The 127332-nt window shown below is 38.9% G+C and overlaps 6 protein-coding genes across 14 annotated transcripts; 5 read left to right on the top strand and 1 right to left on the bottom strand.

Annotated features, from left to right (window-relative positions):
* The first annotated feature begins 11558 nt into the window (after nt 1–11558).
* On the top strand, nt 11559–20677 carry LOC122651747 (isocitrate dehydrogenase [NADP]). 3 transcript variants are annotated; one of them, XM_043845269.1, is made up of 16 exons: nt 11559–11714; nt 13372–13415; nt 13544–13653; nt 14461–14498; nt 14629–14706; nt 14804–14857; nt 14937–15038; nt 15190–15281; nt 15390–15493; nt 15786–15854; nt 15972–16087; nt 16353–16387; nt 17415–17557; nt 17663–17785; nt 17878–17964; nt 20433–20677. In XM_043845269.1, the coding sequence occupies exons 1-16, from the start codon at nt 11666–11668 to the stop codon at nt 20440–20442; spliced, it is 1254 nt and encodes a 417-aa protein (XP_043701204.1). In that variant the 5' UTR covers nt 11559–11665; the 3' UTR covers nt 20443–20677. The 3 variants fall into 3 exon arrangements, with proteins under 3 accessions (XP_043701204.1, XP_043701203.1, XP_043701205.1); XM_043845268.1 differs by having other exon boundaries at nt 17878–17967; XM_043845270.1 differs by having other exon boundaries at nt 17878–17990.
* Nucleotides 20678–25288: 4611 nt separating this feature from the next.
* LOC122653223 lies at nt 25289–31489 on the top strand. Of its 2 annotated transcripts, XM_043847175.1 has the most exons (6): nt 25289–25301; nt 25332–25516; nt 25656–25790; nt 25915–25952; nt 26069–26135; nt 31004–31489. In XM_043847175.1, the coding sequence occupies exons 2-6, from the start codon at nt 25337–25339 to the stop codon at nt 31418–31420; spliced, it is 837 nt and encodes a 278-aa protein (XP_043703110.1). In that variant the 5' UTR covers nt 25289–25301; nt 25332–25336; the 3' UTR covers nt 31421–31489. The 2 variants fall into 2 exon arrangements, with proteins under 2 accessions (XP_043703110.1, XP_043703109.1); XM_043847174.1 differs by lacking the exon at nt 25289–25301 and having other exon boundaries at nt 25310–25516.
* A 1615-nt stretch (nt 31490–33104) lies between these two features.
* Nucleotides 33105–63635, bottom strand: LOC122652923 (actin-related protein 2/3 complex subunit 2A). Its single transcript, XM_043846809.1, has 10 exons — nt 63468–63635; nt 61680–61746; nt 61275–61482; nt 52801–52970; nt 50751–50828; nt 50303–50435; nt 50132–50223; nt 38786–38842; nt 33262–33333; nt 33105–33163 (listed from the first exon to the last, which is right to left on the bottom strand). Exons 1-10 carry the CDS (start codon nt 63527–63529, stop codon nt 33140–33142), a joined length of 963 nt encoding a protein of 320 aa, XP_043702744.1. The 5' UTR covers nt 63530–63635; the 3' UTR covers nt 33105–33139.
* Nucleotides 63636–69356: 5721 nt separating this feature from the next.
* Nucleotides 69357–93298, top strand: LOC122652530 (zinc finger CCCH domain-containing protein 37). Of its 2 annotated transcripts, XM_043846300.1 has the most exons (12): nt 69357–69852; nt 75087–75334; nt 82461–82520; nt 82619–82696; nt 82800–82862; nt 82953–83180; nt 83810–83847; nt 84241–84287; nt 84508–84641; nt 87920–87973; nt 90846–90992; nt 92868–93298. In XM_043846300.1, the coding sequence occupies exons 1-12, from the start codon at nt 69441–69443 to the stop codon at nt 93048–93050; spliced, it is 1692 nt and encodes a 563-aa protein (XP_043702235.1). In that variant the 5' UTR covers nt 69357–69440; the 3' UTR covers nt 93051–93298. The 2 variants fall into 2 exon arrangements, with proteins under 2 accessions (XP_043702235.1, XP_043702236.1); XM_043846301.1 differs by lacking the exons at nt 82461–82520; nt 82619–82696.
* Nucleotides 93299–94930: 1632 nt separating this feature from the next.
* Nucleotides 94931–104205, top strand: LOC122652529 (membrane-bound transcription factor site-2 protease homolog). Of its 5 annotated transcripts, none has more exons than XM_043846298.1 (11): nt 94931–95099; nt 95308–95373; nt 95508–95574; nt 95708–95806; nt 95903–96006; nt 97391–97538; nt 97721–97801; nt 97925–98389; nt 98632–98955; nt 101251–101417; nt 104043–104205. In XM_043846298.1, the coding sequence occupies exons 1-11, from the start codon at nt 94990–94992 to the stop codon at nt 104086–104088; spliced, it is 1677 nt and encodes a 558-aa protein (XP_043702233.1). In that variant the 5' UTR covers nt 94931–94989; the 3' UTR covers nt 104089–104205. The 5 variants fall into 5 exon arrangements, with proteins under 5 accessions (XP_043702233.1, XP_043702231.1, XP_043702230.1 ...); XM_043846296.1 differs by having other exon boundaries at nt 104017–104205; XM_043846295.1 differs by having other exon boundaries at nt 104007–104205.
* A 3254-nt stretch (nt 104206–107459) lies between these two features.
* On the top strand, nt 107460–123353 carry LOC122652528 (ABC transporter D family member 2, chloroplastic). Its single transcript, XM_043846294.1, has 10 exons — nt 107460–107750; nt 107967–108162; nt 108309–108376; nt 112967–113293; nt 113385–113549; nt 114496–114724; nt 115089–115327; nt 115410–115734; nt 119506–119774; nt 122882–123353. The coding sequence occupies exons 1-10, from the start codon at nt 107478–107480 to the stop codon at nt 123071–123073; spliced, it is 2283 nt and encodes a 760-aa protein (XP_043702229.1). The 5' UTR covers nt 107460–107477; the 3' UTR covers nt 123074–123353.
* The last annotated feature ends 3979 nt before the right edge of the window (nt 123354–127332 follow it).

Raw genomic sequence — 127332 nt, 5'->3', positions numbered from 1 at the left:
TTATTCTGATAACCATGTAATTGATTCCAAAGTTAGTAAAGTTGATGGTTCTTTTTTCTATATGACATCTGTGTATGGGGCTCCGATTAAAAATAAAAGACAGGAAGTGTGGGATCGACTTTCTCAGATAGGAGGGGGTAAACAGATGGATTGGCTTTACTATGTCGATTTTAATTCTTTTTTGGCATGGCATGAGAAGGAAGGTGGAAATCGAACTGGGCAAAACGACACTGAGGGGTTTAGAAACATGACCATGGCTTGTGCCTTAGAAGATATTGGCTCTCATGGCCCTTGTTTCACTTGCAGTAATAAGAGGAGGGGTGATGCTAATATAAGGATCAAGTTGGATAGAGCTTTGGCGAATGATGCTTGGCGTACCTCACATCCTGATGCTACTATTTTTGTGAAAACAACTCTGAGCTCTGATCATGCTCCCCTCCTGATTGACTTATTGGCAGGTCGCTTTAAAGGGAAGCGTATTTTCAGATTTGAGTCAGCTTGGTTTCGCCACCCTGATTGTGAAGGGACAGCAAATGCAGTTTGGACCTCTCCTGTTTTGGATACTTCCCTCCCCCCCGTGTATCATAAGATGGATGGTATTCAACCTGTTTTCAAATGCTGGAACCGAGAGGTGTTCGGGCATGTTCAAACAAAAATTAAAGACCTGCAGCTGGCTCTTTCCAAATTACAAGTGGGGCCGATTTTTGAAGATTTCCATGCTCAGGAGGAGAATCTCATGGCACTTTTGAATGAGGAGTTGGAGAGAGAGGAGGAACTTTGGCGTCAAAAATCTGTCATCAGTTGGCTAAAGCAAGGCAACCGCAACACCAGGTTTTTTCATATGACTACCATTCAACGTCGTGGGCACAATAGGATCTTGAAACTTAAAGACGCTGATGGGTGCTGGACTCATGATGAAGAGAAGATCTATGAACTGATGACAGATTATTATAAGGACATCTTCAAATCCGATGGGTTGGACCCTTTGGCTCTTGATCAGGTCCTCTCCACCATTCAGCCTTAGGTAGATGCAACCATGAACTCTATTTTATGTGCCCCCCCCTCCCTTGAAGAGACTGAGGCTGCTTTGTTTGCCATGTCCCCTTTAAAAGCACCTGGGCCGGATGGGCTTCCACCTACCTTCTTTCAGAAATATTGGGGTTTTACCCACCCGGATGTGCACTCCTTTGTTTGTAATTTTTTTAGTGATGGTGTACTCCCACAAGGCTGTAATGATACTCTTTTGTGCTTGATCCCCAAGGTCTCTAACCCCTCTAGTGCAGATCAATATAGACCAATCAGCTTGTACCCTGTGGTTATTAAGATCATTACTAAGATAATGGCTTCCAGGTTGAAGGGTGTGCTAGATCAGCTTGTGGCCCCAAACCAATCTGCTTTTATTCCAAGCCGGTCTATCTCCGACAACATTTTGATGGCACATGAAATTTTCAGCTACATCAATCACAAGAAGAAAGGGAAATAGAAGTTCTTGGCTCTGAAATTAGATATGAAGAAAGCATATGACCGGGTTGAATGGGATTTCTTGCAATCAGTCCTCCTCAAACTGGGTTTTAGTGATAAATGGGTGAACATGGTTCTTTCATGCCTCAAGACGGTCACCTACAGCCTTGTTATTAATGGTGCTATCAGGGGGAAGGTGGTCCCTTCTAGGGGTATCCGCCAGGGTGACCCTCTATCCCCAGCTCTCTTCATTTTGTGTTCGCAGGTGTTAAGTGCAATAATAGCCCATGGTGAGCAACAGGGGTTGATTAAAGGAATCAAAGTCAAGAATAGATCGGAGCCGATAACTCACCTTCTTTTCGCAAATGACTGCTGTCTGTTCTCTGAAATGAAGCTTGAGGAGGTCTTCTAGTTGAAAGATTGTGTGGACCTATACTGCAGGGCGAGTGGTCAGGCTGTTAATTTCAAGAAGTCCTTAGTTTCCTTTAACCCAAATGTAGCTATGCGATTTAGAAGGTGGTTTTCTCGCATTCTCAAGGTTTCCTATACCAAAGGGCCAACTAAATATTTGGGTTTACCTACAAACTTTGGGGTGTCTAAGGCTACCCTCTTCCAAGAGCTGGCAGATAAAGTGGGGCGCCGTTTCTCAGGGTGGAAGAATCGATTGTTATCACATGCAGGGAAGGAGATCATGCTTAAGTCTGTTGCCCTCTCTATGGGGAACTACGCCAACTCTCATTTTAAGCTACCGGCTTCCCATCATTCTCAGATTCGCAAGGAGGCCACGAGTTTCTTTTGGGGAGATGGTTCTGATAAGCAGAAGATCCGCTGGATTGCCTGGCGCAGATTATGTAGATCTAAAGAAAATGGCGGCCTTGGTTTGCATGACCCAGAGCTTCAGAACAAGGCTCTTCTTTCTAGGATGGCCTAGAGATTGTGGAATGAGCCTGACTCGATGTGGGGGAGGCTTATGAAGGTGATCTACTTTCCCAATGGTGACTTTCTTTCGGCGAGATTGGGAGCACACCCATCTTGGGCTTAGAGGAGTCTGTTGGAAGGCCAAAAGGTTCTTAAAGATGGCTTGCTTTGGAAAATAGGGGGTGGAGAGAACATTCAAATTTGGACGGATAATTGGGTGCCTTCCTTAGCCGATTTTCAGTTGCAATACCCCCTATTGAGGCTAACCCTCCTCTGCTGGTTGCTGAGCTGATTGATCACTCTAATAGAAGGTGGAAAGATGATGTCCTGTCTAAGTTCTTTCATCCAAGTGATAAGGAAGCCATTACTAAAATTCAGTTGAGTCTCTTCCCTAGAAGTGATTGTCTGAATTGGGGTGTAGCGAAGAATGGCCAGTTCTCAGTCAAGAGTGCGTATCACCTTCTTTCAAATCAAAGGGAAGATAGAGAGCTTGCCAAACCCTCTTCTACGAGAACTCATTCTTGGGACCTGGTGCCAAAATCTGTTTGGAAGGCGATTTGGTCGAGCAATACCCTTCCAAAGATTAAGTCCTTTCTTTGGAGGGCTTGTGCGGGTGGTATGGCTTCGGCTGCTGCTTTGTATCAGCGTCAGATTCCAGTTGATACCATGTGTCGCAGATGTGGAGATCATGAAGAAACTGTTGATCACATTCTCCTCCATTGCACGTTTGCGAGAGCTGTCTGGTTTGGTTGTAATTTGCATTCCCTGATGGGTCGTGATGGTAATAGCTTCTGCCTGTATCAACTTATTCAAGCTTGGCATTCTCTTGCGGATCGGGGCAAGCTTTTTTTCAAGGAGGTAACGACACTTTATTGCTTTGTGTTGTGGTATCTTTGGACCTCGAGGAATGATTTACTTTTTGGTGGTAAGGTGTGGATTGGGGAGGAGGTGATTCATGCTGCACAGCGGGCGTGTTCTGAGTTTTTGGAAGCCTCGTGTTCCCAACGTCTGTCTCAAGCCCCTGCTCATTCGCCTACGTTTGGTACTTGGTCCCCCCTCCTCCGGGTGCTTTCAAGCTTAACTGTGACGCTTCTCTCGACCCAGGGTCGAAGCGCAGTGGCATTGGTTTCGTGATCAGAGATCACCTTGGGAGGAGCTGTATTGCACTTTCTAACCCAATTCCTTTTGGCGATATTCAGGTTGGTGAGGCTTTGGCGATAAGAGAAGGACTTTTGGAAGCTGTTTCAGAAGGAACTCTTTCCATCTCAGTTGAGTGTGATAACCTAGGCGTTATCTCTTACCTTTTAGATCCAGCGAAGCTCCCTGGTTTTAGTTTACTGCCGATTGTGGAGGACATTAGGCATGTCTCCTCTTACTTTGATGACTGTATTTTTTCTTATATTCCAAGGACTGCTAATAATGTAGTAGATTGCCTTGCCAGGAGGGCCCTATCCGTTTCGAGAAGGATGGTTTGGCCCAATTCCAATCCCTTGTTTTCTGATGTTCCTACTTCGGATTCAAGGAGTGTTTCCCGGTTTCTTGAATAAAATGCTCATTCACCCAAAAAAAAAATTGAGAGAAGGTTACAAAACTACTGCAACCTATTTTTAAATTATCTAAAATACCTATAGTCATAAAGACAAGATTGGCAAAAGGAAAAGTTAGAAAGTAATTTCAAAAGTAAGTGGCGGTCTATCTCCTATGGGAGGAACCGGACAACGGGACGGGGGGCAGGGTAGGAAACTGACAGGAATAAAATTCGGTGGCAACACCCATCCCATTTATTATGAAAACAAAAGGGTCAGGTGAGAGAGATCTTGGAAGTTGGAATTATTGAATTTGAAATATTTTGAATGGGGTTTGATCGTTGAATTGGAAAGCTTTTATTGGTGGGGGAGGATTCACTCTCGAAAGGAACCCACTACCGGACGCACCCATTATCAACCGTCCAACATTTTTCATACATTTCCAACTGACTCAAAGCTTTGTTTATCAAAAAAAAAAACACTCACTCAAAGCTTTGATTTTACCACAACGCCCCTTACCTCATTTCTACTCCTCTTGTCATCCTCATCCTTCGTATTGTAATTTCTCAAATCGTCAAATTATTACGATATCATGTCCTACAAAGGTCCAGATTCTACTGATCCCCAACATTAAAAGTTACTTTCACCAAAAAAAATTAAAAATTTATAGTTACTTTTGAGTATTACTCAAAACGCTTGGTTATGTAATACTAACTCCTTCCATCGTGTGTAAGCCAAATTTCATGGCCTAGTATTCTCAAATATATTGTCCAACCATTTGATTGATTTTATCTCATTCATTATAAGCAATCAAGTCAAGATCAACTCATGGATGGCTGATGTGGCAATTATACTTACTGAATCATATTGGCCATCTATCAAGTTTCAAAGTCAACATTTATCAAACGACACGTCGAGTGATATCGATTTTGAAGGTTTTTGGAGCGTCTGATTCTAAATTTGTGATCAAATTGGGTTTTCAAATCCAAGGGGTTGATTCTAGATTTTTGGGACATTACAATCCAATCTGGATTGGAATCAACAAGAACCAATTCAACCTCTAGGTTCGAGTTTAAAATCTTTGGATTGAAAATTATTATTATTATTTTTTTTAAATTTGTCATGTGAGTGGCATATGTTTTGGGACGTGTAGAGTAGATTCTTCACGAATCTGTTGTAAATATACAGCTAATGGTCTTGGGCAATTGGTCAATTCTGATTGTTGGATAACTAGATAATCTTTTATCAAGGTCACATGTCAAATATAACTCAAGGGAAAGGGTATTTTGAGCAAACGGCATGGAAGAGTGCACTAATGAGGTCTGATAAAAAAGTATTATACATTGGAGGGCAGCAATGTCATTTTTTATATGAGAAGAAAAAAAAAAAAGACACATAGATGCTAGCATACCCTAGTCCAATGGTTTCGAAAACCTTTTCCTAAAACTCAATCAAGTGTTAGGAAACTCTAATATGTTTGTTATAGAACATCGTTTGAGGAATTGGTATCTTATTAGCTAGATCAACCATTCGTATCGGTATCAGTGGAGGCTAATACTGATTCCTGGCCAATCAATATATCAGTATATACCAAGGGTGAAAAAGTAATAAAATCAGATTTTTAATGAGAATCAAGGGTAAATCCATTCTATTCGAATCGGATACCGATACCAATTATTAAATCCCAGCTATACAGTGGGGGGACCCTAAAAGAAAATTGAATGAGGAGAATGGTTCTATAATGCAACTTAATGAAAGGATCTTAGGAAAGAATACAATTATTTTACTTCTCCTTAATGATAAGAATGATTTTATCAAAAAAAAAAAAAAGAGGATAAGAATGATTAGGATTATATTTTTTTATTGTTTCTTACAGTGGGGATACCCAAGGTGTCCTTGGTTGTAATCTTGTTTCATAAATAGTGTAAAAAAAAATTCATACATCTCTACCACTGTGTATGACCATTTTTATGTTTTTTTTTAAACTATATGAACTCATGCCCCTCAGTCCTCACCACTTCAGTTCAAGTATATTTTTACTTAATTGTCTTTCTGAATATTTTCTAAATAATTAATAAGTTTCTATAGGCAACCTTCTAAACATTATCTTAGATAATTAATAAGTTTGTTTTTTTTTTTTTCAACTAATACAAGTATAAAACAAGTTTCTTAATACATATAGGGATTTTTTTATTGATACCCTTTAAGGTTTCAAATTTATTATTTTTTTAACCCTTTTAGTATAAAACACTTCTTTTTCATTTTTTTTGGTAGGATAAAACACTTCTTTTTCAATGAGGGTGAATACTATTATTTCACATGTACATTTGAAAAATATGCATAATACTTTCAAATTATTTTTAAAAATATTTTTATACTCCTAACTAAAATAGTTTTTAGTAATAAGACAAGGGGCAATTAAAGGAAGGTGTCAAGTTCTAAAATACACCTATATATAGAGGTGTCATTTAGATGGTTCCAAACATATGATATATTTTACAAATTTATGGACAATTCTTTCTTTTTTTTCGATGACTTGACTATATTGTGTCCTTCTTTTTTTTTTGTTGTATTTCATAGAATTATTTTGCATCTTTGCCAAATTTCCTTTTTGGAATTTTATATGTTCTTGCATAATTAAGTCCCATTCACATAAATAATACTGCATAAGATATATTAATATATATATATACATACATACATAGAAATAAGTACTATTTGTCAATTCAATTGGGTTCAAATTTGGTGATCATGTTGCTTGTATCGTTATTTCGTCCCTTACCAAAAAAGAAAAAACTATTTGATCAAAATTTTGGACCAATATATCCCAATATGTCATTATAGAGGCTTTTAAAAACATGAAAAATATGTGAGAATGGCATACAACAAGAACTCAACAAGAACCATTGAAAAGCCCATAAAAGGTGTTCAAAATCTTTCTACTTGTTAGCCTCATCACTTTATGTGGCCAAAAGGTGAGAAGGATGTGGTGGAAACATCCTGCCTAAAATTTTTAGGGGGTGGACCACCACCCTCTACTTTTTTGTTATTAAATCCAAACTTATCTATGGGATGTTGTTCTCTGTGTCGCAGCGCAAACTGTGTCCAGGAACATGGGGGTGAGCGCAATGACCACCCCTCTGCATAGGCTACCTATATGGCTGACGCAACCTATGCTGCAGCACAGAGAACATTCTCCTTTATCTATATATACTTTACCCAAAAAAAAAAATTTTATTTATTTATACTAGTTGTAGCTTGGTACAAGTGACATTATTTCTTTTCGATTATGATTTGGTGAAATCATCCACCGGTCCTCCTAGTAAATTTAGAACTAAATTCAGATGTATCTATGCTAATGATGACACCATATTATTTATTTTTTCTTCTTCTGGTTTTTTAGAGGGGGAGTAGGTGGGGAAGGGTCCAGGGGAGGATATTATATAATATAATTGTCATTATTCAATTGTGTCAGTCTTTATCACACATCTTACAATTGCTCCCTTTCTTTTCCCTTTCGAGACATGCTGATGGGTTGATCTAAAGCTACCTTCCCAACCAAGGTTCGTATTATCGAATCGGATTGGTTGATTTTTGCTGGATTGGATCAGTATTGGCTGAGATCGATCCTGATCCGATCCACCTGTACTGACAAGGTTTTAAAGGTTATAAAAAAAATCAGATTATTTATAAAGAATTAGAGGTAAAAATGTTATATTTGTTCAAATTTTGGCAATCCTGATCCGATATACCGAGATTACGAACCATGTTCCCAACCCTCTTCCTAATTCCCCCTCTCTCCCACCATTGAAAATTTTCATTTTCTTTTCACAAGGGTGGCTAAATTTTGACTTTAACTACCAAATTGATATAGCCTGGATTTGATAATAATTTGAAAGAAAACAATATTTGAATTTAATTCATTTCACCAACAAGAACGGTAAAAAAATTAGAATATGAGAAAAAGTCGGATTCATATTAACTTGAGAATTAATCATATATGTTTGAAAAAATATTTGAAATTTTCTATTTTATTGACTTTTTTGAAAAATTTTTCTAAATTTTGTATTTATTTTTCTTGAAAAGTTTTAACATAATTATTTGGCTTCTAAATTATTTGAAATTTTATGGAATCTTAAATGTTTGTTCTGAATTATTCGTTTCCCGATCATTCATCAACTCTCCAAAAAAAAAAAAAAAAAAAAGTAACTTTGTCCAAATTTTCAAACTAGTTCAGATTCGGTTCGATTTATATTTTTAACTGAATTTTTACCAAATTATTCATGAATTAGCTAACTTTGACTCTGTCTAAGGTAGGATGTATAAACCGATTTACATCAAATGTCTTGTCCCAAAAATTACATCATGATTTTTTTTTAAGCGTCTTTATTCCGTTGAATGAAATGCCAAGTTGCCATAATCCCATATAATTCATGGGAAAGGGTACCATTGTGACTAGGGATGTAAATGAATAGCTAAAATCCGTTTTTGTATTCGTGTCCATATCCATTTAATACTATCCGAATCCATCCGAAAGTTAAACGGATACGGATTCGGATAGGCTATAGCTATTCGAAAAGCTATATTTATATGTAAACGATAAAATATCCGATCCATATCCGTTTAGCACTATCTGAATCCGTCTGATAACTAATCGGATGCGGATGCGGATATAGCACTATCCGAGCTGAATCCGATCCGTTTACATCCCTAATTGTGAGGAGGAATTTGCATAGCACATTAATGTCAGTATAGAAAATGGTATCATTACATGAAGCCCGAATGGGTCAGAAAGGAGAGAGCTTGTTTAAGGGTGTCAATCAGTTTACATGTGGTTTATAGTACCAAATTTTGGAAAACAGTAATGAAAACAACCTCAGCTTATCAAACCTTATATATTCTCGTGTTTCTCTAGTTTCTCCCAATTTCCCTCACACATCTTGTCTCCCATGCCTATGTGATAATAAAAAAAAAGCATCGTATTTTCGCACATCTCATATTCCTTTCATGTGCCTTGTTTTCCTTTTTTTTTCTTCTTCTCTACTCTCACATGATAAAAAAAGTATTCTTTTTCATTAACAATTAGGGCATTTGTTAATTTATTTTAACAGGATCCATCATTTTCAATCCATACTTGAACATATATATTATATAGTTAGTCTCAAAATATTTTACATATTTTATGTTTCAAGTATGATGCAACAATTGTTGCTTATTAAATTAATTATTATTTTATTAATTAACCCAACTAAGGCATGGGCTAGTATTCGAGTGAGATATACTGGTTTTTATTCAGTTTTTTTTGGTTCGTATTGGGTTTAGAGCCGTCGGTTTTCCGATGCAAATCAAAATCAAACCGAGAAGATAACCTATGTAATAAATAAAAACCAAATCATTTTCCTGTAATGCAATTCGGTTCGATTGTAAGTAGTCAATTCTAATTCATGTATTTAGTTCTGGTTTTGTTTTGACAGCCTTAAGATTGTCAGTGTGGAGTGTGGACCCAATGACTCATTATGTGAGAGGGCATATGATGGAATTTGCATTTGTGCGCTTATCTGAACTTGCCACTCTAAAATAGGGGGTATCAAATTTCCAACCTGAATCGGTCCATCAAAACTAACCGAAAATACCAGGTTGAGCTGAAGCAAACCCTGTTGGGCTTGTATGGAATAGTGGAAAATTGTATTGGTCCGGATTGACTAAATGGGTCAACTGAAACTAAAAACGAGTTGAAACCAGAAAATCCAGATAAAACCAAAACCCATTTACAAAGAAACATGCTTTTCCAATTTCTAATGTATAAATATATGGGAGAAGGTTCCTAAAAGGTAGAGTGACCTTTGCGCCAGCGTGAAGGGCCAATGTGAGTATGCACAGAAGCATCAACAGGGATAGGATTTCCATCTTTCATGGGATGTCGGGCCGATCATTTCGTATCCCTTGTATCTGATTGTAGAGGCCATGCTACCTTTCAGGTTCTTTTTCCATATACATATATATATATATATATATATATAGAGAGAGAGAGAGAGAGAGAGAGAGAGAGAGAGAGAGAGCCCATTAAGGCAACCCAATAAAAGATCAAACCAAAACCAAACTTTGTCTTAATAGTTTGGTTTTAGTTTAACCTAATACCAAACCAAAATTGAACCTGGTTCAACCTAATCGAACCAATCGCTTGACACCACTACGAGTCAAAACTAAAAAATCCTCCCTTCTTGATGGTTTTATTGTAAAAAATTGTGCAAGTCAGGATATTTTTCATAATCGTAGAACACCAGGTAGTCTAGTATCAGGTTAAATAATCTACATTAACAAAATTTCTTGAAAATCGAACCTCTGTAACAAAAAAAACTCTATTTTAAGTATAAACACGTTTTACCATATGTTTCCCAAACATATAGGAAAAAAGGGCAAATAACAAACATTCCCGTTTTAAAAACGTTCCTTTTTTTTGGCATTTTTTTTAAGACTTTGGACTTGTTGAACAATGACGTAGTTAACTAATCATATCTCTCTCTCAAACTCTAATCAACCTAATTCTTTCACCGACTTAAATATGACTCGAAAGAGTTACATTTCTCATGATATCATTTTGAATGCACAAATCTCCGAAATTGAGCTATAAACGGATGTATCTATTGAAAAGGGTTTTTAAAGTGATGACTCCCAACTCCAATTAAACATGCATCACTCCATGAATGTGTTGGTTGTGTCGACAACAATGAGCAACACCATAGCCAAACCACATTGCTCAATTTTGGACATTATGGTGTATGAATTGAGAATTGATATTGGATGATGATGATGTTAGATGACATGTCTTGGAGTTTACAAGGATTGTGGAATATTGATAAATGTAGGAATCGTGAATTCCAATTGTATTACCTTGAATGAATCAATCCCCAAAGAGTAATATATGTGCAATAATGGTTTCCTATTTTAGTGTATACAAGAAAGTACGTATAGTCAAAAGATAAGTATAATATGATTCTACAGCTAAGGGGATATGGATGACATGGTTATGAAGTGTCATGTTAACAAATATATATGAATTAATTTTGGATGTTACAGTTGTTTGGAACATTAGAAGCATGTATTTCAAATAAAAATTCCTCAATTTATATGAGAATAGTGTCATTTATTTGATTCCATTTTTTTGAAACATAAATGTTTAAAATCCGAACCATTCGTTTGTAATTTTTTACCGTTTAAAACCCATACCGTTTGTTTCCGTTTTTGATAACTATGAGCCGGACAGCATGAATTTTCCAACTGCCCCTAATTACAGTCGTTGAAATGGAATAATCCCTTCCCCAATGGGTTCACAAATTCCCCCTTAAGTTTTTTTCATTTCAAAATACCCATTTTTAATTGGGGCGGTCCCTGCGAGTCCGCAAATACCTTATACTTTTATATTTTTCAAAATACCCCTTTTAATCGGAGAAGGATTCCATTTCAAGGCCTTGGATTACGGGAAGCAAGAAAATTCCTGCTGCTTCGATTTACAGGAAAATTTTGTCTTCCAACATCTGTGCGTCAAGTTTTCCACTCCGTTGGCCGTCAGCTTACTAAAGCGAGATTGACTGCTACCCCTCCACCCTCGTCCTCCTCATTATATAGATACTAAGGCCCTGTTCAGCCTCCTCGCTTGCTCCGCTGCCTTTGGAAAATTTCAGTTCCTTTCGTTGGAGACGTTTTCAGATCTCGGACTCGTAGTCGAAACCCCTCTTTGTCGCTGAACCAGCCGCAGAGAAATGGCTTTGGAGAAGATCAAAGTCGCCAATCCCATCGTTGAGATGGATGGTCTGATTCTCTTTTTGCATTTCTTGTCCGATCTTCCGGTTTTTATAGTTTTTCTCTTATTTGATCGTCGTAGTTTTCCTCATTCGTGGATCTGTTTGATGTGCCTTGTCTTTCTTTTCTGATTTTCATGAAAATAAAAATGTAAATGAAGTTTCCTTTAATGGTTATATATGAAGAGTCCTCATAACAGTTTTGAAAGATCTAACCAATGGATGAAGGAGATTTCTGAGTAGTTGATTTGTACACGTGAACGATTTGTAGCTTTTTCTCTCTTCTTCCATTCTTTGCTGTTTTAGTCGTCTAAATCTAGCCTAGCAATTCTAGCAATATGATGTTTGATTCGTTTTTAACCTAACAAACTCAGTAATTTCAGAAGGGAAAGTAGAATTTGTTGGAAGATCATTTCTAAATTTCCATGCCAGGAGAGAGGGATTGTTTCATTTTTTGTATGTACTTCAAGGATATTATCTTACTGAGGTTGTCTGAGTTTCTCGGTTTGTCTATCAGAATACACAAGAAAGAGAGGGAAATGGTAAAGAATATGGTTTCTCTTTGTGAGGGGTGGGGTGGGGTAGGCTGGTGAAATTCTGTTTACTTGTTATGCCTGACTAATAATTGTTGCAGGCATGCTTATAACTAGTTTATTTGTTTGTGTTCCTTTTATCCATTTGTATATACTAGATATCATTGGCCAGGTCTTTAAGCTACCATGGTATAGCGATGCTTATAATTTAATTGGCCGCCTCTCTACCAAAATGTGGTGGTCATAAGGATGTGAATGTTTTTTTTTCCAAGAAAGAAGAAACAATGTTCTGATGTTTTTATGGAGTCCCTACTCTCTACCCTAACTGATGCAATTTTCTGTTTTTCAACAGAGCAATGCATCTGTTAAAAATATTCACAATTACAATTTTTCTTTTTGAACTTGCATTCACATCTGGACCACATGTCATTGGAATAATCTTGCAGCCACCTTCATTGGTGGCTTGGGGCTTCTGTCACACACTAAGCAGTTTAAGGTAAATGCTGCTAGAATAGGTCAAGCTCTCAACTTTTGGAACTTATGGTGCATGCCTGGCTGGTGTACAGTGATCTGAAATGCTTCCGTTGCCCAGATATTTACCAGTCTTCTTCTCATTGTCATCCTTCTGCTCAAGTGGGAAGCACTGTCTTGTTAGCATAAGATATTAGTGTTCTACCAGATGGGACAGTGAATTTTTTTCCCCTGGTGCATGAAGGAATCTTAATTTTTAAAACATCTCTTAGCCTGGAGCTGTATTGTTGGGAGATCTGTTTTAGAGTTAACTGAGAACAAGTTCATAACAAATTAATGTTTTGTATTTGGGAGCTAAAGCATAATGTTTTCTCGATTAATTTGAAAAGAGGATTTCTGAAGTGTGAATGACATGTACCTCGGAAACATACTAGTTCAATAACCTTCTGTAGGCATCTTTTTCTATACCTTTCAGGCACTATAGACCAACTTGTTTATGGGCTGTGTAAAATGTTTTGCTTTAGATGATACGGTTATTATTTAAGCTTTGTGGAAGATATACTTGATTGGTGGAGTCTTGGAGTACTTACCAGGTTCACCCCATTGATCTATGAAGCAGTTCTTTACTGTCTTATGTTCTGTTACTCTATGCCTATGATGCAGGGGACGAAATGACTCGAGTATTTTGGAAATCAATTAAGGATAAGGTAATAGATTTATGGTGTATCACATTAATATTTTGGCATGTACTATTTTTCATGTAGTTTTTTAGTGTAGAGATTCTTATTCGTTATTTTTTTCTTTATTTGATAAATTTCTTTCACCATATATGCAGCTTATTTTCCCCTTTCTGGAGTTAGATATAAAGTACTATGACCTTGGACTGCCTTACCGTGATGCTACTGATGATAAAGTTACAATTGAAAGCGCAGAGGCCACTCTTAAGTATGTTGTGTGTTTTAGCTTTGGATTTCCCTGTTATCATGAGATTTCTCTGTAGAATAGAAAGTTTATATTGTCTGTGGAGTTGAAGACATCAAGATGGAATCTTTATCACATTGACCTTTTTTTTATTTAATCTATTTCTGTTCTCTGTACCTACCATGCATGGATTTCTATTGGTGGTTGACAGATTATTCTCTCACCATGTTACTCCATGAAAGTATAAGAGTTATTACCTTCCTCTGATTGCTGGATGTATTACCTATGGGGAAATGATGATGTTCACCGAAGCTACTGAACTTGGTAATCTTCTAGTTGCTACATTGGAAGCTATGGTATAGATAGTGTGTGTCCATGTTATAGGGAACCTTTACCCTTCTCAGTGATAAATTTTCAGCCTAAGCTAGCATGTAAATGGGGTCATGAGTTTGATTATGCAAAAATTATTGAAGCAGCACGAGGGTTAGTGGAGATTAGCGGTACTCTTGCAAATTGTATAGGTTTGCATGTATTTTTTATCCATATGGCATGATCATTCAGGGCTGAAATTTTACTAATCAGATGGGTCAGGTCCCTTATGCTTGAGGCTAGGGTGGAGGGGACAATAGCTCTTTGAAGATCCTTTCTCCTTTTGGTATTCATTGGAATAGAAGAGTTACTTGACGTAAACATTTTCCTTTACTAATATGAAGTTTCCTAGTTATGTGATTGACCTCCTAATTAGTTTGGTTACTCAGGTTTCATAATTTATTCTCTAGTTGCAATTTCCATATCTTTCTTCTGAGTCAAAGTAATGAGGTATCTTTGCAGGTATAATGTAGCAATCAAGTGTGCAACTGTAACTCCAGGTATCCATTAGCTCCATGCCAAAGATACTCCGTTTTTGTTGAACATTGCATCTGTGTAATTCAAAATTTCTAATTGTAGTTTATTGTTTTTTCCCCCTTTTAATCATGGTTAAATATTATTTTGTGACAGATGAAGCTCGTGTCAAAGAATTTAACTTGAAACAGATGTGGAAGAGTCCAAATGGGACAATCAGGAATATTTTGAATGGTCAGAAAATTTACCCTGCCATTATTCCTGTCTTTGGATGCCAGTTAATATATTGTTTGTTTCCTGATGGACTGTTTATTATCGAAACCTCACTCAGGAACTGTGTTCAGAGAGCCAATTATGTGCAAAAACATCCCCAAGCTTGTCCCAGGTATCTAAATATATACATCTTGACCATGCTGCTTCTTTTTGGTAATGGGATAATCACACCTACTGGGTGCTGTTCTCAGGTTGGACAAAACCCATATGCATTGGAAGGCATGCTTTTGGTGATCAATACCGGGCAACAGATACCGTTATCAAGGGACCTGGAAAACTCAAATTGGTATTTGGTATGGATACTTAATTTAGTGAACGTCCTTCTTGAATGTATTATGTTGAAATTGTTATTCTGCGTTGTGGGTTCCTTGTAATTTGCTTTGCTTTGTTGTACTTTTATCCTAGATCTATTATCAATATATCCTCTCAACAATGCTTTTGCAGTACCAGAAGGAAATGGTGAACAGGCAGAATTTGAGGTTTTCAACTTTAAGGGTGATGGAGGTGTTGCTCTATCCATGTATAACACTGATGAGGTTCTGATTCTGCAACCCTGCTCTGTTTTTTGGGTTGGCACAAATTTCAAGCCAATTTACTTCATATGGGCCACTAAAATCCTTTCCCTCCTCCCCTGATGAATACAGTCTATCCACGCTTTTGCCGAGGCGTCAATGAGCACAGCTTACGAGAAAAAATGGCCCCTTTATCTTAGTACAAAGAATACAATCCTTAAGAAATACGATGGAAGGTATGTGGCATGCTTGATTGCTTGGTTAATTTATCCTCTTCCTGTGTACTTCCTCAGATAAGAGGAGGAAGGAGGGGAGGGGGCACAGAAGCTTTCATGGATCCCCTCTCCCATTTTTCTATGCTTTCCCTCTTAACAGATTTTCCTTTCTTGTAGTTAGAAAAAGAAATAATGATTGAGAACTTCATTGAATACCATATGTTTCTGAAAATGTAATAATGTTTGTATGTTTCTTGTAAGAACAATGGCATAGCATATTTGAATCTTCATTCTCCTTTCCCTTTAACTGAAGGTTTAAGGACATATTCCAAGAAGTTTATGAAGCTCAATGGAAATCCAAGTATGAAGCTGCAGGGATATGGTGAGATATCTTGCATCATCACTCTGTTTTTTGCAACAAAAAAAAACATTCTGTTTTTTGCAGTTTTGATCTTTTAATTTCCTGTATTTTAACAAGCCTATGTGATTAAATTGGAAGGTATGAGCATAGACTCATTGATGATATGGTTGCCTACGCACTGAAGAGCGAAGGTGGTTATGTATGGGCATGCAAGAACTATGACGGGGATGTGCAGAGTGATATGTTAGCTCAAGGTTTGTGTAACTGTTTAGTCAACCTTTTCTTGATGCTGCAATAAATTCTTGTAACCTGTGATGGTATTGAACTAAGGATGTCTTGCTAACCCCCCTTCTTCTTCTTCTTTTTTTTTTTTTTTTGGGGGGGGGGGGGGGGAGAGGTGCAAAGGCTTTTTCTAACATATTTCTCTCTCTCTCTCTCTCTGTTGTGGGGTGGGTGGGAGGGGGGAACTGATGCCTTTGTGTTTTTTTGATGAAAGATCTTTTGTTTATGTGGTTACAGGTTTTGGATCTCTTGGATTAATGACTTCAGTACTGGTACATCCACTGTTATGAGCTATTAACCTGCCTGTTTTGTTTTTCGTCTTCCTTCTACGTGAGATATTTGTTTGTTTATAAGGTCTTATATTTGGGTTATTAACTCTGATCCTGATCAAAACTGTGTCAAATTCTCAAATTTTAGAACTTTTTTTACTTTCTAAAAAATTGGGGACTTGGTTCCCAAAAGTTTCAGAAAAATTCTAGCACCTTTGCAATTTATGCCATGTGGATTTTTGTGCTGCAAACCTTTGCACAAAGAATGATGCTCAAGGGTAATCCTCAAACACTGCAACTTTCAAGCTAGACTAGGCTAGAAAGAAGATTATGGAAAACGAAGATTACTCTTTAGGGTTTCTTGATTTCTCTATTGATGAAAGAATACTTCGAATTGCATTACATGGGTGTAAAGACCCCTATTTATACAAGTTTTCTCCCCAGCCCTCTTTCTTTGATCCTCTTTTGGATTTGCCAGATGGCTTTCCTTCCCTGTAAGGTGGTCCCCCTCTGCTTGGATTAGCAAACCCTTCAAGAAAGAGGGATCCTCTCCTCAGATCCCGGGATCCGGAATCTTCTCGCACGTGAATTATGGTTACCAGCCTCCATCCACTAGGGTGCTCTCAACTGATCTTGCTGACGTGTCTAGGCCAGTATAATTGCCTCGTCAGTGGTCTGATCTATTTTGGTCGTGGGCCAGTTACTTGCAATCCAAGCCATTCCACGTGTCAAGCTCGGATTGGGTAGATAAAGTATGGTGTGTATATGTTTTTAACACTGGATGATTTCTAGGACATTTTGGAGCAAGTCTCTGGTGGCATTTCCTTTACATCCATTCATGTTGATATTTTGGTGTGGGCTGTCTCCTTGTTGGGGCCCAGACACACTGTGCATGCTACATTTTTCTAGATTTTGGTGCTTAAGGGCTAATCCCAGTACTCATAGAAGAGTTTATCTTTTCAACATTTTTTGAAGTCAGCAAAATCTCTGAATTACTGTCATGGATATTGATAATTTGTTGCTGTTTCAGGTGTGCCCTGATGGGAAGACCATTGAAGCTGAAGCGGCCCACGGCACAGTTACACGCCATTTCCGCGTTCATCAGAAAGGTGGTGAAACCAGTACAAACAGCATTGCATCGATCTTTGCCTGGTCACGAGGACTTGCACACAGGTAAGGATATTATTATCTCACTAATTTAGGAAGTGCATACTGCATAGCTTCTACGACATATATATTCGAAACAATGCATGGAAGACTGATGAGATGATGTGGTAGGGCAAAGTTGGATGACAATGCTAGATTGCTAGATTTCACTGAGAAACTGGAAGCAGCATGTGTTGGAGCTGTGGAATCAGGAAAAATGACCAAGGATCTGGCTATTCTAATCCATGGACCTAAGTAAGTATTAAGGCTACTAACTTGATAGGTCTCTGTGTGTGTTCACTGTGGGTGTTATGCTTACAGTACAATTTCCCATTCCTGTTCTGCAGGGTTACTAGAGACCAGTACCTTAATACTGAAGAATTCATTGATGCTGTGGCAGAGGGGCTGAAAGCTCGACTCTCTAGCAAATCGAAGTTGTAAAACCCTACCCACTGACTAGGTTTATTTATGGAGAGTGATGATTAGTGAGCAATAAATTGATTTGTTAAAAGTGCAGTTATATCTTTATGAAAAATTGATTGTCACTCTTAAATTTTAGCAAAAACCACCTGATACTGCTCTATGAAATTTATTAATTTTATCAGCTTATTATGTTACCATTTTTTATCTGAATCATTCATTTTTACCAATCGCCACCTAAAACAGCAGAATTTGATGGGTCCAAGTCATAAAGGAATTGTGAATGCTTGTCTGATTGATTTTTCGATAGAGGTGGGCCTGTCAAGAAATTAACGTGGTCATTCCATTACCTAGTCCAGTTAACTAGTAATAGAACAGAACAGTACAACTGTAGGGCGATTTGTATTGTGACTGGAAACACCATGGTTTTTTTCATTGAGCAGGGGGCTTTCATTGGACTAGTTTAAAATGTAGCCGGAGCACTATCTGTTTCTGTTGTAATTTTACAGAATACAGGAGAATGTAAAAAATTTCAGGGTTTTGGGGCAATTTCTAATGAGGTTAAGAACTCCTCCCTAGAGTGATTTAAGGTAGAAGATTTGATAATCTGAAGGAAATAATACATCAAAGAAACTACAAACTTAGATACCTAGCATACTATGAGGATGTTGAAGTAAAGAAGCTCTGAAGTATACAAAGATGGGAAAATTTTCAGGACCAAATGGAAGTTTGAAGTTTGGGTGATATCGGAGTTGGTGAGTTATCTTATAGCAAAATTGTTCAACATGATTTTGGAACACCAAGATAATTGCCAGATGAACAAAGGAGAAGCATTGGGGTATATATATAATAACGAAGGAAATATTCAAAGCTGTAATAAATTAATAGTTGTTGAGGATAAAATTTATGAGCTGTACTATGAAACTTGAGAGAGTAATTGAAAACCGATTAAAAGATGAAACTACTTTATTATAAAACTAGTTTGGATTTAAGTTAGGTACATTAACAACTGAAGCTATTTAGTAAAAGGTGATTGATGGAAGAATTTATAGAAGTAGGAAAGATCTTCACATGGTCTTCATTAACTAGGAGAAGCATGCAACTGGTTAGAGAAGAGAAGTGTTTGTGATAGATATATTTACATAATTAAATATATGTATGATGATGTAGTGGTTAGTGTTAGAATTATGAAGTGACAGACAAAATATTTTATAATTACAGTTGTCTTACCTCAAGGATCAATCAGCTTTAAGCCCTTAATTCTTTGCATCAATAATGGATGAGTTAATTGGACACACTGAAGATGTAGTTCTGTGGTATATACTTTCTGTTGATGATATAGTTATTATTCCAGAAATAAAAAGTAGGGATTAATAGGTGGAGGATGCTTTGGAATCTAGTTGTTTTAAGATAATTAGATTAGTCAAACTAAACAGTTTTAGAGTGTAACTTTAGTAAAAATACATGTGAAATTTGAGATTACCTCAGAGTAAATTTTTTATACTTAGGAGTCAGGTCCAATCATAAATAGAGAAGAAATTGAATATGTCACATATTGGATTTGAGCAGGCTTGATGAATGTTAAAAATTCAAAGGAAATTTTCATAGAATAGTGCTATAAGAGCCATGAAGGATTGAGTGGATCTTGAAAGATAAATAAAATAAATTGAGCCAACATGGGGATGTTGAGATATCAGTGGCTAAACTAGAAAAGATAACAGAAGAAATGACACATTCGAGTGAAAGTCGTTTGAGATTGTTGGGGGCATGTATGAGGCCAGCCCTTGAATGCATTTGTAAGGAGGAGAAGCATGGTACAAAATTAGAGACTAGAAGAGAACAGGGCATATTAAAAGTATCCTGGGGATAGGTGGTGAGAAAAAATATCTATGCAAAATTTGTTTATCAATTGCATGTAGTTGGGATAAGAATTAGTTTAGTTGTGATATATCCATGAAAAAAGTTGAGCTGAGACATTTGACTGTGTTTGAGCATCACTGACACCAACCTTTCTCCCCCCACCTCAAAAAAAAGAAAAGAAAAAAGTACACAGCATAGATTTTGAAATTAGAAACCTAAAAGTTCCAAATGGAAAAACATGTGATATCATATAAGTTCTAAAAGAGAATTAGACTTTTAGTTGTGTGTGTGTAAAATGTTAGAAAATAAAATATGTTGAGAAGAAAAGACAAATAGCATAATGGAAGACAGTTAAGTTACATTTTCGATTGTAGTTGAAAAATGAAATAAAATGATCTCTGTTTTTCTACAAATTTAGTTACTATATAAGTAAGTTTTTTGTAATAGTTTTAAAACAATATTGTTGGTATTGGTTGGGAAGATGCAGTTTTATATTTGTTTCTACTGTTCGGTTTTTTTCCATCCAATCAGTCGGAACCTAAATTTTTTCCTTTTTGTCTTTCTCCTCTTCCCTCCTGAAAGTGTGTAGATTGATTAGAGTTTGAACTTTGTCTGATTGCAGGGCTGAATAGGGGGTGGAAGAATGTTATATTCCTGAGTTGAGCGGTTGTTGAGAAGAATAAAGCAGGTCTTAGCTATGTTAGTGAGAAATTGATCTTGTTGTTAGGGAAATTTTACCTTATTTGTCAGACACTTTTTTTTTTGGATTCAGATGGTTTCATCTCCCCATAAAAATACTTGAAAAATCCATTTGTTTCCTGAACCAGAATCTTAGTTTTTAAAATAAACAGAAGCTCATAGTCTCATACTGCATGCGTGAATGTGTTGGAGAATATCTTCCGCAAGTATATGTTTTCCTTAACAGGTTAGATGTGTGGTGTCCACAGAAAATAATGGTCCAAGAGGGGCATAAGAAGCTATTAGCGTTTTGTGAAACTTGTAGAGGCTCCCATCAGGAGTAAACCTATTCTTACCTAACATATGATAACGAAGTAATAAATTTGGAAACTAGTCATGAATTGCTATCTTTTTTAATGGAGTACTGATATATAAGTTACTGTTGATTTTTCTGTCTTCTGCTCTTTGTTTTTCCTTAAAATAAGAATACAAACCATTCCAGGGGAGAGCATCTTTTAGGGGTGGTTGGGTTTTGGTTACAAGGTAGGTGCGGTCAATATAATAGGACATTCATTATATATGCTCAAGACGAACTAGGGAAGCAGTTAAAAAAACAAATGGTTCCTTTCAGGGCGGCACAATGCACCTAGGCAATTCAAGCGACAGTGCCAATTCATTTTTATATGTGTAAATTCGGCTCCGAAATTTAACAAGCAGCAGGCCAGTTCGTTCAGAGTCCAGAGTCCAGACTCCCTTGCTATAATTTTATATAGCTGTTAGAATTGCTACGTTACTAGTTAACTGGTTCTGTTAGAATCTTTTGTGAATTTTCAGTTTGGCCTAGGTGAGCTCATCTGGAGCATTTAAAAGTAATCTAGCAATTTTGACTGTTAGAGATACGTACCGAGTGGTCTATATAGGACTCTAGACTAGTCATGTGTTAAAGTTGCAGACTCAAATTCAGTCAAATACTCCCATGGATAGTTGCAAGTTGTGACAAGTTCTTTTCTAAAGAAGAATGAAATAAGAAAAGTAGAGACTGCCTACGTATCACTATTTCCAAGCTCCAAGAACTTTTGCCATGTGAATTTCAAACATTCTCTCACCATAGTTTCGTCAATTAATTTCTGAATGCTCTTTTTATTATCTACGTATTTTCCTTCCCCCACAGTGAAGATAAATCTCTTTAGCCAACCTTCATTTTGCTTGGTTGGGCGTCTTGCGACTCTTGGAACAATGAAGAGCATTTCAAATGGGGAAGGTAATGTAGATTCCTGAGTAAAGAGGTCGGTAATTAGTCATGGGGACTGGGGAGAGAGAACACTGCTTGTTTGCCTAGTCCTTTCTCCAATGCGGGGGTCAATGGGAATGCGTGTTTAAGCATCCAACATGAGGATGTGATGGTTATTTTGTCAACCTTGTGTTTGGGCATAGGAGCATATGACCAAACAAATATTCTTATTTCCCTTAATTATGACGGTAGATTCGTACGTGAAGAGTTCACATTGGGTACAAGAAAACTCTTATTTTTTGCTTCTCTCGAAACTGATCTATCTCAGAAGACAGTTTAGCTGTGTCCCAGCGAGAGTCGAGAGAATGAGTTAGCATTTTACAATTATGTTCGTGAACATGAAGAACAACATCTTTTTTTTGGGTCTAAACTCTAAACTTCGAGCATTTTCTTAATCACAATTGATCTCTTTGAACGGAAAATTTAAAAAAAAAGGCCGACGTGGCAACTGCTATTCTACTCACAATCTATTCCTAGCAAACAAGAAATCAATAAAATCACTTTTAAAAGTATTACCAAACACAACTTTTCTCTTCACCCATGGATGCCTCATCATGTCTCTCTAATTCAACTCACGGTGGAGAGAAACTTCTTCTCGTTCCTAAGGCATGCTAACAGGGGAAGCCATGAACTGACTTACTGTGGACCTGAGTCTTTTTTTTGTAGAATACCTGAGTTCTTAATGTTAAGAACAAACTCTGTGCATCCTTGTGTAGAACTGAATATTTTGCTTTTCTCTAAATTGTCACTTGTAAAATTTCATTTGGATAAAACTTGATAGGTAATAGGGGACTTTGGGGTATACTTGTCCACAAAATTTGACCTATCCAATATCTGCACATGGCAAAAAATAGTTGCATGTCCAGAAATATGGACAAGTCAATCCAGGAAAAATTGACTGTTTGTTTAATATCTAGACTTGTGTCTAATTTCTAGCTTATAGACAAAAGTAAGGATCAACTATTTCCTCCCTTATTGTTGCTAGTTCCAGACCAAAGAAAGGTACTAGTGTAACTAGCAAGGGCCTTGGCTGGTTAGAGCGAGGTCATAGGACTAAATCTTGCCTTCAAGGAGAGGGTTCTATTGGCGGTGCAGTGTTATAATATAGGTCCTTCTAGGCGTCACTATGACCAGTGAAGTATAACCTTATGATATACTTTTACTCGAAAAAGAACACAAAAAATTCCAGGCCAATAGCCGGTCAAAATATGGTCTAAAAGAAAAACAAAAATGATAGCAAAACTATGAATCATTCAAAACCCAATGCAATAGTCCAATACACAAACTGGCCATATAGTTAAGATTGAACACAAAATTTGATATGTAGTTAATTTAAGAAGGGCTCTAACAATTTGTACTGTTGAAAGTTGCCATGTCATCAGCCACATGGCTAAAACCTGTTACTTCACTTCCGCTACCTTTTTGTCATATATAGCTGTTTTGCATGAACCAGTGAAAATTGTACCGGGAAAGGGACTCTGTCCAAGAGTGTAGACATAGCACCCAGACTTAGTCCCCCACGAAATGATTGCCCTGCCCTCATGAAAAGCAGAAATCCCGTTTCTGTTGATGCTTCCACGTGCACTCTCATTGGCCCCTCCATGTTGATGTAAGAACCGCATTCCTAGGTAGAAAACTCTCTTCCAAATTGTATTTACTATCACCATCTAATGATCAATGGTTTAAGATCCTACCAAATTTTAACTGGTTGTGGTAAAACCAGCGTAGGCTTAGCGTGAATTTGTGAGGGTGAGGATTCATATTCTAGCCCATAATGACAAAATCTTCCCAACTTAATAGTAAGGGTGTCAATTTGGGACTAAAACTGAGAATCATACCTGACCTGACCCGTAATAATCAGAACCGATCCATCTCATTACTAAATGAGATGGTTTTGACTTTTGAGAATTGTTTTTGGGGCTGATTACTAAATGGGCGAGATAGTTTTTGGATGGGGTTTCTAATAGTTCCGTAATCGAATGACCAATATGGAACCGGTTGGAATCAGACGTCAAGGGTTGATGTCTTGTATTCTGTATTCTGTGTTGTGGGCTGCCTTGAGAAAAATAAATTTGGGTTTAGGTGGGGTAATTACAGAAATTTGTATCTCCTTTCCTTATAAATTATTGCGATTGAGCTTTTAAGGTTATGAGAATTCTTTGTAAACACAAAGAGACGTGAAGAATAGTGTCTGTAACCCTTTCTAGTTTTCTCCATTATTAGTAAAATCAATTCTCATCTCTTTATGGATGTAGGCATCATGCTGAATCATGTAAATCCTTACTTTGTGGTTATGTGGAGGATAAAATCTAAGTCTCAAGTGTGGTGCACCGTTTGATACACTTTAAAGATGCATTGGACAGTGCACCGCACTTGAGAGGATGAAAATCTCGTGAATAGAGTTTCTTTTCTACAACAAAACCACTCTATCTCATTTAAAATGCATATTTAATCCTACTTATTATTTAATAGGTCTAACTTATAAAACTTATCTTGTAATTACCAAAAAAAATAAAGGTCGACATTTGATTATTAGAATGCTTCGAAATATATATTCAAGGGAAAATGTTCTCTGAGTCATTAGTCTCTTTCTCATGAAATGACCTCATTGCCCGCCTATGTATGAAATCGTTGTCACGCCTCATTGATGTGCTTCTCTATGGCGTTTCCTTAGTTAAACCCTCTCTCTCTCTCTCTTGGGAATTTTGGACATACTTAAGAAACTGGAACATCCCATTATTAAGCGGGATCTTATCCTATTTATGAAATTGGTTAATAAACATGATGAGTCTGGTGCAAGGATTTTAAACTTGAAATCGGGGTCGATTCGAATCAGATCAAAATAGGGTTGAATCGACCCAAAAAGCCCTAGAGAATTGGCCCCTCAAATTTGAAACCTAACAATTTGATCCTAAAAACCCTATTGTCGGTTGATGCAGAATAATTGGGCGATCGGCCACCATAAATTTTGGGATTGACTGACCTTTAGAACCAGAATCGATTACGATCTGTCGCGATTGACAGTTTGACGAGGGGGTAAATGTTCACGTATGTGAACATACGTAACGATTCACAACCGTTCAAATAGAATATTCTCATAGAATAGATTTCATCTGAACGACTGTGAGTTGTTCACGTACGTGAACATTCTTGCACTCCAGTTTGACACCCTTATAATTAAGAGGTCCCAATTTCCCTATTAAATGCATGAACATAAATTTTGATAAAAATTTCCAGGATGGTATTGAAGTTGAGCTGTCGGCCTGTCAAGGTAGTAGCAACCCAACCCAGCCGCAATCGTCCGCCATTAAAGAATTTCAAAATTTGGAGGAATCCATCATCCGACCACTGCAAGTCAGGTCCAAGTCTCTGGAAGCGTTTGGGGTTTTGGGCACTCGGCGGACAGGCACTCCCCGGCTGATGAAGACTGAAGAGGAGGAGTGTAGGACCGACTCTGGTTGTTTAGATCTTAGGATTACAATTACAAAGCTTACAACCGTCAGTTGTCACAGAGCACGAGAAGTCTAGAGAGAAGGAAACTGTTTTAAATATTAATCATGGTCGCGTGCTCTTACAAAGTCCCTTGTCCTCTGCCTAGGAACTACTGCTTCTCCTTCAACTCAAGGAGGCACAAGCTTCTCCCAAGTACCCGCTTTGCGTCTCGAAAACCATTTAATCCATCCATCTTTTGCCTCAGAATTGGAGTTGAAAATATTGCAGAAATCGCCCAGAACAAGGTAACACACCCTGCACGCCCTCTAAATTTTTCTCAGCATGAGGTAAAGCTAATGATTTCAGTTTCTTTTGATGGTTTTATGTTGTGGGTGTGGCTTGAATTCAGTGATTTATTTGAATTATTGATTCCTTTGGTCCTAGGTCTTGGTTGCAGCAGCTATTTCTGGGGCAATTGGGCAACTTTCCAAACCTTTCTCTTCTTCTCTTCTTTACGGCAAAGCTGTTGATTTTAAAGCTGCTGTCAGCCCTGGTGGATTCCCTTCCACTCATTCTTCAGTATGGATGTTTAAGCATTGACTTTCCTTTTGGTTATTCTCTTTTTCATTTTACCATTCTTATGATTAGATTATTAAAAATTTCTGTCCTAAAGTTTAAGTTATCGATATATTTTTATATGCAGGGGGTTGTGGCAGCTGCAACTTCCCTTGCCCTTGAAAGGTGAACACGATTGTATTTATTCTACAAATTCTTTTCTGGATAATATAAGTACTTTACTTTTATGATTTATGAAATTATGGGTATGATCAATTGGTTTGTTGTCCCTATGAATACAGGGGTTTTTCAGATTCAATATTTGGGATGGCCGTAGTTTTCGCCGTCCTTGTCATGTATGATGCCCAGGTAGATATGTTAGTTCCGTTGTGAGGATTCTTGCTTTTAGTTTATTGAATTATGTTTCAAATCTTCTGACAATTTATAAAGAAGGAGGTGGGTGTTAGTGGGATAACGATGCAATTGCTTCTTGTGTGGTGTGGTTGCTTAGTACAAAAATAACAACTTTGCATTGCTTCCAATGGTTCTGAAAGAATTTGAGATTCGGCGCAGAGAAATGGTATCAGAATTTTTCCTTGTAATTCATATAATTGATAAGATGTAAATGTAGATCTACACTTAAGTTCTTCTGTAGTATAGTTCTGACTTTATCTTTTGGGAAAAGTCTCTCTGAGCAAGCAGCATAGCCTACGCCTACTCACATGATTTTTTTATTAATTCTTTTGAGGAGATAGAAATTTTTTGGGTGGGAGCGTAGGCTACCCCGCTTGCTTGCTCAGAGAACCCTCTCCCTTATCTTTGACAAAAATATTTGTGAGCTGATCAGAAATTACTAATTTAGGACTTTTTGCTTTAAGAACTAAGATATTTTTCTCTTTTGGGGGAGGCAAATGGTATTCAACTGGACACATAAGTGAACTAACTGAGAAGGATGTGAGATTATATCTGAGATAAATAAATACAACCATTTGTATTCCCAACGATGGCAAGTTCTGAAACAGGTCCCACCTCTGCTGTGAGTGGAATCCCCATTCAGTTCATATACCTGGTAGTACCTCCACTTAATAGACCGGTCTTTTGAGATGGAAATCTGACATGGTATCAGAGCAGGTCTCGATCTTGCTGCTGGTCTTGATCCCACCTGCGGTGCTTCCCCTTTCTTTGTCCACGTGTATGGTGGTTCCGACCCACCTACACGTGAGGGGGAATGTTAGATCCCACATTCGCTGTGAGTGGGATCCCCACTCCATTCATATACCTGGTAGTACCTCCACTTAACAGACCAGTCTTTTAAGATGAAAATCTAACACTGAAAGGAAATCCACTTTGTCCTGTGTGACTTTTATCACAGGATCACTATAATTAGCTGCATGATCGCTGATGTGGTTTTGAAAACCTACAGCTGTAGGCCAATCTGCAGTGCCATCTGTAAGCAGTAGCATTTCCATCAAGATATAGTTAATATCATAGCAGTAGCATTTCCATCAAGATATAGTTAATATCATCTTTATGATGTTCCCCTTTTTCCTGTTTTATTTTCTCTATGTTTTAGAGGGATTTGGGATTTATAATAAGAAATGGGAATCTCTATCAGATTAGGAATCGATTTTAATTAATTGTGGCAGTTCAGAAGCACTTCTATACCCTGGTTATCCTGCTTCATATATTGTGGTTATATGGAGATTGTAAGAATCTGAAATTCATACAAACTGGTAGTGAATTTCAGATAAATAAAATTCTACAAATTATACTTTGTGGATTTGAAAAATATATTCAGTAATGTTGGAAGTAATGATTAATTTCACTCTATTAAGTACTCCATGCAATAGAATATTGTATGAATCATACCATTTGCTTATATTCAAAAAAATCAACATAACCTTTGTCTCGTGGAGGCTTTCTGGATGAAAAGTCAAACTCATAATGCATGGTAACTATTAATCATGTTTGCAACTGAGGAAAAAGTAGTAATGACATGATCTAGAAATGTTGCATCTGGCCAATTCTATGGAGTTTTGAACTTCATACATGTCCAACACAGGAACTTCATCCGTGATGAGTCTATACAACACATTTAGATAGGATGAGAAACCTTGAGCTCTTTTTGCTTCTTCTCAAAGTAATTCCAATCATCTGTCCGTCCAGTGGGTGATGTGCACTTTAAGGCTGTGCCATTCAGCGAAACTTTCTCATACACAAATCATATAAACAGGGGCAGAGGACCAACTGTTTTCCCATATCGCTTGTGTCTTCACATGTCTTTGTTGCATGATTGATCCCTTTTAAAAAAAAAAAAAGATGTACCCAGTGCACGAGGCTCCCGCCACTGCAGGGTCTGTGGAGGGTCATAATGTACGTAGCCTTACCCCCGCTCCCACCACGACTAATCCCTTTTCTTTTTTATTATTATTTTGAAATCTTGTTCTGGATTTGGTGTTTCTGAACTTCCTCCCTGGGTCGGTTTAACCACTCCTCCAGGGTTTTACCTGTTCTACATGTAAGTAGATGATCTCTAAATCCCATGTGGCATATTTTTAAGGGTTAGGATGTAAAATAAAAAGGTGGACAACTATCTTTAAGGAGGAATTAGTAGAATACGTCTCCAATATATTGGTTAATCTTGTTCTCTTTTAACCAAGTTTACCTGATTATTTTAGATCCCTTCCTTTATTTCTCATTTTGATGATAATATCTACTTTATATGTCATTTCCACCCCTATCATAATGTGAGAATTTGCTTTTGTTGTATGGCATGAATACATGTTTAGTTACCTACTCTTGGCTTCTAGTCATTTCCATATATTTCTGCATGCCTTCTTTAGAGAGTTGTCTGATTTAAGTAAAATAACTTTGTAGGAAAAACAAGTATCCAATTCCCTTGAATCATGCCTACTGGTGGTTCCACCATGAGGGAGCTGTGAATCACCAGGTGTTCAATTCCATAGCATCTGGATATATAACAGCGAACTCTATATTGTCCAATCATGCATGGGCTGATAGGAAGCAAATGGATTGTAAGGGCTGGGGGAGGAAAGAGTGGGAGCCAGAAAGACGAGAAACCCAAGCCCCTCAAGTGGTGGATTTAGAATTCTCTTTTAATTATAGTGGTGTGCCAAGTGCTAGATAGACAACTTAAAAAGCTTCAATTTCAATGGAATCGTTAGCGCTGATAGGGCAAGAGTCATGATCAAGTGCATCTCCATACCAACTAAAGGAGTATCTGTTGAATTTGAGTTTCATTCTCGTAGCTCAAGTTGGTACCAATAAAGAAGCTCAAGAAGTATTAGAACTATCCTTTCAACAAATGACTTTTAGCTGGTTCCACCAATAATTTACCAAGTTGTGCTATCGTTCAAGATATACTGTTCTCAATTCTATATGGACTAACATAAAGCGAAGGGAAAGTAAGCATGACTAGCCCTCCTTCTCCAGGCCATCAGTTCAATCTTCAAGAAGCTGTGCAGATTGTTTCAAAAGCTCCCAAAGGATAACTAGGAAGATACAGCTTATTAGGGAAACCAATAGATTTATTGTAATAATGTGCAAAGGACAGGATCTATCGGTGTATCCCATCCCAATCTTAGTAGATTAGGAATAGGTCTGCACCAGAGCTTTCAAGAGCCAAGCATTGAACAGGCAGATGGTTGCAACATATGAAGCTCATGCTGAGAAGTGGCTACTTTTTCTTTGTTATTATAGTTTCACGCATAAGGATCTTATGAGCAGTGGGCCCATATGTAAAAACTCCAGTTTGAAGGGGACAGCAGCTTTTCCAAACCAAATTACGCAGGAGCTGTATTTTGCATTGTCAAGGAAGGGCTTGACTGGGAAACTTCAATCATCTTTTCTCTTCCAAGTTCTACCATTTGTTTGAATATACGCATCTTCTAGCTTATACATGTGATTCCCAGACAAGTCCTTAAGGAGATCTGCTACACAATGGAACAAAAGAAAAGAACTGTGGTGTGGAGTTCTCCATGAATCCAAGCTGAAATGTTCCCTGCTTCCCACTGCCATCAAGCACTAGATATCTCTGAAAAAGTCATCTGGATGCTGCAAAAGCCCCTTAAATGTTCTCATTGGCATCATGCAGAACATATGACGTCACAGAGAAATCGTGAACTCTTAGAAAGAGATCTAGAAGGATCACCTTTTCTTTTTTTTCTTTTTCATTTTTCTTGTCATTTTACTTGTTTTGTTTTTCCAGAGATATAAGCCTCCTTTTCTTATCATCTCAAGTGAGCCCTGAGATTATTCTTTTCTGAGTTTCATTTTGATGTTCCCTTTTTCCAGTCTTCCACAAGCATGGTATGTGGTGCTTGCGCTTATAAATGGTGTATGATAACTGTTTTATGAAACTTACTTCATCATGTATGGCCCATTAGTTATATCTTTCTCTTACTCATGATTTGTATGTTTGTCAGTAGGTGTTCTTGAAATTATTCCATTGTCATTGATCATGCTTAAATGATTGAATTTTATTTTTTTCCTATTTGGTGATAAATTTCTTCCCCTTTTCTTTTTCCATGTGGTCATATGCAATCTTATTTGCATTTGGTTGATTTATTGACAACATATTACCAGGATCCCTTATTTTGTTTTTATTTGGTTATCCTGGAATTTCTGTATTGTGATTCTGATGTAATATTTAATAATAGAGACCAAGTTAAAGATAACAGTTGGGAGTCGACAAGGCGTTGCCTAGGCACGTCCAGGTTCTTTCTTGGGTCCAAGGTGACAGCACACCTTGTTGACACTTAACATGGTTACATTGTTTTATGTTTGTGGTTTTTTATTTTTATGAACATGCTTATATTTTATCATATGCTTTGTTTATTATATGTTGCTTTTCGCATATTAGGTCATTACTATGATAATTATATCATATTGCATTGATATGGTTTCTATGTTACATTATAAGCATAATTATATAAAATTATTATTGCTATATTAAATATAGTCATATACTGCATGCCTAGGGCCCCTCCAATGCCTTGGGTCGCGTATTCGCCGTGACAACTATGCTGCGGAAGACAGAGATTTGGAAGCTAAACTTGGAATACTTCTCAGCTATGTATTGTGTCCACATGTTAAAGTGTGTGGATCCCAGTGATATATGATTTGGAAGCATTTCTTGTTTCTGTGATTGTATAATGCTGTTGGGTACACTCTTAATTATCTTCCCAATTGAGGTTCTTTGCCTTTTTGTCTTGCAGGGTATAAGAAGGGAAGTAGGCAACCATGCAAAGGTTTTAAACAGGAGACTGCTAGAGGCCCCACAAACCCCAATTCCCCGCAAAGAAAAGGACAATGGTGACCTGATTAATTCTAAACCTGGAAAATCTTCCATAAAATCGGAGAGCCTTGCTCCCCTCATGTCATCATCTGAGAATGGAAGTCCTTCCATATCAAACCCAGAAGAGACTTCTGCTCCATTCAGATCAAAGAACACAACTGCCAGATCAAGTACAATGCTTTCAATGAGCTTAACAGCTGCGAGCGAGGAGTCATCAGCCAAAGCTTCTAATAGTTACATTCCATTGAAAGAGTCAATCGGGCACACAGAGGTAGAAGTTGTAGCTGGTGCTTTGTTGGGTTTTCTTGTTAGCTTAGCTGTCCATTCTTTATTGTAATGTATACTATAACCAATCTCCAAACCATATATATTTGTTTTATATGATTCATCGCATGGTCATGATCATAGGAATATGGGATTCAAAGATTTCCTTGCAATAGATGGTTCTACTCTCTGAATAAAGTTGGGGAATCCCCCATCATTCTTCAAATCTCACTCTAGTCTAGCAGATTGGACAGCTGAAATTTCATGAATCTTTCTTTTGATATGGGTTTTATAGTCACAAGAGTCTTGATGGAGGAGTATTAAATATTCCATAAGCATCTTGGGAAATAAAAAGCATATGTTCGATCATAATTATCTCCATTCCAAGTCGTTCGTGCTCCTATGAGCCCATCCAATGACAAATGAATACAGGAATTCCCTTCACCGTGAATGGAGGAAAACTGTGTCCTAGATTTTTTTTTAATTTTTTTTTTTAAATTATAGGGACACCGCCCCTACCACCTAGCGTCTCGCACCAATGAGGGTACATGATGAGGTATTATACAAGAGGGACAAGATGGTCATCTCAAAGGTGAGGAAAAGAGATAAACACAGTGGGTGCTGGTTAACGGTACACCAATGGTGTGCCCATCCTTTTTCCTAAATTATAATACATAAATAAATAAGTAAAAGGGGAAATTCTCAAGTATAATATATTTTTCCCCTTTTTGATGAGGTGGGCGTGGGTTACGCAATTGATAAATGGGAAAAGGTTTTGTGAGCCACTAAGGAAGGGTACGCTACCACTAGCTATCTCTTTCTCAGTGGGGAAATGTTTTTTAGAGCCGCAAGGGTACTACACAGAGTGCTCACAGAGACTCTGAAGGAGATATAGGAGCGAACTGGGTGTGTTACGTCTATCTTGCTCACTTGCTCGATGAGTTGGTGCTGCTATTTACATTGGAAAGGTGTATATGGCTTCATTTCGTAAGTTCTACTGTTGATCTATAAATTTTGGGGAGCTTCTAAAGTGCATTTTCCATCAATACATGGAAAGGGATAATATACACTACCTGTTTATATTGACATCTTACACGTCAAGCCAATAACAACAACAACAACAACCATAACCTTATCCCAACTAAATGGGGTCGGCTACATGGATCCGAAAGGGCCCCCAAAAAAAAAAAAAAAAAAAACCCACATATTTAATGAGAAGAGAACATTTTCCCATAAATAAACCCTCAAGTTAACTATTTGGCCCCGTTTAATGGAGTGGGGACATGGGATATGATGGGCAAAATTATGCCATTAAGGAATCCAGAGTCCAGACCATGGAATACCTATAGTGCAATATTCGTGAAAGTTCCTACGAAAGGGGATATGAAGATTGCATTAGATAATTGAAAACTTTGAACAAAATTTTCCAAATTCTCCTCTAAAATTGACTGGAATCTGATCCTTTTTTCATCATACATCACCAATTGAGCACTGTCAAGTCACTGAATAAGTTAGGGTTCAGAAAAGGCAATCAACCCGGTTACAGTAACTCTGAATTTGCAAAATCGTCCCGCAAATGCAAACAATGTTCTACAGTTTCAGCTGCAACTGGACTAAATTGCAATACATAAATTCACTGTACCAGACAAAAGAGGGTCAGCCCATTAACTTAGTGTGTACACCGGCCTTCAGTGTAACCTGTAAGGGAAAACTCAGAATTCTTTTGGGTTCCATAAGTTATTTCTGGATGTCTTTTGCTGCTTGACCACTGGCACGTCTTCATGAATTTGAATTAGCTCGTGCTTCCTTTGAGGCTCTACAGTCAAATAGGTATAATGATGATAAATAACACATACAAACAAATGACCTACGAAATAATTAGCCAAAGCATTTAACAGTTTTCTAATTACAAACCAGTCTCTTGAAGGATCTGCTATGTGCAGCTTTCCTCGACTTCTCAACATCTGGCTTTGCACGATCCAGAGCCTGCGGCATAAACCATGGAAGTACTTGAACACCCACACACGCACACATGAGCCAATAGCGCCATACTCAAGGCCATAGTTGAGAAATTCAAACTCAGAATGATTCAGTAAAGTTTGGGTGTAATTCATTTTGGAAATTTTAAAATTTGTTAAAAACAGCTTACTATGTCAAAGTTGGATATGGATTTTTCTTTTTTGGGGATGAATAAAAAATATATTAAGGAAAGAGAATCTTTCCCTCCCTCCCCCCCCCCCCTAAAAACAAAGGGGGAAAGAAGAAAGAAGAAAACAAGGAACAAGCTCCAATAACAAAACAATGGACTAACCTACAGCTTAGTCAAGCTGAAGGGAGACCATCCAAAGAGTAACAAGGACACGATCAAACCCAAACAACCAATCACCTGTATGTAAAGTTGACCTTCCCATTAGGATTATAGGGAGGAATGGGAGGAATCACCCAGTATCTATTTTGATTCTTAGAAGCTACGGAAAGACTATCCCGATCCAAAAAGGCACCATCAGATCCAGATTCTCCCCTACCATTGGCGTCAAAAGCCGTATTATCCGTATTAGGCGGAGAGGTCACCACTTCCCCATTCGGATTATCAATTGGAACATCCTTCACCAATTCGGATTGAGAATCTAGATGAGACAACGAAACTTGCAACGAATCTCCCAACACGACCATCTCAGCATCCATCGGATCGATTTCATCCAACACAACTTGATGGCCATTAAGATCAATATAGATGGTGCCTCCCTCTTCAATAAATCCATCTTTATCCACCGATTCATTTCCCATAGAACACATATTAGAGATACCTTCATCCATAGGGACCACAAGGGAAGCAGAGGTAGTGTTTCCAATAACCACGCCTCTAGAAGCCACTAAATTGCCACCTGGATCATGATTTTTCCTTTTCTTACCCTTTTTTTTTCCCTTTCCCTTAGAAGAAGTGTGACCATTGGCACCCACAATGCCTCCTATTAGTGGGCCTTCCTCCACAATGGGATCCACCCTTAAGTCAATGAACAGCTCAATCCTCTTAGGATCGTTCACTTGAGACACATTTTTAGGCCCAAGCCCACTAGTGGGAATGGGGACCAGCATGGTAGAATTAATATGACTGTTGGGAGCTTCCATTTCATTCAGCTTAGATTCAAAATTGAGGGCATCAAACTGGTTCCTATTGGAAGCAAGGTTGCGTGCAACAGAAGGAGCATGTTCAGACCTGCGAGCAATAGAAGGCAGAGGCTTGGACTGGTGGCAGTGCAGACCCATGACAGGTGAGTTGATGAGACCATCAATGGACTTCTGAGATTGGTTAACAGGATTTTTGTTAACTTCATCACTGGAAATACCAGCCTGAGAACCGACTTCCATTCCCGGAGAAGCTGTTGAATCATCTCCCACAAGTTTCGATCTGCTCCAGTTTCGAGAACGACGAGGAGCCGCGTCCTCTGGTAAGGAACCTTCAGCTAAGCCCTTACCCTTAGAGCGCCCTCTCCTTCTCCCACGATTCACTGGATGCCATGACTGGTTTGGCAAGATTCTTCCTATCCCAACCTCACCCCAGCTGGCCGGACTAAGATCTGGAGGAGAACGAGGGCAATGAGTCAAATCATGTCCAAACACAATACATTGAGAACACTTGGATGGTCGCCAATCATAATACACTGATTGGTTATAGTGCTTGCCATTACCAGCATCAATGGTAATGAATTCAGTAACCTCGGAGGAAGCCAAAATCTCCACACATAGCCTGGCAAAGGAAAGGCGAGATTGCATCTTTGTCCATTTATCAGTGAAAAGAGGAGTACCTACCGCACTACCAACAATGCTGAGGGCTTCGACAGTCCAAAGATGAAGGGTAGTCCAGGTAAGTTGATCCATATTGGAACAGAAGAAGAAGAAATGAGCGTGAGATTCAGTAGAGGGGACCAAGGGCGGAGGAGCAATGGTTTCCTCTGAATAAACCAGGGGCCACCCTCTAGTGCCTTCACCCTGTCAGATTCAAGTGAAAAACGGAATACATGGTAGCCACTATCCAAGAGGAAGAACTCCACATCTCCCTCAGGTTTCCAAAGACTGGTAAGAAGTTCTTAACCAAGCCAAAAGGAGGCTTTTTGCCAAGAAAATGGCCAACCAAAGAGATTTGCCGACCTCCACCACCTGCTTAGGACATACAGCAATGGGTTTTCCATCCCTAAGATCGGGAGAGACAGTGTGAAGCTGATGACCATCAAAATCAGAGGCAACATTATAGAAAGAGATGCCCAACCACCTTTGCCAAGAATACCAGCACCACTCCCATTTCTACCCAACGTCTCTTCCTCCGAAACTGGGCCAAGTGTGCCTGACTCAAACTCTGGCTCCTCATGAAGCTGTGCAGTAGGTTTCGCACCAACAACACCTCTGGCAGATCTGGAGACAGCATTCTCACTTCCACCCTCAACGGTCTCGTCCATGGCCGATTCGTTACTACATTGCTGTTTTTTTTTCTTTTCTAGATGTTGAGTATTTTGAATGCGTGGAAGGGAGAAAACGAAGGAGAGAAGAGAGGGATTGGGTTTCAAATTTTGATGATCGATTGTGTTTCTGTTTATCTAAAACTTGCTAGTCAGAAGATGAGGAAATAAACAATACATCAAAAAAGTCATTGAGGATGAGGCCATGTTGCAATGCTTCAAAGGAGAGAAGAGAGGGATTGGGTTTCAAATTTTTGGATTTGGATTAATTTGGATTTAAATGTTTACTTCAAAGCTCGGGGATAGAAATTTGGCCCTTCGTTTTGAATAACTATACACCTATTTTCACAGATCAATCACCAGTTTTTCAATGCAAACATTGAACACCAAAATAAAATAAAGGAAAAAAACCATTCTTCCACATATTAGTTGCTGGAGATTAATTTCCGTTAAATGCAATTATACTGTGGGTTTTTCTCTTGAGATGAGAAAGGGGAGGGGAGAGAGTGTGTGTAATACCCCATTCTAACTCTACAGAACGTAACCCTAATCTCTATTAGTTGGTGTTTGTGTACCAATTATCTGCAGAAACTAGGAAAAATACGTGGATTGTTACGACTGTCTAAGATTACAAGGTGAGTTTTTTGCTGGAAATTTGACTTTTAGTTATATTTGTATATTAAAAATAAAAATTTTAAAAAATTGGAAACCGAAATTGCAACCCACCTCAAAACCTCAAATTTGTTCTTTGGTTGGGGGAACAACCTCCTAAAACTTTCAGAGTTCAAGTTTGGGAGTATTTTTCCAAATCCAAGGGTGGTGGGTATTCCCTTATTCAAATTTTAAATATCTTAGGTACATGAAATCATTTACTAGTGAGCATAACTTTTCAAAATGGGCCACATTGATCAAGGTGGCCCAAAGATCTGCCACGTGGCAGATTGGATGGAACCAAAATTTTGTCGACAGGTAGACTCCGTTCACATTTAAAATTTTAGCCAAAAAAAGAGTTTTCCAAGTAGCAAAATAGAGCTTTGAAAATTCAGAACTATGAGAGTGCACAGCCACTACTGTATATGCATCATCAATATACATCAGGATGCATGCCAATATATGGGAGGATATTTGATTGAATTAGGTTTTGAAATTTGACGTAGCTAATCCAGACCACAAGGCAGAATGACAGTGGGCCAATTTGATTAGCTTATCAAAACACGCCTTGAGAATACATTTTTTCCCTATACTTGAACACTTAATTTTCAGGTGAACAGATCATTTTTTTTTTTAATTTATTTCGGTTAAGGTTCTTTTAAGAGCTGAATTTATGGAAATGAGTTCAATTGTCCCTTAATCAGGAGAAGATTATATTTCAGTTAAGTGGAACCCACGCTGGGGATAGACTCTGTTGACCTGTCCCTTAATCATGAATTTTTTATTCTTCATTGAGTTCAGTTCCTCAATTGTTTCCACATGGTTTTTGGTTGAAGCTGCTTTAACCTCAATAGTAAGTAATTCTGGTAAGAATCAATCTCTTCCTCATTCAAATATCTCAGTTCATAGAAGAGTTGTGAGATACCAGTGGTAGGGGCAGATTAGGACCTTGCATAGCAGTTCATGGGTATTGAAAACCGTGGGTAAACCTTATCTGATTGAACGAAAGTTTGGGAGATTAGGCTTTCTATCAAATCTTAAAGTTTCATGATCTTTGGATTGCTTGATGGCTTAGTTCTGGCAAAATGATTAGGTAGTTTTCAGTAGCTGTAATTGCAACTGTTTGATATGACAATAGTGTATACCAACCAAGGCTTGCTGGTTTGAGCTTAAATCTGGTTGGTCAAAGCCTCCACAAGACTACTATCATGACCTAAAACTACATACCAGACAGACTTCAGTTGATCTACTTTTGACATGGCCAATTTTTTCTGTCATTACTCTGACAAGATTCTGAGGTCCAAACAGTTTTAATGATCTGAAGTACCAAATATCATAAATTTTCAGCATACAATGATTGGTTTTGTTTGTCTTTTAAATCTTCACATATTGAGGATCACTTTGACTGAAGGCCACTCAGTTCAGTTCTGGACTTTCCAGTTTGTTGACTCTTGGAAATAATTCTTTCACAATAACAGTTACAATGATCCTACAACCCACTAGGAATAGGATTTGTTGACCAGACCCCACATTAGTGCATATAGTCGTTAACTAATTAATATAATATATAATGCTATATATCTTTTTTACATATACTATTATACCCAAATCTTAGTTTATGTAAACTATGTATGAGAACTAGATTCATCAGGAATAAAAATGCTTCGATTTGAACAAGGTTTCAACTAAAAAGTCCTCCCACTCACTGAACATGTGAATTAACCAGCTGAGCTATGAGCTGTTATGACACAATACTCCATATAATTGCATCTAATAATTCAAGAAAGCCTGACAGGCAAGGTGACTGTCCAGCCTGCACTAAGGAATCGTTATCCCCTCCAATTCGCTACCCCCCTCCAATTCCTCCAATTCCTCACATGGGGGTGGAAATGACCACCCTACCCCCTGCCCGAAAACACAGCCCAAGGTGGGGTCCACTCCCCCCTATTACTCTATTAGAGGAATTGGAGGAATTGGAGGTGCCCGTGAATTGGAGGTGATAATTATTCCTGCACTAAGGGAGGGCATAAGCAGAATATCATGCCAGAACTCCTTGCTATAGGCTTAACTCTCTGTCATAACTGGCACTACAAATTGCCAACCTAGTTTTTTTTTTTTGGTAAGAAATTGCCAATCTAGTTGTAACCATACGTAGTGGATCATGGAGAACATCATAGTGCTAATGGTCAACATCCAGCAATTGTTTCATGTTAAAATTCACACAAACTAGTTTAGCATGTCACATCTCATTCAACGTAGAACCAAAGCTGAGACAGGACAAGAAAGGATGACCCACCAAAACAAAACAAAATTCACTGAGAAAGAGGAGTTACCAGTATCAAAGACTCCACACGACGTCTCATCCGGGTGTGCATGAAACCTTCTGAACACTGCAAGAAAATGAGAACTAAAAAACAAATACAGTATATGCACAACTGCAGGTATTGTCGGAATATGTATGAAGAATTCAACTCATTATTTAGCTAGGACAGTTGAACAATCCATAAGTGCAGGAAATAATTTTTCAGCCAGCAGCATGCCTGGGGACAAACAGAAGTACTGCCAGCAGGTAGAAAACATTCAGAAGCTGCTTGTGACTCAACCTGAAAAAGCTTCAGGAAGCAACAGTGACCTGAATATAGAGGAGGTCAATATAACTGCTAAAGACCAAATCGTGCCAGTTTAAATCCTTTTTCTTTTTCCAATTTGAGAAGTCGCTTTTTTTTTAGGGGAAGGCATTCGTACACGGGAAATTTTCCCATCAACTCCATCAAATGAGGGATGCGAGGGCTTTTTAAGTCATTTCATATTGGCATTTATACCAATCTGACTGCATTTAATGCAGGTCGTGCACGTGCACGAAAACTTCAGCCTTTTTTTTTTTTTTTTTGCAAAAAGGTTGTGTACAACTCATGCCATTTTAAATGTATTCAGCAAAAGGTGTTCTGGACTGCTCACTAGCCACCAAATTTGATTTGTTGCAGCAGAGATTTAACAACCTTGAGTCCTACAGGTCACAGACACAGGGATACAATCCTAGAAGAGGATTGCTGGGGAGACTTAGAGAGTGAGACCCAAAAGCAATGTGAGATAACAAGGGTGGGAGAAATCACATGACCTGATCAATTGATATCCAAATCATATGAAATCTGAAATGCAAGAATAAGCAGAACAATAAACCATGTGGCTAACAGGCTAACAGAGGAGACTTCTCTAAACTCTTAAAGCTGCCAGTCAGGCAAGGTTGAGCTTTCAAGATTAATTAAAAAGAAAAACCTACCGCATAACGAATAAGAAAACAGTGTAAAATAGTAATTGGAGTTAGAAGCTCAATAAGGAATCAAAGAGAATGAACATATTGACCAGAAAATCGAAGGACTTGACAAGAAATCTTCAGAGCAACCCAAATGTAAGTCAAGAGATGAATTTATAATCTCAGTTGAACTGGGTTTCACCATAAACAGAAATTATGAACTTCAAGAATTCAGGAAAATTAAGAATCTATTTATTAACTGATATTTTAGAAACAAAGTAAAACAGCAACAGGTTGGCCCTACTAGAACTGCAAATGTTGCTTAAAGTGAAATGGAGTGGGCCATATCTAAAGGATTTAATCAAATTACTGTGGAAAAAGACTCAACTAATGTTATAAAATGGATGATATGTGCCGATACATATCCTTGGCATTACTCTCACCAGATCAGATTAATTATAACTCTTGTGGCCCACGGAATTGCTCATTCACTTAGATGCTGAGAGAAGTGAATCAGGAGCAGATGACTTGGCCAAGCAAAGGGTGGTTAGACCTTTTATATTCATAGGAAAAGCCTTCCCTTGTATACTGGTTGTAGGTGGCCCTACTAGAGCTGCAATTTTGTTGCTTAAGTAAAATGGATATGGCCATATATAAAGGATCAAATTACTGTGGAAAGAGACTCAGCTAATGTTATTAAATGGATTTAGACCTATCACCCGCCTCAGCAGGATGATAGACTACCCCACCCCAACCACTCTGATGGATGCCTTACCCGATTAGGATTGAGGGACCGGCATTCTTCTCCAACCTAATTCATTCTATAGGGCGAGTGACTTCACACCTCTCCCGCTGCTTCATTCTCTCCCGAAAATTCTTAATTCCATCGATAGAGAGGAAATAGCGCACCATTTCAAAGTCAAGTGCTTGGGCCGATCCCATTGATAAAACAAAATAAAGGAGGGGCTTTCTTTATATGATGGACTCCACCGGCTTCCATCCGTAGATCTGCCGGCAAAGAGATCTCGATCCCAGGAGTACTCCTATCTTTCCCTAACAGAATAGGTTTCATTTTCACCCTTGTACTGGGAAAGAGCAAGCTGGCTAGCCTCTGAACGTGACCCAACATCATTTACCCTTGCTTTACCCGTTCAGTGTTCCCGCTCTTTCAAAATGCAGAGCTACCAGACATGCAGTCACAGTCGGCAAGGAACAAACCATTTGGACAGTGGCCATACGGCTCGAGAGCGGGCATTGACGCTTGTAAGTCAGCTGGCGTGCCTTTCCCCACGGGGACAGGAGGCCCATACTGCTTGGGTCGCTCGCCCCTGTGGATCCCAAAAGGAGTAACAGGATTCAACTTGCCGGAAGGGTATGCGGACAGGTGAGCATGCCATATTCGAAGCGAGATGACTCCAAACTCATGGGGGAAAAAGGACAAGAAGGATCGGCTAAAAGACTTTTTCTTCTTCTTTATGATGAGGCTTTCAAGGTGAAAGTCAGTCTTTCAAAGCAAGCTATTTGTAGCTGCCCTATTTAAAGGGCTAGAAGAGTTTTTTTTTTATTTTACCCTCCCTGCGGAGTACTGATGTGAACTCCCTCTTAGTGAACTACAAGGAAAGAAAAAGGGCAATGTGTCTTGTATGAGAGTGTCCTCTTTCTGAATTGGGGGCAAAGCACACGGAGCACAGAAGGTCATTACAAGCCTTCTTTCCATAGAATTCTTATTATTACTCTATCTGAAGAGAGGTAGCAGCATCTCGGCCAATTCCAGGATTCACAGCATTCTAACGGGTTACTACCTTAGTTGGAACGAGTCACAATTCTGCTTCCATTTGAATGAGCATTCCTACCAATTCCATTTGGAGGGGTAGCAGTAGATCTTATTGATTAACTCGGTTTGGTCCAGTAGCTGTTCCGGGTCCAGTACCAAAATCAGTAGCACTACCATGAGTTGACTAAGCAGATGTTGCACCAGTAAATCTGATTTGAGTTGATACAGATCCTTGACATTACTCTCACCAGATCGGATTAATGATAACTCTTGCAGCCCACGAAATTGCTCATTCACTTGGATGCTGAGAGATGTAAGTCAGGGGCAGATGACTTGGCCAAGCAAAGGGTGGTTAGACCTTTTATATTCATGGGGAAAGCTTTCCATTGTATACAAATTTAGAACTTTGATGTAGGTGTGTGTGTGTTTTGCAATTAGACTTTACCAGGATACCACATTAATGTACTAAGTACATTGCAATTGTGATACAGATAAAACATAGAATGGGGCTTATTTTATAGAAAACAAGCCTTGGGTTGGGTTATATATGGGTTAGGCCTTTGGTTCAATGGGTTTTCTTTGTAATAGGACACTTTAATGGGCCTAAATTAGGTGTAGGAGGTAGAAATACGGGATTTACTTTATTAGGTCAGAGTTTAAGTTGTTTTATTTAAGTTAGAGACCTTTACCTAGGGTAGAGGGTTTCCTTTTAAGTGTCCTTTTTGTTTTAAGTTTCCTATTGGCTATGTAAGTTGGGTTAGACATGGATAAGGCTCCTTTTCTTACCAAATCTGGGTTCCAAGAAGGTCACTTGCCTGTCAAATATTTGGGGCTTCCTTTGATTCCTGCCAAGCTTTCAGCTCATCATTGCACCCCAATGCTCGATCTCATCCGCAAAAGGCTTCAGTTATGGAAAGGCAAACTTCTCTCCTATGCAGGACGGTTAGTTCTTATCAGATCAGTCCTGGAATCCACTTCCATCTACTGGTCTGGAATCTATGGGTTGCCTCAAGCTACTATAAAGTCTTTGGAATCTTTGCTGGCTTCTTTCCTTTGGAAGGGTAATGAGACTTCCAAATTTCTTCATCCTCTTCCCTGGGCTGCAGTCTGTCTGCCGAAGAATGAAGGAGGCTTGGGCATCAGAAGAATCAAATAAGTGAACTTGGCGGGTATCTGCAAGTTAATCTGGAAGATTGCCTCTAAGCAAAAGAGCATCTGGGTGGACTGGATTTACTTGGGGTACCTTCGGCATGATTCCATTTGGACAGCCTCCCTATCGCCGGATTCTTCTTGGATTTGGCGCAAAATTTTAGACTCCCGACACCTGGTCAAACATGTCATCAAATCTCAGATTGGGGATGGGCTCTCTTCCTATCTTTGGCTGGATCATTGGCACCCGAGGGGAGTTCTCCTCCCTCTGATTACTCCTCGGACTATTTATGCTTCGGGCCTCCACAGGCTCTCTTTGGTGGCTGACATCCTTCATCAGTCCAGCTAGGCCCCCCCTCCTACTTCCTCTCAGGACCTTGCCTCCATCTGGAATGACCTCCCCTCCATCTCCTGGAGGCCTTTTGACATTCAGGACTGTGTAAACTGGATGGCAAACAGCCCTCCGCTCTTCTCCTCCAAATCTGCATGGGACATCATTCGGCACAAGGGTCCTCTAGTCTCTTGGAGAAAGTTGCTTTGGTTCAAGCACCATATCCCTAGGCACTGCTTCACTGTCTGGAGGATCTTCAACAATTGTCTCCCAACTCAAGCTTTTCTCCGGCATCGCCACATCCCGGTCTCCCCCTCTTGTTGCCTATGCTGGAGCAACATAGAAGACACGGGTCACCTCTTCTTTGAGTGTCCTACTGCAGCAGCGATATGGAAAGGAATCTTGCTTAAATGTTGGCCTACTCCCAGAAGAATCCTTCCCTTCTCCAGGGAATGGATTTGGATTGACATGACTTTCTCTTGTCGCTCTTTATGTGATACTGTTGGGAAGCTTGCTTTTTGTGCTACCTTGAATCACATTTGGATGGAGCGTAATATAAGGAAATGGACCTCCAACTCTAGATCTTACCGGCAGATTTGGGATTCCATTTCTTTTGAAATTATGGCGAAGTAATCGTCTGCTCCTCCTTCTTTGTGTACTGACACCCCAAGGAACAGGCTTATTGTTGATTCCTGGGGTCTCTCTTGTTTCTCCCAGCCCGCAAAGCTGAGGCTCGGGGCTTTTCTTATTTTTTGTTTTGTTGCTCCCCTTTGAGGGCACTGTTTTTCTTTTTTCCTTCTTGGTAATGAATTTCTTATTCACCCAAAAAAAAAAAAAAGTTGGGTTAGACAAAACTCTTACTTAGCTAGGGAGTCTTCCTTTTTAAATAAACAAGTTGTAGCCTATGGGAATGGTTATTGCCTTTGTTGCTCTTGTGAAAGGAGCTGCTGTGAGACTCAGTTAACAGTGGGAAACTCTTGGGATTGGAGGGATTCTGTTCTAAAACTATTGGTGGGAAATCAAAGGTCATATCCTCCTCTCAAGTAAGTGTTCTTTCTCGTATTGTTAATGGTGTTTGCTGAACTTGATTTAAACTAAGTTTGGAAGGGTTAATTTACAATCATTATTGCTGTTCATATTCAGTTGATGATGGGATTTAAGCACAGCAAAGGAATCACAACAAAGAGTTGGCTGCAGCCCTGTTTTGGGCTCCAAATTGCTTAAGTTGATATTCGGTGTCATACGGAATCTGGCCAGCAGATTACCTTCATCTTTTGAGGTGTCAAAGGTCCTCCTAAAAGGATCCTTCGACCAGAGTTTTAGCCAGATCAGACCTGTTAATCTGTTGTTATAAGAAATCACTTGATTTTGGATTACAGGTTTCAAACTTTTACTGTTTTGGCTGTTGTGCTCAATCCGACCCTTAAGACAGTTGCAGTATTTTAAGGTTTGCCTATTCTAACAGTTTATGAATATTGGTCAGAATCTGTTTTTGTGTTTTCTTGGGATTCTGTTAAAAGGGGTATGTAATCTGAACCTAGTGTTCATTCTATCTACGCCCCCCCTCCTTCCCCCCCCCCCCAAAAAAAAAAAAAAAAAAAACAATTTGGTATCAGAGCTAATGGTTACATCAAGCTCTAACCCCACACAGTCAGGGGATGATCGGATTTCGATGAGACAACTTGCTGATTTGATGAAAAATGGTAACCTTGGAGCAACGTATTGATACAATGTCACAACATCAGCCCACTCCAGATAACCATAGAGACGAGCATTACCCAGCACAAACTACATCACAGTACACTAACTGAGACCAGGGAAGGTTGCCACAGAGAACTACGCTGAAATATTATGCACTTCCTAGGACGGATATTATTTTGAAGGTGGAGCCAGAAGTTCCTTAGTTTGCTGGACAGACGTATCCATGGTTATTCATTGATTGGTTAGAAGAACATTTTGACTGATACAACCTGACAAGGCAGAAGCTTAGATTTGTCTACTTGCGATTGACTGGCCGTGCTAAAGAATGATAGAGATTCCATGAAGAAAGGTTCAAAGTTAGAAGACATGAGCCTAGGACTTGGGAAGAGATGAAGCACGAGTTGAAGAACAAAAAACTCCCAGAGCATATCCAAAGAAAGCTCTCCCTTCGACAAGAATAACAAAAAGCCTTCAAAGCTGAAGACAACTTGAAACATCCATCTGTGAGGGGTATAGGAATGCTGCCCCTGCTGGGTCCTGACGATGGAATCAACGACACAACGTATATCCCTGTTGGGGGGCTACTTCTCCTGCCTTCCCTCACCCGGCTTGCCTCTTCTGGAGCCATTGTGAGATCATTTATGGGAAGAGAGATGGGCAAAGGCCTCTAGGTAAATAATATTTCTTTTCCTTGTATTCATTTCTTTCAGAATCACCACCTAGATCAGGGTCTAAGACCCATAAATGTCTCCCCCTCTCAAGGGAGGGAGTTGACTCTAATGGATAAGGCATTGGTCATTTTCAAATCTCTTGGAAAGTACCAAATTTATTGTTTGGGAAGGTATTAGGCACCCAGCCCAGCCGATGGTTGGTCTTTTTCTATGTAGACCAAACTACTAGGATAATTAGTCCTGCGAACTAAACCCAGATATTATGCTTGCATGATAATTCTACTTGAAAATTGACCTAAGCTAGGTAGCTAGGTCTGACTACTGCAAAGTTTGTTTTATGTATGCAATATGTATGTACGTATGTATGTATGCAAGGAAGTACAATGGGGGGGAAACATATGCATGTGGGGGAGTGACCGAACCATAGCATAAGGTCACCTAGCTGCCTACATATCCCGAATGGTTGGGAAATCACGTCAAACGTAGTTCCGAATGCATTTGTGAGATGACATGTGGAAAATGGGGATCATGATATGAATGCATGTATGTATATGTGTATGTGTGTGTGTGTGTGCAATTAGCCAATTATATGTGTGTGGGATGTATGATTTATGCATGATTATCTTTATGAATGCATGACTATGTATACGAATGCATGATTATGTAACTATGTATGCATGATTATGATTGAACCTGACTTGGTCAAGCTGCCTACGTAACCCAAATTGGGATTAGGTCAATTGTAGTTCCCAGTGTTGGGGAATTGCCTAATCATAAATCTCACATTCCCAAGTTGTTAACAATTTAGTTTTGATGATAAAAACACTTGAATGTATTTAACATTTAGGTGAAGCTTTGTAATCACTTATACTACATCATTGAGAGCAACAAGACTTGAAGAATAACCAAGATTGTGAAAACAATACAAGTCAAGCCTCTCAAGACAAGACAAGCTTCTCAAGTAAAGTCAAGTCAAGAACAAGATAAAGTTTCAAGATAAGGTTTCAAGACAAGTCAAGACAAAGTCTCAAATACAAGATAAAGTTTCAACGGCTAGTTTTGTCATGGCTAGTTCAACTGGTCTGACCGGTTCATGAACAGGTCGACCGGTACAGCTAAAAAGTGACCATTAATTGACCGTTAGAGATTCAAATCTCTCGCCACTTTTGGCTATAAATAGGTCATTAAAATCCAAACTCTACACACTATTAAGGCATTGAATACCACTCTTGAGACTTTGAAATAGCCATTTGATCATTATTCTATTCATTTTGAGTTGAGAGCCTTTATCATAACATCTTAATTTGATTCAACTCAATCAATTGAAGGCCTGCATTGAAGTGATTGATCCTTACATTGAAGAAGCCTTTGAGAAAGATCCTTGTTGGTTGCATACATACATCTTCACATCATTTTGCAAAGGGAAGTTTTTTTTCATATAGGTAACATCGTTCCTCAATCATTTCTTTATTGATTTGAATTTAGTTCTTAGTGTTGATCTAAGAGTTGGGTGAACTCTTGATCAAACTAAGGGTGCATCATCCTAGACTGTACTTAGGTGGCTATATGGATCCTTTTATCCTTAAAAGAACTGCACGGATCCTCTTACCCTTAAAAGAGTTGCACGGATCCTCTTATCTTTAAAAGATTATGGATTCTCTTATCCTTAAAAGAGTGTAAAGGATTCTATTGTCCTCTAACAAGATTTTGTTTAAAGGTGTTGTTTCCCACCTACTATATTGAAAGGAAACATCTAGTGGAATTCTCTCAAGTGTTGGGAGGAGTGGACGTAGACGACTATAGGAGTCGAACCCCTATAAATCTTGTGTCTTTTGTGGGTTGTTTATTGCTTTAATTTTTTATTTTTAATTGTGCAATTAATTTTCAAAAAGGACATAATCCACTAGATACGACCCATTCACCCCCCCCCTCTCTAGGTTGTTTCACACCCAATACATTACTCAAAAGATTTTCAGGGTTTTGACCACCACAGGGGTCCAATGGTTTTGAAAAGGTTGGTCCTGACGACATTGTCCAGATGTCTATGGGATTCTTACCAGAAATTTGGCAACCTAACGACGTACTGCATGCATGTTTTGGAAAGAAGCCAGCATCGCAACGGCGTGTTGTTAATACGAATAACATAAACTCTTTTCTAGCCATTTTTGTACATTCAATGTACTCTATGGTTAGAGAAATACATAGAGTCGAACATAGTAAAATAAGAAATTGGAAGATTTCGTTGAAATTGTTAGTTGGAAATTTTCCAATCATGTCATTACTCTGGCCAACGATTACAATTCTGTGCAACACGAGGGTTTGGAAGACATGAAAAAATATATCACTAATATAACATGGCAACAGTGTATAAGGTAAACTTCATGGCATATTTCATCATGTAGGGAAAAGCCTAGGTTAAGGTAAAAAAAACCTAACTCGGGTCCATAATTAGGCAAAAATAACTACTTATTCTTAATCTATGCAAAAGAAACCCAAAAAAAAAAAAAAAAAAAAAAAAACTGAGTAAATGCATGTAAAAAAGGGAGGAGAGAAAAATACCTTTTTAAGGCCCAAAACGGGCTTACCAAGAGAGATTTTCAGAATTCCGACATACACTGGTGCAATCCTTGCGAAATTCCAGTTCCAACAGTCCCTTATGTATTTTTTGGGATTTTGAGATTTTGGGATTTTTCGGGGAATTTCTGGTCTCACTGGTTTTTTACGAGATTCCCCCTGAATTTTAGACCTTCTCCAGGGGTTCAAGACATCGAGGGACTATCGAGGGACTGCCCATGAGAGGGGTTAGAGCTTGAAAATTTGAAAGCTCTGAAGGTTAAAGGGTGAAGGTGTGATTGAAATAAGGACCTAAATGCCCTATTGATAGGAAAATGGAAGGAGAGTGAAGCCAGAGCCTCCATTAGAGGTTCTAGCTTCTCCAATTGAGGTTGGGCGCTGCCACCCAGCCTCCCTTGGAGAAGTTGCTATGTGGCAGCCTATTAGGGGCTCCAGAAATGGGCCCGCATCGATCACCTTTTTGGGAAAAACTTCTATGACTGATTTTGGGAGATCCGGCAGTCAGATTTTGACGATCCATATATCATCGGAAAGCAATTTGAGAGTACTATCCAATGATGCAAAGATTGACCACAAATTTGACCGAGAACACAGTGAAAATTATGTCCGAAGTAAGCGGAGCCCACAAAATTAGGTTATCTGATTTGGACCAAATTTTAGGATATGAAAATATGTTATCCAGAAAGTTTCAGCCCATCTAGACAATGTTTGGGCACTCAAGTCACTCCAGGGGCAAAATGGTCATTTTTTTGCCAAAATAAAAATCCTTGTGAGTTGTTTTGGGCTCCAATCACTGGAAGGAAGAGGGAGATGTTCTGAGATGACAAAATTCAGAGTTTGCAGAATGCCCCTCTTTGAGTGAGTGCATACAGTGGACGGAAGTCAAAGAAATAACTCAATTTTGTCAGCCCGGTGTACTTAATGGAGTGTTGTAGGGGAAGTCATGTCCTATGCACAGGGTTCAGATGCTAAGGGAATTTGTCCTGTCCTAAGCAAAGAAGGGGAATCAGATAATTAGGGAGGCTACTATAGGGAAATAATCTTGTCCTATGTGGGCACTCCAAGGGGATGATCAAGGGAAGTGTCGTAGGGAAAAATCTTATTCTACACACCGAGTTCAGATGCCAAGGGAATGACCCTGTCCTAAGCAAATAAAGGAAAAGGGATAATCTAGAGAGGGGGCTGCTATAGGAAAAATCCTATCCTATGCAGCAGGCACTCTCGGGGAAGCAATTGGGAAAAATTTTCTATAGGGAATCATTCCTATCTTGTATTATGCACGGGGTTCAAATGCTAAAGGAATATTCATGTCCTAAGCATGTGCAAGAGGGAAATGATCTAGGAGGGTCAATGTAGGGAAAAATCTTGTCTTATGCAGGCAAATCCTAGGGAAGTGACTTTTGGGAAATGTGCCCATCTTTATGCACAGGGTTCAAATGCTAAGGGAATATGCCTGTTCTAGGCAAATGAAGAAGGAAAATGATTAGGAGGGCCGTTGTAGGGAAAATCCTGTCCTGCGCAGACAATCCAAGGAAAGTTGACTTTTGGGAAATGTGTTACAGGGAATCATTCCTATCTTTATGGCTTATACACAGGGTTCAAACGCTAAGGGAATATTCCTGTCCTAAGCAAATGAAGGAGGATCCAGGGAGCAATCATTGGGAAAAATCCTATCCTACGCGGGCGACTCTGTGGGAAAGGTTTCTGGAATAGTGCTATAGGGAATCATTCCTATCTTATGCGTGAGGATTCAAATGCTAAGGGAATGATCTTGTCCTAAGCAAATGAGGGGGAAAGAAAATCTGGGAAGGCCATTATAGGGAAGAACCCTGTCCTATACAAGCATCCTAGGGGAAATGCAATAGGGAATTAATAGAGAAATTACTGTGAACTGAACTTTTTTTTTTTAAATCAGCAACAGCAAAATTTTATCATTAGTTCATAATTGTAAAATGTACAAGTATACCTGATTCTTTACAAAAAAAAAAACAAAAAGACTCCCCAAAAATCAACAAAACTCACAATAGACAAAAGTGTATCCCTATATAAAAACAATCTGTGACCAAACAAAACCAGTTCGAACCAGAAGGCTCCCTTGCACTCTAGTGTTCAACCCTATCCCAAATGTATGTCGCAGAATATTAGCTTTGAACCATGATAAGTCATAAGCTAAGAAGATAAAGATGCCATTTGTTATGCTGTTTAGGTGGTGAAAAGAAAACTCACTTTCACATGGTAACTAACATATGCGTGAAATGTTGATAAACTCCAAACAGTTCTGTCCAGCTTTTTGCTTTCCACGTGGCGTGGGAATATAACTGAAGAGCAGGAAAACAGATTACAGTCCAATGAGAAAGAAAAAAGGAAAATAGAGTCTGATTCTGCTCCAAACATTACCGAAAGTAACAAATCCTGCATTTGCAGATAATGCTTGGGCAGGAGCTCCCTTCAGCTCTAGAGGAGGAGAAGGAGACCATAAACAAGGAGGGGCATTGTTGAGTCCGGCAGTGCGCCTTGCCTCCACAAATTCCTGTACGATAATTGTCATATCTTCAGCCAAACTTAAATTACCAAAATGAAACTAACCAAGCACAAGTTGAATCTAACCTATTCATTTTGGAATATTTAGCAGCTCCACGATCCAAAAGAATTTTTCTAGCACCAAACTTTGGATGCAAGTTCTTTCAATTTTATCATTTTAACATTTATAATTTATTCACAACAAACAAATGACATTATTGTTGGACATGGGCTCAACCACCAGTGCCTATTCTCTTGTCTGGGTTTTGAAGCTGATTTTGAGGAAAATGAGAGAGAGGAGGAACAAGTGGAGGAGCAATTTTACCTGCAAGAAGGAAGTTGCCAGTACAGTATCTATGGAATCCTTGAATCTCATAGGAAAAACTAGAGTCACTTTTTCTGCCTGCAATAAAACAGTGTCATTTAACCTAATTTTCAAGAGTAACCCTTCTGTTAAGATGCAGTGTTGATAAATAAAATAAAAGGAAAAAAGAAGGCTCCCTGAAGCATCAAAATTACACATCTCTGCAAAGAAGTACCATCTCATTTTCAATTGTACAATGTATGCAACTCAGGAAAACTTGACTATGTACCATAACAACAAAACTAGGAAATAGGAGAAATATTCAGTTTGAAGGGGACAAGTGCTTTAGTGATTGGTTGAGATCTAACAGGGTTATCAAGGTCAATTCAGAAAGGGGGTCGATGCTCGTAAATCTTACTTCCATCTCCAGAAATGTTCAATTAGTAGATTTGTTGATCTTGATCCCATTTCTGAGGCGACAGAAGAATGGTCACAGAGAAATGGGATTTGCATTCACCAGCTCTTATTCATTCTCTGGGAGGAGGATTCTACCTCTTTGTATCTTTTGAAAACAAGGCAAATAGCAGCATAAGGTCCTATCAAGGAGATCTAAGATGATAAAGTAAAGATCACATGATTAGAGATCTGATTAGTAAAGATCAAACACTTATGAGCCCCAAATAGAGGTCACAGATAAAATTGCAGCATAAGTAGCTGCGAACCATGTAAAAGTGCAGTATAGGTCACTGCGGAACACTGATAAAAATCAGTATAGGTTACTGCAGACCATTGATAAATGAAGAGTATAGATCACTATGAACCAAGTAACAGCATAAGGTTACAGAAAACAACAAGTAGCAGCATAAGATTGCTGGGAACCAAGTAGCAGCATCAGGTTGTTGGAGACCAAATATCTCAACATAAGATTGCTGAGAACTAGAAAGGAATGTTGTTGATGAATACCACAAATATTTCTTCATAAGATAAAAATTGTTTTTGAGGAGACGAACAGATAATAATAGTCTTCAAATAAGTAGATGACGCTTTGCTGATAACTCAAGTAGATAATAACTCCAATCCTCCCGATACAATAAAGAAAAAACCACCATCATATGGATAACAAGAATCACAAAGGATGAGCATCACATAAATCCCATAATCAAGATCAAATAATTCAGAGGATACAATAAAGAAAAATCCACCATCATATGGATAACAAGAATCACAAAGGATGGGCATCACATAAATCCCATAATCAAGATCAGCTGCAAATAAGATCCCAAATAGGCCAAATTTAAACAAATCTGAGCAAATAATCTCCAATAATAACAACAAATATCACTCCATACAAGTACCAATCTTCAAAAAATTGCAACCCCAAACTAATGTGATCTAGGGGTCCAAAACCTAAATTGGGTGCTATGGGCCTACAAACGGCAATAGAAACTCAATTATAATGAAGGAATGGCAAAAGTGTAATTTACTGCAATCCCAGGTTTAAAACTCAATTATTGGCACACCCAAAGGAGGTAAAACTCAATTATAATGACGTAGTGGCAATTTGAGAATTAACCATAATGTTCAAGGGGCTCTTTGGCAGATCAAAGGAGAAAAGGGACCATATGGGGTAATTAGGAATTATTGTTTGGAGACAAACTTGAAAATAACACAAAATAAGGATGAAGGCTGAATTAGAAATAAAGGAAAGGGAAAATTAGGAAATCAAAACAAATAGGAGACCCAACTTGGAACAAGACTCCTCATCACTCAAGATTTAAAAACAACTAACGGGGGGTAATATTGGAAATCAATAGAAATATAAACAAATTAATAAAAAAAGACAGCAATGTGTGGGGGAGATTAACCCTTAAAAAGAGAGAAACATGAAGGCGGAAATCTCGCTTTTGAGAACCGAGAGGAGTGGGGGGCTGTAACCAGACAAAGATACAGCTGGTCAATTCATTATGCATGATGCAAATAAAATAATTTAGTACAAGCATAAAAAGCTTCAAATTGTAAAGGGGTAATTGATTGAGGAATACAAGAATACAAACAAGAAGATATTACAAACCTGGGGGACAAGGAAGAATGACTCCATTGGCCTATGAACAATAGCAACAAGTCGATCTACATGTGGAGCAACTGTCTTTGAAGCAAGATGCTTTAGAATCAATCTTAAAGGAGCCCCGAGTACCACTTCTCTCACAGATGCAATCTTCACCAGAATAGCATGGTGTTGCTCTACATGGAACAATTTACAACATAATTCAATATGAAACTCAACCATATTAGCCGATCATAATAGGACTAAAAAGATTTCTTTAAAATATATCAAGGTTGGAGCAACCAAAATCTTGAAAGAATCAAAGAACTGATGCATATACACGCACCTAAGTTCTACTCTAGCTTGGTTTCTACTCTGGCTTGGTTCTTCTCAACTAATACCGTGCTTGATTCAGTTATAGCCTTGTAGGTTTCTTAATGGAAAATGATTGCATCCCCCGCAGATGACTCACCTGATGATGCTAATGAGGAGAAAAAAGGTATCAAATGGTGTTTCCGTACTATTTTATCCACCCCATGTATTGGCATAAATACCCCAAGATACATTTTTCCTCCACTTGATATGACCAAGTGAGCTAGCTAACTCACCTGCACCCTAAACTTTTGTTTCTTAATCTATTGGAGAATATAAGACAAGCAAGCGTAAGCGCATGCAAGAGAGAGTGAATCCCCAATTTCAGAAGCGATTCCAGTGGCAGACTCAAGTATGATCAACAGAAGAGATAAGAGCCACAGCCAAATCACTAGTGCTTTTCATCTCTCTTGCTGTTGTAAATGCTGTTAGTTGTTTCTCTACTGCTTCATCTGTTATTTTTTCACTTTTGTTTTCTTTTGCAGTCCTAGATCAATGACTCAGCTTGGAAACCAAAGCGAAAGATAACCAAATAGGCATACTTGCCATAGGCCCCACTTGGCTTCACTTAGGAGACCAGTTAATATTAATCACATCAGTCTAAAATGATAAGTAAATAAAAAGGATCTTAGTTGTTGACTTTGGTACATGCTTCTTTTCTATTTAAATTCTTTTACCGTGGAAGATGAGAACATTGTTGTAATTTCGGATTTGGGTCTATATCTGGACATGGTTTTGGTCTACTTTTTGCGAGTCCAAATCTGAGCCACTCAATTTTCTTTGGCCAACTTAACCCAGCAAATTATATCCTACATTTTACTGAGATAATCAAAGTTTAGTAACTGTAGAAGGTTTACAAGGTCTGGAACCAGCGCCTTAGATGTAATTACTTTCCTTAAATTTGAATAAGGGAAACTGTTTTGGTGGGAGAATCACCAAACTAAAGCCCCAAATGTGCAAGCTACTTCTTCAACTTTGTGCAGTTCTATCAAGAGATCAGTACTGCTGCACTAATGAAGAAGCATCAAATACCAAAGTACAAGGTTTCGCGAGATTTCGGTGAATTCTCGGTATTTTTTTTGGTTTCGAGAGGTACTGAAACAAGACCACATGTGATGTACAAATTATACAAAGTTTCGACTGAAATTTCTGTTGGGAAAACACTTCCCTCCCTCCATGATTGTTTTGATGATAATAAACACTTTGATACAAGTCATTGTGTATTAGAAGATATTATGTTAACAGGATTGAAGACTGAAAAAGATCAAGCCAAGACATAAAGAAATATGGTAACATGAGCTCAAAGAACATATGAAAGAAGCACAAGCGAAGAATAGAGAAATTCAAGACAAAGCTTGGAAGGAACAAAGACTAGAAAAACACACCTTTAATCTCAAGCAAAAGTTCGTGAAGAGAAGATTGCTTGAAGACCCTCAAGAAGACCTCCAAGAAGATGTTCGTGTGCACATAAATACACACTTGTATATTTGTAATTGCATACATATAAATGAAACATCATATGCATTATGTAGAGACTGTAGGAAGTTGTTATAGAAACCCTCATGACCCTAGAATAGGTTGGAAAAAAGGTTGGAGCAAAACCCCGCAAAACCCCACAGTCAAAACTGTCGGAATCAAGCCTAACAGGGGAACGGGACTGTGATCCGGTCGATCGGATCTCAGGACCCAGTTCGTCCGGATGCTCGCAGCAGCATCACGGGAACGTTCCCGTGACTTGGTCTGGTCGACTGGATCAAGTAGGACGATGGTCCGATCGACCGAACTGCGACCGGATGATTTTTTTGTCCTCCAACGGCTATGATCCGGTCGACCGGATCATTCTTCAGGTTGACCGGATGGACCAAAAATAGATCCGTTAAAGCACATTTTGCACATGTTTTTAGAGCCTTAAATGAGCCTATAAATAGAGAACATGTGAGAGTTTTTCACTTATCCACTACAGTCCAAAATACTACTTTTGTGAGAGGTGAAAAGTCATTCTAAAGCTCAATTTATTGAAGTCTAGTAGTCTCCATCAAGATCATCCAAGACTGACTTCAACACTCAAGACCTTTACAAGCTTTCATTCTAAAGAGAAGTTCTAAAGAAGGTCAAAGCATTAAGCATCATTGCATATCATTCATCACTTACAAGGAATACATGTCACACTCCTTGCCTAGGTAATTCTTACATTTTCTTTATTGTATTTATTGTTCATGCTTTTGAGTTAAGAAAGCATTAGAGTATTAATCTTGACTGTACTTAGATTAATACGTGGGATCCTCTTATCCCGGTAAAAAGAGTTAAGATCCTCTTATCCTGTGAAAAAGATTGTAGAGGTATTCTTCCCGCCTATTGAACTGAAAGGCAGAAGCTAGTGAAATTCTCTCAAGGTTGAGAGGAGTGGATGTAGGCTGGGTTAGCCGAATCACTATAAATCTTGTGTGTTCTTCTTTTTGAGCATTTATCTTTTTCTATCTTGTTTTAATCAAAGAAAATTGAAAAAGACGAATATTTCACTAGTGATAACCTATTCCCCCCCCCCTTCTAGGTTATCTCACAATTTCGGCGACTGAAATTTTGGCGATTCACCGAAATTTCAATAGTATATTTCGTTTCGCCGAAGTTTCGGCCGAGATGTTACAAACACTGAAACACTATGTTATAAAACCATAGTTTTGAACGAAATGGGTCAGAATCCGTCTTGCCTGGTTTTGATAGAATAACGTCAAAATTTTTATTTTCTTGCTCTTTTGGCCAAATCTCTTCCATACACGCTTGGAAGTAGTGGTTGTTGGCATTCACTTTTTTTATATGTTAAACATTGTAGCCCGATCTATGACTTCTTGCAGTCGGATTTTATTTAGTGTTTGGAGGTCATTTTTATATATGTTGGACATCGTTAGCCGATCTAGCCTCATGGAATCTTTTATTATTATGATTATTTATTTCTATATTTATCCAAAAATTAATTATTTTAATTTCTGAAACTTTAAAATTATTTTTAAAAAATTACAAAAAATTCAGAAAAAATAGGGAAAATTTTCTGTCTTGTTTGAAATTTTTTTTAAATTGATGGAAGTATTGTTGCTGTATTTCAAACTAAAAAAAATTATTCATGTCTCATTCCATTATTATTTTTGATAAATTCTGGTAATATTATTTTCTTAAATTTTATAAAAAATATAAAGTTTGGGGAAAATAGGAAATAGCTATATAATTGTTTTAGGAGTTTGAAATGATGTAGAATAGATTATAATGCATGCATTTTTTTATGTTACAGTGTAAAAAGTAAGAAGATTGTTGCACAAAGGTTGAGGGTGGAGGTAGAGATATAGAATGGAGAGGCATGAAGATCCTAATGAAAATGATAAGAAAAAGCCACGGTATAGGTGTTGTTAGGAGGTGCTAAATTCTGGAGGGGCCACTAGACTGAAGTGGCATTTGGCTAGTGGATATAGGGATGTGGCCAAATGCACCCAAGTTCCTTATGAGGTGCAGCAGGCTATGGCTAAGCACTTAAAGGGAGGAAGACTGAAGCAGGCCGAAATGTAAAAGGCAAGAGATGAATTTGATGAAGCGTTGTTAGTGAAACACACACAGGCTGCCTCTGATGACCCTGACAGTGATTACAGGTCTAAGGATTCAAGACAGAGGTAGAGTGAAGACAATTCCAGCAAACTAGGGTAGAGGGTTGAATCTCAAATCAGATGGAGAGGGTTAGAGCTGCAGAGATGGGGAAAGGAGCTGGTGCCTCTAGCTCTAGAGCAGCTAGATCACAGGCAGGGCCCGTAGGGGAGAGGAGGATGAAGCAGAGGCAGAGGATTTGCCTTTCAGAAGATCACAGAGTGTGAGGGAACCTCCCCTCCCCCATGAGTACTAGATGATCCCATTGAGGTGCTTCAACAGGTCCTCTGATTGTACAAGGCCCAGGATACCAGACAGAGACTATAAAGCAAGCCTGGGGTAATAAGAAAGCGAAACTTGGTGATGTTATTTCAAAGTTCTTATTCTATCATAGCATCCAAGCTAATGTAAAGGAGCCCACCCCAAGGGAATTGATGAATGTCTATTTGCCCCAACAAAAGGAGCTGGATGAGTACAATAACACATTAAAGGGGACATGGGACAACCATGGAGTGACTGTGATGAGTGATGGTTGGACTGGACCCACTAGACAGTCCATCATCAACTTCATGGCCTATTGTGACGGTAAGACTGTCTTCCTAAAGTTTGTCAATGCATCCAAGGAGAAAAAGGATGTAATGTATATATACAAGTTCAAGGATGTTGTGGAGTAGGTAAGACCACAGAATGTTGTCCAAGTGGTGACAGACAACAGGAGTAACTATACGAAGGCAGGAGAGAGACTGATGAACAAGCACAGCAACAAGATCCACCTCTTTTAGACACTATGTGCAGCTCATTGCATTGACCTCATGCTTAAGGACATGGGGAAGAGATCCCTGATAGCGGGTGTGATCGAACGGGCAAGACAAGTTACCACATTTGTCTATAACCATGATTTCTTCACATTTATTGAGGGAGATGTGCAAAGGAGATTTAGTGAGGCCTGGCATTACTCGACTTGCCACCAACTACATTGCATTGAAGAGCTTTCAGACGAAGATGGTAGGCCTGAGGTCCATGTTTGCTAGTGAGAAGTAATTTAGTTGAAGGGAGTCGGTTTTGCCAGGGGGTAAGGCAGCACAGGCAAATATCTCTAGTAACCAATTCTAGAAGTACTTGAAGAAGGTCCTTCTTATATTGGAGCCAGTGGTAAGAGTACTGAGTATTGTAGACTCAGAGAAGAAGCCTACTTTGCTACACATGTATACTAACATGGAGCTAATGAAGAATCACGTGAGAGTTGCAATACGTCGAGGTGGGAAGGCGTACCTGAAATTTATTGAGGACTAATGGGAGAAGCACTTGTTGCATCCATTACATAGAGCTATGTAGTGGATGCATCAAGTACTTCAACTATTGATCATCAACAATCATAAAATATGCCTCCCACCAGGTGCTAGCACTGCTCGCACGCGTTACTTGATAATCTCAATGGCTCCATATAGGTGTAGCAAAGTAGCTTCTTCTTCAGGTCTTGCTAGAACTGGTCACAAGATATGGTTGCTTGTGTTACTCTACCCTATGGCAAACCTAATTCCCTCCAACTAAACCAATCCTCTGAACCAAACATGGACCTCAGACTAACCATCTTTGCTGCAAAGCTCTGCAATACAATGTAGTTGGTAGCAAATCAAGTAATGTTAGGCCACACCCAATCATAGTTGTCAAGGCATCAACTAGGCGTCCAGGCGTCTTGGCTGACTTGGTCGCCTAGGCGGGCACCTTGGACGCCTTGGTCGCCTACTTGGTGTCGCCTTGAATTTGGACCCTCTCCAACACCTTGGGTCGCCGAGACGCTGTGACAACTATGCACCCAACCTCCACCATACTTCTTCATTAGCAGTTGTAAAGCATATCCATGGTTGTAGACAATTGCCGTCACTTGCCTTGCCCTCTCGACCACACCCACTACCATTGATCTCTTCCCCATGTCCTTTAGCATGAGGTCAATTCAATGCATTGGGTTGTACATGGTGTCTGAAAGAGGTGGTACCTATTGTTCTGCATCAATCTCTCACCAACCTTCTTAAAGTTTCTCTTGTTGTCTGTCACTAACAATATTCAGTACACCCACCTTCTGTACATGTTTTAGTAACTATATATATATATAATTTGCATCCTTCTCCTCCTTTGATGCATCCACAGACTTCAAGAAGGTAGTCCAACCATAACAATAGACCATGAAGTTGATAATGGACTGTCTACTGGGTCTACTCCAACCATCACACATCACAATCACTCCATATCTCTCACATGTCCCCTTCAATGTGTCAATGTACTCCTCCAACTCCTCCTTTTGTTGGGGCAAATAAACATTCATCAATTCATATGCAGTGCCCCTTCACTCCTAGGCCAGCCTTCCCCACAGTGTCAAGCATGCCCTGATAGTAAGTCCCTCAGCGGCATTTGTTCAAATGCTATGATAGAACAAAAACTTTGGGATGGCATCACCCACTTTACCTTTCCAATTAGACCAAACATGCTTTAGCTTTCTCTATATGGTATCCTGAGTCCTAAAAATGGCTGGATCTTGTGGAAGGACCTGAATGGGATCATCATCATCATCTAGTGGTGGTGGTGGGGATGCCCTCATATTGTAACCTCGAGAAACGCAACTCCCCCTGCTTCTTCCCCTCTACCCTGCCTTTGGTACAACTGCTCTAGAGCCAGATGAACCAGCTCCTTTTCCCATCTTTGCAGCCCTAACCCGCTCCATCTAATGTGGGACTCGGCTTGCTGCCTAAGCCTGTTGTATCTGTCTCCTCTCTGCCTCATCTCTACATTAGTAGGTATGTAACCACTATCAAAATCATCAAAGTCAGCCCTTGTTGGTGGGTGTCTCTCTAGCACTGCCTCATCAAAATACTCTCTTGCCCTGCTTTTCCAACTTCCTCTCTCTTCCTCCCTTCATGAGGGCATACCTCACTAGGGACCCTGGAGCATTTGGCCACATCCCTGTAGCCACCAGCAAGATGACACTTCAGTATAATGCCCCCCTCAAAATTTATTATCTTGCCAAAATAATTGCATTGTGACTTTTTCTTGTCATTCCCTATAGGTACTCCATGCTTCCATGCTATGTCTCCACTTCCGCTATCAGTCATTGTGCAATATTCTTAGTTCTTACATTGTTCATTCAAAAAAACGTAGACATTATTACCTATTCTACCTCATTTAAGACACCTAAAACAATAATATAGTTGTTTCCTAATTTTTTCTTTTAACTCTTTTTTTTTTTAATTATAAATAACTTTTATAATTTTTCTAAAAATAATCATGAAAAATACATTAATCATCATCTTCAATTGTAAATACAGCAATAATGCTTTCATAAATTTTAAACTTTTTCCCTAATTTTTACTTTTATGTAATTTTTTCAAAATAATTTTTGAAATCTATAAATTTAAAATAATTAATTCGGACAGGGAAGAAAAAAAATTCCATGAGGCCGTAGATCAGCCAATGGTGTCTAACATATATAAAACTGACTTACAAACACCAAGTATTAACCCTGTTTTTTTTTTTCCACGATTTTTGCCGAAAAATTTAAAAAAAATATATTATAACAGAAAATAAATTCTAACTCCATGAAGTCATAGATTGGGCTAGTATGTAATATATAAAAATTAAAGGCCAAACACCAAATAGTTAACTGATTTTTTGAAAAAAATAATTTTTAGAAAAAGTGATATACCACCAACTTTGAAACCTGCACAAATCTTCCAACAACACAGCAATATGTTGCTTCCAATGTGTTCCTCTACCATTCAAGAAATTGTTTCAAACTTTTACGGGGGTAATTTGGTAAAGAAATCACAAAACATGAGGTTTCGAAGGGTTTTCTGTTGAAATTGATGAAACAAACAAAATCCGTCGAAATCATGCTATTATTTCTAAAGCAATGTAATGTTTCGACTGAAACATTAGACCAAAATCTTGAAGAAAGGCTGAAATTTCAATCGAAATCTGGACATTTCCTTGCATCACATAGCATTTCATTTCGACATCTGTCGAAATCGAAATATTTCATGAAAAATCCAAACTTTTTCTTCTCATCAAAGTTATTTCGCAAAGACTTGCCATGGTAAGGAAGAAAAGGGGAACCAGCACACTTGGTGTCAAAACCGAAATATTCCGTGAAAAAATCTGAAATTTCGACGAAATCTTGAACTACACTGAACAGTCAAATATAAACCGAAACAGGGGGCGGGAAGAAATGACTTAAAAATATATTACCAAAACACAAAACAATATTCTAAAGGGTGGTCACTCGAACATCCAAGCAAAATATGGCAATTGGTAACTAAATGAACCATCAAATATAGGTAAATAAATCCTCAAAGCAGTAGAGCCTTTTTCAACCACAACTAGAAAAAAGGTCATGGGGCAAGAAAAGGAAGATGAATGATGAAAAATGGTGGCCTAACTGATTGATCCTATGGGCTTCTACATGCCGTTGCAATAAACCTTAATGACCTTGAGAAAGAAACTTGAATGACCTTCATCTGGTGGAAGCTTCGACAAATTGAATTTCATTGTCAAATTAAATCCATCTCTGGGAGGGTCAAGAATCTGCACGAGCACACCATATGCTGCTTTTATAGCTTCTATGGCTCCAAAAGGAAGCCCACCAAAGAAACCAGTTTCTGGAGGAGGGGTGGGTAGAGACACGGATAGCAGCAAAAATTGAGGATACCTCATAGACACCTGCAATATAGGACTCTGTAAGTGTAACTAAAATGATAATTGATATCTGAAGGAATCTTTGAACAATAAGCCAAGCAAGCAAGTGAGAGAGAAAGAGAGAATTAACTCATAAATTTAATAAGGAATTTGTGTATCCTCATATTTACACAAAATACTTTTCTCATAAATGAATAAGGATAAAAGAGCTGGAAAATCACCTGAATATGATAGCGAACGTCATCAAATTCAACCGAGTGGCAATCCAGTTCAACGCCCTTCTCTAGACTGTAGAGTCAACATCAAGAAAAATCAGCCTGCAGTGCTAGCTCGTGACAATGAAAAGAACGGTTTAAAGTTGGAAACTACAATATGTCATTTTCTGGTATCCACTGGAAAAAAAGAACAATAAAAATAGTGCAGATGTAACAGAAATATACAACCCATTCTTATAATTAGTGAAGAGTATATCCTGCTGATTCCTATCACTTACTCTTCTCTTCTTGGAGTGTACGATCCTTTCACTGCAATGCTTAGTTCAGTTCAATAAGAGAGCATAATCCATTCATTTTTACCGTTGCCTTGGTGCAACGATGAGGTTGCTCCATTGTGATCAAGTGGTCACTGGTTCGAATCCGGAAACAGCCTCTCTGTAAAAACAGGGGTAAGGCTGCGTACATTATGACCCTCCCCAAACTCTGCAGTGGCGGGAGCCTCGTGCACTGCGTATGTCCTTTTTATATTTTATGCTATGAAATAAAATCGTAGGTCAGCTAGTGAGGTTGCTGAATCCCTCATCTAGGGTTTTGTCATCCAAAAATAAATATGTAACCCAGGATTCAATGCAAGCAACAACTGGCAATAGAAACCAAAGGGCACCAACCACAAGAGACAATACTACCCATTTATTTTGGTTTCCCCAAATCTAAATCAGCTAGATATTGAGTCATTGTCACCTGTTAGTCCTCATTAACAGTTGAACGGAGAATCATCATACAGAAACCTATCCCTCCACATAGGACCCTCCTACTAGAAAAATGCAGACCTCCCATAACTACCCCCAATATTTTGTCACTAAACAAAATGACATAAATTCCACCACATCAATTGTTCAGTTCAAATAGGTAACTCTTGGCAGTTGCTAAAAGTTTCCTATCTATTGAAATTGTGCATGGTCTGTAAGATAACAAAGGGATTACCTTGAGCTTTTACATGGATGATGGCCCATTAATAGGTAAAATAGGTGGACGATCACTAACGCCAGAAAAAATACATTTGTGTGATTCCTTTCTTTACCTTGTAATTGTAAATATTTCCATTGTAGATTTTTGTCTCTCAATCACTAACATCAAAAGCAAGTTATCTTCTATCACCTAACTTTGTATTGATTCCCCAAGGAGCATGCATAATGTTGTGTCCTAGGGATTACCTCCCTCCATTTTGCAGCCCTCTTCCTCTGCTCCATGAGTATTGGGTTTTGCTCCTTGATGTGTTAGCATTGTTGTTCTCTATTGTTTTTTATTCCACCCCGCTTAAGAGGCCCCTTGTATCTCCTTTCCTTTTGTTAATGAATTTGTATTCACCCCCCAAAAAAAATTGATAGAAATAGTCGTTCCACTTATATTTTTCTTTCCCATTGGATTTTCAGGCACTTGTAAAATCACATTGCCATTGAACAACTGTACAACCGACTGGGCAAATGTTATTACTAAGTTGACTCTTTCAATAGTAAAACTAACAAACTGGTAAATACCATAATCATTTAAGCCACAAAAATTGAACAATAAGTAAATAGCTGCAAATTTTCACTTTAAATTCTTTGTACATAGACCCAAATTGATAAGAACAAGGCGAAAGGAACCCAGTCAATTTACAGAAAGAAACAGATACCTAGAGAAATTTCAAGGATAACGAACTGATGTTGGGAAAGATAATGATAATTGAAACACGAGGTTGGACTGAGGAACAGACAAACTTTTAACCGAAACTGGTCACAATTAAGGACTTACTTTTGTACTCGATTCGATAACGTCTGAAGGAGAAATCTCGATGGCGACTGCAACAGTATCATCTCTAATGACTTCCGTCGAAATTAACGGGACCCCAAGACCTCCTTCTCTCGCTGTGAGAAACAAGCCACGAACAGAAACTCTCAGATGAAAAAGACGAAAAGAAGAATTACATAACAGCTAGGACTAAAATATTTTTTCTCCCCCCTGGTTTTGTTTTGTCTATTTTATTTTATTTTTTTGTTATTTCTTTTTGGGTTTTTTACAAATGCCCCCCTGAAAATGCCTATTTGTCCAAATGCCCCCTTACAACTTTTCTAATTGCAAACTCCCTCTACTTTCAATACATTGTAGCACTTTGGTCCAGTCCGTTAATTTGGGACCTTAGACGTTAGTTTCAGGGAATCTAATGACCAAAATGCCCTTCTGATAAAAACACACCAAATGGTTTAGGGTTTGAAACTGAAAATCAAACTTCTAAAATTGAAGGTGACCAAGTCTGACCCTGAATTGGGCTGGCACAAGGAATTAGGTCCGGTTCAAGTCTGACCCTAAACTGGAGATAGTTCTAGCTCTTACGGGTATTAAGCTCGGTCTATTTTTTATGCATTCCAAAGCCATTTACATTCTACCAAAAAAACAAAGAAGTCATTTACATGAATTTTAAAATACGTTCTAAGCCATTTTCAAAATCATAAATCTAATGAAGATTTGGAACACTAATGGGGGCATTAGGAAGCTACTAGCCTACCAAGTTATAAATTGTCACACCCCTATCCCGACAAGGGATAAAATACAATATCAGGGTATGATTGGGGTGACACGCGTCATCCCACCTCACCGCCAGGATCTTGATGCAGTGGCCAACTCACAGTCATAAACCAATATTACAATACAATAATATCAGAGTGCGAAAGACAAAGGAATATTACATTCCAAGATAGGTCAGAGTTTGCGGAAGCGTAAAAGAAATAATTAAGTCTTAGTCTAATATGAACATACCATAAAATTCAGAGTACAAAAGGTAAGGAATATTCCATTTCCAACGATCATAAAATAAGCGGAAGCGTTTACAGTAGTTACCTCATGTTCATATGGCTAAGTGATACGTAAATAGTTTGGATGGATATCCCGAGTGACCATAGTATAACTACCCCAAAACAAGTATAACAATAAATATTTATATAAGGCACGTGGCCCCAAAAAAAACAAAAGAAGGGAACAAGTCCCAAGTATCAATACAACCCGTAGGCACAATCATCATGGGTAACCATCGCCATGATCCTCAGTCACGGTCTCTAGCTCCACAGTAATCATCTGCATCAAAATCTAAAAAGAATGTGTACACGGGGGTTAGCTCTACCGAGCTAGTGAGAGAGAAAAGGGGATGCACAATCACACATTCACAAATAGTCCATGGTGCATGCCATTATTAATTCGTTTACCACCTAACATACAATGCTAAGTCAATGGGTATATGCTACTGCAATAACTCGGGAAGACATTATGGATCCTTCCATTCTCACCACAATGCAACTTCAATTATTACTATGGAGCCCGCACCGGTCGTAGTCATCACCACCCGCAGGCGGACCCGATAACCATTACTACCCCGGCCTGGCCTCTCTAACTCTCCACAGCGGGGGTGCTCTAGCTACCCAACACCTAAACCCCTGGGTAAGGGTCGTAGCATAGGAACCGAGCCTAACCACGGATATACTACATGAATCCTATCGTGTTGAGAGGTACATCCGAGTGTGTCAACGTCCCATTCCATCTAACACCCGGTACCAAGACAACACGGCTCATACAGCAAGAATGAGATGCAATATACAATTCCATGTTCCGGGGTTCCGGTGCGCGTTTCCCGGCACCGGAACCCAACACAAATCCATATCATCCTAATCAATCATCATCATCATCGAATAAGAATAAATGCAAATATGCAATCATGCTTGAATGATAATGTCACAATATAATTCATAAATGCATGAATAAGCAATAGTAAACAAGCTCAAACAGTCACCCAAACCCACTCACCAATTACTTCAAATAGAATTTGTATAAGCGCAACGATTCTCGCTCAAAATCACTCCATTGCACATATGTTGGCCCCTATAGAAGTGAATAAGAGTGTGAGAGAGTGTATGGGAGGCCTTATAGAGAAACCCCACAGTTTACATAAGTTATAAGCCTTAAAAATTGCGTCGGAGGCAACGTCGGACTCAGCAGAGATCTACCTCCAACCTTCACTGCAGGCTCTGGCCACATCGGAGGCAACGTCGGACTCAGCAGGCTTGCCTCCGACCTTGAGTCCGACCTTCCTGCAGGCTCAGGCCACATCGGAGGCAAACATCGGACTCACGCAGTCTTGCCTCCGACCTTGAGTCCGACCTTCCCTGCAGGCTCAGGCCACATCGGAGGCAAACATCGGACTCACGCAGTCTTGCCTCCGACCTTGAGTCCGACCTTCCCTGCAGGCTCAGGCCACATCGGAGGCAACATCGGACTCACGCAGTCTTGCCTCCGATGCAACCCAGGTGTGATTTCAAGGTCTTTAAAAGCCCAGGGTTGTCCCATTTGGTTCTCTAAGCCTCAAGGGACTAGGGAGGGGGTGTCTTGGAGTCTATTTGGGTGTTAGAAACACCCAACATCCAAAGATTTAAGGGGGGGTTAAAGGATCAAAAGCTCAAAAATCCAGATTTGGGGTTTCCTTTGGTGGTTGGAACCTTAGGTCAAAAGACTTAGTTGGAGATCTCAAGGGATGTAAAGAAAATAAGACAGCATCCTACAAGGGAAACTACACATGGCTCGAGCTAACCCTTTGGGTTTCCAAAAAAAGAAATCCCCATCTTGGGGCTGCAACCAAAGAACCACCCAAGCTCAAACGAGCAAGGGGGAAAGAGAGAAAAAAGGGGGGGAAAAGGGGCACTTGGCTTACCTGGTCTGAGATACACAAGATGTGCCCTCTTTAAAGCTCCAAACCCAGCAGTCGTTTCCTTCTTCTTTTTCCCCTCCTTCTCCTTCTTCTCCTCCTTGCTGCCTCCTCTCTTCAAAGCTCTCCTCTCCTTTCACGATTAGGTTAGGAAAGAAAAAGAGAATAAGGAATAGTACTACTCTCTCTCATATAGAAAATCACATTTATTGGCCTATTTGAATAAGGCCTCATAATTGTAACCTAGAGTCTATTTGGGTAGGGTCAAACATGGCAGGGCACCAATAGTACCTTAGCCACAGGGTCTCACCCACAAGGGTCCTTGTCAGCAGCATTGGATGCAGGGTCGGAGGCAGCCAGTAACCTTGCCTCCGATGCGAGGAGGAAGGTGGTTCCCACCATAAGAGGTCAGGGCCTTTGGACCACACTTCAAGGGCTTTGAGAGGGCAGTAAGCACACAACAAATTTGGTCAACTACTTACCCCTGACATATCAAGGTGCAACCTCCGTGATCCCGACTAGTTTCCATAGGCAAACTCGTACTAAAGACCACCAGTGAGAACAACTCACCGGCATACGTGGCAGTGATAACTACACGTCACGGGGAAGAATTAATAATTAATTATACTCCCGGGGTGCGGGTATAACATAAATAATGAGTCTCACTTTATTTTGGGAAATCTGGTTTTTGCTTATGGCCACCAATGGCCAAACACCGGTGGAACAAGGAGGCGGAACACTAATGGGGGCATTAGGAAGCTACTAGCCTACCAAATTATAAATAATGAGTCTCACTTTATTTCGGGAAATCTGGTTTTTGCTTATGGCCACCGACGGCCAAACACCGGTGGAATAAGGAGGCACAACTACGCCACCTAACCATAGTGTTGATGGAAACTCTCACTGGTCTGAGCAAAACTGTTCTTGGGCAAGTCTTTTCCCAGAGAGTCATGCTCGTAATGGTGAGGATGTCATTCCTTTCTTTGAACCTGAGGTTGTAGATGGCAAGAAAGTGGTGCGCTCCTGTAATGAGGACCTGACGGATGAGAAGGATCGTTGGGAAACGGCCTTGGTTGGCTATGTTTTTGGCACAAGGCCCTCCTTCTCCACCATGAAACGATATGTTAAGGAGAAATGGACTCACGTTGGGGCAGTGGAATTGTATGATCTCGAGCGCGGCATCTTCGTTTTTGACTTTCAGACAGTAGAGCTCAGCCGAAAAATACTTGATGAAGGGCCTTGGACTTTGGGGGCACAACCTTTAATCCTAAGACCTTGGTCACCTGAAGTCTCCTTGTCGAAAAAAGAGGAATCACAACTGCCTCTATGGGTCTAGTTATACGGTCTTAACTTGCACTTCTAGGGTTCATGATGCTTGGGGAAGATTGCGAGTATATTAGGAACTCCTCTCTGCATGGATCGTCGGACATCGCAACGAGAGAGGCTATCATTCGTGAGATTTATGTGTCATGATCAAGGTGAAGGATGGGCTTCTAATAAGCATTCTAATATTACTCGATGATGGTTCAATGATTGAACAACCCATCGAGCATGACTGGGCATCCCCCATTGTGTAGTTCTTGTCGTGTTTTTTGTCACAATGACAAGTCATGTCCGATGCAATGTAAGCCAGAAGCAATTGGCCAATCTTCTGAGTCTCCAATGGAGGGTATCGAGTGGCAAGATACGCAGCGTCGTCGGAATAAAGGGAAGCGTCCACTGCCGAGGGACTTTGCCAATCAACCTCAGTTGGAGTCTATTGTGCCGTCGAACAAGGCCTTGCCATTTCCCTCCTGTCCCACCGTTGAAGTTGCAGAAGTTGTAGGTGGTAGTTACAACTCATCTCCGACGGGCCACCGGACGACCACTGGCACTGGTGGCAAAGTAGTTACTACCAGCAAGGAAGGTGAACGTGACCACGTACCCGGGGTTCCTCCCATGTCTCTAGGGTGTGTTCTATCTACCCCAACAAAAGAGGGTCTTCGTGTACAATCCAAGCCATCTATCTAGCCGCCAGCTCCGTAAGTCACGATGAAGACAGTTACTCCATCCCCCTCCACTACTCATACCTCCACATCTCTCTCCATTACCAATCCACCCACGTCTCTTCCCACTTCCACTCCCACTACTTCACCCACCATTGTTGCTTCACTCCCACCCGTCTCTATTATTGCCCCACCCACGCTCCTAAACTAGTAACTATTGACTCACCTTCGCATTTCCCAGGTATTAGAGATGGGACCCACAGAAGTGAGAAACAAACTCCTCATAACACGTCTGTTTGTGCAATCGTAAGATCGTTAGACGATGGATCGGGATCCCATGGAAATAATGGGAATTAATTTGCAGCCCTACAGGGTTGTGCCTTAGTGGATGCAAACGACGAAGACGATGATGACTCTGGGCCGGCGACGCGTGTTCGAGATCGTAGCCTGGGGAGGGGTTCCTCTATGCATAACTCCAATCTAAAGGTTGTCAATGATCAAGCTCAGAGCCTGGAACATCAGAGGTCTAAATGATCCTAGAAAACGCCGAGCCATTTTGGATTTATCTCAGGGCTTCGGCAGATGCACTTTCTGTCACCATGTTCGGGAGACTAATAGATGCGTAGACTTTTCTAGCTGGGTTTGTACAGACTCCCCAGGAGATCACTCTATGTACAGATAACCTACATGAGGCTCTTACTGTTATCATAGCAGGAAAATGCGTTTGGTAGGGGATTCATTAGATTGTAAATTTTATTTACCTTAAAATTAATATATATACAGCTCCTTTCTTCCCCCCCCCCAAACAAAAACAAAAAAAAAACAAAAAAAGAGTCACTTGTTTGGTTACAAATAGATACTACACGAGCAGTTCATGGTTGACAATTTTGGATGTTTGTGACATGAATCAAGTCACTAGTAAGAGTGACAAGAAGCAAAATCCCTTTCCCTTGTTTATGAACTCATATGCAACTTCCAAACCTACATATCTCATTTCCACCACTGAAGTTCCCGGGGCCCTTCTCAGGTGTTGCATATCTAGGGTTTCTTTCTATGGCGAACCAGATATACGGCTACAACCCTAGCTACGGAGGAGCCGGTCTGTACACATCCAGGCTTACTTCGGGTTCTGTTACAGATCCATATCTCTCCGATTTGTCTTTGATCGGTTCTTCAAGATATCTTAGTTCAGAAACTCTAGCGGCAACTGATTCTTCAAAGTATTCTGTTCTTAATCGGGAGCCATCAATGTTCTTGAACCAGAACGATGGTTTAAGATTCTCAGGTAGCGATGTTGGCGGAGTTGGTCCAACAGGAGGTTACTCGTCGGGCAGAATTTCTGGCGGAATCGGCGCAACAATGGCAGCGACAGCGCCACATTTGTTATCGAGGTCGTCGTGGTCTGGTATTGATTTCGGTGCTTCTGTTGACCCGGTTGTCGCCGGAATGAAGCGGCCAAGTGAAGGTTAGGGTTTTCCGGATTTATACCAAATTCTCTCAGTTGACAATTTAAATTATTTATTTTTCTGATTAATTAAATAATTGTTCTACCATGGGATCGCTTTTCACTCTTCGCGCTTCAACCTTGTGTTTTGGTAATAATAATTATTATTTTGCTTAATGTTTAAAAAAAAGTTTTTTTTTTTTCGTGTTATGCTGCATTTACTTCTTGGGGGATCTTGTGTAATGCTGAGCTAAAAGTGTAAGCAGTCGATATGTTAGGAATTTTATTGTGGAGAGATTCATAATTTGTGAAGGAAGAAAGTCGAGGGAACTTAGCTTTTGTGGCACACTTGGGATTATGAGGAATGAAGTAATAGTATGATGGGGATGCATACATGAGTACTTCCGGTTGTTATGAATACATGAGGCCATTGTTCTGTTGCTTCCCCCCCCCCTCCCCCCCTAAAAAAAGGGGAGGGGGGTTAAAGGGGAAAAAAAGAGGTACTTTAGAGATCCGCTGTTGGGATGGCAACAAGTTTTTTGTAGCAATCCTCTCTGAATCCAGTGGACTTGATTCTTGAACTGCTATTTTTGAGCATGTTTCAGATGTCGTAGTCAATATAAAGAGCAGATATCAAGAATGGTGGTTGCAGCTGAGGATGCCTTATTGCAACTCAATTTAGCATCCGTGGCTTTGTTTATGCTAGTCATCCTATTACCATTACTCATGATAAAGAGAAAGACATCAAGAACTTGCAGCGTAATTAAATGGTGGCTGATGTGGTGGGCTTTGTATGGTCTTTCTCATGATGCTCACAAGGCAAAGATGTAAATAACATGCACTTTAGTTATGAGTAAGTGTTCTCTGCCCGGGAGCGTGGCCTATGCTAGTGCTCCCCTGTGTCCATCTCTCTCCTCCCCCTCATGAAATGACATCTCTACCCCCATGCTCATGGACAGAGACATCTTCCCTTTAGTTATTTACATGATGAGTGATGTCATGGGCTTCGGTTAAGAAAAGCATAAGGTGATTGGAGGAATCTGATGCTCATAATGGAGTTTATATGTGCTATATTGAGGAATATTCCAGCATTTGTGTTCAAATCAGTGGGTATTTTAGGAAACTTAAATTTCGGGTGAGTAGTTTAATTCAAAATTGCAAACTCCTTCAAGCAGAGTTTGTATTTATGTAAGACAGGGGAGTAGGGGATAATAATTTTAGGAATTTAAATGGGGGCTTTAAGTTGGTAGAAATGATCAAGTACTTTCCCATGATCCCTATTCAGAGTATGCTCCTGTCTACTGATTAAAGAAATCACTCTCAGGATAATGACTATCAGGATTAAACTTGTTTTTGGGATTTTTGGACAACATTTAGCTGGTTTATTAGATTGTGATATAGGAGAACTCCCACATTGATATTCATATATAGGAATTGGAATCCCAATCCAACAAGGAAAAAGAATAGAGAATAACATGGAAAGATATGTGGTGTGTGTGTGTGTGTTTGATTGTTTGTTTTTATTTATTTATTTTTTGGGTCTTGATGTGAAATAAAGGAGGAGCTTCAAGAAACATGTAAAACCCTAATGGAAACTAATGGTATTTCAGCATGGTAGTTTTGTAGGTCAATGAAGATAGCTGTTGATACGAGATAGAAATCTTTGGTCATATATGTGGAGTGGGTAGTAGGGCTGGCTTGCAGAATAAAAAATTAATCTATAGAATGCTAGTATGGCTGTGAAAGGGGTGATCCGAATGCCAGTAAATAATAATGAAAGAACCAACTGAGTGCTGGATAGAATATGAATGGAAATTGGAATCTGTTCCTTAACAAATCAGTTGGAAGGTGTATCAATATCAGAGAAAAAAAAAGTTATTGAGAACTGAAACAATTAACCAATTTGACTCTGCAGATCTGAAATCTTAAGCAGCAAGGTACTAAAACTTGGGTCTCGGTACCAACTCGACTCTTGAAAAAACCGAGACGAGTCGAGATCTCGCCGAGTTGGTGCATTTTTTTTTCTTTCAACTCGAAGCCTCAACTTTGGGTCAACCCGAGATCTGGACTCGAGATCTGAGATCTCCCCGAGATATGTCGAGTTTTGTCCAATTAGGTAAGGTATTTAAGTGGTAGGTGGGTTAAAATAATGGGTCAAAACCGAGATCCGAGATCTCGATCTCGCCGAGATATTGCCCTTTTGAGACTCGTAGGCAGTCTCGTCTCGGCTTTTCCAAAAACCGAGAAACTCGGCGAGATCTCGCGAGTTCTCGAACTATGTTAAGCAGAAGGACAGAACAAGAGGAGACCCATCAAATAAAATTCACTGCTAGTGTAGTAGCGGAAATTCATCCTAAAAATCGGAATGAATCCATGCAGCTGAGAGTAATTCTCACACCAATTTGTTGAAAATGATCTCAGATTCTTTGTTTGAAGGTTTTACCTGTAGATACTTGGAAAACTCAAAATTCTATTTTTTTGGAGGAGAAATTCTAATCAAAGTCTTGGACTGTCAAATTATTACTAGGATGAAAAAAACTAATTTAGAAATTGAAAGTAAACTACTTTAAATTCAAGTTCTAATGGAGATTGGACTGATTACACTGAAAGGAAATAAATAAAAACACCATTAGTGATTTTACTTCCCTGGAGGGCTGCATTGCTCATCTAGACACCACATGTCGTAGATATATATGCAATAGTATGGTGTCTGAGCTCACCAAGCCCAGATGGAGTGCCACTAGAAGTGTGGAAGAGCTTAGGAATCTGGGGTTAAGCCTGGCTAACCAAGCTGTTTAACAAGATAACAAGCACAAAGAAAATTCCAAATGAATGGAGAAGCATTGTGGTCCCAATTTACAAAATAAAGGTGATATTCAGAGCTGCAATATCATTTAAAGGCATTCCACAGTGGGCCCCAATATCTTGAGTAGCAATAATGGCCGGGTTGTTGTGCTGGATGAGTTGGTGCCAAGTGCTCAATAAGTTCATCAAAACAATTATCCAAGATTGCGAGATCGAGCATGCGACGCACATAGTCTCAAGTCCAAGAGAGGGTTGTCTCCTCTTCAACATGTAATCTACTCCCTTGCCTCCCCCTTTTGAGATATCTCCTTGTTCTCTTATCAGATTTTCCTTCATACCTTCGCCATCTTCTTCATCATGTTCTTCCATCCTTCAGGGATGTTCGGTAGGTGCCAGCCCTCAGCTCATTTCGTAACGTATTTTTGAATAAAGAACCTATTGAGTCATACGATGAAGTTATGGGAGGGTTATTGAAACCCACCTGAAAAAGGAAACTACTATTTCGGAGAACCAATTCGACTTTATGACAGGAAGATCCATGTTAGAAGACTCATGAAAAGGTATAGAGAGGGCAAGCATGAGGATGGACAACCGACTGTTCGAACTTGGGGGGTCATTGAATTTGTAAATGGGTTGGCTGAGATGGGAAATCAATAGGACTATCATGGCTCCGTGGGGAGTAAAATTCCCTCGGTGGGGACTGAGAAGACCGCTGTTCTTGGTGAGGATTTTGGCTTGGTATACGGTCTACCCGAAGATAGCTCGAGAACTCCCTTACTTCTTTTAGGGCACTGAAGCATTCCTCTGCAACCATGCTCACGGCAGTGTTTATCCTTCCATTCAAAACACCCTAGACATTGAGAGTTGATACGCCCCAATAACCCACAGAAATAGCAGAATATATCCAGCTTTTCAGATTGAAAAAAATACAGGATAGACGATCCCTCTCCCATTCTTCATGGAAGTTTCTTTACAAAGGGGCTTGCACATATCTAACCAGATCTGAACTCGTAAGAAACGCTGGCCGGATCCTTTCTCATTACAGACCATTCCTCCGGTTGGTTTTCCTACTCTAGCTGCTAGTTTCATACCAACTGGTACTGTTCGGTTAGCTGGAGGTTTGTCGTGAATTTGTATCCAGGTCTTGATAAAATATAAAGACCTAGCAGAGCATTCAATCTCTGGTCTCCAACAGCGAAGAACTACCCAATGTCCCACTACTGGCCAAGGACCATTTAAACACCACCAGCCATAGGCTCCAGTTCCATGTCCGACCTCGGATTCCAAGCTGCTTGCAAAGACATTCTAATGGCTTCAAGGTGTGGCTGCTTCTGGGTGATAACCCTACCTAGCAATACCATATTCCATCCTCCAGCAATGCTCTCTTCACATTCCTCAACAAAATCAACCATATCTTTGGGAGACTGAAAAGCATATGCTGCTATTTCTTCATCTTCAAGTGGTTCATCAGATGTCGGCTTGTTGGCTGTCTATGGTATATCCACTAAAGAAATGGTAAGTATGGAGCTCCACGTTGGAAGAGGGTTAAAAGACGGTCATCGGAGCAATGCAAATATTGGTAGTAGGACGAGCGCAGCATGGCAGACAATTTCTACAATTTTGTTTTTTTAATTTTCTAAGAGATAGTCATCAGACTGATGCATTTACGGTCGTTTGGTTTGTCAAGCCCAGCCTGCATCATGATTTTCACTCTTTCTTATACTGGTATTTCTCCCCCAAACTCGTTAGATGCTGTTTTGTGGTTGGTATTTCTTTTATTACATGTTCTGGCATTTTTTTCCCCGACGGATGTGATTCTTCATTTATGAGCTTGCACCATGTCAGTTTCCTCTGAGCAAGCATCAGGGTATATGTGCACAATATTCCAAAGCAGTTATCGAGTTATTCGAATTTGTGTTGGAAGGTCAATTAAATTAAAATATGTGTAAGTCACAAGCAAAGTTGTAGATTGGGAATATCTGTGAATTATCTATTTGTAATACTCAAAATTCAGTTTGATATGTGGTTACCCTACTGACTTGTCTTAATGCTTATTTGATTTAACTAGTTAGGCACTAAGTTTCAGTTGGGTTCTAAATATTGTAATTTTTGCCTTGTAGACTTGTCCACATCTGTATTCGGGTCGACTTACTTTACTACCTATTAACTGAGCATTTGGTATTTTTATTTATCTATATATGTTTTTCTGTCATGTGCTTGTCAACTGCTTAAAATTGATGTAATTGTTAATATTTAATTCCAAAAGATGTTATCTGCACCTCTGCCATATATAGTTATAACGTCTATTATAAATCTTTTGTATTTTGTCTCCTTAGCACTCTATGTTTAGGCTTATTAATTTGAAATTATTTTGAAGACATACTTATGTAGATATCATGTCTGTTTGTTGCCGCTGTCTTATTTTATTGTTCTCTATTATCTACATATAGCTCTCTACCATCAGACTGTTCTGGGAAACCATAACACTATTGGGCAAAGTGAAGGTTTATTTTCTACAAACTCTTTTGTCAAGCGTCCTAGATACGAAAGTGCAAGCAATTTTCCCATTTATCCACAGAGACCAGGAGAGAAGGATTGTGCCCACTATATGCTCACAGGAACCTGTAAATTTGGAGATAGCTGCAAGTTTGACCATCCTCTTTGGGTCCCTGAGGGTGGGATTCCGGATTGGAAAGAGGTGATCACTTATTGTTTGTAGCTGTCTTATCTTGTTTCTAAGAGTATAAGATTTATTTGATTTTATGTATTTATATAACTAATGATATCCCCTTAGTTCTACAAAACTTAAAGTACTCATATATGGACTGTGTAAGATTTATTTAGTGTCACTTTACCTTTTCCCAAAAAAAAAAAGTTAAGTGTGACTTTACCTTGTTTTCCCGCTGAATTTTATTTGTAATACAACTATTTATGTCTTGTATGGTTTAACTATGTTTATGCTTTGGTATTTTGTTCTATATTTCTAGAAGACTTGGTGTCAATGTTAAGTACTATTAGTAGTTTTGTGTGTTTGATCAACCTATGCTTTTTATCCAACTCACTTTATCCTCTATATATTCTCTGTTACCTGGAAGCTTCATGACTGCTGGAGTACGGAGTACCCGTGTTAACTTGACTCGATATGGGTTTGGGAACGGGTCTGAGTCTGACATGCACTCCATTGTTTGATACTTAGGACATGTCTGTGAACAATAAGAAGATTAGCTTCACCTTCTTTCTGATGTGTTGAGGCATAAAGCCTATACCTATTCTTTTGATGTCTTCCGTATCGTTTTAGGAGTGAGGGGGACCCGACTTATCGACACATTGTCCATAGCTGATTTATTATAACATATTGTATATTCCCCATGTTTTCTTTCAATTATTATTATTATTATTAATTTGACTGGAACTGAAAAAGTATCAAAATCTTGTGAAGTATGAATTATTATAAAAGGATTATATAGACCACAAAGGAGGCTGAAGGCTTACGAAAAAGAACAAAAGAAGGTTGGGAAAGAAATGGGTCTTGAGTCCTGACTCGCATCCCACCAACAGCCTAATAGAGCACATTCAAAGTTCAAATGCATCCAACTAGCCTTAGTTCTATCGCTTTACTAACCCATCCTACTATTGACTCTCCTGCCCCTGTTACGATCTACACCCTTGGATATTCGCATCTGAGAATAAAGTGAAAGACATGACTATCATATAGGTAAATGATGAAAGGTACAAGACTTCTGTCTAAACTGTACGGTCCTCCCCCAGCCCCTCCCCCCAGGACTGAGGGTGTCTGCCCCTTCTTGTTGTCTCATGCTGCAGTTCCCTGAACCCCTTCCTTATGAAGAGTTGTTGTCAACTAATGCATCGCTGTTCTGGCTTAATCTGTTGAGTTTCGGGCTTTCAGCCGCACTTATTTGGAGTGTTATATTTTGTTCATCTGATGCAGATACACTACATTGGACCGACCCAAACCCAGTTGGGTGTCCAGATGAATATGAACTGGGTCCAGTTTGAGATTTTGGATCTCCTAGGATTTTAGGAATTTATGTTATTGGGGAAACAATGTCTTTTAGTTTATTTTAGGGAAATTTACACATACCACCCCTGAGGTTTGACGAAAGGACATTTTCACCCCCCAGTTTTGGAAAATTCTGCGTACCCCCCTGAGGTTTGCAAATGGTAACAAATAAGCCCATTCCGTCAGTTCATGACTAACTAATGTAGTCCTAGATAGGTAGGAGACCTACTAGGAGCCAAACAACCGGATCAAATAACAAAAGGGGCTACTGGTTCGAATGGACAGCACTAGGATTTAGGTCAATTCCTACGGTTTGGGTTGGATATTGGGAAAGGGGTTTATAGGGTATTAATGGGCAGGTCTAAGGGGTCAATATGGTATAAAAATGTTAGGGTTCGGAGGAGTTTTGAAATTCTGCAATTCTGGACAGAATTGAGTTGCAGGTTTTGGGATTTAATGGAGTTAGGGTTTATGGGATTCAAACAAAAAATAAAGGGGATCAATTGGGGGAAAGGATTAGAGGATTAGAAGAAGAATTTTGGCGTCAAACTTACTGGAGATTCCACTGGCAGCAAGCTTCGACAGTTGTGAAGGATAAAGCCACCTTTGAATTTGAAGAAGATCCTCCCAGCCGTCACGGCGTAAGGAGTCAACCGGATTCCACCAGTCCCTTTCTACCTTGATAGAACCACAAGGATGCACACTCACAAGGAGCACAGGAGCAGCAACAATGGCAGCCAACAAGCAAAAGCTTTTTTCATTAATCAAATTCGTGTACAATGCTGGCCTCCCTTACAAACTTATATAGAAGACTCAAAAATAGACTTAGACATTAAAAAGGAATGGCCTAATCCTATCCCTAAGCTATTAGGTAATTTAAATTGACTAGGAAACTAAAATACTAAAGGAAATAGACTCAAAACATGGCTGGACTTTATAGAGTCCTAATCCAGACATGATCACTTAACCAAGTCACATGATCACTTAAATTGAACCAATTGGATGCAACCAATTTGAACCGGTTCAATTAGAAAACATAAAAATAAACTAAGTATTGAGCTAATCCCGTATGCAACCTATGTACCCTTAGTTTAGGCTCATTAAAGTGGCCTAATACATAGAAAACCCTTGGGGCACAAAGGCCCAACATGTATATAACCCAACCCTAGGCCTATTTCTAAAGAAATAAGCCAATATCTATGATGAACCTGCATTACTAACACTGTTAAAAATTAGACTTGAACTAACGGAATTGCCCTTATAAGAAGAAACCCAAAAAAAAAAAAAACCTGCAACTCATCTTTCCCAAAATCGATTGGGGAAGATGAGTTGCAGGTATGGGAACACCACTATGTCGGTCTGAACTCTAAATAAAGCATTAGTTGTCAATCCATGGCAAAGAAAGACCAAAACCGCCACTTCCACCTCTAACTCACCACTCTGCACCATCAATAGGTGCATCAGTTTAGAGGTTCCCTGAACCTTTTCTTCTAGCTATCTTCATTTGCACATCCTACAGACCACAACTTCCTATCTTTTTCAAGAAGAAATAAAGCAACGATTGAACTGAACCCCCAAGGCGGCCAGGCCCCATCCCTCCTCTCTCTCTGTGCAATCTTTGTTTCTCTATTTCTCTCTATCCGATTGAACGGTTACAACTTCTTTTCGGCTCTGTTGTGGGTTTTCTTCTCAGGGAAAAAAGTGTTGAAGGTGATGATGGTTTGAGGACTGCAGAGTGTTTGAGAGGAAGGTTACTTGCAGAGAGAACAGCTTCAAGGGCTGCAAAAGAAGAAGCAGAGCTAATGAGTAACAAAGGCTGTTGCTTTTGCAATTTGTAGTAATCTTTGTAACCGTTTTGTTTGATTCGGTTGATTCTTCTCTCCCTAAGGTCCATGCAGTTTCTTCAAATTCCCAACTCGATTCTCCCCGTCTACAACTGGACAACTCGGAGAATGTGTTTGCAGTCCGAGAAACCCGATTAGAACCTAATGCTTTAGGAAAAGTAAGGTCTTGGTTGTTTGATTCTGATCGTTCTGCAACGTCTCTGAATAGCTTAACATACCTTAACACCAATTTGAGTTCTGAAGATTTTTGGGTTGAAAAGAAAACTGCCCAAGTTACTTCGCCTTGGTCATGGAGCCGAGTTTGCTCCCTGTATCCTTTGCCCAAGTTATACATTTTATTGCAGTAGTTTGAATATTTTATTTACCCTAATTAGATATGCAACTTTTCATTGCTTTAGATTGATTTGGATGGCCTTGCTTTTTCATTGTTGATTCTGTCTTATAGTTGATAGAGTTGGAGAAACACATAAAGGCAGAGATAGAGGCCAAGAACAGAGCCGACGAGCCTCAGGCATAAGAAATTCGAGGCTATTGAGCCCATCGACATACTCCGGCAACGAACTAGAGATGACGTTGTTGGAGAGAGCGAGTGATTGAAGCTGAGAAGCTTTGAACAACAAGGCGGAACCGATAGCAATCAGTACGGATCGCCAAGCTCTCTTCAATAACCGGAACCGATACGATCCAAAAGTGAAGCGCCGAGCCGCGGAACTATCCTCACGATTGATGATCGATGAGGGAAACGCTTCCAAGTCGACGCCTCTGATCTTCTCCGTGACTTTGCTGAGATTGTCTTCTTGTATTCCTTTTGGCAGAGGGGAAGAGATGAACAAATCCTTAATGGTGTGACTCAGCAATCCCTTGCTCTTCTCCAGCGGATTCGAATCGGGGACGACTCCTTGCCAATCCGGCGATTCCCCCCCACGAAACAATCGGTATCCATTACCGCTGCTGCGACTGAGCAGCATTCGTAGGGTTTTACGGCGGCGGAGATGGATGACGGGGCTATTACTTGGGCTTCATGTTGAACTTCCGGCGATTGCACACTGTGTTGCCAGAAGCTTGAATTTCTGCAATGTCGCCATTTCCGGGTTTTTTTTTTGGGGAGGGGGTCTTAGAAGGGCAATTCCGTCAATTCAAGTCTAATTTTTAATAGTGTTAGTCATGAATTGACGGAATGGGCTTATTTGTTAACGTTTGCAAGCCTCAAGGGGGTACGCAGAATTTTCCAAAACTGGGGGGTGAAAATATCCTTTCGTCAAACCTCAGGGATGGTATGTGTAAATTTCCCTTTATTTTATTCTCTTTATTTTAGAAGGTAGCTACGTAGGATATTTGGTTCCCAATTCTTCTGGGGTTTTTTATTTTTTATTATTTTTTAAAAAACCTGAATATTCTCTGCGACCCGGACTGGCCCCTAGAATTTTATTAGAAATCAAATAGAATCAATGAAAGAAGAAACAAGGGGGGGACATACCCGCCTTACCCCAATCCGAGTACATAAAGACTCACAAACACTCATTGATCAGGCTCACTCCCTTACAAAACCCCAATTCTTCTTAGTTTCCTAGTTAGAAAGTTGGTCATTATTTTAGGAGTCTTTTATTTCTCTTTATATATGATGTAATTCCCCATCTTTGGAGACAGATTTGAAGAATGAATTGAGTTTATGGTTTGAGTAGCTTGAGGGCTGTGTGCATATGCATTCTTGTCCCCCCCTTCTTCTTATCCGATTTCTTCTCTCTCCACCCTGTAACTCTGATTTTCCCCAGCTTCCTCTCTTCTCCTAACCGGGCCCTCCACCATCATCTGGTTGGGCATGACCAAAGAAAGTTAAGTGATGAGTAAGTTTTCTTCAAATAGCTGAAGGCACAGTGAGGTTACTGGGCTTGGTGTCACCAGATGTAACTCTCGAGTATTATAGCGAAATCGTTACCATAATAAAGGGCCAAAGGCCCCTCCAAGAAAAGAAGGATGTTGAAACTTGAAAGTGATGATGAGTGTTTGACATGTTGTTCCCTGTGGTTCAGTGGGTGGTGAGCTGTATGGCAAACATGCTATTCTGATGGCAGTATTCTAACTTGTTTTGATATAAGCTAATAACAGCCTAGCACCTATCACCAAATTAGGATTTTATGTTCGAGTACAAAGTAATTTCCGAAGCATGGGGTCAGCTGCTCATCTACTTAAGCCTTGGATCTAACAGACCATGTTTGCCGATTTTCCTCCTTAGACTGAGGCCAAATCCACCAGCAGATCTGTCTTGTTCATGTTGCAGTAAAAAGAGGACAGCAACTTAGTAGGAGCACAACTTAGTGTCTTTGGAGGCCATTGTCACTGTATCATAGTAAGAGCATATACCATACCTTTCCTAGGTCCCATGATCGTTGATGAATGCCTGTTGCATCTTGCACTTTACTACAAACAAGCAACAACTCAGCCTTATCCCAACTAAATGGGGTCAGCTACATGGGTCCTTGCCCTCCAATCAGCTCTATTCGAGGTCATATTTGAAACAAGCCCTAAGCTATGCATGTCTGCATCTCGCACTTTACTACTTTTCTTTTATCATTGTATTATGCATGATGGTATTACTTACCTAAATAAGGTTAAAGAAGAATTTATTGATCATCATCATCATCATCATCATCATCATCATCATCATATATGTGTCTGTGTCCTACTGCTGTGGGAGCCCCACGCCAGTGCAAATCTCGGTCAACTGGTGAACATAAATTGCAAAATCTTATCATTATTGATAAATGGCCATCAATATCTTCTCTTCTTTCTAGGGAGGGAGGAGAGATCAAGATTCGTCAAGACTTAAAAATTCAAGGAATGAAGGTAGAACTTGATTGGTGCACTGCAGGTCCGCAAGTACCTAATTTAGATTGGGATTCCAAAGAGGAAATTTCATACATTTCGACCATTCTGCATGAAATTCCTACAATTTTGAGCGAAATTTTGACTATTTCGGTTATTGCGCCGAAATTGACTGAAACCTTGTAAATCTGTCAAAGTCGATGTGGTTTTATTTTGACCAGGGTGGAAACAGAGATAAATTGTCGAAATTTGGGTATTTTGACTGCAATTTCGAACTATGCTTGGGTTCTTACATGATATGGTAGCATTTTCGACCAAAATTTCTCATGAGGACACTATTCATCTTTACAGGAGCACACTGTTGTAATATATAAGAATTACATAGGGGACAGATGCGACTATATTGTAGTCTCAACTCTCAAGGGTTTCCTACTGTCTGTGGGACAGGCAGCAAGCGGGTTGGGGACTGGGGCATCATTCTCAATATATTGAAACTTTTACTCCCGTCAAACTGATGGCTAATGGTAAATTTTGAAGCAGTAACTAGTGCCATCAAATATGTCTTCTTCTGTCCTGTGGGCTCTCTGTAGTGTTCTAGTTCTCTGCCCTCTGTGTCTGGAGTTGTCACTAATGAAGTTCTTGCAGGATAGATATCACTAATCATTACCTGCTGGCTAGTTGCTACTGTACATCTGAAACTGCTTCAGTGTTGATATTAAATGGCAATCTGCTCAGAACCATAAAATCTCGAGTATTTTTTTTTTGTTATTTTTTCCTTTTAGAATAATTTTCATCTCTGCTCCTTTTTCACCTTCTTATTTTCTTCCGTAATATTCACATTTGGCACACTAATTTGGTGCAGTGGGGCTCTCTTCCTTTTTTCCTTGCCCCCTTCAATGTTTTATTTTTTTCCAGTTAGCAACATTTTGGCACTCACTTTTGCTTTATATTTATCATTTTTATTGCTGAAACTCCTTGGACCTTATTATCATTTATTCGATTTTTTCTTGTTGTTGTCCCTGTTTTTTTTGGGGGGGGGGGGGGTGAGAGCTCTAATTATTGGCGTCCATACTCCATTGGTCTATGTATCATGTCTGGTAGCATTTGTTTTACTCCATTGATTTCTTTGTCTTTAGGTGCCACTTGTTGCTGTTACTGAATCTCTCCCTGAGAGACCTGGGGAGCCAGATTGTCCTGTAAGCATTGGTTTACTTTGATTAATCTGTTTTCTTGCTTTTATAACTTACATTTTTTTCATTTTTTAAAATTAATTTGCGTTGCTATTGTGTTGCAGTATTTTCTGAAGACTCAGAAATGCAAGTTTGGTTTTAGGTGCAAATTTAATCATCCAAAAGATAAAATAGATTCTTCGGTAGGTGTAGTGGTGTTGGACATGAATTTGTGGACTAGTTCTATGCCATTAGGAAACTGTTTTTGGAGGTCCCTTCTCCTGATGATTTGCTCTGTCAGTGCAGGTTTCTTCTGAAAATGTTGATGCTTCAATATTACCTGAGAGGCCATCTGAACCACTATGTGCCGTAAGACTATCATCCTTATTCTTAACAGTGAACTTCATCTTTTCCATTCTTTTATCACATTAACCTTGTTTGCATGTGTATTTGAAACAGTTCTACACGAAGACCGGAAAATGTAAGTTTGGTGCAACCTGCAAGTTTCATCACCCCAAGAATATTAAAATGCCATCAGCTGGACAAGAATATGGTAATGAGCAGACTGAAACTGAATTAGTGGTCAAGGATGGTGGAACAACACCTGGAGATGCCAACGCTGTGAAGCCATTTGTTCCATTCACACCAGCTTTGCTACATAATTCCAAGGGGCTTCCAATTAGACCGGTATTTTTTTGGGGGGGGGGGGTTTGGAATTGTTAAAGTTGTCAAAGAATTCTTGAGCATTTTAGCATAGTTGTTATTTTAACTATCAGGAATTATTTTACCTATTTTGGATTTTAGCTTATTGGGTATCTTCGTAGTTTTATTGTTTTCTATGAGTGGGTTCCTTTCCTGAATTGCCAAAAAATAAATAACTGGAAACAGAAAAGATGATAGGGTTGATGACTTATTATGGCTCCATTGATTGGTGCCTAACTCTCTTTGTGAAACACACCATACCGGTTGGAGCTAGAAAAAGAGACATGTGGAAAAAAAAATTCCTGCTTTGTGGATCTTTTCTATTTTTGTTTGTTATTTCTTTCATATTCTCAAGCACACATGGGTTTGGTTATTATCTTTTGATGTATATAATTTGTGCTTAATTCATCCTTATGTTGACTAGTCTACAATTCCAAATTCAGATGTTTGTTTCTTTGGGCTTAAAGTATTTTTTATATACCCTAGGGATGTCAAAGTTTGCTTCTGAATCATTTTTCTTCTTTGGGTTAATTATTATCTTTTTCTTATACTTGCTTGTAATCATAAAGCTTTCTAATGTCTAGCTCTCTTATTAAATGGTGTTTCTTTGACAGGGAGAAGTGGATTGCCCATTTTACCTCAAGACTGGCAGGTGAATCTCAAATCTTTCTTTATTGAAGTCAGTTTAATTTTTCTCTAGTCATTTACCTTTTAGAACTCTACTGTTGTTTTTTGGCTGCCGGTCCCAAATCTAGATAAAAGAGGAGGGTTTGGTTGGCAGGTCGGCACTCATCAGCCTGCATTTTAAAAACATTATTACAAACTTTTAGCTTGGATCCTAGAGTTTTACATTTTTGACATTATGCTAGGGTGTTTACCTGGAAGCTACCTGCTGCACTCTGACCCAGGTGTTGGCAAAAGACGATCCATGTAGCCTACCCTATTTAGTTGGGATAAGGCAGAGTTGAGTTCAGTTATTTACCTTGTAACTTTATTTTATTGGATACTTGAAAACATTAATTTTCTTTTTATTTTAATTTTTCAGTTGCAAGTATGGTGGCACTTGCCGCTATAATCATCCTGACAGAAACGGTATTCTTCACTTCCTATCTAAATTATTGCTGCATGATTAGAGAAGGGATATTCATCCAAACTGACCTGCAGAGCAGGAAGGTGGATTCGGTGATATATGTTTAGTCACTAGAACATAAGAGGAGGGAGGAATTACCCAGTAGGCATAATTTTGCCTGAGATAAGATTAAGTTTTAAAAATATTGTCTTTTGAAATTTCATTGCTGAGATTTTTGTGCAGTTATTAATCCACCAGTTGCTGCAGCACTTGGCCATGCAATTATAACCTCCCCGGCAGCTAACTTGAATATTGGAGTCATTAGTCCTGCTGCATCTCTTCTTCCAAATATTGACCCCAGGCTGACACAGACAGCGGTATTAAAATCTCCATTAATGATTATACTAGACATGTTTGGATTTAATGTAATATTTTGGTTATGTTATGATATGAAGAAGCACTATCTTGAACTTATGATGTGTGAGCCAGCAACTTTGGTCACTGAATCCCAACCAATTCAGCATTCTGTAGGAAAGAACTATATAGTATGTTTCTTACAATTAATCATTGGACTATTCTTATTCCTTACCGATTTTTCCTCTCTGACTTTCTCTCTTTTTACTGCACAATATGACATTGCTGATTATAAGTCTGTCACAACTCACAAGGAAACTGAAATACTAACAATTAATTTTATATCTAAAAATTCTGTGGAACTAAGAAAACTGTAGGATGCATTTGCTGATATTTTAAGAAACAACATAAGCCACTATGAGTAATGTAGAGTTGCACATACTGATGTCAAATACTGATGCAATTTTAATTATTGCTGTTTGTGGTCTTGGATTGGAATTATAGCATAATAATGTTACTTTTCTCAATACAAAGCAACCTTCAGAACATTAATTAACCAGTAATTGCCAAAATTATGGTGTTAATTGTGGTATTAGTCAGTGTTTAGTTCAGTCATTCTAATTGGCATATTTGGATGTCTTGTTCTGTTTCCTATTACATGAACTTAACTTTTTCTTAATTTGAAGTAGTTTGTTTGCATGTCCAATAGAGTTACTTAAAGCTATTCATACAATTTTGTGTTCCTGTTGTTACTGCTCAACGAAAATATTTGTCCAAAATACGTTTAATTTGCAAATCTTTTTGATAAAAAAAATTTGGTGTCAGATTGTCATATTGAAATTATTTGTACGTTATGTCTGAAGAAGTAGTTAGTCTTTTGAATAATATATAATAATTTTGTATTGAAGTTCTTATTTTACACCGGGGGTAGTTTTCTTAAATGATCTTAGGAAGCCTTTCCTAGATGGCCTTGAAAATCTATCATGTGGCATATTAGATGGGGGCTCAAATTTTATGGACAACTAAGCTTCAAAGTTCCCTGTTGACATGTCAAATTTTAGCCTGAAAGGAGTTCTCCATGTGGAAAGATAAAACTGTGAAAAATCCAAGAGTATGGGAGTGTAGACAGTAGTGGTTGGAGTACCATAGGCATGCACGGGATGCATGCCAATCATAGTTGTCACGGCGTCACGGCGTCACGGCGATCTAAGTCGGTGGAGGGGTGTCACGTCGATAAATCGACATGTCGCCCGCCATGGCAACGCCATGGCGAGCATGTCGATCATGTTTTATTTTTTATTTTCTCTATTTTTAATGTGTTAATAGATGTATACTCAAGCCATGTTTTATTTTTTCTCTATTGTTTCTCAAGTTTTAAGAAGAAAATTCAGAAATCGAAGAAGAAATCGAAGAGGGAAAGAAGACAGGAAGAAGAAATCGAAGAGGGAAAGAAGACAGGAAGAAGAAATCGAAGAAGAAATCGAAGAGGGAAAGAAGAAATCGAAGAGGGAAGAAGAAATCGAAGACAAGAAGAAGAAATCGAAGAGGGAAAGAGAGACATGAAGAAGAAATCAAAGATGGTCGCCATGGCGTAGGTCGCCATGCAACCCTCTCTAGCGCTAGGACGCCATGGCGACGCCATGACAACTATGATGCCAATACATAGGAGGGTCTTTGATTGAATTCGTCTCTGGAATTTCACTTGTGGTTAATCCAGACCTTGTATTCACTATCCAACAAATGTAATTACCACATCATTTGTCCATGTGGCACGATGAGATTGGGACGCTTAGGAAGCCCTTCCTAAATGAGCCCATGTAAGGTAGTTTTCCCCTGTAAACCTATTAATAATTTAATAGCTTAAAATAATTAGTTATTTATAATCTAGTCCCAACTCCCAAGATAAAGATAATTTATAAGCATTTGTTCTTTTTTGTTGCAATTTAATGGACACCTCTCTTTTTTAAATAAAAATTTTTCCCTTAAAAGTGTGAAAAAGAATTACTTATTTACAGAAGTGGTATGTATCGATTGATTGTGTGATCAGCTGTGTCTATAATCATACTGATGTTGATCACAGGTCCATGTGTAGCCACAGGAAGTCAGGAACATGCCCCATTGCCCCAAAACCAGCCCAGTGTAGTTGTGGGATTCAACTGTTGTGAGATGCAGCCTGGTCTGATGATGTGGCAGGTTTTGGAGCATCACATAAGGCAGCCCCACTCCAGATAGAAGCAGCAAGGAAGAGAAGGGACCAAGACATAAATTTTAAAAAAATTACTGTTTACATGAACAGTACCCGAGTTATTGTTCATGTGGTACTGTTCACATGAAAAGTGATTTGGAGGGGGGGTTACATATAGACAGCTTGCATGGACTACAGCTTTGTTCTTATTTTTGTTTAGCTATTTCAGTTTATCTTGTTTCTATTTTTAGTTTCCAGTTTGGTTGTAATAGGAGATTAGATAGTTTCTATATTCAGTTTTAGCAAGTTAGTTAGTACTAGTTTCTAATTTCAGATTTAGAAAGTAGGCTTAGCTTTTATTTAAAAGTTTCTATTTTTCAGTCTTTTGTTTCCTTTTAGTTAGATTTAGTTTCCATTTTCGTTTGGTTTCTATTTTGTAATCCTCCCAATAGCCAAAAGGGAGTTACTATTTGTAATCATGCTTTAGTTATAAATAAAGGCAAGAGCCTGTATTGATCAGCCAACAATGAGGGAAAAAAAACAGAGTGGTTGTTAGCCAGGTCGCTGTGAGAGACAGGTACGGTGAGAGGCCGTGGGTGAGAGACCTGGGAGAGAGTGAGAGGCTCAAACCAAACTATCTTGCTTCTATCCTATCTTCTATTTTTCTTTTTATTTGTTTTTCATTGTGTGATCTGCTACAAATTCTGCGATCGATTAAGGAATATCTGCTACTAGTTCATCCATTGTTGCCCTGAAGACCAAACCAGCATTAGACTTTGTTCAAGAAGATCCTGCCTGGGGCTAGGTCCTTCGTGATCCAGCCTTACATTACATATTTCCTGAGGCAGTTTCACTTTTCCACATTACTAGACATGGGAAAAAAAGTTAAAGAGGATATGTATGCTTCCTGTCAGTGTATTGTCTGGCCATTCTTCGCAGTTAGAGGTCAAATATCTGCATACTATTGCATATAAAATAAAAGATAGGTTGATGATGAAAGTATGAGACTTTCTTGGTATTATCAGTCATACTTTTTGTCGACATGTAGGGTGAAATATTATTTTGTTGGATTGAGATTTGAACATTTAATTTATTTCATGTGCTTTTCTTTTGCAGCTTGGAATGGGCTCAACTATCTACCCTCAACGGCCTGGACAGATTGAATGTGATGTGCGTATTTATATTTCCTTTTTTTTTTTAATTGGATGCCTGCTATGTCATGGATGATTGGTCTGTTAAACCTTTCTTGGTTCAGGATAGATGTCACTGCCATACGTGACAAGAGAAATCCATCACAGCTTGGTCCATGTTATAGAGAACTCAATGCCCATAATATTGGTCAATGTTTTCAGCCCAAATCAAACAGGGCAAGTGCCTTAAAAGTGTCTAATGTGACAGAAAATCATAGAAATGGCATTATTGTGAAAAGGCATTCTAGTAATTTTTTGAAACCTTAAATTCACATTTGATCACTTTCTATGCTTGTTCCGGGCTGAAATTTGAGCAGTGAAAGAGGCATGGGTCCTCTATCACATGGACCCACTTCTGTACATCCTAGATTACCACATATTAGAAAACATGACCTTGTGAAAAAACGAAACATCATTAAGTTGTGACATTCATATTTACCCATGTTCCTAGGTGACATGATGTCTTACATAGCATCAATCATGAGTAGGATGCAGAGCATATATTCTTTGCAGATGGACAAGGAGAAATAATACAATAGCTAGTGTGCATCAATAAGATGAGGTATATGCCTCACGGACCATACAAAGGACTACTCCATTGTATGAGAACCCAAGTACAAAGAATCATTGGGCACACAATCCTAGCCAATTCATCATCAATCGAATTGGCTAATCTCGTTCTTCAACAGGAGGAAAAATTTCCTTGCTCTTTGCGATACCTAGCTTTCTTTATCAAATGAATGTATGTTAGGGCCATTGGCAATGAGATTTAACCATAAAATCACTGTTGCAGAATCACCTTTGACAATGGTCTATATCCAGCCCTTACAAATGGCAATCTTCATCTGCTTGATTGAGGCAGCCAGCTAACTTAGATTTCATTTTAATAATCAAAGATCAGATTGACTGCTCCACAGGCCCAGATCTGTACTATTTTCTTGTTAAAACAGGGTTGAAATTGTTTGCTGGTTTGTTGGTTTCATTAGCCTGCGATGGGAAAAGAAAGATAGAATGAGAGAAGAAAAAAGAGAAGAGATAGGGATTGTTTTGGGCCTGTGAACAGTATCCATGTACCTGTGAATAGTAACTTGAACAGTAACTTTAGTAGAAAAAGAGGAGAGAGGAGAAAAGAGGGATATGAGAGAAGAGTTCTCACAACTCTAACAGCTTAGGAATGGCCTCGCAAGATCTCTATAATAACTACTTTCAGATAACCTAAACTAATCTGTAATAGGCCCTGCCACTACTTAAAACATTTGTTTTCGTCACCCCTTCAGACCTCCACTTTTTTAGGCCTTATAACTCAATCCATTTCAAATTTAACAAAGGATTAAAAATCCCATCCCCATAGATTTTAACATAGGAGCAATTGTTGGACCATTCCTGCATTTTAAGTATTTAAACCAGTGTTTTTTAAATATATTCTTTTATTAGAGACAGTTGGGGGGGGGAGTCTTTTTTTCCACCCTGAAAAGTAGCATCCCAATTCCCAACCACCACAAAAACAAAGGACAGGAGGCACAACCAGTCAGTTTACTGGATATCCTTAAAAAAGATGTCCTTGAGTGAATTCTTCCATTAGGACCCGTAGAAACAAACATGATGTTCCCTCATTGTTGCTAAACATGTCACCATCACGAGCCAAACCCGGGTTCATCAAATCCTAGTGCTGCAAGTGGTCAATAGAGACCCACCCACCTAGAGGCCTCAAGTCCTGGCCCATCTTGCAGTCCTGAACTTGATGTCATGAATTATCTATTGAGAGGATTGCATTGAACTTCTGAATACTGTAGGGTTTCTTTTCTCCCAAATGGTCCAACTAGTGACTAAGAAAACTCTGTATAACTTATCAGAGGAAAAAACCCAGAAGGGCTTATACCATATTTATGCCAGATTCTGGACCCTTTACTTATTGGATTTGCTGATGCATCATGATGCATCATCAATTAATTGGTATCACCAAGGTAGGTCCAGAGTGATGCTCTGATTAAATCTTTGGTTTAAGCTCTCCTTCTGACTCTGTAATTAATTTCTAGTAGTGACCGTCATGATTGGATTGGGTTCGAATCATGCCTTGGATTTTATGCAGAATATAAAATCTCTCCTGAAGCTTGCTAACATTTGGTTATTTTTCTTGGAACACAATGCATCTTTGAGAGCATCTTAGTAGCTGTGTCTGGTTGGAAGGGAAATGATGTTAGCACAAATTAAAAAAGGAACTTTGTATCCATTACCAGTAATGATTGTGTAACTCACTCCAAAACATTAAAATTCTGGTTATTGAATTTTACTTTGCAATCAAATTCCTTGGATTGGAAAAGGAAAACAAAGATCACATTGGACAAGTATAATTACCAAATATTGTAAGAGTTTTAAGTAGGTTGCACAATCATGATGACAAAAGTTTCATTTTTTTTCTCTTAAACAAATTTCATTTCCCTTCCCTTCCCTTCCTTTCCTCATACTTGCAACCAGACAGAGAAACAGTCATTGAGATTTTCTTTTCCAGTGTCCTTTGTAGCTGTTTACCTGTATTGCTACTCCACAGGCAAGGCCTCAAAGGTTCAAGTATTGATTTGGTATTAGGAGTGGCGTTCTAGGTTTTGAAAGAGAGTATGCAACTTTGTCAGTCCTCTGGTTATTTTTCCAATAGAAACTTGTCCGGCTTCAGTCACCTGTATCTCAAATGACAGCTAAAATCTCTAATAAATTCTGAGCATTTTCATCCTTTAATTTATTTTACTGAATTACCTACATCAGAATAAGGTGGTGCCATTATTCAAGAACGAAGCAATTTCGTTTTACAATAGACGTTTTGTATTTTTAAATTCCTTTTAAGTTTCCTTGTACAGTTCTATATGAAAACTGGAGAATGCAAGTTTGGAGAAAGATGCAAGTTCCATCACCCCATTGATCGATCAGCACCCACAGCATCAATGGCAAAGCAGGTCCTTCAACAAAATGTAAAGCTAACTCTAGCTGGCCTACCAAGGAGAGAGGTATGCTTGTAATAGTTTCATACTTTTGTATAAACTGTTCATCAATCCTGTATAGAGAACAAATGAATAGTTGTTTGTAATTGGAGTTGGACTAATATTTTTGGGTCTTCACAATCTTGTGGCTTTTCCATGTGGTATAGTGGTTCCTTGCTTGTGGAATCTGCTTTATTATCCCATAAAATCATCATCGCTTTATGTTATTTGTTATTCTTATTGTTGTTATCTGTCCAGTTTTATTTCCCTTAAAAATGTGCGAAGATGAATACACGGATTTATGTTTTTGCTATTATGGTTCCCCATCATAAGAATCTCTCATCAAACAAAATGTCCAGGTAAAATGCCTATTCTCAGGGCTTAAAAAATGTGCTTAGAAATGGATGAATGCCCGAGTTAAAGAGGTTTTTGACATGGCATCAGTATCCTTCAAAAATCTGTTTTGATATGAAGGAAACCAGGGGTAGAAGTGTTGTCTAAATATTGTGTTGCTTTTTTCTCATCTCTTTTGCTCTTTACTGTTGTAATCATGGCTGAGAAATACTGGTCTGTTCTTGTGTACCTGTCTGGGTACCTTGTAGCAAGGTTCCCACATGTGCTCTCAAAGGTTTAAAAAATCCGGTTGGAATCACAGCCGCTTTGATTCGGAATCGATCGATCCCGATTTCGATTATGCCCAATTCTCAAAACCCTTTTTGGAATCGGCCATGAATGCATTTAGATCTTCCTTTTTGGCCTCCCCTCCCCCTCCTTCCTTTAATCAGTAAAATAGCAGAAAATCAATGTAACTTGACTCTTGTAGCCTAGATCTACAAGAATAACAAACTCCAAAAAATCAAAGATGTGGAAATCTTTGCTTCTTCATGATTCCATTTTCTAGGGTTGCAGCTGATTCCAACCGATTCAATCTGATAGAATTGACTGATTCGATCCGACAGAATCGACCGATTCGATACTATAGAATCAGAATTGATGATGAGGCTGATACCGTGCTAATTCCTGATTCTTAAATCTTAGTGCTCTCCATTAGACATGAGCTTGGAAAGTATAGATATCTAGTCAACTGAACATGAACTTTTTTTTCCCCTGGTTTTGGGGGTGTGTGTTACTGTTGTCAACTCTTAATTCAATTGAAGTATTTTTAGCTATGGACCACAATATGTAGAATATTGTGCTTTTATCAGAAGACTTGGAAAGTGAAAATTCTTGTTTGCCTCTAGGTAAGCATGGTTATTGATGACTGTGAAAGGAGAGGCTTGTATGAGCTTTTGAGGATTATACAACCCTGCTTTACAATTCATACTTTTAGGATGAAACAACCGGCTTGCACTTCCAATTAGCATTGCTTATATCTGGATTGTTCTTGATTGGGAAATTCCATGCCAACCCCACATTATCATGGTCTGTTGCCACTTGCTTCAGAATTGGATGATGTGCAAAAGTGGGAACCACTTGGAAGGCTGTGTACATTTGACCCTCCCCAGACCCTGCTAAATGCGGGAGCCTTCTGCACTGGGTACGACCTTTTTGCCAAAGTGGGAACCACTAAAATAGGTTCCTTAGCTTATGAGGCTCCTATCCATATAACTTCTGTACATATTTATGTCTTGTGCTTGGGTGAAGGAGGGTATGATATTTGAGTTTGGTTCCTGGGTTAAGCATTATTATGGAAACAATCAATATTGAGGTGGATATGCCAGCCTCTGAAGTCAGAGAACTTGTCTAGTTTTAAGATTTTGTCAGGTCACTCTTGCTGCGACTGTGTTAATGTTAATGGCTATGTTTTACTTTGGCAAGATGTCTGCTGCCTATGGAATGACTGCTTTTTATTTCATTGTTAGTTTAATCGGAATAGTATAATTTATTTTCTAAATGTGGCAGGGTGCAATAATTTGCCCTTTTTACATGAAGACTGGTACATGCAAGTACGGTGTCACATGTAGGTTTGATCACCCGCCCCCAGGGGAGGCCATTGCTATGGCGACAGAGCGAGGAACCTCTGCAGGTGCTGGAGGTGGAGGGGAAGAGAAAGAGTCCCAAACTATTCAGGAGCAACAGGAGTAAGTTATCTTTTTTCCCCAATTGTTGAGAGGGAGTGATATGTCGTTTCCTTTAGTTTTGTTAGAAACGGAGTTGGATGTGGACCATGGTCTTCCTCTACTAAATTTTTCTGATTCTGATTGGTGGTGGCTTTGCCCTGCACTAGTTGTAAAATGAGATGGTTTTACTTTATTTCTATTTTCTGGCAGTACGGTGTGCTATTGTGTGTGAGCTCTACTTCTATATGGGCTAATGTCATTTTATTTTGTTTTTATGACCTTGAAGATAGGATCACAGTCTGTTTTTTTTTTTTGATGAAACTCTGTTGGTCGGCCTCATTCAGCTTTATTCCTCCCCAACACCCCCCCCCAAAAAAAAAAAAAACAGAAAGAAAGAAAAGAAAAGAATGGGAAAAATCACTTTAATCCTAACTTTTTTTTTGGGTAAAATTTTTATCCTAACCAGTTTGATCTAATGAATAACTTAATTCAAGTAAATTCGAAGGCTGAGTTTGTGTATGTTATGCATTTTCAGAATAGACTCCGAGTTTCAAATGTATTCTAGACCCAGAATTTATTTGAAAATGCATAACAAACACAGCCGAGGTAATGAATTTCGTGTACGTTAACTTCAATATTTTATGGGAATTATTTAATTGACTCGTCGAAATACCTGACGGCAACTACTTGGTAAGGCGGCAAGGCCTATGGGATGTTGGAGTCGAGGTTAAAGATCCTGGAATCTGACGGATGTGGCCGATTCTCTCAGCATGGATTGGGCTAAAACTCGTTTTTTTTTTTTTTGGGGGTGAATTTGGGCTAAAACTTAAGAAGCAATAAAAACAAAAAAATTAATAAATTGTCTACACATAGGTATGGGTAAAGGCTCGGCACGGTGGTGCTGTGCCCAGCCTGAGCCTGCCCTCTCTATCCCACCCCTAAGGAAACTACCCTATTCCTACCCTATCGTCTCCCCATCCCATCCTCTCATTTGGCACAGCTGGAAAGCCAGTGGCGTGTCCAATTCTCTCCCTATAATTATATAGGCCAAGAGATTGCTATTGGTAATGTAGCAACTGCACTAGCACAGTGGCTAATGAGAGCGCCTGAAGAGGAATCAACATAGATATTATTTTTGATTTCATGGAGGGGTGTTAGACTGTTAGGGAAGTACTTTCGTGTGTCCTTTGTCTAGTGTACGAGCCACGTGAAACATATTTTTATGATAACTTATTATTACATATATATCATATACGACCATAAATGGGGAGAAGGGGTTGGGGAAGATCATTTCTTCAATTTATAAAACATCAAAAAATGGAAAACAGAATGTTACCTGGGCATGTGTGGTGCATTTCCCAATCGCTGTGCCCATTGTACCGGATGGTCATATCACCCGCTTCTGTGTCTAGTTGCTGGGTAGTGCACCACATAGCAAATTTATAAGAGGTACCATTCGAAAACTGAGCTTGTATAACTATAGAGCGTGCATATGCTATCATTGGTCTCCCTACAAGAGCAGATTTTAAACTCAGATTTGGAGGTTGAATAGGTCGTTGTTGATTTCAATCTGGATTGTATTGGAATTGTCCATGATCGGTTTCAAATACCCTAGAGCCGGTCCTTCAGATCTGAAAACCCAATTTGCCGCTCAAGTATGTCAAAATTATGATCGATCATGTTTGATTCAATTCCGATTTTTGAAACAATAGCACATCAAGTAAGCAAGGATTGAAACGCTGAGCCACCCGCTTTATTCATTAGTCACACGCACTCACGCACGGACACAAACACAAAGACATAGTCATATACTCATATACCCCTTTAAAAATTGCAGTTGCGGTCCTGCGGACCTGCGGTGACCAACGGATATATATGCAAATAGGATCAATACACACACGCACTCGCATATGCTCACTCTAGAACACAGAGGGTTGCAAGCTGCAACGAACAGCTGAAGTTTAATGGAGATGATGACGGCGGGAGGAGAAAGGCGTGGGAGAAGGTCGATGAGGGTACACACTCTTTTACCCTTGCGCCCAACACATCGTCTCCGCAACACCATCTCTTTCTGGTATCCCTCTCTTTCTCTCTCTCCCCCCTCTTCCTCTACCCCTTTGTGTGTGTGTCTCTTAGGTTAGTAATGCATCTTTACCAAAGCAAGACGCTAATTGTGAAGCAACAAAGCCCACAAAAAAGAAGTTGTTTATTAATTTTTTCACTTATGCATTAGCTACTCCCACTCGCCTTCCTTTTTTTTTTTTTTTTTTGTGAATAAATAGGTACTGCGACTTGAAGATCACCGCCTTGAACGAGCCTCTCTTTTATTTTGGTCGTAAATATGCAAGGTGGCGTTCTCCTCTTCTCTAACTTCTTCCGAGGCTATGGCCAATTAGCTCAGTAAACTGTGCTGTGTCGTCCTTCTACACACTGAAAACTATATTTAAAAGGTAAAAATTTGTATCTGTTTGGTGAACCACAGGTACTTACGAGGCTGGTTTTCGATGGGGATTGGTTTTAGCCTGATGGCATTACTGGGAGTTTCTCTGGTAAGCATTAAAGTCTACCCTATTTCATTTCACTTCTTCGCGTACCATAAACCTGAATTTTAGTCGAATCCACCCCCCCTTTCTTTTCCTCATCAGATACTGGTTGTAAGATTTCTGCTTTCATGGTTGCCAGATTCTACTATGGGAATTGGCTAGAACTTTGAATCTCTACCGTGGAAACATTGAGCTTAAGAATTTCTGGGATGGGCTTCTATTTGGATTATCCCCTTTGGTTGGTGTTCTATTTATTATTAAATCTCTATTCCATGTTTTTGAGTCATCTCCCTTTTCTGAATTATGATCTTTGAATTTGTCTTTTCCTCTGCAGGTTTCTGGTTTTGGCATGTCACTCATGGATGCAGTGTATTTGATAATCTCGACTTTGATATCTGTCGCTGTTCATGAATTTGGTCATGCAATAGCTGCTGCAAGGTCTGTTTCTTGTTGGAATTTTTTTTGGCAATCTGGATTGAGCTTTGTATTGCTTATCCAATAACACTGTCCATAACTGCATGCTACTTTGTAGATGTGACAAGAAAGATAAAACTTAAACTTCCATGAATCCCCAGTTTGAGCTTTGAATTTCCCCCTTTATTGTAAAATTTCACCGCTCATCTTTCCTCTAGAGGTTGGGCTGCAAAGTTTACTTTCCTGATCTGGAGTGGTAATCTTACTTTGGATGGTGTATTTCATTAGATTATGTTGCCTGCTCTGCTGTCGTCCGAAACCATTCTACCGCAGTATATAAAGAATCTGTGTTTGTGATCTGAGAAAGGCATTACTTTCGTGTGACATATATACTAGTCCCCATAACCTAGGGCTTTGTTATATATATATGTATGTAATATGTAATTTTTTAGTGTGAATCAGTCTCTAGACTCTCTACATATAGTAGCTGATCCCTCGAGGCTCGAGTTGTGTAGGTGTATAATGATTCGTGGCTGCTGGACCATTTGATAGGACAAACTAATACTAACCAGTAGTATGTTTTACTAATATTCTGTAATTGTACATCTTAAAGATTCTCTAACTGGTAAGTGAGGTTTTTATACAAATTTCACCTGACAAATGATATGTTAATTTCAATCTGGTACTTATTTTTCATGGCCTCAAATGGTCACACGTCCCGTTGGTTATTTTTTGAGCAGTCATACTAATTTCTTTAAATCCACAATATATGAATTCTGGGCAGAAACATCCAATACCAACATAAATAGAGAAAATACTATGCATAAAATGCAAAGAATTCTCTCTCTTAACATTCTCTTTTTCCAAATTGATGAGATAGTTATCAAGGCACTGCAAAGTTCCCAGGGGACAAGGTGGGCCTTGATGCCCAAGACAACCAGGTTGCCTCATGTGTCAAGGCATCACCAATCCTCCAAGATAAAGGCAACTTACATTTGAATATGGAAAGCATACCTGGAATATGGTCCTCACCTTGGGCGCCTTGGTCTCACCTAGGTGTCACCTAGATGTAATGGTGCCTTTGTGTTACCCTTGGCTCCCTTAGTACAATGACTATTATGGATATTGATTTTTTATGTTCAGGAGTCGTGAGTTACTCCCTTGGTGCCATGGCGCTATTAAATCTCTCTATGCATATGACATATGTATTATGAGTAATTCATTTGGAGTTTGAATGTCCTGATCTTTGGGAGGGAAGTGATGCTCTTCTGACTGGAGGACCAAGCTATAGTCAAATTTCATACTAAAAAACTGATAGACAAATTGATGGATCACAGCTTCAGGTTCTAAATATTTGGATGCAGATTCTCATTGCTAGTATTGTAGGTACCATTCTAATGGAAAGCAGTGAGGGCGTGAAGATCGAATACATTGCCATGTTTCTTGCAGTTCTGTTTCCTGGAGCTCTGATTGCTTTCAACTATGAATGGCTTCAGAGTTTGCCTCCCTTTGCTGCACTTCGCATATATTGTGCTGGTATTTGGCATAATGCAGTGGTGAGTTTATATTTATTTATTCACCACGGACTCTCATTGGATGTACATGTCTAAAGAAAACCTTGGGTTGCAGAATTGTCTTCACACTCATAAGCTAGTTGCACTAGGACATGAAAATATCCATGCATGTTTTTCTCTGTGGTTTGTTTGAATTAGGTGCTAATCAGTCATCTTCTCTCCAGTGTTGTGCAGTTTGTGGATTGGCATTGTTCCTCCTACCTTTGATCTTGTTTCCTCTTTATATACATGGCAAAAGTCCCATGGTACTTTACTTCTACATATTTTGGATATTTGATGGGGTTAATTTTTCTTCCCAATTCCGCTTTTAACTTGAGAGCATCTATTGGCACTTTCTTATCTCACTGATGATAGTTACCCTGAATCAGGTTTTGGGCTTGTCCTCCACATCACCTTTGTCTGGTTTTCTATCACCCGGTGATCTTATTGTGTCATTGGATGGCTTGCGTATCCATGACCCTGAAGAATGGATGAAAAGGATTTCTTTAATCCACAAGCATTCATTTCTAAACTCAAATTACTCCAAAGATTCTAGAAGCTTGCCAGCGCTTGGTTGCAGAAAGGGATATTGTGTCCCTAGTTCTTTGTTGGAAGACAGAAAGAATATTCGACTAAATGATGACCAACTTGATTGTCCCATTGAACTTACTGCATTTGTTACTGTTCCCTGCTTTAATTCAAGCCTTTTAGATGATGGAAACACTGAAAATAGTCTCCATCATGTACGGGAGAGTAGGCACTGCTTGACTGCGAAGGATGTTGTGAAACTTGAAAAATGCGGGGATGGATGGCCAGCAATTGAGATGGGAACAAGCAGTTGTGAGTGTTCTCAGGTAAAAACTTGAATGTTTAGAAGTTGTCAGATGTTGAATTATGAAGTGCATTCTTGCTGAATAAATTAACAGCAATGCAAGACATTTTCCTTTTGAGTGTTGTAAGGATCACTGATTCAGTGTCTAAAGTTTAATTCTTTTCGGAATTCTTTTATGCTTACAACTTCAGTCCATGGTATCCGTTATATTATAGTTGCTGTGATTAACAAGGCAACTGAAGATGCTTTTGATCACATTGACAGAATGAATCTTGCTTGATGCCCAATCAGATGTCAGGTATGACATGGGTTGAGATAACATATTCAAGCCCTTATTCTCCCGAATGCTTGCAGCATGGAGGAAATTCTTCAGCAGATTATGGAGGTCCTGAATCTTTAGCAAGTAATTGTGGTGGGACTTTTGTTTTTGTTGGAGATGTGTTCTCCATGGGACATTCAGTTCAGTTAACTGCGTACCAATTTCGTTGGGGATTCATCTTGGGCGCATATCTTCCACACATGCTAGAGAAGATATTTGCCTGCACATTCAATGTCTCTCTAGCTATGGCTCTTCTCAACAGCCTGCCGGTATGTTCTTATGCCATTAAGTGTTGTATGAGATACTTACAATCTAATCATAGTCACATACTTGCATGTACTAGGACTGCTTAGCCTAAGCTCCCTATCCAAGGTTCAAAATTTCAGCAAGGAACGCTACTTTGCCCCCTGCCAAAACCAAAACCGAAATAGAGGTGAAATCTGGTAATTTTGCTGAAATGTACAGAAATGCAGTGGAATTCTTCCCTGAAACTTCAGGGAGTGCCTATTTAAGCATAAATATACATGTTTGAATCATTAGATGCCCAAAAAAAGGTTGTATTTTGACTTCGGACCCAATGTTTATAGCATAGCCTACTGTATCATTTTCTTTATATAACCCATTCTGCACATAATTTAGGCATATAAGATAACATTCAATCAAAACAATAGAAATATGCATTAGGAGTACAGAACCATAAAATTTGCAAACATAGAAATATGTTATTCATCTTCCTCTTCCCATGTAGGCAAAATGGGAGAGAAATTCAAGCGAAATTGGTGATATGTCGGCGAAATCTAGTATTCTTGTTAAGTCGACTACCATTTCGTTCTGACTTTGTTGAAACTGGCATATTTCGGCGAAGTTTCACCAAAATGTAGAACCTTGAGCCTATCCCATGAGGCCATACCCGATCTTCAAGACAATGCAAAATAATTAATCTTGCAAGCAAGACTGGTGCATAAATAATCATAATGTGTAAGGGATTAAATGATGGGTGTAAGGTCTATATTTCATAAGTTGCTACTTTTTCTGCCTTAAATATGCGACAGCAGCAAACTTATTTTTCTTTTTTGAAGTGACAAACTTATGTGCACCATTTAATGGTTTAATAACCACCTTTCTGAGGAGGCATTGCTAAAAAAATAAACTATCTAGAGCATGCATTCCAACTGATGACTAAGATTAAACATCAAATTAAGTCAATTCAAGTTCAACAGAGCAGCGACATATCCCACATTCCCATTCCTCTCAATCATGGGTGATATTCTTTCTTATTAATAACCCAGCAGGTTCTCTCTATCTTGATGTAATATCTTTTGGGGTCCTTTGCCCTTTTTTAGTCTTTAACTTTCTTTTTGCACAATACAGAACTTTCTTAGTTGACTTCGTCATCTAGTCTCCTATTGTTGCTACACTAAGTTCCCAGAAATACACTCACTTTATTATCGTCTTTAAACTCATCTATCTCAATAACCTCATCTCAACTATTCTCATCCTGAGGTTCTTTTTTTCTTCTTGCTTAGCATTTAGTTTTGTGAAGCATGTTTGAATTTTGTATCCGTCTTATTGATCAATTCGATTAGTAGGCTTTGATGAAACAAACACACCAAAAGCAGCCATCTGCTTCATAGACGGTGCTCTGATTCTGTTTATAATGTCCTATTTTATTCCACCTTGTGCATGATAACCAGGGCGAGGAAGGTCCGGACTGGTGTCTATATTTTAACTAAGGTAAATTGCACTTTGGTGCCTCCCATTTGGGAAAATTGTACTTGCGATCCAATGCTTGACTCTACTGCTCCAAAGGTCTGTGCTTGCAGAATGACATTAGGCTGAGTTATCTATCGGTTCGGGTCACATGACTCAAAAAGTTCTTAATAAAATGCATCTTTTACCTCCTTTGTCCCTAAATTCTCTGCATCCCTCTCTGATTTCTCTCAGAAAATTGCTAGATTGGCTGGAAATCATAACCATTGCTGTGCGCTTGAACATAAGCCCTTACCCAGTTCAAATCATGGTCAGAATGGGTGGAAACCCTCATCATTTACCCCTTTAATGGCCACATAATTTTCCCCATTTGACACACTCAGCAGATCTCGGTTGTTGGAGGAACGACTTGGCATCTTTGTATATTTATAATCCGAATCTGTTCTGCAGGCTCTGCTGTACTTCACAATCATTTTCCTAAAAGAAAAGCTTCGATGGTCAATTTCCTGGCATAGAGTCAAGCCAATTTTTTGGTACTTGTTTGAGGATTTTGTTTTTTCGGTCAATCTCTCCCAGTTGATATGGTTCATGTACTTGATCTCATCAGAATTGGTACAACTTTAATTGCATCCTTGGCTTTCATTTAGGCATGAAGGTGCTTTCCATTCACCCAGGGACTGCCACCATTTGAGATATCTGTGCAGCCTATTTTTGAGTAATGTCTCCTAGAATCACCCAACCGATTGAACAGCCCTTACCCATGTTTTGGAAGCCCATTTATTCAATAAGAGTGATGAACCTTGTATCCATATAATTTTTTTTAAAGAAAATCTAACAACAATAATACCTTTTAGGTGTTTGCTTTGGATGGTGAGTCTATTTTGGAGGTGACTCTTTTCTTCATCACTTTCTTGGGCCCAAGGAGAAGGGGAAGAGTTCTGCAAGTATGCCTCTGGGTAGGCACCCTTTTATCCATCCTTGCTTTCTCAAGGATACTCTTTTCCATCCCCTTTAGTCAAAGGTATCATCTCCCTTATTCCAAACTTCCTGTTTTGACAGACCAATTTATTCTCTAATTGCATTTGTTTTATTGGCATTTAATTTGTCTGTCAACTTCATAATCATATCAATGAGAAAAACTGCAAAACTAGACTTCTTGTTGTAAGAAACATTCTGTGAAATGTAGCTGTAAGGTATTATCTGTTCAGGGAGACTCTGACTGCTGTAGCATTAGGTCAAGGAACCCTAATGGTAGGGGTAATGGGCCCAATATGCTGGTGGTGGTGTTAGATAAACAAGAAAAAAACAATGTCCAAGATTCAACAAACCATAACTGACAAAACTGAGTAGGTTTCAGTTCAAGTGATCTAGACACTTCAATATGTGATTGAATCTCTTGAAACTTTGTAGAGTATGTTAGACTTTGAAATGAACAAAACTAGTCATATTATGCTGAAAACTAAGAAGATTTGCCCCTTGAAATCATCAGTCGTTCGGACTTGGTAATCCTATAATAACACTGACCTGCAAAAACCAGCCAATCCGAAAGTGGAGAATTATAATCTGTTGACGCAGAAATTTTAGGGTATCCTAATACTTCTATAGAGGGTTCAAGCAAAGGAAATTTGAGCCAAGTCAATGAGTCTAGGTAGGTCTACAATATGTAACGCAGACATCAAAACCCATACTCTGATTTGAATTTAATGCAGTGGATTCTCTGGGATTATGGACAGATTACAAGGGTGGAACTAGTATGAAAATAGGTATTTGTAGTAGATATTTATAGTTTAGGGTGCCATTGCTTGGAGCGATGGTAAAAGTTTTGGGCTGCCAAGGCAAAATGCCCTGGTTCGAGTCTTGAGAGCGGCTTCGCCCAAAAAAATGCCGAATGTTAGGACCATCTCCAAACTCACCCTTCCCAGGACCCCGCATAAGCAGGACCAGCACTGGGTAATGGCACTTTTGTAGAAATTTGTAATTTGAAAATCCTAAAAATGGTTCTGGAAAGATTTCTGATATCAGGGACATGGGGTGTAGCAGAGTTATCAGGAGGAGGTTAAACATTGAAGAAGAAACCAGAAATGATAAGTGTAAAACTGAAATGAAATCTTTGAACAGGAATCAGATTAGATAGTAGGGAAAAAGTAAATTTTCTGAAGAATATTTGTAGCAGGAAAAACATAGTGTAATGAACTAAAAGCAAGGTATGAGAAACTGAAATGAAGTTTTCTGACCTGTTGATAGCTTTTGAGGTTAGAACTGAACTAAAAAGAGTTGGGAATCCACCTAGAAAAGGCTGTGGAATCCACCCTAATAGAACCTATGGAATCCACCTTAGGGTTGAAGAATCCACGTCACAACTTCTAGAAATCCATCCAGGAACACCATGAATCCACCCCATTAGCAGAGAAGATATTTGAATATTTTGTTCACGAAATCTGTATGCCTCCAAGGGAAGGAGTAGAAACCTGTATAACACAATTCAATCCAACCTAAAAGTGGAACCTTTAGCCCATACTCAAAGTCCTAGTTCACATAGGACTCCAAACCAAGAAAAAGAAACTAAAAATAGGCTTAAACTATCCTACCAGCTATAGGAAACTAAATTGTAATAGAAGCTTAAAATTGACTCCAGCTAGCCTAGGACTACAGTAAATGGAAAAGAGAAACTAAAAGATATAGAAACTAGATTAAAATCCCAAAAACGGAACTCATTTTCCTGCTTAGCATGCTTATGTATAACTCATTCCAATATCTATTTTGACTAGAATAAGCTATTGTCAGTGATTTTCCTACATCAATATGACTGTATTAGACTCTTGCAATTTCTCCCCCCTCCCCCAAAAACAATGGGGGGGGGGGTGTTCAAAAATCAATTGAACAGAAAATCATGAGGGGGTTTGAGAGAAGAATTAAAATGCTTAATCCTTGAAGTTCCAGTGCAATCAGATAAGTCTAGTTAGGGTTTCAAGAATCTACAATCAGACTGCTCTGCAAAGTCCTAAATTTCTCGAAGCACTTGTATCTCACAACGGCTCCTGATTCAATTGCACAAACTGAGATTCTTCAATAGGAAATAATAAGATTGATGATTCTTACTGAGTAACTCACTAATTGGGGCAACTATAACCAAAAGCCAAGTAGAAATGAGTCAAACCAGAAGCAGAATTTTATGTCAGCGATTTATCAAACTCAATAAAGAACCTGAGGATTTCTCTCTTTTTTTTTTTAAACTTGGAGCATAATAGACTCAACTACAAGGCTTGTCATGTCTTCAACACCGTTATATGGATTTGAACCACCTTAAGAATCAGGAACTAAGTTTGAAGCTCAAAATAGGATTTTTTTTCCACTTTAAAAGTTTTAAGATTTTTTTTTTGGGAGGGGGGTTTTGTTTGGAAAAACAAAATGTATTTTGCTTGTACCTTTTGAGAAGATACATGTGTACAATAGAATTTTCCCCTTGGATTTTGTGTGTGTGTGTTTCTTAAAGAGAGTTTTAGTTGCAGCTTAATTCATGTTGTTTACATTTTATAACATATACAGATTTCATTTCTAAAATTTGCGTGAAGAGCTAAGCTTCTCATGGATACTTCAATTTCAATACCAGCCTTCTGAAGGCCTTGTGTTGGAATTGGGGGAGGGGGTACACTGCTGTCATCATGGAGAATCTACGGTTAATGGTGGCTTGATTGTTATGAGTATAGGTTGCCTCTCAAGGGACTTCGATGGTATCCCAATAGCTGCTGCGGCGGTGGGCTGCACTGCATGTTCTATATTGATCACGGGAATGGGTGCCATAGGAAAGGGTGTAGAATATATAAGGTGCTCTCTGAAATATGCATTCCTCCCTTTTTGGTTATGTTTATTTCTTTGTAAAATTTTCCTATTTATTCATTTTTTTTGGGTTTGTATTTTTATGTTAAAACAAATAGTGGGAATTCTGTTTTACAGGATTGATTTTCCTTTTCTGCCTTTATTCACAAGGAAACAAACGGAGCTGTTCATGAAACTGAAGTCTCATCATATTCCTTCATAATTGGTGAGCGAGATCCTTTCCTTGCCTCTAGAATTTCCTACCATATCAGTTTCTCAATGATCCTACAAAATGTGTATATCCTGCATCGGGTCTTGAGAACTTGCATCTGGAACCAGTGCCAGGTTAAAAAAAAGGGTAAATTACATGGTGACCCGCTGAGGTTTGCCCTAAATACAGTGCGACCCCCTGTATTTCCAAAATATACACCCGACACCTTTAAGTGGACGGTGTTAAGTATAAAATTTAAATGGCAATGTTGCCCTTCAATTAACCATATTCTAATTTTTTATTTTTCTAACAGAAAAAGTGGGACCCACCACTATTTCTTCCTCTTCTTCTTTCTTCTTCTTCTTCAACCACTGCCCCACCACCGTTGCAACCTCCGACCACCCCACTATTGTGTCCACCATCCTCTGCCCTCCTCTTGTAACCCCATATGAATGGGAAATTTGTGGCCATTTCTCCCTGGAGAAAGCCACCCTCTTGCACGTTTGACCCCTTTATTTTAGCTTCAGTTCTGTTTTAGTGAGTCTAAGGCACCCTGTTTCACGAGGGTTGGGTTGTGAGAATATGGAAAGCAGAGATATATACAAGTTACAAGGCAGAGAGGAGTAATATGGGGCTGTTGGTTGTGCAGGTCGCAGAGTTGGGGGGGGGGGGATTGGGATGACCATTGAGACCAAAGAAGGGGGCCGTCAGCCATGGCGTACTCTCTTTGTTATCTTTGTATTGTGAATAGGTTAGGGTTTGATATCTCAAAATTCTCAGCACATATTCATGATGGTTATTTGTAGACTGAGCTATTCTAGACGGAAAAGATAACATTACCATGGTCACCCCCAAATTCAATTTCTCTAGTTCTTGACCTCTTCGCGTCTGAGTATTTCCAAACTCCTTCAATCCATATGCAAAAATATGAATTAGAGAAAATATCACTTCTAAGAAATATTTGATCCACTCAGAATTTTTTTTTCTTCCGAAAGCCACATAATTCCGGGGACAGTGGCACTGAATTAGGGAGTGGATCAATATTGATTCACACTTCCTCCATTGAATCCACAGGGAAGAAGGAAAGGAAAGCTTTGGATCAGAAAAGAATTTGGAAAAAGAGGCCGGGTTTTGGGGTTTTGCTAGTTTCCGATTTCTTTGAAGAAACAGAAGAAAAGAAACCCTGGTGAGAACCTTCATCGAAGCTTCATTTAAATGGGTTCTGAGAGAAGATGGAGCAGAAGAGAGTCCACCATGATTTTAACTAAGAAAGGAATGGGAGGTAATTTTCGGATCTCTGACTACCAAATCCATTGAAAAAAATTACCTCCCTTATCGTCGTAGGTCGTCGGTGATGGTTTCAGCAAATCGCCACAACAAGAACTTGAGGCAAGTCATCGGTGATGGACTTGAAGATGGCCTAAGGTAGATTGCCAGAACCCTAAACCCTAATTGGAGTAGCAGGAGAAGGGGGTGTGAAGTTTGGGCTGTCCTATGGGCAAAATGGTACACCTCATTAAGGGTATATTTGTCATTTTAAGGCATCAATGGCCAACACGTCAACAACTAACGGGAATACTCTAACGGAGTGAGGTTGAGTGTAACAAATACCCTAAACTCAGGGGGTTGGAGTGTATATTTTAGAAACACAGGGGGTTACATTGTATTTAAGGCAAACTTCAGGGGTTGTCTTGTAATTTACCCTAAAAAAAAAGAAGTTTAACCCTTACACTTAACCAGTTTCGTGGTACTTCAAGGTTTTACTTTTTCGCGAGTGCATGATGCTTGCAGTAGGGTTTTTTTTGTTGCTGCATTTTCTTGGCTACTTATCAAGCTAGTCAAATGCTAAGTTATCTGCATTATAGAGAGAAGGGGGTGGGAAGCCATATTACTTTGTTAGAGAGAGAGAGAGAGAGAGACGGCGTGATGTACTCGGGTTTGTCAATAGTATTTTGAACCCAACTGTACGGATTGTCCCTCTTACTATCAAACGAGCTGACCATGTTTTTCGACTGTTCTACCCAAAAAAAATGTTTTTTCAGCTCATGGAATGAAAAAAAAAAACAAAAAACAAACATGGGACCTAGTGACTAGGTAGGCTATGGGCATAAGCGGGGCAGCAGAGTGACAATGTGAAATTGAACATAATAACATCGAAGGAAGGAGTTTTCTGTCCGAGAGTGTGGCCTACGTCAGCACTCTCATGTGTCTATCTCTCCTTAATTAAAGCAAAGGGGTAGAATTATCTTTTCATATGAGGAGGAGAGAGAGAGACTCATCGGAGCTGGTTTAGGCTACATTACCATACAGAGTTATTTTTCCCTAAAAGGGGATGTGCGCCGTTGTTTAAAATCTATTCACTTCACACTATTGGAATCGGTGGATCTTGAGTCTGACGATCTGGCTTGTCGGATCCTATACAGAATAAAGCATTTAAATGCCCAAGGCCGATCCAGGTCCAATCAATCAGGATCTTGATTCTATGTTTTGAATCCATGCTTTCCACCTAGAATCGGATCGAATTGGTTGCTGCCGATTTCAAATTCATCGAAAATTCCAGGATTGATAATCCAGTGATTCAATCCGAAAAACCCTAGAATTGGTCACTTTAGAATGGGCGGAATCAAGATCAATCCCGACCGATTCCACTAAACCGACTCCAATTTTTTGAAACAGTGTTCCCACTACAACTTCCAAAAAGCTAACGCGCGTCACCACTGAACACCACATATAATAGATGGATGGATAAACATACAAACCCACAACAAATATACATACATATATAAGTCACGATATCGCTGCTACTGCATTTCCATGTCCCAAGTCCCAAAACCGAGGAGCGAGGAGCGAGGAGCGAGGAGTGAGGAGCGAACATGAAGTGAACGCAGAGAACTCGGTCGTATCTTTTGACGTCCCCCTTCCCCCTCCTTGAGCTAAGAACACGACACGCAGGATAAAAAAGAAGAGAGAAAGGATACAGGGAGTTTAAGGGAGAGAAAAAAGAGGGGGGGGAAAAAAAAAAAACTAAAAAAAGAAGAATATAAAGTGAAGAAAATGTTTCTCACGCCTGCACACCCTTTCTGTTGCTCAAGCAATTACCAGTACCATCCACCACGACTCTTGGTCTTCTTAGCTCCCTCTCCTTCCCCTCAATTCACCTCAGCTTCTCTTCTTAATCCGAGTAAAATCTTCTCCACTTTGTTTCTTGGTATGGCTATCAAGGAAAAGATTCGCAGAAGGAGATCCTTGTTACTGTCTCAGAGAATAACCAATACAACTACTTCAACTTCCGATGATTCTCCATTCTCCGAACCACAGAAAGATATGGTCTCTCTCTCTCTCTCAGCCATTGTTACTGTTGTTATTTTTTTTAAAATGCCGCTGGAATTCTTTTACATCTTTTCACTTTTTTGATAATTTGGTATTTACTTATCTAGATCTGATTGATTGGGATGGAATGAGAAGGAGCTTAAGCACTCCCTTGAACATTTTTCATTTTCGTTTTGGTTTTTGTCCCCCCCCCCCCCTCCCACCATGCTATAGGATTCACAACGAAAGGTCCCTGATCTTCAAACACTTTGGAGGAGATTCTGGAAAGTTGCTGCTCCATATTGGTCCTCAGATGACAAAGTCCAAGCCAGGCTACGGCTTGCAGCCGTATTTGCTCTCACTTTGGCTACTACAGGAATCAGTGTTGGCTTCAATTTTCTCGGCCGAGATTTCTATAATGCGCTGGCTAGTAAGTTTAATTACTATCATATTCTCTTTCTGAGTTTGATATAGTTCTTCCACAATGCATGAAATGACTTGTACATGTAGAAATAGTAGCAGGTATAACATGTGTTTTGACTGATTAAACTTTGATGTCCTTTTTGTTTGTGCAAGACAAAGACCAGGAACAGTTTACAAAACAACTTCTGTATTACCTGGGGGGTTTTGCTGGAGGAATTCCGGTGAGCACATTGCTGCACTTTCTTAGGTATTGCTCTAAAAGCCATATGGAGAGCATATTGAGATGGAATCTATCATTCTGTTTATTTGGGCTATTGTGGTCAGTCACCTACCAATAACATTAACATAGTTAAAACTAAACTGTTGAAGCCTGTGCGCAGCATGGTATTCTTTCTACCACTATCTTTGCACGTCAATGATTTTAAAATGGCAATCTTTTAGATATAGAATACTAAGATCGATTACTTGAACCATTTCCTGGACAAAACTGTAGAAGGCACTTTTTTATTTAATGCTGAATTGGCGATCCATCTATTATGTTTATGTATAAACATAAAGTAAGCAGAATTTTTTGGAATAAAAAGATTAATAATCCGGAAAGAGGAAATCTAAGGTTTTTTTGTTTCCCCTTTTTTAGGAACTATCCGTCTTTTGATGAAACCAATTTTTTCTCCTTCAGATCATGCAATTCAGAAAGTGGCAAATGCCTTTTAAACTTCACATAATAAGTCCTGTAGGAAAGCATCTTATTAAGTTGTATCAACAAATTTGATCCTTTAATTTTCAAGATTTTTACTTATTTATTACCAAATTTATTAATATCCTTAAGATAATTTTTTTGGGTACCTTCAAACATTTGGCTTTGATGTCATTTATGGAAGAGACTTAGAGACGACTTTAATTTCATGGCGATTAAGTACATCTCATTTTTAATGTTAATTGTAGTATCCCATGGAATCTTTACATTATTCTGCATGACTTTAGGATGACATATGGGGCTAGACCACCTCAAAGGAGAATGAACCATCAACACCTATAAAGATTCACACTTATACCATCATTGGCATCATCATCGTCATCTGAGCCTTTTCCATCTATGGAAAAATTGAATGTTTCTCCAACAAATAGGTGCCTCCCCCTTTTCCCCCCTCTCTCCACCTACATACTTTTTCAATCTCTAAATTCGTTTCTTCCTAATTTTGAATTGCAAATATGCCATCTTGATGGCCTCCAACCAGAGAACATTCTCTTGGGTACCTACTTAGTTTAGGCACTTGGCAGGATGATGTGGCAATTTCGTTTGTTGGATGGATAGGGGAAGGTTTGGATTGGCCACATGTCAATTTTCACACTCAACTTCAATCAAATACTCTATCGTGTATGTCTATGAACCCATGTCTTTTCAGTAGTTCAATGTACTCGCATGCACCCTCTCGTAGTCCTTGATATTCAAATCTTTATTTTGCCGTTTGGCTTACTCCATTTGGGCTGAAACTTGACACGTGGGCAGAGGGACCTTGGGGTCTTCCTGTTACACCCCGAACCCACCCCCTGGGAGGATTCGGCAGTTGACCCGAATACCCGAAGTATTCAAATACCTCCAGGATCCAGATGCAGTAGTTACACATCACAAGCCCCACAATTAACATAAAGAAAATTAAATAAAGCCATTCAGAGTATAGCGGAAAGTTCCTATTAATTTAAAATAAGTTTATATTCACAGTCATTAAGGTTTTCTTTTCCCACATCTTGAATTACATCCCCAAAAGTAAACTAACAAGACGGAAAGCTAAATTGTACAATTATATATTTACAGTGGATTTAACCATACGATAAATGCAAGGAGCACAGTAAACACATAAACAAAGTAACTTAGTTTCGCAGATTCCAATTTTGTAAAATCATCATCAATAGTGCCTCCTGGTTCAACATCATTTCCCAGCACTAGTATGGCTTTACCTGCAAAACATCTAAAAAGGGGTTTTCTCGAGGGGTGAGCTCCGCTGAGCCCAGCGAGTGAAGATAAACCATGCAAGCATTCGCAAACAAGATTCTATATGCATGAGATTCAATTTTAATCTTAATTCCACCTAACAACAATGCCTAAGTCTCTAAGTTTGTGCTACGATAATAACAGGAGAAACATTCACGTATTCTCCCGCTCCTTAAAGCACCGAATCCCCAGCCATTACCCTGGGAACCTGCACCGGTAGTGGCATTGTATACCAACCCGTGGGTAGACCCTGATAATCAAAGCCTGGGTCCCATTCCGGATTACAACTCACTCCTCAGACGAAAGGGAGCTATGATCACCCAACACCTATACCCCTGTTGGTAAGGGTTGTAGCACCAGGGAGTGACATTCCTATCCTTATGCAGATTAAATGGCATAGTACTAGGTGTACAATGTTTCCGCATCCCATACTACGACACATCATACCTCTCGTTTCCAAGATGACTACGACATCTAAACTAGCATGACAAAGATTCACATTCAAACACATCTCACCATCACATCATTAACCATCCATAGTTCCATAATCCATATGCCATAAACAAGAATGAGTCAATAGATCAGTTTCAAACAATATATAAGAATGAATCTCATACATATGCATGATATCTAACAAAACAACTAAATGAAATAAGCATTCCCAAAAAGAAGTCGATTGTCTATCCCCACTCACCTTGATGTTCTTGCGTTCGTGTAGTTGAATCGATCTTCAGAATGATTGCCGATAGGCCACGTCGTTCAAATGGTGCTAACCTATGATTGGTAAGCCATACACGCCTGACAACACTTGTATGAGGTTAGATGGGGTCCTAGGGTAGCCATAGGGTTAGGTTAGATTAGGTTTAAGACTCATTACAGATTTGACAACAACTCTGGTTGATGGGTTCAGTCGACCAGAGTGATACAGTAGCTAGGCTTATAATTTTGACTGTGGTCGCATTCTCTGGTCGATAGGAGTAGTCGACCACAGATATTGACCAGAGATTTTGCCACTAGCAAAATCAAGGTCGAAAATAGGGGTTTTAGGGGGGGGATCGTTTTCCTCTGCGTCCGCTGCCCGAACAGTACCTGCTGTCGTCATTTTGCGCCCCATGTGAGGGGACAGCACTGTGCTGTTCGGGCAGTGAACAGCAGAGGATAAAAATTCGTTTTAGGGGGGGTTTTGATATGGATTTGCTTAATTGGTCTTAGGGTTGATGACTACACATAGAATTGAGTTTCTATAACTCAAATTGGGTTAGGGAAATGGGTAATTTGAAGAACTAATGTGGGTTTGGGTGCATGCATAAGGTTTGGATTCCAATTTAAGAAATCAGCCATGCATGGCTGGAAATCAACATCTAATGCTTCAACTCAAGCATAGACAGTGAAGGATGGTTAGAATTGGTTCAAAATTAGATTTAAGTCTAAGAAATTAAGGTTGCATTAAGCATGCATGAAGGGTTTAAGTTCAATTTCTTGATTTCCAAAACTAATTTACATTTAGACATAGATAGTATTGGATAATTCATGGTTTTAACCTGAATTCCAAGCTTAGGAACAGAATTAGATGATAGGGTTTCAATTAAGATCAGAATTTACCTTGAAATTGTAAGCAAGGGATGGGTTACAACTTAATTTCTCCTACCAAGCTAAGCAATTGGAAAAGAAAATCAGATTTTAGAAATGGTTTAATATAGAAAGTGAACTGAGATGGCCAGAGGGTGGAGAAAATGATGATCCTTACCAAACTAAGCAATTGAGTGAAAACCTAAACCCTTCCTTCTCTTCCTTCTTATTTTCCTCTCCTCCTCCCAACGATTGTAATAGTGTAGATAGGTTTAGCCTTAGCTTTGGTTTATATAGTAGTGGGTCTAGGGACTTGTTTGGTTAAGGCTAAAAGTCCAAAAACAGATTATTATTCCGATTTTTTGTATGTGGGATGATACGCGGGTCTCGCGTACCCAATAACTGTCAGGGAATATTTCTACGAGGTAATTGGGACGCGGCGGCAAGATCCCCGACTCGAGACACTAGTCCCCGTACTCTCAGGACATAGATTTGTTATGACAGCAGCTCTGGTCGATGAGAGTAGTCGACCAGTGTGTGGTTTCCTTGCTGTCCATGTGTCGAAACATCCTGAGTGTCGGTGTCTTCGCGAACAAACACTCACCCATCATGATTCTCAAGTTCAACATATTAAATCTATGGTTATGGTTTGCCAGCTAGTGGTACTTACCATGATCCGTACATCTGGTCGTGCATCTTGCAATTGCATGGGGGAAGTATCCATCTGATTACCAGCAAGTGGAATCTCACAACTGGGGTCCCTTTTTCTTGATCGATCATCTAGTTAATATTTTACAATGTATTGGGGGCTATGATTTCGGGTTCCTGACCTACAATTGGATTCGGGTTAGGGTTCGGGTTCAGGACTTGCAACCAAAGTTCAAATTAGCCCGGGTTTTTTGGGCACGGGTGTAACACTTCTTGTCCACTAAATTTGGACCCCATTTGACATGCCACTTTGCAGATATTTTGGGCCAACTAGACAAGCTTCTCTTGGTGGTTGACTAAGATATATTCACCCTTAGGATTTTTTTTAAATTTAGGTGATTTAATTCTTACTTGATATTGTACTATATATCTCAAGAGATTTCTCTCGTTTTAATGTTATTCAACTCTGTTTTAATTTCCTTGGAAACATATGTTTTCTATCATTTCCTCTTTGATCTTGTTACTTCTATGAATTTATCTGTTTTATTTTGGGTTTGCAGTTCTTAATATTAAGGGATTAAGCATGTGTTTTTTTTTGCAGTTCTTTGTATTGAGAGATTATGCAAGGGATACACTTGCTTTGAGATGGAGGTCTTGGATGACAAAATATTATATGGAACGGTATCTTAAGAATAGGACATTCTACAAGATTCAATCCCAGTCAATAATTGATAATCCAGATCAGCGGATTGTTGATGACCTAAGTTCTTTTACTGGAACAGCTCTTTCATTTTCATTGGCATTTTTTAACGCTGCAGTAGACTTGATATCATTTAGTAACATTCTGTATGGCATCTACCCACCACTTTTTGTTGTACTTATTGTGTATTCGTTTGGTGGAACGGCTATTAGTGTATATCTTGGAAGGGTAATTTTTTTTCCTTTTTCTTGCAATTGAAGTTGCCCAAATTGAAATGCTATTTGCTTAAATGAAAAAAAGTTTTCCTTTGTGATTGCAGGGCCTAGTAACCTTAAATTTCTTCCAAGAGAAAAAAGAAGCAGATTTTCGTTATGGACTTGTGCGTGTTAGAGAAAATGCTGAATCAGTTGCTTTCTATGGAGGAGAGAGGAATGAAATGCAGCTTCTGCTGCAGCGTTTCAGAAGTGCTTCTGAAAATTTAGCCGTATGCATTCCTTCTTTTTGTTGGTTTTTCATTCCACTGGTTAGATTATCCCATGCTTCCCCCCTACCCCCCAAAAAAAAGAAAAAATCATTAGAACCTGTTAAGTGTTAGTCTTTATATTAGATCCACAGGCCCACGATTTCTATTGTTTAGCTTAGTTAGTGAGGACACTAGTGGTATTGTACTTTTTTTTTTTTCATGTGTTGGTTGTGTACTGCCTTACATCATAGAAATATAAGATGCTGCCCACGGTTTGGTCATTCTGTTCACAACACAAACCGTGGGTAGCTTTCCCTTCCTTTCTTCTCTTTGTCAATCTCTCTTCTTCTTCTTCTCTTCTCTTATTGCTGGTCTTTAATACAGTGATATTGTTACATGGTATCAGAACATTAAAGATCCAGTGGTTTTTATTGGTTTTCTATTTTCTGAGTCCTCATGGTACTCTTTTCTTTGGTCAACAGCAACCAAAAGAATGAGGTGTCCCTACCCTACATAGCTTGTTTATATGGCCATGTTTTGCATCTGACTGCTTTTCCTGTATTCGTTTCTGCTGTTTATTTTACAGGAATTGTTGATTTCTTCTCGAAATTGTGTACTGCCTTACATCATAGAAATATAAGATGCTGCCCACGGTTTGGTCATTCGGTTCACAACACAAACCGTGGGTAGCTTTCCCTTCCTTTCTTCTCTTTGTCAATCCCTCTTCTTCTTCTTCTCTTCTCTTATTGCTGGTCTTTAATACAGTGATATTGTTACATGGTATCAGAACATTAAAGATCCAGTGGTTTTTATTGGTTTTCTATTTTCTGGGTCCTCTTGGTACGCTTTTCTTTGGTCAACAGCAACCAAAAGAATGAGGTGTCCCTACCCTACATAGCTTGTTTATATGGCCATGTTTTGCATCTGACTGCTTTTCCTGTATTCGTTTCTGCTGTTTATTTTACAGGAATTGTTGATTTCTTCTCGAAATCTGGAGTTCTTCACCAGTGGTTATCGATATCTAATTCAGATTCTTCCTGCTGCAGTTGTTGCTCCAATGTATTTCTCAGGAAAAATTGAGTTTGGAGTCATCAACCAGTCAGTATCTGCTTTTAATCATATCCTTGGGGATTTTTCACTCATTGTATACCAATTTCAGGCTATCAGCGCCTTTTCAGCTGTAATCGATCGACTAGGTATAGTTTACAAACTTCTTTCCCCCCTTTTTTTTGTGCATATCTAATGTCTGTACACCTACCCCTTTTTTCAATTGTGATGTATCTTCCATCAATGGAAAATGCGAAATGCTTTACATAAAAATGGTGAACGAAGAAATTCACCTCCAGCTATACCTAGAAATGTGACTTTACAATTAAGTTTACATCATGCACTAGCCCGCCTAAAAAGAGGAATACACCCTTAGACTGCCTAAGAACCCTCTAGTCTTTACAGTTAAACACTTCTTCCACATCTACAAGCCACCAAAATGTCACCATTCCTCACAGCAATGAAAAAGAAAAGTTACTAAAATTTCTAATTTCCACGTTTTCCACATTGTAGGTGAGTTCAATGATGTGTTGGAGCTCGGCGGCTCTCAACTCTCAGACCCTAATCAGGAGATTAGTATTGTATACAGTGATGTTCGAAGTTCTCCGGTTATCCAGTCAAATGGATCTATGCTAACGGACAAGTGTTATAAGTTGGTTGACATTGAGAATTTGACCCTACAAACCCCAAAGAGTAAAGCTACTCTTATTAGGGACTTATCCTTGAAGGTTAATACAAAGGACCACTTGCTGGTTAGTATATTTCTGCTTTGAGCTGGCTCCATCTGCTCTTTGATGTGAAGAATCTCACTATAATTTAATAATTTGTTTACAGATAACAGGCCCTAGTGGGAGCGGTAAGACTTCTTTGTTAAGAGCCATGGCTGGTCTGTGGAGTACAGGGATAGGGAAGATCACATTCTATATGAAAGATGCGGACAGTCCTGAACCACCCCTTTCTCCAGATAGGACATCTCTTGAAGTAAATAGTGCATTGAAGATGGATGGAGATCTTGAGAACTACAGCTGTGGAAAAGGCAGGGACATATTTTTCCTTCCTCAGAAACCGTATATGGTTTTGGGTACACTTCGTCAGCAGTTACTTTATCCTACATGGAATGTAGATTCAGTTCCATCCTCAAAGAATACCAAATTCACAGGTATGCATTTTAATCTATGTCACGCTTTGCTCATTTATGCATGTTAAAATATAACATTACATTGGGAATAAGTCCCTGGACGATCCAATAATGATGCAGTCTAGCTGGTCAGATTTTCTTACATGTGGCTACTGAGATCATGGACTAAAATGGGCTCAATATCTCCCCTATCCTTCTCCTGTGTAGCAAATATCAGTGCAATAACATCATGTAGGAAGAAAGTATGCAATTCTTACACTTTCAAATTTTAAAAAGGATTATATTTTCAGAGCTTTCTAGTCATAGGTAGAAATTCAATATGTGGGAGGTATGCAGAAAATGCAAGAAGCAAGAAGCATAGTTGAGAATTGAGATAGTGTACTTATATTAAAGCAAGAAGCATTATGTGATTTAGGTTGCAGAGAGGGGTAAGAATGAAAAAATGTCTGGGGACAGCGAGTGCTTCACCTGACAGCAAGCTTTGTTTTCCATGGTGTACCTCATTATTACTATATGGTAGCCTTTAATATGCTCCGCTTTTTGACTGTGGAGTCCTAAGGTTCATTGCAAGCTTTGCCATGCTATGGACTGTTCAGAAACCCATAAATCACTAGTTTGCAACTCGATGACCATTTGGATAGCCATTAGTACACCACAGGTTATGAGGTTGACCATGTTACCTTGGTGCAAGATTCCTAATTTTGGTTGAAACTGAAATGCACTGTCAAAATATACGAATGGAGTCGAAAATTGGTTCATTTCGCAGGTCAACTTGAAATGACCATTTCAGTGGCCAAATGTTGAAAATTTGCTCTGAAATTTCTTGTAGTGCCTAGTTAAGCACGTTTACTCATGTTTGAATCATTAGATTGGATGAATTAAAAAAAAAAAAACCCTAAGTGGTAGTTTGGCTTCGGACCCTAGGTTGCTAGTATACGTTGTAGCCTATTGTATCCTTTCCCTTATATGGCATATTCTACACATAATTTAGTCCTGTATATGAAACATTCAATAAAAGAATTAAAATATGCAATAGGAATGAAGAACTATATAATTGGAAAGCATTTAACGTTATAAATTGACAATACATTGCCAGAAAGTGTAATTGTTGATAATAAGTACAAATGTACAATACTTTACAACCATAAAATCAATACAACATGCTATTGTGGGTAGCCGCATAATCATTATGGTGCCTCTGGGACCATTGGAACAGAGTCTCGGACTCAATATCACTTGATGACAATGCCGGCCATGTCATACTATGCCTGAAAAATGATCATAGTCCACCACAACAGCCCTATAGGTGGCATCGTCAACATATGCAGGATAACCCAACCTATAATATAGATCTTAAGGACATGAATGTGTATATGTAGATCCATCCTAAATGCTTTGTGGACTGTGCTGATATGGTTTTATTTTTATTTATTTATTATTATTTTTTTTTGGGGGGGGGGGGGGGCTGGGTATGAGGAGCTCTCCACTATGTGATTGACCTTCATATTCGGTGGGGAATGAAGAAGAGCTATACTGACCATACCTCAATACCCACTATACTCGGAACTTGAGCTCTTTGCGGCAAATGAAGGTTCATGCCACTGCCCATACCCACCTTGTCCACTACTCTTCTCTAGACTCAGGCTTCCAAGTGTGCCAGACAAGCTTGTAACGTCTACTTCCATGCTATCTTCTGCCTCATCTGGTCCGAAGACTTTGAACTGGTGACACGGACCACTCAAGTAGCCTGTATGAGGGGCACATACACCGTGGTCGGCATCCTGCATGACATGATCAAACTGAGTCGCTCTTGTGAACGTAGGGGCTCATAGTATGCTAATACGTACACCATGATTCCATGCTGGGCTCCCCTCCCCTGGGATTGATTAGCCATTCTGCAATCTCTTACACTGTTGCATCGAAAATGCGGACATTATGAACTTTTCTACAACAATTAACACTTCTAAACCGACAAGAAGGTATTTCTTAATTTTCCCCCAAGTCTTATATTGTTTTCCCAATTAAAACTAGGTTCCTTCTAAGCGGCACTAGCCTAGTGAAGTATAACGCTTCACTATTTGTTACTTGGCAGTTATGGGTTAGTCCATGTGATAGAGAACCCCACATACATCTCAATGGCCAAATTTTAGTCCAAAGTAAGCAAGGAAATTTGCTCAAACTCTGATTCAATTTTTTAGTAAAATTGCCAAAATGCCATCAAATGGAAATAAATATACAATACAAAATGGTTTTTTTTTTGTCTGTGTAAATTTAGCTACTTCCTCTACTCATTTTAAGCTAAAAGTGTACCAATGAGATGCTTTCCTGGTCCCCAATCACATGGACTAACCCATGTATTGCCATGTGGCAAATAGTGAAGTGTTGTACTTCACTAGGCATAGTGCCGGTGAAGAAAACCCTTAAAACAATTTTTTATATTTTTAACAAATGATAGTGACCTAATTAAAGAAAATTAATTAAGGAACAACAAACTAATAATCACTATTAGTTGGAAACACATCAATAATAATTCACAAAACTTTCTTGATTTTCCAAACAAAAAAAGATTAGTTTTCTCTATTTTATTAATTTTTTGTATTCTTACAATAAATTTTTTAAATAAAAAAATTAGTTCTGGGACAGAAAATAAGATCTCCATGAAGTCATAGATCGGTCAACGGTGTCTTAACATATAAAAATTGTGGGCCAACCAATTTATGTTGACATTGTATTTTCAAAAATTAGTTTTATGAAAATCAACTTTTCAAATAAATAACAAAATTAAAACATAAAATTAAATCTGACTCCATGAATTTGTAGATCAGTCTATGACATCTAACTAAAAAATTGAAGGCCAACCAATATATATTTATCGTACTTTTTTTGCAAAAAATAATTTCAAGGAAAAAAAGATTTACCTTCAAATTCGAATATTGTATATAACTTTATTCAAATCCAGAGAACGATTGAAGTAGATGCATTTTATTAGTCCACATTCCACAATGCCTTAATAGAACCAAATATCGAAGCAATTTGATAAAATAACCAGATTTCTATGAATTTCCCACCCTTTTGGTTGAAACCTCTCTTGCAATTGAAACTTCGAGCTTCGTGCAAAATTTGGCATTTTATACGTGGCATTGTAGGGTTTCGGTAAAATGGCTAATACTTTTCGGTCATTTGGTATTTCGATCGAAACCTTGTAGACCTGTTAACTCGCTTGTTGTTTTGTTTTGACCAAGGTCGAAACCGAGATAAATCGCCGAAATTTCAGTATTTTGACTGAAATTTTGAACTATGCCTTGGTGATCTCTGTGGATTTTTTTATTTTATGGCCAGGTCGCAACCTGTGAGAAATTTCTGGTACTCTAGGATCTTTCTTTTACTGTGAGTTGGTAGTTTTCATATCCATTCGATACCATGCATCTGCTCTAGAATTGTGTCCTATTTTCTTGATCGGCCACTTTTGTTATGGCTTGCAACTCCATCCATGTAAATGTAGCATAGTAGGTTAGCCTTTGGAAGCGTAGAAATGTGAGGACTGAACTATGCATATGGAATTCATTCATGTCTTCACCTCCTGTAGTCTGATGTCTTTAGGCAGGTCCTCTCGCTCTCTCTTAATCTACATATTGCATCTGGATCATATAATTTTTAGGACTATAATTCAGTTACATTCTTCATCAGTAAAATTGGTATGTCCCTTATTAGTCATACACATTATTTCTGAACTTCATCCGTACTTAATGAGCAACCTTTTAAAATTTGTTAAATTTAAATTTGATGTTACAGATTCGCTGCCTTTCTTGATGCAAGCACCAAACCTGAAGGATGTGGTTAAAATGCCTAAGCCCAATGTAGATGATCTTATTCGTGTGTTGGAGGATGTCCGCTTGGGTTACATTCTGTCTCGTTTTAATGGCCTGGATAGTACAAATGAATGGTCTAGTGTTCTCTCCCTTGGTGAGCAGCAACGTCTTGCATTTGCACGTTTGCTACTTTCAAAACCAAAATTGGTTTTATTGGATGAATCTACCAGTGCTTTAGATGAAGACAATGAGGTATAGGATTTTACATAATTGATTTATTCTTCCAGTCTATTACACTGATGTTATTGCTTATGTGTATTGCTTGTATCCATGCATCTAGGAAAAAATTAAGTGCAAAACACAAGCTTGAGTCTATCGAATTCTCGAAGCATGTAATATTTTGTGATCTTCTATTTTATGATGAGGTTAAAATTATGACCAAATAATCCTTATATGCAGAGGTCCTAAATAGTGAAAAATGTTGAAAAATATGTAATTCCGTTTTGCTTTTATATAGACGATAGAACAATCTATCTATCGTCCAGCTTTATCTTCCCTTTGGTTCTCATGATCTCCTTTTTCTCTTATCCATATCTCTCTTTCTCTCTCTCTTTCTCTCTCTCTTATGGTTCTCTAAGACATTATCGCAAAAAGTTTGTAAGGGGCCCCAGCTTTGTGCGTGCTTTTGAGTAAATGTGAATTGGCTTCAGCCTTTGTTTATTCCGTGGTGATTCAGAATACGTACTGTGGTGATGCAGTAAACCTCTGTTGTGGACTTGTGGCGATTCAACAAACTGACTGGTGGTAATTCCAGTTCAAGCCATAGGTGGTGATTCCTTTTGTCATATCCTTCTTTGTCTCTTCTATCTTCTTCTTCAGATTACAAGTCAGATTATAACTCTGTGTATGATTTCTTATTTTGATTCTTAGTTGTTGTTGGTTTACTTCTAGTGTCTATTAGTTGGTTAATTAGGTTTTATGCATTACTTATTCTTCATATTTTGTTAACCCTTCCAAGATCAGCAACTCCTGGCGATCGATTGTCATTATACTTGAGATTCCTTGTTCCAGTAGGAAATCTCAAGATCTTCCAATTCCACCATTGGAATTGGCTGAAATTTTCTGTAGTTATTTCCCTGTGCTGATAAGCTCTCCCAATTCCACTTTTTGAGTTGTGCTTGATAAGTTATAAGATTTCCCCATGTTCTGGTTCTGAAATTTTGTATGTGGAATTCCTGTTACTGTTGGATTCTTCAGATCTCAGATTCCAACCATTGGATTACCCTAAGCGTTTGATATCTGATTCTGTCATTAAAATAAAGCCTTCGACCAGAGTTTTTAACTTGCATCTGAGTTTCTGATTCTGTTTTGTTGGTTTTCTCTTAAATTCTGTAAAACTTCCCTTAGTCTGTGATTTTGGATTTGATTGGTTCTGGAATTCTTACCTGAGGACCTGAGGTAGCCCAGAATCACATTATAGTTTTAAGATACGTCTCGGAGACATACTAGAGAGTAATGATACATGCAAAACAAGTGTTTTAAGCATTGTGCACCATAAATAAACAATAAATAATGATACCCAATTGATGTCAGGTTCTCTCTGTCTTCACGACATCTATATGATTTCGTTCTTCATTGGAAAATGTAATATCAAACCTATTAATAAGTAATAAGAAGCAATTAAGTTAGAAGATTTGAGGAAGAAAATTCTGTTTGTGTATTAGGGTACTAGCTTAAATTAACCCTTAAAGGTTCAAAACCAAGAAAGAAATATGCAGTATAAACATACTATTTAGTACATAGAAACATAAATTATGTACACATTAACCATACTACACTCTACCTTTAACATTTAAAACAACCTGAAGTAGTATCTAACTACTTGAATAATAGATCACAAATAATTCATTATGATCCAAACCTAGTTCATTTTTTTAAGTTTAGGTGTGATACTTGGCAGAAACAAGTAAGAAAAAACAAGATTTAAACTGGAAAAAAAAAAAAAAAAAAAACCCAAAATTTTAAACATATTTCAATCGGCAGCTTTTAATGTTTGATCTCAACCTTCATGAGCTTTAATGCAAATTTTCTATGTCGTTTCCAAGTATGAATGGGATCCACTGAGGTTTTGGTAAAAAAATCAGAGCAGGAAAATTTTTTCTTTCTTTCAAAAACTGGGATTTTCGGGTTTTGGCAGCTTGTGTATCAAGTGTATCAGTCCATATTGATGCTGTATCGGTCTATATCAATACCGTATTGTTTCTGTACATAAATTTTTATGTATTGGTTCTGTATTGTATCAACATGGCCAATTTTGATACTTATCCACCTTATCGATACTTGATACCATGCATGGGAAGTTGTCTGCCATATTGCACCACATGGAAGGTTGATGAAGTGATTCTGTCCATTGGATAAATAGCCTGCATTGCCCATCTGTCTAATTTCAGAGCCAAATCAATCATATATCCTCCATGTATTGGTATTTTCCCTTTTATTTTCAGCCTTACATTTGTTTTCAATAGTTTCATTTTCTTAATGGACTTTCAAAGCTTTATTATGCCGCATTGCCTTGGAGCAGCGCTAAGGTTGCTTCATTGCGACCTAGTGGTTGCAGGTTCAAGTCCAGAAACAGCCTCTCCACGAAGCGGAGCTAAGGCTGCGTACATTATGACCCTCCCCAGACCCTGCAGTGGTGGGAGCCTGGTGCACTGGGTACACCCTTTATTGTGCCGGATTGCCAACTTTGTATGGGCTGAAACTTGGTCTATGAGCAAGGGACCCTGGGCACTACCTGTCCACAAAGTTTGGGCCTCATCCAACCTGGCATGTGGCAACTATTAGAGCTGTACTGGAAACCAAAAACCCTTCTTTTGCATTTGGGAGAGAGATGTACAGCCTGTGTGCTTCATTATCATGTACATTAGGCAATTGTGATGTTCTTGTTGAGAATTACATCTTCTACCTTATATCTTGGATCTATCTATGGTAATCTTTTATCATTTCTCCCTCGTTTATCTATCACATCCTAATATTTAGTGATATATTAGCATTTCACATCCCTGAAATATATCAATTCAGAAAACTGTTGTGGATTATGTGTTCTAGTTTGTTTAATAAAACCTTGAGAAAATGAAAACTTTGAAGTACATGAATTTCAACACGTTATAAAAATTGAGAAAAAAGTCTGAATGAATAGTTTTGAAATAATTGCATAATCATTTTTGAGAAAGATGAGGTAATTATATGCTAGAAAAACCATACTATTTTGGTGTCAGTCCATTATCATTTCTGACAAATTGCAATCTTCAGCTTGTTGCAGTTGTCATTTTTTGGTTTTTTTTTTTCTTTCCTGGAAGGTACATCTATACGAGCAGATTGAAGCAGCAGGGATAACATATATCAGCATTGGTCATCGAAGAACCCTTTATAACTACCATAACAGGATCTTACATATATCCAAGATGGATTCTGACAGTGGCCCATCCAATTGGCATCTTGAACCTATCAATCAGGACACAACATACAAGAGGGCTAAGCCAACATTATAGCTATCAGAACAAGGCAGGTAAGGATTAAGGATGCTTTGATGATAAAAGTACATAATAGGCCTGTGGCACATGTTTTTCTAGAGACTGCCCCCGTGTACTACTTGATGATTTAGTGAAAACAACCATATTGCATATTGGATTCATTATTTATGTGCTCAGGTTGTGTTTCTGCTTTGCATTCTATGTAATTAAACCTATAATATCACGTGTATTTGTTGTCCGCAACCAGATTTTATCATGGCCAAATCTTTGATGTGTAACCCACCAATACTGTGGTCTCGTTCCTTCCTATGCTTTTTCTTATACTGTTTAGACATGGATGTGACTCATATTTTTTTGTCAATGTAAATGTATTGAAAGCTTTGCATTGTTCTCTCGAGTAATTAAATGCAGCTAGCGTTTAACAGTTTATTGTGCAACTTCTATTCTTTGGTCCAGTTTTGGTTGATAAGATATAAATGCCATAAAATATACTGTAACATACTCCTTGATATGTTATATATGTTATCCATCACGTTACCAAGTATATTTGAGTTCGGATGGAAATTAAGGTTTGGACAGTCTGAAGAAAGAAAGTGAAGAGGAATAGGAAGGAAGTTCTTGGTATTTGTTCTCCCCTTTCCCCTTTATATATATCATGTGGTTTGACATTAAACCCCAAGATATACAAAACTATTCTTAAGGAGATAAAATGTGACTGGTATCAGATTGCTAGATCGTGCATTTTAATCCTGATTTGATCCCAAAACTTGAAACCATGTTGCAGTTGGAAAAACAGGTGTGAAGAGGGGTTTCTTTCACGAAAATATTGAACCCCAAGATATACAAAACTATTCCTGCCTTTTTTATGGGCACCTGGGCAAATTATGTGGGAAGCACCTTTCTGAAGTCATCCTTAGGATAGTCACACTACCAAAAATTTGAGAAAGACTTCCTGAGATGGTAACCAAACGCAGCAGAAAGCACAAAGTAATGGGACAGTGTTTCTAGTCGGGCCAATCTGGCTAGGATTCTGCAGGCAGACCTTGGTTCTGCCATTTGGCAGGTCGATGGGGCTGTAATTTTGTGGATAGGCGGACTCTTGGGTGCCTTGCTCACATGTAATTTTGTGGATAGATGGAACTCCCAAACTGACCATGTAACCCTTATGCTTGATGAAGTAGGTGAAGATAAATCTTTGACTAAGCTTTGTGGTCATGGGCTTTAGTATATCGTCTTAGCTTCATCCCCTTCTGCTATTCGAACTTGGTAGTACCCCGAGCGTAAGTCCAGCTTTGAGAAATATCTCGCACTCCCCAATTGATCGAATGTCTGTTGGCATTCCAGCCTTCCTTCTCCTTTTTCCGGTGAGATTAGGGATCCAATGTAGGATATTCATGTATCCATTACTGAATACCACTAAAAAATTATGATCAAAGTAGGAACCATAGCTTCCTGAACTTATATGTATTAGAGTCAGGATGCGAAACATAGGTTTCTGAATGTATGGTGAAAGAAAGGTGTGAGTTAAATCCGGAGGACACATGGAGGAACATATTGTAGCCTTGTAGGGTGATAGATAAGAGAACAGAGGGTTGATAGGTGACTGAACGTTAGTTTGGAGAGAAACGTTTCTTAGGCAAGTGACCAAGCGTTAGATAACTACCATAGGAATAGCATATGGAAGAGAGACAGAGAGTACTGTTTTCATGGAGAAAAGAGTCAAAAGGAGGGAAGAGTAGTTATCTAACAGATTATTTGGGAAAAATTGTCAGTTCACGGCCCAATGTAGATAAGCTTGTCCTAGTGGCCCACCTAATTCTGTCACATTGCAAAATGATGAAACAATTCCCACTGTTGGATAGGCCAATTGTCAACTGTAAGATTAAATCCAATCATATACCTCCTTGTCTATTGGCATGCATAACCACGTATGTCCATTCGTGCCTACTGCACTCTTTAGATTTTCCGAAACTCTATTTTGCCGCTTGGCAAGCTGTCATTTGGTCTGAAACTTGACATGTAAGTAGGGGGCTTAGGTCTACACATCCGCAAAATTTTGGGTCACATTCAACATGTGCGTGGCATATTTTTCATTCCGTCGGGTGGAAGGAGAGTAATAATCTAATAAAATGGTAGGTGGTTATCGTGTATTTTGTGGAAAATCAACAAACTAATCGTGTCTTTAGTTATTGTTTTGAGTGTGGTAGGGTTCCCATACTTTGCATGCCACATATAGACATATTGAAATGCAAGATGGTGATTTTGCTTAATTGAATGATGTATATTCAACCTTTCTAATTAGGGTTTTGCTCTATGTAACCATGGTTGGTCATACCGAGACTGTCCTTGGTGTGTAAGGAGTGACGTTAATTATATTATTAATCATAATTAAAAATTTCGTTGTGGTACAATATGGTATATAATCTTGTCTTATTTGGTACTCATCAAATCTAGTGGGTACAAAAAGCCGGTTATACATTTGTATAGTGATGTCTGGTTACATGGAGAACAAGTGTTCTAATGATCTTGTCACCTTTCTCTCAAGTACAATTATACACATCCGGACAATGAGTTGGGCCAGTCGGACCTGAAGATGGGCCTGCGGCTGGGTTCTTGGCTGTGATGGGCACCATGGATGGTCCAGGCTAGAATTGACAATATTTCTGTGACACTTCACTAAAATGACAAAAGGTATAACATGGGCAATATGTCAGGATCCGACACAAAGTCTTGCTCGACCCAAAACACACACAATTTGGTCCCTACCTCTATTTTTTTACTCGGCTAACTTAGGTAGGGGACCTTGGGTTCCATCCACAAAATTTGTTCCCTTCTGATGTACCATGTTGTTAAACATTTGGCCTTTTTTGTTTAATAGTGAGAGTTGTAATTTACAGAGGATTAAAGATAAATATGGACGTGGAAATACAACCTAAAGGTTCTGTATTCGAGATAATATAGAGACTGCCTAGATTGGCCGTGATAGTAATAACATCTCATGGGATGAGTTTAAACTCATAGTGGCACCATACAAGCGATTTCAACCAAACAAACTCCAATGCTTAAGTGTGTCTTAGTAGACGGGAACAATGAGAGGTTTCTGACTTTCAAGAGATTGTGAACAATCTTATTTCAAACGACCCATACTGGCCAGTTTCCAAAACAAAGGGCATACAATGTAGATGCTGTTAGAGTTGGGTGCGAGAGGGTATTGGGAGGGTACTTTGGGAATTATAGTAAAACCTTATAGTTAGTGGTTTGTGAACCCTAGAATGGGTGGTAAACCATCACTACGAAAACTTTCTCCTGATTGTAATGTTTCTACAATTTTACCGAAACCACACTGAGAATGTCACAATCTTGTTCATGAGGAGTTGTGTGGCGTTAACAAAGCCAACCCGTGATATGCCAGGGGCAATGTTGAGCATGTTTAGTTACATATATAGCTACTAACTGGAGGACCGTAGATATTTAACATAGAATCAAGTTGTCCAGCTTGAAATAAATATTCACTTATACTTCCTAGTTAGATTATTAAATTTATGTAATTTCTTTGTGAAAATGTACTTTGTTAAGTGTTTCTTTATTATTATTAATTATATATACTTATTTTGAAAATATTTTTCAAAAAATGTTTCAATTAATTTAGTAGAAGAGAACTCACATAAGTTTAGGGTGGAAGTGTAAGAAATGTCCAACTATATTGTTTTATAAAGAATATTATTAAGGTTAGGAGTCATTATACAATTATTTGTAGAGATTGTTGTGTAATTATTCATTACCTACCTGATCTCTAAACACATTCCCATTCTAATTGAGACGTCCAAAGAAGTTTTGGCCGTTAGCCATTTCAACCACCAGAAATTGATGTATGAACGTGGAAGCCCTAGAAAGAGAAATATTATCAATTCAGGTCAGATGCTTCATGGGTAGTTTTTCAAATGTTAAGTTACAGTCTTTTTCTATGAATTACATTCTCCTTTTTGGAATTACAAGTAAACCCCCATGCCCAATGGCTAATTACTTGTGACTGATTCTAGTGTTTCTCTTGCTTTATACTAGTGAAGATTTTTTTTATTTTTTATTTTTTTTTAAACCTAATTATTAGTCATAGAAAAGGCCTTTTTAATTATGATTAACTTTTTGATGACTAAGGATGGATGCGCGTGGCAATGCGCACTCAAATTGTTAATTATTTAGGGGATGGCTTAAGCGCTTCGCAGTCAAATTATTAATTAAGTAGGGGAAGGATGGCTTAAGGATACATACACGTGGTA

The sequence above is a fragment of the Telopea speciosissima genome, chromosome 2, assembly GCF_018873765.1.
Source record: "Telopea speciosissima isolate NSW1024214 ecotype Mountain lineage chromosome 2, Tspe_v1, whole genome shotgun sequence".
Lineage (NCBI taxonomy): Eukaryota > Viridiplantae > Streptophyta > Magnoliopsida > Proteales > Proteaceae > Telopea > Telopea speciosissima.
The sequence above is the reverse complement of the archived record's forward strand: the minus strand, read 5'-3'. Positions and strand labels throughout refer to the sequence as shown.

Bases quoted from the DNA above. Each gene is read 5' to 3' on its own strand.
- LOC122651747 (XM_043845268.1), top strand. From the start codon at position 11,666: ATGGCTTTGGAGAAGATCAAAGTCGCCAATCCCATCGTTGAGATGGAT. The intron at 16,388-17,414 runs GTACATCCACTG...TTGCTGTTTCAG, and splicing joins GATTAATGACTTCAGTACTG to GTGTGCCCTGATGGGAAGAC. The intron at 17,558-17,662 runs GTAAGGATATTA...ATGATGTGGTAG, and splicing joins TCACGAGGACTTGCACACAG to GGCAAAGTTGGATGACAATG.
- LOC122653223 (XM_043847175.1), top strand. From the start codon at position 25,337: ATGGTCGCGTGCTCTTACAAAGTCCCTTGTCCTCTGCCTAGGAACTAC. The intron at 25,517-25,655 runs GTAACACACCCT...CTTTGGTCCTAG, and splicing joins CAGAAATCGCCCAGAACAAG to GTCTTGGTTGCAGCAGCTAT. The intron at 25,953-26,068 runs GTGAACACGATT...CTATGAATACAG, and splicing joins ACTTCCCTTGCCCTTGAAAG to GGGTTTTTCAGATTCAATAT.
- LOC122652923 (XM_043846809.1), bottom strand. From the start codon at position 63,529: ATGATACTGTTGCAGTCGCCATCGAGATTTCTCCTTCAGACGTTATCG. The intron at 61,483-61,679 runs GTGATTTTCCAG...CCTATATTGCAG, and splicing joins ACGTTCGCTATCATATTCAG to GTGTCTATGAGGTATCCTCA. The intron at 50,829-52,800 runs GTTTGTAATATC...GTTTTATTGCAG, and splicing joins CATTCTTCCTTGTCCCCCAG to GCAGAAAAAGTGACTCTAGT.
- LOC122652530 (XM_043846300.1), top strand. From the start codon at position 69,441: ATGGCGAACCAGATATACGGCTACAACCCTAGCTACGGAGGAGCCGGT. The intron at 82,863-82,952 runs GTAAGACTATCA...TATTTGAAACAG, and splicing joins CATCTGAACCACTATGTGCC to TTCTACACGAAGACCGGAAA. The intron at 83,181-83,809 runs GTATTTTTTTGG...TTTCTTTGACAG, and splicing joins AGGGGCTTCCAATTAGACCG to GGAGAAGTGGATTGCCCATT.
- LOC122652529 (XM_043846295.1), top strand. From the start codon at position 94,990: ATGGAGATGATGACGGCGGGAGGAGAAAGGCGTGGGAGAAGGTCGATG. The intron at 98,956-101,250 runs GTATGTTCTTAT...AATACCTTTTAG, and splicing joins CTCTTCTCAACAGCCTGCCG to GTGTTTGCTTTGGATGGTGA. The intron at 101,418-104,006 runs GTATCATCTCCC...TTTCAATACCAG, and splicing joins TCCATCCCCTTTAGTCAAAG to CCTTCTGAAGGCCTTGTGTT.
- LOC122652528 (XM_043846294.1), top strand. From the start codon at position 107,478: ATGTTTCTCACGCCTGCACACCCTTTCTGTTGCTCAAGCAATTACCAG. The intron at 114,725-115,088 runs GTATAGTTTACA...TCCACATTGTAG, and splicing joins AGCTGTAATCGATCGACTAG to GTGAGTTCAATGATGTGTTG. The intron at 119,775-122,881 runs GTATAGGATTTT...CTTTCCTGGAAG, and splicing joins CTTTAGATGAAGACAATGAG to GTACATCTATACGAGCAGAT.